At 38.4% G+C, this 144179-nt stretch overlaps 7 protein-coding genes and 1 long non-coding RNA gene across 11 annotated transcripts; 3 read left to right on the top strand and 5 right to left on the bottom strand.

Annotated features, from left to right (window-relative positions):
* The first annotated feature begins 127 nt into the window (after nt 1-127).
* Nucleotides 128-12474, top strand: lmf2a (lipase maturation factor 2a). Of its 2 annotated transcripts, none has more exons than XM_066684889.1 (14): nt 128-358; nt 1805-2058; nt 2227-2255; nt 2948-3138; nt 3808-3986; nt 4695-4833; nt 5415-5549; nt 6823-6928; nt 7324-7420; nt 7551-7733; nt 8040-8208; nt 8308-8419; nt 8510-8618; nt 11122-12474. In XM_066684889.1, the coding sequence occupies exons 1-14, from the start codon at nt 265-267 to the stop codon at nt 11563-11565; spliced, it is 2241 nt and encodes a 746-aa protein (XP_066540986.1). In that variant the 5' UTR covers nt 128-264; the 3' UTR covers nt 11566-12474. The 2 variants fall into 2 exon arrangements, with proteins under 2 accessions (XP_066540986.1, XP_066540987.1); XM_066684890.1 differs by lacking the exon at nt 128-358 and adding an exon at nt 554-715.
* Nucleotides 12475-12548: 74 nt separating this feature from the next.
* miox (myo-inositol oxygenase) lies at nt 12549-18637 on the bottom strand. The gene is made up of 10 exons (XM_066684930.1): nt 18528-18637; nt 18247-18321; nt 18027-18107; nt 17187-17349; nt 16915-16982; nt 15501-15610; nt 14586-14653; nt 14347-14396; nt 13954-14066; nt 12549-13498 (listed from the first exon to the last, which is right to left on the bottom strand). The coding sequence occupies exons 1-10, from the start codon at nt 18543-18545 to the stop codon at nt 13390-13392; spliced, it is 855 nt and encodes a 284-aa protein (XP_066541027.1). The 5' UTR covers nt 18546-18637; the 3' UTR covers nt 12549-13389.
* LOC136709588 (uncharacterized) lies at nt 17267-22514 on the top strand. Its single transcript, XR_010804509.1, has 3 exons — nt 17267-17360; nt 18294-18337; nt 21169-22514. It is a non-coding gene; the product is annotated as an uncharacterized lncRNA (long non-coding RNA).
* Nucleotides 22515-36995: 14481 nt separating this feature from the next.
* On the bottom strand, nt 36996-45691 carry LOC136709825 (MOB kinase activator 2). Of its 2 annotated transcripts, XM_066685350.1 has the most exons (6): nt 45573-45679; nt 45243-45371; nt 40389-40540; nt 39619-39715; nt 38788-38912; nt 36996-38596 (listed from the first exon to the last, which is right to left on the bottom strand). In XM_066685350.1, the coding sequence occupies exons 2-6, from the start codon at nt 45329-45331 to the stop codon at nt 38364-38366; spliced, it is 696 nt and encodes a 231-aa protein (XP_066541447.1). In that variant the 5' UTR covers nt 45332-45371; nt 45573-45679; the 3' UTR covers nt 36996-38363. The 2 variants fall into 2 exon arrangements, with proteins under 2 accessions (XP_066541447.1, XP_066541446.1); XM_066685349.1 differs by having other exon boundaries at nt 45243-45691.
* A 1121-nt stretch (nt 45692-46812) lies between these two features.
* ppp6r2b (protein phosphatase 6, regulatory subunit 2b) lies at nt 46813-58468 on the bottom strand. 2 transcript variants are annotated; one of them, XM_066684694.1, is made up of 23 exons: nt 58370-58468; nt 56907-57055; nt 56481-56724; nt 56066-56252; nt 55042-55179; nt 54892-54957; nt 54686-54798; nt 54452-54580; nt 54251-54374; nt 54002-54154; nt 53675-53890; nt 52798-52862; nt 52575-52690; nt 52043-52128; nt 51828-51925; nt 51622-51673; nt 51322-51449; nt 51069-51220; nt 50709-50874; nt 50542-50615; nt 50248-50434; nt 50051-50149; nt 46813-49950 (listed from the first exon to the last, which is right to left on the bottom strand). In XM_066684694.1, exons 3-22 carry the CDS (start codon nt 56705-56707, stop codon nt 50053-50055), a joined length of 2574 nt encoding a protein of 857 aa, XP_066540791.1. In that variant the 5' UTR covers nt 56708-56724; nt 56907-57055; nt 58370-58468; the 3' UTR covers nt 46813-49950; nt 50051-50052. The 2 variants fall into 2 exon arrangements, with proteins under 2 accessions (XP_066540791.1, XP_066540794.1); XM_066684697.1 differs by having other exon boundaries at nt 54467-54580.
* A 2926-nt stretch (nt 58469-61394) lies between these two features.
* On the top strand, nt 61395-66207 carry dnaja2b (DnaJ heat shock protein family (Hsp40) member A2b). Its single transcript, XM_066684764.1, has 9 exons — nt 61395-61552; nt 63067-63126; nt 63213-63442; nt 63561-63641; nt 63902-64035; nt 64159-64355; nt 64509-64653; nt 64870-64997; nt 65383-66207. The coding sequence occupies exons 1-9, from the start codon at nt 61475-61477 to the stop codon at nt 65569-65571; spliced, it is 1242 nt and encodes a 413-aa protein (XP_066540861.1). The 5' UTR covers nt 61395-61474; the 3' UTR covers nt 65572-66207.
* LOC136709492 (inner centromere protein) lies at nt 66207-69074 on the bottom strand. The gene is made up of 6 exons (XM_066684765.1): nt 68896-69074; nt 68144-68398; nt 67468-67761; nt 67190-67294; nt 67013-67104; nt 66207-66448 (listed from the first exon to the last, which is right to left on the bottom strand). Exons 1-6 carry the CDS (start codon nt 69055-69057, stop codon nt 66376-66378), a joined length of 981 nt encoding a protein of 326 aa, XP_066540862.1. The 5' UTR covers nt 69058-69074; the 3' UTR covers nt 66207-66375.
* A 9884-nt stretch (nt 69075-78958) lies between these two features.
* kcp (kielin cysteine rich BMP regulator) lies at nt 78959-127200 on the bottom strand. Its single transcript, XM_066685476.1, has 49 exons — nt 126892-127200; nt 124085-124629; nt 121536-121608; nt 120623-120834; nt 120179-120344; nt 112415-112491; nt 111954-112050; nt 111642-111724; nt 105145-105321; nt 104351-104444; nt 104143-104225; nt 101970-102063; nt 101762-101841; nt 101389-101474; nt 101179-101269; nt 100866-100965; nt 100644-100729; nt 100216-100309; nt 99968-100111; nt 99158-99264; nt 97194-97287; nt 96922-97092; nt 96360-96442; nt 96158-96251; nt 95815-95997; nt 95215-95385; nt 94728-94904; nt 94436-94518; nt 94268-94358; nt 94008-94090; nt 93589-93762; nt 93075-93254; nt 92035-92299; nt 91130-91212; nt 89896-89992; nt 89602-89775; nt 87306-87388; nt 87014-87134; nt 86440-86522; nt 86252-86351; nt 86039-86127; nt 84665-84767; nt 84334-84476; nt 84075-84247; nt 83122-83233; nt 82825-82926; nt 82495-82659; nt 81016-81316; nt 78959-79777 (listed from the first exon to the last, which is right to left on the bottom strand). The coding sequence occupies exons 1-49, from the start codon at nt 127001-127003 to the stop codon at nt 79560-79562; spliced, it is 6597 nt and encodes a 2198-aa protein (XP_066541573.1). The 5' UTR covers nt 127004-127200; the 3' UTR covers nt 78959-79559.
* Nucleotides 127201-144179: the final 16979 nt, after the last annotated feature.

Raw genomic sequence — 144179 nt, 5'->3', positions numbered from 1 at the left:
AGATACGTATTACATAAAACTAAACTTATAAGGAGAAAGTGTTGCGCTGTTTTGAATGTGGCCCGTAGGTTATTGTGCCTCTGTGTAGAGACGCGCATGCGCAAAATTGTCCAGTGGTCACGTCCGTTAAATAAATAAATTAAACAAATGGGTGGACGACGTGTCTGCTGAAGAGTTTACACACTACTGTGCGGCTCCTCAGCTAAATACGTCCAGCAAAACACACTGATTGAGAGAACAGGACTAGTGACATATGCAGGAAAAATGGGAGAAACGGGATTAGCGAGACACATGTTTCTGTGGTGTCTGTCTGCTATCTATATGTTTGCCTTTGCGTCTCTTTACGTGCAGATTCCAGGTGAGACATTAAATGAACCGTTAACGTTATTCCTAAACTCAGAACCTAGAGGTAAACCAGCACTGCTCGCTTATCATTTAATGTCATTGTTGTCTTGGGGGGCGAGGAGTATGTTTCTCTCGCTTTCTGGCTACTTTGAGGAAGCTAGCCATAACTTTGTTCCAGAAGTGTGGCATTTCCCGCGCCTGTTTCTTCTGTTTGTCTCGTTAAATAAATAGCAAAGAAGCTCGCATTATCAAATTCAGTGAGAAGAACAGAACTAAATGCTCTTGTTTACTAAACCGAGGATGAGATTCCATTGTCCAGTGCTCAGATGGAAGGGCGTGTGCACACTGGCCCAAATGAGTCTCCAGCATGGTTTGGATTGTGTTTTTTTATTTTTTTAAACACTCCACTTAAAGGTGCACTAGGGGACTGTATCTTATAATATATCTAATACAAATTAACTTATTTTATTATAGGTAGAATGTGTAAAACGTATTTTATAATGGCATCGACACAAGTGCTATCTGTGCCTGAGAAAATCTTTTTAAAAAGCTGCACTCCAGGACTGAGTGGTTTTTTGTTGATGTGATTTGCCTTTTTAACCACAAGAGGGTGCCTTGAGTGATGCCGTAGTTTATTGGTCAGGAATTTAGAAGCGCGACCTCTGGCGACGAGGTAGATGAACTACAGTAATCCTGTGAGGCCCTCTGGAGATGAAGCCCAGTGCACATTTTAAAAGCAGAGATTTGGAAGTTCACTTAAAACCCTATTAACCTGCTCCTTTCACCCTCTGTTCTGCTTTACATTCTGTTTAGTTTGAGATTTTCTGTTTTTCCCCCCCTTTTCCCCAGAGACCATTCTCTATGTAATTTTGAGTTGAAGCATATTGGGTTCATGCTTCAAATCAAATTCCATTTTGTACTCAAAGAAAAAGCTGTCCTCTGTGGTACTGCTGACTTTGTTCCTCTTTTAAAGTGATGCTGATGTTCACAAAACAACTCCATAAATATACCTCAGCTGCTTTTTGCTGATGTGTGTCTGGGATAAAAAAACAAAAAGGCAAAAAATGGAAAATGCCTAGCCTAAATTTGTAAGTAAAGAGTACTTGGCTCAAAAAGCAAGAAAAATATATATATCATAGGTCAATGATTGAGGTTTGAATGTGTTTAATAGGGGCCCTGAAAAATATCTGCAGTTTTCTCACAAAAGCTGAAAGCAATTACACTGGGAAAAAATGTCAGCTTTAAAGAAGAAGCATGGACAAACTCAGTGCTGAAAAAATATATTTGGTTGTTGAGGTTTTTAAAATTTAATAAGTGAAAGTGTGACCTGAATTTAGAACATGATTCCAGACTTTTGTGTGTTTAAAAGTAGTAGGCTGCATGGTTTGTGGGGTTTTTGTTTTCAGTTGAAGGCAAGGATTGCTGAGATTTCTTTTGACCCATTCTCTTGTCTCTCAAGGTCTTTATGGCAATGAGGGTCTACTTCCTGCTCGGTGGATGCTCAGGGTCTCTGGTAAAAGTGTGTGGGAGCAGCTGAGAGAGATGCCATCTCTTCTGTGGTTTGGTCCCAGACTGGGTCTGGACACTCAGCAGTGCATGGAGCTGCTCAGTCTGACTGGAGCTTTGCTGAGTTTAGCAGCAATGGCTGTTCCTTACCTCAGAGACTGTAGAGTTTACCTGGTGTTGTGGGTGCTCTACATGTCACTCTATCAGGTACGGTTACAACCTGTTTACGTCGTAACTTAAACGTCATTACGTGTGGTACCTCCACTCCTACAGCCACTTGCATTTTCATTAATCATTTTAATGAATTGTGATCACTGTTAATTGCACAGTCATGGTTGCCTGAAGAGTCCCTTTAACATGTATTTGTGTCTACAGATTGGGCAAGTGTTCTTGTACTTCCAGTGGTGAGTACATGTTCATACAGTAACATGTTAATATTTCATTCTTTGTTTGTTGAGGGATGCAGCCAACTGGGGTTTTTTTTCCAGACCAGATTAAAGGCTGACTTCCATAAGATACTTTTGTTATTGTAATTGAAATGTACATTTTTCTGGAAAAACAACCCTAATCTTCTAGTAAGCTGCATGCCCTCCTGGTGTGTGTTTGAATGTAATCCTCCCCCAAACCCCCATCCCCAAAAACGTCCATGTTACTATAAATTTTAGCCTCCCTATACATGTATCTCTGGAGACATCTCTGCAGGGCAGAGTCATCTGTTGCTGCATAATTCGGAGTTGGTCATCCTGTTGCCTGAATATGTTTGGTTGGTGGACTATTCTCAGTCCAGCAGTGACACAGAGGGCTTTAAAAAGTCACCACACTGCTGTGTCTGCTTTACTCATACCAGCACAACACACACCAACACTCCACCACCACGGCAGTGTCAGTGCAGTGCTGACTACAGTCTGTAATTGTAGAGTTAGAAAGTGCTCGTGTACGGTGAATGTAGCTGATAAAATGGACAATGAGTGGAGATAAGGTAGTGACACACACCATGATGTCAAATGCTTTCATTACATCATACAGTCTGTAAGGTCCAACATGCTGCATACAAAAAAAAAGTTTTACAGTCTTTTGGTCTTGGTCTCTCTCACAGGGACAATCTATTGTTGGAGGTGGGCTTTCTGAGCATTCTTGTTGCCCCTATGAACATGCCCTGGGGGTGGAGGAGAAGTTTCCATGACAGCGTGACCTTCTGGCTGGTGCGCTGGCTACTTTTTCGGCTGATGTTTGCTTCAGGTGTGGTCAAGTTGACCAGCCGCTGCCCCACCTGGTGGGGTCTCACAGGTGAGAAAGTAAATAAACATGAATTTATTATTGCAATTATTATTTATTTTATGGCTTTTACAAGAGTGTTTGTAAGGGCTCTGTGTACAATCATGAAAATACATTTTATTACAAAGGAAATATTAAAACCAAAATACACTAAACGTAACACATAATCCAGTTTTATAAAGGAGCCAAATTCAACATGTAGAATATGAAGTAGGGCGGCACGGTGGCGCAGCAGGTAGTGTCTTAGTCACACAGCTACAGGGACCTGGAGGTTGTGGGTTCGATTCCCGCTCCCGGTGACTGTCTGTGAGGAGTTGGTGTGTTCTCCCCGTGTCCGCGTGGGTTTGCTCCGGGTGCTCCGGTTTCCTCCCACAGTCCAAAAACACACGTTGGTGTGTCCGTAGGTGTGAGTGAATGTGTGTGTGTGTGTGTGTTGCCCTGTGAAGGACTGGTGCCCCCTCCAGGGTGTATTCCTGCCTTGCGCCCAATGATTCCAGGTAGGTTCTGGACCCACCGCGACCCTGAACTGGATAAGCGCTTACAGATAATGAATGAATATGAAGTACTTTTAATGAGTTTAATTTTTTTTCACCCAACCTTACAGTTTAAGGCCCCACAGAGTTTTGGGCCTTCTGTTCTGTATATGTCTGAGGTTTATTGTTGTGCTTTCTGCATTCACAGCACTGACCTATCACTATGAGACTCAATGCATCCCCACACCTCTGGCCTGGTTTGCTCACCAGTTGCCAGTCTGGTTCCAGAAGCTTAGTGTGGTGGGCACCTTTGTCATAGAGATTGCTGTTCCTTTCCTCTTCTTCAGCCCCATCCGCAGACACAGGCTCACTGCTTTCTATTTGCAGGTGGGTTTTATTTTCATAATCTGTATTATCAATATATGACATGTTTGTGTCTAATTTCTGTTCTGTGTCTTTAAAAGTTGGTTAAAATGCTCATGTGCATTTGAGAGAGCCACAGGAAGGTGGGGGAGCTCATTGACTGCTGATGTCACAGTCAGAAAATAGGCAGAGACAAACACAAGCCCAGTAGCCAGTAGTGGGTTAAAAGACAGAAGAAGAAAGCTGTAAACAGTATCTTCTAAATATGTGTTTTGACCCTAAGTGAACTGAAAAATCTGTGACTGTTGGCACCAGCTGTGCTTCTAAACAGTGTAGAACTTATGGCTTAATTTTTCTGTTCCTTCAGCACCAGTTGCTGAAATTTGTTCTCTCAGAAACGGGTTTTTATCGTCAACACATGTTGGTGTGCACTGTCGGGCTGTGTTTGGCTAAATTCACTCGACTTTGTGCTCAGATATAAGGCTCAGCGCAGCCTGACAGAGCACCCACTTCGCACGGTAATAGTGTATACTGCGATAATATTTTGAAACGGTATGGAAAATGTGGATACCACCCATCCCTAGTATTCAAAGTGTATTTATTTCCTACATTTTGTTGCAGATAGAGGAGAAAACAGGCCTTTTGTTACAGCTTTCTTATTGTGTTTTTGTTTATAAGTGATTGGTTTGAATTAATATTTATTTTTTTATGTCTGTCTGTGTTATTGGATAGGTGTTACTGCAGGTATTGATTATCCTGTCGGGGAATTATAACTTCTTCAATATTCTGACAATCACATTATGCCTTTCAATATTGGATGACCAGCATGTGAACTTCTGGCTCTGCAGACGCACTCCTCGGAAAGAACAAAGTATGAGCTGTTTCTGCTTTTTTGTCTTTTCTCTTTTGTTCCTCTGGTCATTAGAGTATTTTACAATACTGAGACCATATACAGCAGGGGGTGGCCAAGGCCACCATAAATTAATCTTCGAACACCCCCCAACCCCCCCCCCCCCCCACCACAGCCGGCAACTTTACTGCAGAAACATTTCTGTAAGGACAATTTAACAGCACACCTCCAACAAGTTATTCTCTGAAGAAACACAAGGTGGCGCTGTACTTAATGCCTGTATCAGTAAATGAGTGAGCGATTAAGAAACACTACTAGATCCACGGCAACTTCACATAGGAAAAAGAAAAGGTATGCTTTTCTGTGCCACCCCTGTATGAGTAATAGTCTCAGTCTGGCCACCCCTATGAAAATTGTCTGGCTTCACCACTAAAATGCAGCAAGAAAACTGTGAATAAATCCTTGGAAAATATGTCTTAGAAAAGATGTGTGGTTTGCTGGGTGACTGCTGGCCCCATGAATCATGCTCAAGAAATTCAATATTTTGAAGTCATATGGAAGATAAAACTGAAGAATTATTGACTTTCATAAATGTTTTGCAGCCTCTCTGCAGACAGTCATGTCATGGGTGTGTTTCCTGGCGGAGTTCGCAGTGTATGGACTCATTTTCTACTGGACTGTCCTCTACTTTGACCTGAAAGTGGAATGGGATAAGAAAAGTGTCTCCTCTAAAACAGGTGGTGTGTGTGTGTGTGTGTGTGTGTGTGTGTGTGTGTGTGTGTGTGTGTGTGTGTGTGTGTGTGTGTGTGTGTGTGTGTGTGTGTGTGTGTGTGTGTGTGTGTGTGTGTGTGTGTGTGTGTGTGTGTGTGTGTGTGTGTGTGTGTGTGTGTGTGTGTGTGTGTGTGTGTGTGTGTGTGTGTGTGTGTGTGTGTGTGTGTGTGTGTGTGTGTGTGTGTGTGTGTGTGTCGTTTCTATATACTCCATGTTGTTTACATAGTCCAGTCATAACATTATATAACCACCTCCCTGTTTCAACATTCAATGTACATTCTCTCAGCTTCACTGACCTTCCAGGAGCACTGTCCACTATGTTTACAGACTGTAGTCATTCTGTTGCTCTGAATGTTTTGCAATCCCTCTTTAACCCTGTTTTTCATTGGGACCCCACAGGACCACTACAGAGCAGTTATGATTTAGGTGGTGGATTATTCTGCTCTGTGGGTGTCCTGACCATTGAAGAACAGAATAAAGGGGGGATAACAAACTATTCAGAGCAACACAAGGACAATAATGTTGTAGAATTGTAGAATAACAGTGTAAAGGTCATTGGAGGTAAGAGAATGGACTGTGAGCAGTGAGTGTAAAAACAAGGACTTGGTCGTAAAATTATGATTGGACTGTGTGTGCTGCTTTTGTGTATTTTTATATATTTTGGAGCAACATGCTTTTTTTCCAGACTATGTGTTTCAGAGAAAGTGTGTTTATCTTCCAAGACGTGGCCAATCCACATACTGCAATGATTACTCACCAACAGAATCACGTAGTTAAAGAGAGGTGCTAAACCTGTTCAGATAGACTAAAAACATACAGAGAGGTGTTAGCTGAGGAGGTGATGAAACGCAGTGCTAAACATGCCCCTGTCCCAAATTTTTAAAAATATTTTGCTGACCTCAAATTCAAAATGGACAAATTTTTTCAAAGAGCAATAAAATTGCAACACTTGCAAAGTTGTCTTTGTATTATTTTTTCAGTTTAATGTAAGGTTAAATGATTTGCAAGTCATTGCATTCTGTTTTTATTTACATTTTGCCCAAAATCACAACTTTTTTATAGAAATGGGGCTTGTAAGTTATTTGCAGAGGTTATGCATTTTCTGTTTCCAATTTCCCATAGTTGCTTGCAAAATCTTATACATTACAGGATGTTATTGTTTAATTGGAAAACTAATACTGGGTTTAAAGTGCAATTTTTGAATCTATGAATCTATGAACTTGTGCATTTCCTTCCTAGCATTTTCACATTATGACTTCAACTCGTTCCTGAAGTTGGTCACAGTGCCCAGTATTTGGATTGGGGTTCTCTCTCTGACCTGGGAAATTGTCACTGCCATGTTCAGGTAATGTGTCTTACCTGGCTGAAATTTAGCTACAGGTTGTTCTATGTCAAGTCCTGCAGATGGCACTGTAATGCAAAGTCTCATAAAAAAAATAACTGTGGTTATGCTCTATTGTCAGCAGACCTATAGCCTGTTTAATTAATTATTGGTATACACATTTGATTTTAAAGCATCATGAATGTAATTTCATGTTTGAATTTATTTATAATCCAATACATTGGTGTTAGAAATTCTGACTTGAAAATAAAAAAATAAAATAGACTAACATGGTCACACGACTGTGCTAGAGGCATTACAGTATCTCAAGACCAAATAAAACGAATGTTCATATTATGAATGAGGCTCCAGGAGTATTAGGAAGTGCATGCAGTGTATATGTTGTTTGTGTGTTTCAGAAGCGCATGTGTAAAGGGAGTTTTCTGGCGTTTGTGGAGTACAGTGCAGTGGGCAGTCTTTGCTGCAGCTACAGCATCCATGTTTGCAATCAGTTTGGTCAGTAGATATAGGAGCATGCTATGAACACCATATGCATAGTTGTTTTATACATACACGATTTTAATTTACCTTAAATTAGTTATTTCCCTGTTTATTTTCATGCTGTATTTTTGATGCATGCTTGCAGGTTCCCTACACCTTCATAGAATACGAGGCTAACAGTAATATCTGGCCCGGTGTGCGGAAAGCATACGAGCTGTCTGACCGTTACCAGCTGGTCAACTCATATGGACTTTTCCGTAGGATGACAGGAGTTGGGGGCCGGCCGGAGGTGGTCATCGAGGGAAGTATGGATGGCAGTACTTGGACGGTCAGTAATGGAGTCCAGCTCTTCCCAAAGAAACATTTTTTTTAATTGCTGTACTAGACATCAAGATTTTGCCATATGTCTATTGTAGTAAAGAGCATGAAACACTGCCTTAGTTACATTTTCGGTGGATAACTCTTTATATTAATTAATGTATTAAATATTTCAAATCTTAATTATACAATATGACACACTTTTACTACATTAACAATATTTAGGAGCAAAAGTAGCACAGATTTATCTGAACACAATCTGAAAAAATATTTCCTACAAAGATTCTCCTTAACCATCTCCCACTTTAATCTGTAGGAAATAGAGTTCATGTATAAACCAGGGAATATGAGCGCAGCTCCCCCAGTGAACACCCCTCACCAGCCAAGATTGGACTGGCAGATGTGGTTTGCAGCGCTGGGTCCTCACACTCAGAGCCCCTGGTTCAGCAGCCTTGTCCATAGACTCCTCCAGGGCAAGAGAGATGGTGAGAGGCATAGTAAAGGAAAACTCTAGGTTGTGCAGAAACTTCTTATAGGAATTGTATATGAATGACTAGTTGTTTGTGTGTGTACGTGTGATACAGTGATAAGACTAATTCAAACAGATGAGTCGAAATATCCATTCAGTCAGCAACCTCCAGCATATATCCGTGCTCACCTCTACAAATACTGGTTCACAGAGCCCAAGGAGGATGGGTGAGTGAATATAATATGCCCATTCTCTGTATATTTGCCATTATTTTACATTGTTTCACACACCATTATTAAGTATTTTTGTTTATTTAGGTCATTTCCGCAGAGGTGGTGGAGGAGGATATATGTAGAGGAGTTTTACCCAGTTGTCCACCTGGGTAATGCTTTTCTGGACCATATGCTTGCTCAGCATGGTTTGAAGGTAAGCATCATGAAGTGTGAAAAGAACAAAGGCAGAATTAAAGAAAAGTTCCTTAAACTTTAATCTTCGGTGCTCTACTGTTCATGTTGTAACAAAAAATTAGATATCTAAAATTCTGGATATATATCTGATAAAAACATTTATAAAATGTAAAAAATAGTGACGAGGTCTACACAGAGGAAGTAGAAGTCTGTGCAGTAATTCCAATGTTCTTTAAAGTCCCTTTCTAGTCATACACTGTATGGACAAAGCTATTGGGATGCCTACACATCACACCTACAGGAGCTTTTTATGTTCCACTATAAATCCATGTGAATTAATATGGAGGTCTTCCCCCTACAGCTACTAGAGCTTCCACTCTTCTGGGAAGTTTTTGTACAAGATTTTTTAAGTGGGTTTATGTGTATTTTGTTCATTCATTCAAAAAAGCCTTTGTGAGGTCAGACAATAATATTGGATGAGATGGTATGGCTAAATCTCTGTTCAGGTTCATCCCAGATGTCTTCGATAGAGTTTGTGTCAAAGCTCTATGCGGGACAAACATATATTTCCACATCTAACTCCCCCAACGATGCCTTTATGGACCTTGCTTTGTGCACTGGGGCACAGTCATGCTAGAAAGGGATTTTCTCAATGTTTCCTCAAAGTTAGAAGCAATTGTCTTGGTATTCTGAAGCATTTAGATTTCATCCCTTTCTTCTCTTCTCTTCACTTAATCTAAGGGGCCTAAGCAAACCCCTTAAAAACAACCCTGTAACATTATCCTTCTCTACGAAATTTTACTTTTGGCACAATGCACTCCTGGTCTCCGGATATTCAGCAAACCCAGACTTCTTCATCAGACCGTCAATTGGAGAGACATGATATATATCTCTTCAGCACGTTTCTTATTTCTACTGGTATAGATATGGGAGGGAAATCCTGCCAAAATTAAAATTTAAATGAAAACAAAATGAAAATGCAAATAACATTTTGTCATTCCTTTTTCCAAACGTAAGCAAATATGACAATATTTAAAAATGAAATAACTTAATTTGAAATTCCATTTTTCACTCAAGCATGGGTCAGCACTGACAAAATAAAAATTAAAAAAGCATTTAGCTTTTCATTTTCAACTGCAGTATGCAACAAATGTGACAAAATGAAAAATGGAAAAATAAAAGTCAAAGTGATGGTTTCAGATTCTGAATGGTTAGCAATCCTACACGGGGTTTCTCATCCAGCAAGAAAACTCTACTTCCTGTTGTCCCTTCTCTTGAGAGAATCATGGAAGGCATCTAATGCAAGAGAGAGAGAGCGCCGAGTATTACACTAGGGACATTCCGAAACACTTAACACGACTCACTGGGCGAAGCAGACCCCCGCGGCTCGGTAAGGCAGACTGACTGACTGCTGTGACCAGGGTCTGCTATCACAGAGGCTCCGTAGAGGTCACGCAAGAAGCAGGTAGGTTAGCCCTGTCCACTGTGCCCACTGCTAATCAGCATATATTTGCATGTTGTTCAGTCTGAAAGTTAAAATGAAAAAGGCAAAGTGGGGAAAAAAAACGGCAGTAGATGGTGCTTTTCATTTTCAGTTTCAATTTATCTGTAAAAACGCTTACAGAGCTTACAAATCTTAAAGTCACTTTGACATTTATTTTTTCATTTTCTTTTTGTCTCATTTGTTGCCTACTGCAGTAAAAAATAAAAAGTTATATGCATATTTAATTTTAATTTAAATTTTGACTCTTATCTGCTTCATAAAGAAAAAAAACTAAAAAAACTAAGCCAAAGTGGTGTTTGAATTTTATTTTCCTCATTAGCGTTTTCATTTTAAATTTGACCATGAAATACCAGCATAGTTTCGAAAATGAAATGACAAAAAGCTTTTTTTAATTTAATTTTAAAAATAGAATTGCAAATGAAGTTATTTTATTTCATTTTAAATTTTGTCATGATATTTTCTTTTTATTGTTTTTATTTAAATTTTTTATTTTGGCAGGATTTATTTCCCATAGTGTAGAAATTGTGGCATTCTATTACAGTAAAACGCTCCAGTTCAGTGAGCCCTTTTAACATGACACATTTTTAAAATGTTTTTAAAACAGACTGCATGGCTAGTTGCTTGATTATATACACCTGTGGTAATTTGACTCAGGTCACCCCTGAATTCATAATTGATAAAGTGTTTGTTCGCAAAGTGTAGATTAAACCCCTAAACCTCACCTTTGTTCATCATGTATACATATTTGTATTTTGGAGGGAAAATAATCACGATTCTTAACAATGGTTTAGGTTTAAGTCTACACTTGGCCTTCATTCTGTATGCTCCTGCGCTGGAAGTACCTGGGATTGGTTTCTTTGGTTTATGATTCATGAAACACTGGCCAATTTGAGACTTTCTCTGGAACAATGCACTTGCAAAGTTGCTCAGTCATGAGACTTCACATTTGAAATTTCACATTTGATATATTTTCAAACCTATAAAAGTCCGTATGGGTTTTTCTGCGTGTCTATTTCAGGATAAGGCTCCGGTGCGGCGACCCTCCAAGGCATGGCTGCCACGTTGGTTGAAGTGGGTTGGGGACAATGTGCGGGACATGCCTGCTCCTCTCTTAATTTGGACACTCTTCAGCTCTGCAGCCACAGTGTGTCTGATCAACTCTCTCCGTTCACTCATCTGCTCTCCACCACACTCACACAGACATGCTGCCAAACACACTTCACAGCAGACAGAGAAGAAGGGAAAAGTAGAGAAAGAAATAAAGGAGGAACAGAAGAAGAAGGAAGATAAAGATAAGGAAGAAGAAGAAGAGAAGGAGGATGAGAATGGGAAAGAAAGCGATGACGAGGAAGAAGAGAATGGGGATGAAAGTGAGGAGGAGAGTATGAGAGAAGAGAGTAAAGAGAATGATGAAGGAGAGAACATTTTAGAAGAGAAAAAGCACCTGAAGAAAAGGAAATGAATTTCAGGACATTTTCATTCAGAAGTCAGACTCCTACCTACTTTGCTGGATGAGGAGCTGAGGTTCAATCATGATGGCTGTACTTTCACTTTCTTCATTAACATCAGCACTTAATGTTTTTCTTTTAGATGTAATTTTCTCTTCTCTTGCAGGATTTCACAATTACGCAGTATAATTTAAGCTAAAAACAAAGACTGTCCTAAGAAAAGTCACTTAACTTTACTTGACATTTTTTTGTAACCTATTAATCTAACTGCACAATTTTACTCCTTGAAGCCCCCCAGTTCCAACTCTTAGACCAGTTATTCAGGTTAAAATCTTAACACAGGTAAGCAAGCTTTCTACACTGTTTACACAGCCTGTTCAGCTGTTGGATGTGTTTGACCTGAAAGTTCACCTATTTCCGAATGCTAAATCAAAATGTCTTCATAAAGTGTCTTCAGTATCAAAGAATTTAAGATATATTTATAAAGATTCCAAATTACTGTGTACTTTTTTTACACTCATTTACAGAACAGGGATTGTCACTACTATCACTACACTACACAATCTCTTTCCAAAGATTTATGATTTTAAACTTGTCACACACTGCCTTAGAATTTTCTATTTGGAATCCACATCACAGGATTTTAACTTTGCTTTTCTAGTGTTACTAGTAATTTGCAGTATAACTCTTGAATTACTTGGCTAAAGTTTCTTTTATCCAGTCTTACTTCAGACCAGACTGTTAATAGGGCCAGTAATTTCTGCCTTACTTCCTTCCTTTCAAACATTCAGTAAACCAGCAAATGGCTTTGACATGGAATCTTCTGAATGGAATACACCTGGCTACCAGTTCACAGGCTTGTTCTGTTTGCCCATATAAACGTGCTAAGATGATACACAGTATACAATTTAAATAAAAAAAATTAAATAAAGCAGGTTTTGACATCTTCATATTTAATATAAACATACGAGTCATTCAACCCTAGAAGCAGCTATTGTAGGATTAGTTACTCTGGCTTTTGCTGATCCAGTCAGGCAAGTTTATTTATTATAAGGGAAATCTGTCATAGCCAGTTTGCGGTTATATTATTTGATATATATATGTGTTTGTCTGTTATGATGTTCATCTCTTTAGCAGGAGGCTGATGTGGCTCTCCAGACAGTCTATTTTTAACAAAACATTTGCAATTCTTTCCAGTTTTACTGTGCTTGCGGAGGACAATTATGAAACAAAACACATTTTGTATAATTTATTTATAAAACGTAAAATGCGCTTTGATCCAAAAATAATTTTTACCGTTCAGATATTTTAGCAGCTTAATATGAACTGTTGTCTTATATTTAATAGTCATCTGCTGTAGATAACTCTTGAAAGTACACTGTTTTTCCTGTGCTGGAAGCATGATTTTTGCTTTTGAGTTTCAGGAAAATTAAAGAGTTTGAAAATGAATAGGTAAAATTAAGAAATGAGAGATGCTAAGGAGAGAAAGAGAAAGATGGGGAGGCAAACAATCAAAAAATGGAAGAAGTGTAATGTAGACATTCAAGTCTGTAGATTCCAGTGTTTTTGTCTTTTGTGTTTTTCAGATGATGGGCAGCAAAGCAGCAGATACAATAGAGGTAGAATGATAAAGAGTTTGAGGGAGGTATGATTGAGACTAAAAGTGCATACAGTGAAGGGTGATTATGAGCTTCTAAAGCGTTACTCTTAATACTATAGGATATCAATTAGATTATCACACCATTACTGTTTACATACGTTTTGTCAACACATTTGTCTTTCAACTACATAATTTCATGTACACACAAATATTGCAGGTCAGACAGCGAGGTGTGTGTTCACCAGGACAGAACACCAGGGCAGTACTTGTCAATGAGGGACTGATAATATGGCTTCAGCTGCTCCACATCAGGCAGATCAGGACTTTTTGTGTACAAGTCAAACTTGCTGTAGAGAAAAATGTACAAATTCATATCAGCCCTTAAGTAAAAACGCCAATAATTGAATACAGTTTTGTCATTTGGTGTTTACAACAGTTATAAGGTCAGTGTAGAAATTAAGTAATAGTACTTTATACTCCACCAAATAACAATGGGGAACTTCATGTCTAAATTCACCCACACCTTTATCAAACCTTACTAAGTTGCAAAAGGATGAACTATAATAACCTAAAACCAAGTCCCACATTTTTAAGAGTGCTTTTTTAAAGAGTTTTATAAAAGGTATCATTTGATGTCCCAATCCATATGTTAAACTCAACTGCAAAAACAGCAAATTCTAAAGTCACTGCTTTAGTTATGCCTATTCAGCCTACAGCAATTTGGCTCTGCCCATTACAGTCTAATAAAAATATATATGGACATATAGTGTAAATTGTATATGGGTGTGACCAAGGGGCATACTTGAACTCTTTGACCCAGGGCAACATCTTCAAATCTTTATCATTGCAGAGGTGCATGTAGTTTCCATGTGTGTGCCAGGGGTAGAATGAGTGGAAGCGGATCATATACAGACCCTAAGAGAGAGGGAGAGAGAAAGAGCATGGTATAAACCAGGGATATACACCAAGGGCCGGTGTGGCTATTGGTTTTTGTTCCAACCAACCAGGGGGTCACATGATTAGTTGTTTTACTGAGACCTACTAATTAATTAAAGGAGTGAAATCGTGTGTGCTCTGGCCTGAATGGACTACAATCCTGCAGCCACACCGGCCCTTTGAGGATACGACTGCCCACCCCTATATAAACATAGGTAAAGTTACTTTACAGAGCAAACATTCCTGAGTAAATACTGACCTCTTCTGGGATGGGACACTTGTTAAACTTCATCACTTGGTACATATACTCTGCAATAGAGGAACAGGTCATTTTTTGGTTGTTTGTCATTGTGTATTTCAGCAATAGAATACGTTTTTTGTTTCTGTGTATACAGGTGAAAGGTGAAAGCCAGGAGTCAGTAAGGTCATTTAGGTTCAGTGTGAGTATAAATACACTTGGACACAGTTTTCTTGTGAGCATGCGCTTTCGGTACTCACCATCATGTCCCCAAGACATGAAAACCTTTTCAAGACCGCAGTGTCTTTCATAAATCCCACACTCTGTGCTGCAGAGAAAGAATTGTGTTGAGAAGTTAGATATTTTGCACTTTTACAGTCTTGGTTTATAAAACTCTGTTTTATTGATTTGAATATATTGAAAAGATTATGCTACAGTTCAGTGGCTGTTGAAGTCATTTATGGAAACAAAGCCAATACAAATAATATTAATTCTAAATCAAATTTTGAAGACAGTGGAATAGATGAATCCTACAGTAGACACGGCAGATTGTCTGTCAGTGGATATTGGTTTTGGACTGGTTTCAACAAATGTTACGAATGTTCCTTTTCCTACCATTTAAGTGATTTTTTTTATTTTTATTTTCTTTTTTCTTTCTCTGTTCATGCTACTAGTATGTCCGATTCTGAATAAGTATCTTGAAATAATGCCTTGTAGCACTATTAGGTATCACTGCAAGGCATTATTTGTGTGATTTGTATCAATATACTGCCTTATTATTCCAAAAGATTAATTTATTGTTTATTTCTACATAGCAATTTAAAACCTCAAGAAAATTAGTTCTTATCTTTAGAATATTAATATTTTAACATACTGCTTCCATGAACGGCTTTTTGCCCTCTACCTGATATCAACTGGTTAATTGGTTTCCACAGAAAATGCTAAGCCACATACAGAAAGGAAAGAGAATGAATCCGATCCAGCGTTGCTGATTTAGTAGAGTGTTTGAGTAGCTTGAGCATGGTAACATACTTTGTATTGATTTATTTTTAATTAATATTTATAGACTCAGTATCAGCCCTTACTCCCAAGTTAATAATGATACTGGAAAAGAAAGTGGTTTCATGTTACTCTATAATACTGTATATGGCTGTGTGAGAGGAGGGTTGACAAACTTCAGGCTGCTGTTCTTGTCATCTGGATTTTCTGAAAACGTAGAGTCTCTGAAAACGATTGAGTTCTGGAACAGGCAGCCTACAGGAAAGGTGTCTCCAGCCACTGCCCACTTAAACACATCCAAACAAGGCATGAAATCATCTACGAGTTCTAGGATCAGCTTAATTATGCTCTGATATATAGAGCAGAGGTGAGGAAATGATTTCCCTGCTATAACACACCTGCTCAACATTACGGATAAATGTTGTATGATGTGTTTAGTTGAGCAGGGAAGTGAGCCCCAGCTTACAGTGTTACCCTACACTACAGGGTAGGCCATTTATATGAATACACCTTAATAAAATGGAAACGGTTGGTGATATTAACTTCCTGTTTGTGGTACATTAGTATATGGGAGGGGGAATTATAGAATGTGTTCAAAGTGCTGCCCATTGTGTTGGTTTATCAATGCAACCCTCTTCTCCCACTCTTCACACACTGATAGCAACACCGCAGGAGAAATGCTAGCACAGGTTTCCAGTACCCGTGGTTTCAGGTGCTGCACATCTCGTATCTTCACAGCATAGACAATTGCCTTCAGATGACCCCACCAATAAAAGTCTAAGGGGGTAAGATCGGGAGACCTTGGGGGCCATTCAGCTGGCCCATGATGACCAATCCACTTTCCAGGAAACTGTTCATCTAGGAATGCTCGGACCTGACACCCATAATGTGGTGGTGCACCATCTTGTTGGAAAAACTCAGGGAACCTGCCAGCTTCAGTGTATAAAGATGAAAACACATCATCATGTAGCAATTTCACATATCCAATGGCCTTGAGGTTTCCATTGATGAAGAATGGCCCCACTATCTTTGTACCCCATATACCACACCATACCAAGATGTGCAGCACCTGAAACTGCGGATACTGGAAGCCTGTACTAGCATTTCTCCTGCGGTGCTGCTATCAGTATGTGAAGAGTGGAAGAGGGTTGCACTGACAATCCAACACAAGTGGGAAGCACTTTGAACACATTTTGAACACCACTTGAACACAAGTGGTCAGAAACTTGGAAATAACTCATGAAAGAATAAAGTTACACCATTGTTTTTCTTGTGAAATTCCCAATAAATGTGATGTGTCACATGACCCTCTTCCCATTGAAAAAACAAAAGTTGAATCCAAAATGGCAGACTTTAAAACGGCCGCCATGGTCACCACCCATCTTGAAAAGTTCTCCCCCCTCCCATACACAAATGTGCCACAAACTGGAAGTTAATATCACCAACCATTTCCATTTTATTAAGGTGTATCCATATAAATGGCCCACACTCTATAACAGCTAAAACTAAACTTCACAATTAACTGCTGAGTTTATCAGAGTTCCCCACCCCTGATGTAGAACATTAATATTTAATTAATCTCTCAGTTACCTGTGGCTCTCCCCATAGGGCCATGATTTTGCCAATGTCATGGATCAGACCAACCAACTGGAACCAGTCTGGTGAAAAAGAGTGGTGAAAGAAATAAGCTTGATGACTATAAAATTCATACTGAAAATTTATTAATTAAAATCTATTAATGTTAAGGCTTTAGCCTTCCCCAAACATTCAGGATATTATTGATTTGAACTTTTGTAAATAACGTGGTAGCAACTGAAACCCATGCAGGGCACAGTGGGGTTATTGACATAATGTTCCCTCACCCTTATCTGGATGTTCCCTGCGGATGCCCTCAGCAGTCTGGAAGGCGTGGTAAGAGTTTGGGAAGTCAACGTCAGGGTCAGATTCATCGATCAGCTGGTCCAGACAGCCAATGCACTCCATCACCGTCATTCGAGAGTGAGTGCAGCCAACCCATTCTGCGTGCTGGATCACAGGTAACATGTCAAGGACAATTATATAATATGTATTTATTTATTTTTAAATAAAGAAGTCCTCCTGGTTCTTAAGATATGTTTAGTAGTGTCCAACTATCAGGAATTTTGCAGTTAACAGAGAATGGAACTGTCTAAGCTTCAATGTATCATTTGTTGTGTAATAATATGATACTGAGAGTATTAGACAAGTTTCCACAACACAGTGGTTTTTAAGCATTGTAAACTCAATAGCAAGAGGTCAGTTAGAAAGGAGAGGAGTTAGGTAATGGTTCTGTGGTCAGATAAACAAGAGGACTGGCCTCTTATATTGATAACCTCAAGTTTCACACTTACACTGAGATGCAGATTTCTGAAACTTATTTCACATGTCTTCATGATTTGTTAAACGTTCTGAGTAGTCACATGTTACTTACTGATCAACACTGACACTGGACTCATACAGTAAAGCTTTTTAATATATAGTAATGCTAATGATTATTTGTTATATAATTAAATGTAGCACTGTATAATTATATTTTAATATACAATACACAGCACACTTACAATGTAGAGTTCAATGTTGGCAGACATTTCGGAAATGTATTTCTGTTCATTAACTGACTTTCTGTTTGGTTGTATGTGTGAATACCTGTGCTTGTGTTTCTGAAGGAATGTTTGCGTACTGACCTTCTTTTTCACAAAGTCCAGGGTCTGATGTGTGTGCATCAGTTTGTATGTGTTAAACACACGGTCATAAAAAATGCCACTCTGTCTCATACATACACACAAAAAAAAAGCAGAAAAGACATGTTTATTATGATGTCATTTATATGTCTTAAGATTTATACTGTTTTAAGTTTTTACAGTTTTACTTTTGGAGAATGGAGCGTATTAGACTATATTCTACCTCAAAATTCCTGAATTCACTTTTATCTTTGACGTCTGCCTGCTCAGGACGATATGCTAGCGAGGGGTCTGGACCCTGAAACAGGACAGAAGTAAGAGGCTTTTTAATAATATGAGAAGTATTGATGATGGTATAGATTTTTTTTCTGTTATTTCACTAAGTTCTAAAAATATAATACCACTTGTTGTTCACTGGAAATAATTCTTGATCAAAATAAATATAGACATATATAATTATATATGATAAAAATAAAAAACTACAGCATATAAACAGCTACTCACCAGGTTAATCACTCTCATGTTGACGCTGGGCTCTCTGATGTTTTTACAGTGTAATGAGAGGAGATGCTCTGTTTGTGTCTCTCTCTGACTGCTCTATTTATGAACACACACAAACACACTCCACCCAGGAACACTCCAAGATTTGGGACAAATGTAGTGATACTTTAACTTCCACTCAATTACAGAGGAAACACTCTTACTGGAAAGTGGGTGTACGTGCATTTTTGTGTGTGTTTGTTCTGTTGGCTTCCGCTATGGCTTTACCTTCAGTGTTGGAGTGACTAAAGAGGTTTGGGAGATGTTTTTAAAAGCAGCTCATTCAATGATTGAGGAACACCTTACTAGGCTTTGTGTGAGTGTGTGTGCACGTGTGTTTGTCTTGGTTAAAGCTGCTTTGGGTTTTTACTGTTGAGCTGAGGTGTCTTTTTGTCCTTCATTCAGCTTAACCAGATTGAGTCCATTAGAACATAGATGTTGAAATAACATGCTGCATTCGGTTACAAATACAGTTTATATATTGTCAGTATCCAAAGAAAAAAAATTGGTATCTCTATTTTTGTGGATATCTAGTCTGAATACTGCAGCTTTCACATTGTGTAAACATTTCATGGTGAATAGGAATGCTCCTAAATTTCTTCAGTGCAGTTTCAAGTCATGAGATTCATTGAGAGGTGCTCAAGATTTAAGCAAGAATGAATGAAAATCACTTCCTGTGCAAATTATGCTTCTATATTTTTCAGAGTTATTTATTTATTTTTAACTTTATCTGTTGACAAGACTTAGACTTTGACATTTATCTGCAAAAAAGTGAACTAGGGTTAAGGTTAGGGTGGGGTACACTGCACATCAGTGTAAATATCAGATGTAATCCAGACAAATATAAATAACATTAATGGGATTAAAATATTTTCTACAAGGAACTGCATGTAGTGTTTCTTTGTTTCCTTTTTTCAAAATAGTCCTGCTTCAGTGGAGTGTTTGAACCTGTTTCATGTTCATAGCTTTAGAGACATTTAACACTTTAGACATCTAGCTCCTATCACCAACACTGTAAGCATTTCTGAATCTGCAAGTTTCTCTAAAACAGATAATTTCACATCAAACCTCTCTGGCTGATGTTTGTTTACATTTTATACAGTGATTTAGGAATTAAACACACAGACTTTCTTGCTATGTTTAGTTCTTGAAGGAATGACTAGTTACCTTATGTTTAGTTGTTTGCACTTTTGACTGAACCCTGTTTGAGCTGGTGGGGGAGGGGAAGGAGTGTGTGTGTGTGTGTGTTTTCCTTTTATGAGGGTATAACACCCCTGCTTGTTATTGGCTGTTGGTTTGGGGGTGAGACACCAAAGTAATTGTGTCACTATATCAGAGGTGCTGAGTAAACAGTGTGGGGTCAAAACTCAAAATGCACTCACCATATAGAAACCCACCATTAACCACTCCCTCTAAAGCAACAGGGTCAAACTCAGACCTAGGTGACTGCAGCTCTGCAGACTTTTCCTTTGTCCTCTCCTAACATTGTCAGTTCAACTCATAAAGACATTAACTAAGATTCTGTGAGTTGAAATCACTAAGAATATCACTAAGAATATTTCCCAGTGACATATTTAATAGCCAAATGTTATTGAACCCTTGCCCTTCCAACTTATATATATACTGCTCCAGACGATGCTTGGCATTGAGCATGATGAGCTAAGGCTCATGTGAAGGTATTAGACATGTTTTAATTGTCATAGTCATTGCTTGGATTTCTTCTTTTTAATTACTTTCTCTAGGAAAAAAGAAAAAATGAGCAACTTTGTTATAAATTTGTATCAATCTAGGAGATTAGAGCTTTTTGGTCTTCTATTTATGTGTGAAACTGTCAGGGAATTGTTAAAAACAATTTAAACGCCTAAAAACATTTGTTTAAGAAGCACACATGGTTATATTTTGTTTTTCATGTGTTGTTATTTAGTGTAGAGTCTGTATGTAGACTCCAGAGGGCAGTCAAAACACATTCAAGATTCCCGGTGGTTTTTGAACAGATTTTATTTAAGCCATAAACCATATTGTACTAATACATAATTAATGCATAATATATAGCCTGTTTATCTCTCATAAGTGCTATTTCATTTTGCATTAACTATTAGTCATATCTGTTACAGGTATAAATTATAATGCACACATTTATGGCATCATAGTTTTGCACTGTGAGTAAGGTTGGTAATTGTGGCTTAGACCAAAGGGCAGGTGACTTAAGGAGATTTATGGTGATTTCTATGCATTTGTGGTACTTTTAAATTGTTTGATACAGCTGAAATTTGGATTCATAACACAATATGCTTTAGCGTATATGCTTCAATGATATTAATAAAACCGACCAATCTGAAAGCAATCATATTGCCACAGAAATATTCCAATAAATAGTGTAAAAAATCCTTAGACAGTCTTTATCTGTAGCTAATTGGAGCAAACTCTTAAACATTTTAATATCCTTTGATTCATGGAATAAAATTGTGTGAACAGGTATCTATAGAGTAATAGTTTTGACCCTATTGTGTATGTAAAGTCATGACATACAGGTGCATCAATAAATTAGAATATTACCAAAAAGTTAATTTATTTCAGTAATTTAATACGGATTTTCATTTTCCAGCAGGACCTGGCACCTGTCCACACTGCCAAAAGCACCAAAACCTGGTTTAATAACCACAATAACACTGGGGGAAGAGGAGAGACACCAGACCCAACAATGCAGACGAGCTGAAGGCTGCTATCAATTAATGATAATGAATGAATGAATGATTGAGAGGAAATCACAAATTTAACTATTAGAGGTCCACATATGGAACAGTGTTCAAAAAACAGCATGTGAAATGGCACCTGTGAGCAGCATGAAAAAGATTTCTTTGTTTGGTATTTTATGTAGGCTTGTATATGTACATATATTGTTATGGGGGGAGGTTATTCTTGAGTGGGGTTATTCTAGAGTGGGATTTCTCTGTAAGGAATGACTTGCTCAGTGTTTCATAACACACTGTTTTTGAAGGTTTGATGGTGCTTTTGAGACGTTTAGTACATTTGAGTATCACAAAAATGCCCCAGCAGTGTGAAAGAACAGAGGATGAAGGCTATATTGGTTATTGGTAATAAATTATATTTTTTCATGTAATTATGATAAGGATTTGGTCACACTAATATTTGTACACATACACTTCTCGTGTGGAAAAGGAAGAGACTGGGCTGACTTTTATAATGAGGTTTATAATGCCATATATATGAAGTGTTTGTGTTACGCCCTGAAATTGTTTGAGTGTCACTACATATTGTCACCAAGTAAGTAAACAAGAAAACCTTCCTAGTGTGGCAGTAAAGTAAGTGTGTCAAGGGATTTTATTGAATACGACTATGAATAAACATGGTAGAGAAAAACATAACTACATATATTAGAGAGACACTTGAGATGTTGCTAAAATATTTACATTGCAACACGTTTCCATAAATTAAATAACGTTTTCCATTCAAGTCATAAAGCAGTTAATGAAAACATTTTTCCTTTAAAGTGCTTTCACATCTGAAAAATAAATTTGACCTCCTTGATTAGTGTGCACATGAGGACAGCACGCAATCCTTCATGGCTTCACTGCACAAGACTCCCTATTTGTATGTGAGTGTGTATGAAGGTTTTTTTTCTGTTGTATTAAGTAATCTTGTAAATTTAGGTTATAAGATGATTTCTCATTTGTGTGTTTGTATTCAGTTTGACTTTGGCAGGCTCAGTCAAGGGTGATTAAAGAGAAGTGGGAGAGTGTTTTTCTAAACAACCAGTACAGGATTACTGTGGGGATAATGCAAAGTGGCCACTAGAGAAAGACATTTGGTTATTAAAGGGAAGGAGAACAAACTATTTGAACAAACTGTAGGGCCACACCATGAGTATTTGAGGCTTAATGCCAAGGGCACCCTGTGGTTGCATGTGATTTGTTTTTCAGGTGCTGGGTGAAAAATGCCAGATACAGTCTTATCCATAACTGTGAGGACTTCTCGGATTGACTGGAGAAGACTCTTGTCTTCCACTCTGACCAATGAGCTGGTAGAGACGATGGCTGAGGTTCTGGACTTGGCAGGTGCCTAATACACAGCCCACGCGCATTAGCTGACCGTGCCCATGACCTCGGACACCTGGAAAGATATGGCGTCGGGCCCGTCTGTGTGTGGCAGAACCGCTGGTGCTGTGCAGGAGCTCTGTGAAGGAATGCCTCTGTGGGGGCTCTTTGTGCATGAGACTTCTCCAGACCGTGCGCCGTTCACGGATCGCTTCATTGCCAGCAACAGAGGGCTTGGAAACAGTTTCCAAGGCCATATCCCCTCCCATAACCTCCACCTCCCAGGGCTTTCTGGGAAAATTTAGTCTGGGACAGAAAGGAAAGCGGGGGATTGAAAGTGAGGGTGAGTGGGAGAGAAAGCGAAACAAGAAAAGATGGATGGAATAGTTAGCAGAGAGCACAGGCATGTGCTGATCACATTTTAAACCAATAAATCCAACCAATATAGCATTATTGTAACTCTTACTTTGGTTGTGATTTGGTTGTCATTCAACCAACTGATCTTCCTTTCAGTAAAGGAACACAATTTTAAGGTCATATTTTTAACTTAGAATTAAAGTTTCAAAAACACTAACACTATGCTGCTTCACTGACACATTTATGGAGAATAGAGCTTGTCTTTGTTTGCTTCTCTGGTCTCAGCACTTCAGAAACTGCACTAACAGAACCCACCCCACCCAATTGATACACTACTGTGCTGTAAAGATGAATTACACTAGGGGGAGCAACAGGAGAAAAAAAAATCTTATGTAGTAGTGTTTGCATGCTATATAGTAGATATGCTTAGGTTTCCATTGGGACTGGGGTGTCATTTCAGACATCTTCCCACTTCATTTTGACCAAATGTATGTCATGAAAACATTCCTAGAAACATTAATCAGGCTGTGCTCATGGTAAACACACTGCGATTAGTTAAAGAGCTCATTTGGTTATAGAAAGCCATTTCTGACATTTCAAAAATAACATATTGACACAAAAACACAATGGGCAAATGAGACCGAACTGTTGTAACAAACACACACACCAGATACAGACATATTCAGTTTCACAGGGAGGATTTCTTCAGCCCTTTTTTGAGTTTTCTGTGGCATGCATTAATATAACTTGGACTTTCTCTCAGACTAAGAGAGAGAGAGAAGTTATGTCTGGTTTGTCCTCCCTCAGACAAAAGCTAGGTTTTATTCATGGAGAAATGTGAGTGTTTCTGGGCAAGACAATGAGGTGAAAAGTCTTTCCTGAAGTTCCTCTTGCGTCAGTCTCTTTTCTTTTCATTGAATAAAAACCCTCCTCTGTCTCTAAATACCTGGCTGTATTATTTCTTACTATTGTAGACAGAGGCGCTATAGAATGTTGTGTGAGTAAGATCCACAGAGGGTTAAGTTAGATAGGATACTCCTGTCCTAAATTCTTCTTATATGTTAAAACCCAGATTTTTCTATAATGTGATGCTGCTTTCTATTAATTTATCTGTGTGGTGTTTTGTGAAGCTTAGAGAGCTGCTGACGCATCAGAAACAGCATGAAAGGGCTGCAACACAAACACTCTCTCTCCTCTGAGCAGTGCCAGGCTTTATATCTGAAAGAGAGACTAGGGGTTATGTGATACTTAGCGTTAGGACCAGACTTGCGCCAGCTTTGTTCCACAGACCCGCCTTTACAGGGATTAACACATGAGTTTCACTTTAGTTCCATAAATCCATTTGACCCCAATTTACTTACCAGGTTATTAGTGTAAGAGTGCAAGTGATTTTACTAAAGGTTTAGGTGTCATGTTAAAGGAACATAATGATCTCGGGGCATGTTTTTCTTAGTGATTACATACAGTGTGTGGCTCTTATGGCTCTGTAAAGATAATAGACTCACAGCCAGGATTTGTGGTGCTGAGGAGGTGTACCAGCTATTCATTTCTTCATAGAGTCCCATCTTTTTTTTTATTAGCACACGGAATAATACTGTATTAACTCTATGTGGTAATCCTGTATCGGTTTATTGCAGACTAAAAATTATGAATACCAAAGCCGTTAGGACCATATGTTACCTTACTCACATATATACACAACTTACACTTTAACTATTACATATTTCATTGTGCTTACTTTTTAATTCAGAGTAATTACTTAATAATAGATCTTATGAAGAATAATTCAGTTATAAGCCTGATTTTTAAGAGGTTTTATGCCAAAATGTAGTAGCTTTGTGTAGGAGTTTTCTGGGCTACTATATAATCTGAACTTCATGTTTATGCACTTTTCAATTGGTTGAACCTAATCCATTTATCCCCGAGCTTGTTTTTCAGTAACAAATTTGACTAATATGTGGGATCATACACTCATACTTTGCAAGTGTAATGGGTTAAAAGGAGCTTAGCCATGAACCCTAAGGTTAATATTGTTTTTGATGCGACATGTAGCATATAGAATCTTTGTTACTGAATGGCATGATATGGCACAATATAAACAGGAACAAAACAGTAGCATATGACTGTGCTCTGAAGTGTATGAGGGACTGGAGGATATAGGGCAATACTTAGGTCTTACTAATCCCTAACAGAATGTGTCGAAACTGGATCTTACTAGAGCTTTTCGCATTATAACAGGCCAAAATAACAGACCTTTAGGATTAAAGTAAATGTAAGTGTTTACTGCAGAGATTCTGTCATGTCTTAAGCAATAGTGATGAAAATACTTGATAAATCATTCAATGATCTTCAGTTCAGGGCTCTGGAACGGTTATCCCATACTGTACAAGTTCATTATTGGAAAATCATCCTTTAGTTTCTTTTGAAAATGTCCCCCTTCCTTGTGCTATTTAATGATTTCATTTCTAACTTCTTTGGAAAATTAATACATTATATTTGATGTCTGCTTTTGGCAGGAAATGAAATGAAGAGTGCACACTGACTGGTCGGCAAGAGAGCGACACCTGACTGACTGAAATATTGAGCTGAGTATAACACTAACTCTCTATTACTACCATAGGGCATGGATCTGTCTGTGTTTGTGGGAGAGAGTATGAAACTGATGCTGGATCCCTGATTTAACTCCAAGCCTCTCAGTCCCCTTGTAGACCACCAAGAAGTAAAAAAAAAAAACACTACTAATGCATCTGTCAGTTTGCAATGCCTGCAGCAAACAGCTCAGTGAGAACATAAGGAAAGTTGGACAGCTCTGTTGCTGCATGATATAACACTTAGGAGTGGACTGCAGTTATTTCTTTCACAATATTAACTACCACTGAATAATTGTGTATCTAGCAATGTACTGGTATTTGATACCATATATTCAGACAAGCTGATGTGGTAAACTGAACAGGCAAATTATGACGCATGACTTCTTTACACTCTTTGTGAAATGGCTAGTACATATTTGCAGTTACGACACTTGTGGGAAATTAAAATGTACAGATAAAGATTAAGCTGTAGTATGTTTTGAAATTTTAAGTTGTTCTTATACCTGCATGTTTGATTAGATGGTCACACAATCCTACATATTCGGGCTCTAAGAGCGGATGTTCACTGTATTTCACGCATTTCAAGCTTATTCCCATACAAAAGGTATGAAAAATACAATCTGATTATTTAAAATTGAAAATAATGGACTTGTACATCATGTCGCTGACCCAGCTGCATGTGTAGGTGTGTGTGTCTGTGTATACATGACTGTGATTAGCAGGTTCTTATCATGTTCATTCGGTATTACTGTAACCCTGCGACACGTGATTAGATAAGAACCGTCTCACCTTAATAATCAAAGTCTGCTATGATGAAACTGGCCATTAGGAATAGCCTCAACCGAGCACAATAGAGTTACACAATTCACCCCAAACCAGCTTACACCCTGATAAGCCGTACCTCCAGCTAAAGTCTTTTGGTTTCATGCTCACATTGACAGAATGTAGAGGAACGTGCAGCGTTTCTCACAGACACAAGCCTTCTCTGTTTATGAACACGAGAGGAAGGAGAGTGTTAAAGTGTGTGCTGGCCGGAGATGGACGAGTTCAAGCATTGTTATGTTCCTTTGGCCTTTGTGAGCGAGCGGAGATGGGGAGAGAATGAAGGGGAGGGTGCATTAAAAACAAGGTGAAAAGGGTCTGAAACTGGTTCCCACATTTACAACCCAGTAGGATTCCTCAATCTCATACAAGATGCAAAGATGCTAAGATTGAAATGACCACGTTAAAACCTCATCCTCCTATTAAGAAAAAAAGATGTGTCAATCACAGACCTGTTTGAGGCAGAGGCTAAGCATGGACAAACTGGAAAAACTTTAAGAAATCCACCTTACATAAGGTGTGTGTTTGTGCTTGAAAGATTTAATTTCCTGTTGAACATTAATGTCCTAAATCACTTCAATGTTTGTACGAACAACCTCAGCTTGCTTGCATGACCTTTTCCCAAATTTATATCTCCAGCTGAGATTGATACTGTCTTGTCCCTTAACCTTAAACAGCACCAAACCTTTCCCCATGGCCTTGTCCTTTGTCCTGCTGGCTGTGGGAGGTTGTTAGATACTCTTTTATTATCCTTCAAATTGTAACACATTATCTGTCTGTCTGTGATGAGTTAGGTGAGTAAGGTTTTCTGATGGTAATGCTCAGAACTAATAAAGAATGGCATGATGTACTCCATACACTATTCAGTACACTGTAAACTGTAATAAAAAATGTAAACGTATTAGTAGCTCAGTTACCAGTGTTTATATACAGTTAAAATACAGTATTAACTTACTTCATTATTTTTTTTGTTTCATAACACTGTAACACACAAAAATCACAGGAAGTTTCAGCAGAGACCCAGTTAAACCCAGCCACACATGTACTGTAGCTATAGCTCCATCCACAACAACAATCTTATTATTCACCAACAATCAATCTATTGCTCCACCCAGAACTTACAGTTTCACTGACTCCACCTCTTGTAAATACACACACACACACACACACACACACACCCACACCACACACACACATAGAGAGACATGGTCATCTACTACATGTTTACTAACTAACTTTCCTATTTTTTGTATTTGCTAAATCATCATTTCATTTCACAGGAACTTTCTGTAAAATGTTAAGGATAGTCAGATTTATAACCTACTATAATTTAAGATTACAGTGTGTTGCTGTAAAAAAAGCAGTGCAGGAACTGTTTAGGATGTAGACCAATGTTACATTTACCCAGTTCCATGGACTCAAGTCAGTTTTTCATTTGTATTTTCTTGACTGTTCAGGACTGTTCATTTTCACCTCTGCTCAGAGTTGTGTAAAATAAGTGAAAATACTTCAGCAAAATCAAAACTTAAGTGAATTTATTTTCTAACACTAACACTTGAGTACAATATTAACGGCATTATAAACTGCTTATAGTAAAGAGTTAAGAAGTAAACATGTTATGATTTGAAAACAACAATTTTTTTTTTGTAATTTAATGTAAATAGTTACTACTCACCTCTGCCCACCTTGCACTTTTTAACCATCCTTCATAGGTTTAATTTCAGTTTTTTGTTGGTGAAGCAGCCGTATCGATTCTGTACTGCTGTGTGACCGTGTTTAGGTTTGAACTACCTAATCTGCTACTCAGCCCAGCAGCTTTAGACAAGGTATTCACCTGGCAAGCCTTTTATGTTTGCCTACACCCAAGCACACACACATTTGTCTTATTTGAAATCATTTCCTTCTGAGGAGATTTCATTAACTTAGTTTGTTACCAATGTGGATCTTTAAAAAAGTTAGTAATTGTGTGTTAAGGACTTTTGTGTCTTATAACAGTAACAGTTATAAACTACACATATTATAAAAATATCATTTTCCCACAGATGTTTTAAAGCAAAATACAAATGTAGGGACCTAATCAAATCTCAACATTAATCTCATGAAACTTAAGAGCTTATTTACTTTTTATCATTCTGGGCATTTCTGGTTCCCAAAAATGCTAAAGTGCAGGCATGCACACACACACACACACACACACACACACACACACACACACAAAGACAGACAATCATCTGTATTTAAGGTTATTCCCTCATTTCCATGTGCATGCGCTGTGTCTCTCTCAATACTACACTGCCAAAACTGCCAGTATGTAGGTTGCGCCCATGAAAACTTTGCCAAATGCCAAACAGTTTATTCTGCTGTTGACTCATTTGGACTTTGATGGACTGGATTAATGAATTTTGAAGAAGCAAGACATATTGGCAATTTAACAATTTATTCATTTAACAAACAGGAGCCTCAGTAGCGTGTGTAAGAACCATACACAGCCACAACAGCCTCCACCTCCTCCTCACGCTGGTCACCAGCCTGGTCACACACTGCTGTGGGATGGCATCCCATTCTTCAACCAGCATTTGCCACAAGTCAGCCAACGTGGTTGTGTTGGTCACTGTGGCACAAACAGCACACCCAAGCTGATCCCACAAGTGTTCAATGGGGTTGAGGTCAGGACGCTGACAGGACGTTTCATCCTCTCCACTCCCACATTCTGGAGGTAGTCTCTGATAAACAGTGCTCTGAGGGTGAGGATAGAGTTCGGTCTCAGACTGTGGAGATATGGGATGGCCACTGGTTGCAGAATTTCATCTCAATATCTCTCTGCATTAAGACTGCCTCTAATGATGACAAGCCTCATTTTTCCAGTGAGGGAGATGCCGCCCCACACCATCACACAAAATAAGCTGTTTGGCATTAGCAGAGAGGGTTTGGCAAATTTTTCATGGGCGCAACCCACGTGCTCAGCTCAACTGCTCATCCCACAAATGCATGTTCCTTACAAATGTCGCACCATTTAAAGAGAAATTATCAGGCTTTCCAACGATGTAGGATTTATTGCCACGAGGCATTGTTACAACAAAGAAATAATCCACCAAGCACAAATTTCCTTACTTTTTGTGCTATGTTTACAACTCCAATTCCCCACAAATTGGGATGCTGTGCAAAATGTACATAAATATAAATAAAATAGAATGCAATGATTTGCAATTCATATAGACCCACATTTTATTCAACAAAGGTCATAGAAGGTCATATATCAGGTGAAAGTGAAACATTTAGAACCTGATGGCACAACACATCTCATAAAGGTCGGATGGGGAAAAAAAAGGCTGGAAAAGTAAGCGGTTGTAATAATAAAAACAGCTGGAGGAGCAATTTGTAACTAAGTCACATGACTGGGTATAAAAAGAGCATGCTACAGAGGTACTCTCTCAGAAGCAAAGATGCGCAGAGGTTCACCAATCTGCAAGGAACTATCTAAAACTTGTGGACCAATTTTAGAAAAGGGGAAAGACTTTGAATATCCCACCATCAAGAGTAGAGTACATAATATCATCAAAAGATTCAGAGAATCTGGAGAAATCCCTGTACGCAAGGGACAAGGTCAACAAATCCAGTAAATATAACCAGAACTGTTAAGCAACTAGAATCCTACATCAGACAGGAATGGGACAATATTCCTCTCCCAAAACTCCAGCAATTGGTCTCCTTGCCTTCCAGATGTGTACAAAATGTTGTTAAAGTACTTTCACAGATGAGCAAGTCACCCATGCCATGTGCACTAATGAAAAATAATATTTCTGACCAATTTTCCACTCAGTCTCAGTCTATTTTATTGCTTATTTGTGAGTTTTAACTTGTGGATACTTTGACAAACTTTGGTTTTCTGAAATGTTTCTAAGTCCATGAAGTGATTTTGTCTACAGAATCGTGTCTGATTTGAATTCAATGCCACCTTAAGGCACATAGATCAGCTCCAGCCAATACTGTGTTAGGCCTTGTCTCTTGCATATAGAGATTTCTCTGAAACAATATTTTGTTGTGTAGATGAAGAAATCATCTATTTGCCCACAAAGTTTTTCACAGAATAATGAACCCATCTCCAACATTATTTTAAAAAATAGCATTTTTCCCCCCATTCATTCATTAATTTATAGTCTGAATCCACTTATCCAGTTCAGGGTCACAGTACGTCCAGAGTCCACATGGAATCACTGGGCACATGGCAGGAATATCTGGATGGGTCTCCAGTGTAAGACAAATGTTTTGCACATCATTGCATTCGGTTTATATTTATATTTTGCACATTGTCCCAACTTTTCTGGAACTGGATTTTGTATTTGTCATAACTGCTTATTAAATACATGTCTATGTTCAAATGAACAAATAAGAAACTAACATTAAGCCATTTGTAAGCGTGTTTTGTGTGTGATATTTCTTTCTCACACTGTGCCACCCGCAATTTCTATATTTCATTCATTCTCTCTCTCTCTCTCTCTCACCTGTTGGGCAGAGGTACGGCTCCTCGTGGGGTCAGCAGGATGAGCACAGCGCAGCATGCACACAGCAGTGATGGTGCTTTCATATTTCTGCTCCAGATCCTACACACAGAGTAAAGATTCTCCTTTTAGAGAGTGAACTTGAGATATTTCGTGTTTCATTACACAAAGGCCAGTGTAAAGTACTTGGCTGGCTCAGGGACCAGTGCACGAGGCTTTAATTGGCTTCTTATTCAGATTTTCCATTCCACATCAAATGGTGCAGCAGTTGCATTCTGACCTCGATAAAGTAGAAAAATGACTTGAGAAAATGTAGGATCATTTGATCTGTGCCTCCATATTCAAGTTATTAAAATGTATTCTTTAATTTAAATTATACCTCCAGTGAAACTTGTTAATACATCCAGCATCAGCAGTCAGCAGAGGGACCGAAAATAATTTGTATGCTGTACTTTATTATCCTGAGGTTTAAAATAAAATACTAAAGCTCATTAAAAGAAAAATCATTATTGGCCAGCAAGTAAACTGGTCACCAGCAAAACAAAATAATATATACTTTAAGAAAATTAAAAGATATGTAACCAAATATGAACTAACCCAATATAAATTACTATAATGGAAAGAGCAAAATGTAAACTATTTTACTCACTACTACGCTACGATTTGAAAAGTAAAAAGCAGTTATAATGTCATATGAATTGGTGTAACTACCAACCGTTCGTAAGTTACGTCCGTTTTGACTTTTTTTTGCAGTGAGTAGAGACCCACTCACAACGCGGTACAGATTCTGTCATTAGCAACACGCAATGAAATAAAACACAGGCGGTAACCGCTGCCCTGTTTAAGGCGGAACGGAGAATTCAGGTAAATCCTAGTGAGGGTAAATCACAGTAAACGCAGGGCGGGTGTATCCTGAAGTGAGTGTTTAGGGCTCGTCCTCCTGGTTCTGCTGCTTGACCGTGTCCACTCACCTGCGGCTCAGGCGCGCTCTGGTCACTCCTTCTCTCCTCGGACAGGTCAGTGAGTCGCGAGTGTGCGCGTTCACGAGCCGTTAAATACTGAGAGGGCGGGGCGCCCCTGAAAAGACCTAAAAGTAGCACCAAAAGAAAGATTGATGGAGAAAAGAGGAGCTGGATGAAAATGTTCGTTCCCCTCTCACCCCGAGGCAGGTTCAGAAGTCTAAACTGACACTCGAGTAAAAGTATTGATAGTTGGGTAAATAATGACTAATGAATTTCAAATGTAGCAACTCAAATTTCCTAAGTAGGTCTAGACACTGAGTAACCTTTAGAACTGCAGTGGGATGTCTGCAGTCTTGGACTAAATTTGGTTTTCTATAATCATGGGCCCTGTAATTTTGTTGCTGGGCTATAAAAAGTTGCTTAGGGAATCCAAACCACCACTGGATACGCAAGCGTGTGCATTTTAAATTTGTTAAATTTCAGTTTTAGTGACTCATGTTTTCTCATGGTTGCAAAACAGCTGATGACAGTGCCACACAGCTCCAGGATCCTGGGGTCGTGGGTTCAATCCTCACCTCGGGACACTGAAGTTTGGTGTGTTCTCAGGTAGAGTGTGTGTGGTTCATTTGAGCTTGGCACTAGAAGTGGTGTCTGACTTGGGCCAGTGGTTTGAGGTGAACAATGCAGTAATTCGATTTCTTCTGTGCAGTGCTCTCTCTGTTCTGCCTGTGGGTTTCCTCTGTGTGTGCCAGTGTACTCCTACAGTCCAAAATCACAAGTTTTTATGTTCACTGGCATTGAGTGTGTGACTGACTGGGTGAGAATATGATGCCCTGTGATTTACTGGTGAACAGTGCAGGGTGTGTCCATTGAATCTGATTCGGTTCTGACCCCACCATGACCCTGCTCTTAGCCCTGATGATAACACCTACACTTCTTTCACACCTCTCAATTTTGAGGTTTAGAATTTTATGTTTTAAGAGCAATAGAATCCCAAAAGGGGAAATCTAGAACCAAAACAGGTTCTTCTCTGTGATGTGGTTGTGCTAATATACGGATAAAATACATTTTCACATTAGTACAATGTGTGGGGGGGTGGTGAGGTCATGCCCGTCTCTGCCGTTGTATGCTTAGCTGAACCTATGTGTGCTTTTAGGTCCTTTACACCTTTATTTGTTACATAAAACATGGGAATTTCTTTTTTAATTTATCCGAGAGCATTTACGTTTCGGCATAGCTGCTCGAGATGAGGGTGGGTACAGGAGCTTTGCCTGACGTAAACAAGGACTACTGACGTGCAGACTGACCAATTAAATGTTTACAGAGAAGGTTATCGACCAATAACGGTAGCTCTACAGTCAGATCGTCCAATCAGAAGATTTTAGGCTACTTCACTACGCCCCCTTCTCACTCAAGCGAACCAATCGGAGTAGGGGAGGGCGGGACTAGTTTGTGAACGAAACGCTTCTCGAAGTTCTATGTAAGCTCTAGAAAAATAAAATCCCGGACGTTTGTGAAATTCCGCCCGGATATTTTTTTAAGTCTAAAAAAGAGGACATGTCCGGGTAAAAAGAGGACGTCTGTTCACCCTAACATATCTACATTGGCTACATCCTTAGACTGTATATGTGAAGGAGAAATCGCGTGTATTCTTCCCTTCCTCCCTCCTGTACTGCTCAAACACACTTCTGCTCCTATAAAACCAAAACACAAACATTTTTATTAGAGCTTTAGGAACAGATGTAACCTCCTTGTGTGTGTTATGATGGGACGTCTCAATGCCTGAATATTGATATCTGATGAACCTGCTGTGTATATAAGTGAAAATGTAAATGTGTTTGAACCTTATGCAATTAAAGATTATATTGACTAGACCTTGATCTTTTTTGTGAGTGTTTTATCAGTTTGCCTGACCAAGAGCTTAATAAGGTTACAGGGCATCATAGAGCAGAATGTGTCTGTGTCTCATTTTATATAAGGCTATGACTGAAATGTCAACCAAAGCATTCCGGCCAAACATGAACAGCTTGTGATATTGTGACATGACTTGTTCCCATGAATATACCACAAGGATCCTGTGTAAACAGTTATATTCAGAGTGACTAGTTTCAGCACCAGTTCCTTTAAATAGCAATGAGCCACACACAACTCACCCCTAAGCAAGCATCAGTCTAACAAAGCACACAGGGTTTTTTTTTACTTCTTTGCTTGGCCCTCTCATTTCTTCAGTCTCATATTGTGTGTTTTACATGGTCTAAGCTTGTCCAACCCCGCAATTGGATGTAGGTAAATATATATATATATATTTTTTTCTTCAGCAGATAGGTGTCGCACTCACACAGCTCCAGGGACGTGGAGGTTGTGGGTTCGAGTCCCGCTCCGGGTGACTGTCTGTGAGGAGTTGGTGTGTTCTCCCCGTGTCCGCATGGGTTTACTCCGGGTGCTCCGGTTTCCTCCCATGGTCCAAATACACACGTTGGTAGGTGGATTGGCAACTCAAAAGTGTTCGTATGTATGAGTGTGTGTTGCCCTGTGAAGGACTGGCACCCCCTCCAGGGTGTATTCCTGCCTTGCACCCAATGATTCCAGGTAGGCTCTGGACCCACCACAACCCTGAATTGGATAAGGGTTGCTGATAATGAATGGTTTGTCATTTTTCACATTTTGTGGGTTGGTAGGGTCCAGGTACCCAACTTAATTTGCAAATGCATTGAAAAAGTGATTTAGTCATAATATGTCCCCTTTAAGGGTAGAGGATATTACTGTGGCAAAGTTAAGCTATGGGGACAAAGAAGAAAAAGACTGCTCAGCTAGCTGGTGTTTGTTAGAAAGAGTGCTCCATCCCGGTACAGTTCCAGAGTTTATTCCAAGGCTCCCTGAAACCTCTGTGGCAGCTCATGGTGTTTCAAACCTTAGAGAGTTAACAGCGATTTTACACATACTGTCCACTACAGTGACACATTTTACACTGAGACAAATCATCAGACTCCACTTCCTCCATGTTATAGGTGAGGGATTGTACTTTCAGGCCCTGCTGGACAAATCTGCAGGGTCATGTCAGCTGGTATCTACAAGTTCACTGCTCGTGTGTGTGTGTGTGTTTTAGTGTATATCTCAAGTTGGACAGCAATTGGATATACCAGTCTTCATGCACCACTTAGTTAAGACAGAGCCAACTGCTTTTGTTCTCTCTCTCTCTCTCTCTGTGTGTGTGTGTGTGTGTATGATGTCCCTCCCCTACTACCATACACTCACCAGAAATTAATTAAATGTTCATCATACACTCATCAGTTTTAATGGAAAGTGATTAAAATGTCATTCTAATAAGAATTTGCTTTTGGAAATACCTGGTGTGAGAGTAATTTTAGTTTGGCACAGCAAGTGGTGTCTGACCTGGGCCAGTGGTTAGAATGTAAGAGTGTAGTATGCAGTAAGCTTATATCAGTGCTTAGATTTCTTTGGCTGTGCTGTAAAGCATTCAGTGATTATTTTGTGCCAGAAAGCCTGGTACCAGGAGAGAAATTGCTAAAATAAAAATATTTAATGCAAAATTAGGTTGTGATGATACTGTGGATGGCTCATGTTATATGACGTGGTGAAATTTATAATCGTGTGTGAAGTGTTTCATTTATTTAAACTTTTGATAAGCTTGAGTGGCAGGCTGGCCACCTGAGGTCTTTTGTATAGGGTAGAGTCAGAGTCAGACACAGGACCCTCTGATCTCTCAAAGGGCCTTTCACTGGACCACTGCACCTTCCACACAGCAGCTGAGAAATATACATGTCACCTTATCCATAATCTCTCTCTCTCTCTCTCTCTCTCTCTCTCTCTCTCTCTCTCTCTCTCTCTCTCTCTCTCTCTCTCTCACTCTCTCCCCCCCCTCTCATTTAGTAAGTCTCGATTAGTTACTTTTGTGTGCACGCCCCTTAACCTTATCTAAGCAAATTAAACTAGACCCATTGTGGGTTTTGAGAGATTTTTTTTTCTGTCCTCATTGGAGCAAAGCAGGTGCTGCCCCCTGCTGACAATCTGAGGTCAACATGTCACCAGCATGTCAGAGCAGGTATGGAGCTAAATAACTGATATAAGCATGTAAGTCTGAATTTTAAATATTTTACTTATTTTAATCTTTCTTCTTCTTCTTCTTCTTCTTCTTCTTCACTGCTGACCTCTGATTGTGTCTTCCTGTACCTGGCAACAAGACATTAGCAGCAGATACTGCTTATGCCATGTTTCTGATCCATTTATTTCAAAGGTAGGTACTTCATAGTTCAAAACGTTTTTTCTGGCACATGTACTGGAAATCATGTACCTCAAATCATGTACCTCAAATCATTTCCGAATCATTTTTGAAGTGTGTAATGGGGTTAGGGTGTAATGTAGCCATGAAGGCCAGCTGCTTCCATTGGTCTGTGGTTGAGCTCTGATGGTTACATGCCTATTGTATGTGCTTTCAGCATTGGACTTTGAACTGCATGGGCACACTGACCCATTTTTGGCATATTCAGCATGAACGTTTTCAGCTGTTTGTGCTACAGTAACTTTTCTGGGGATTGGACCAGAAGGGCTAGCCTTCAATTACCATGCTTATCAGTGAGTCTTTGGTGACCGTGACCTTGTTGTCAGTTCATTGGTTTTCCTTATTTGAAAAACTGTTTGGAGACTCAAAATATCTTGTGGCCTCAATATATTACTTTGTGTCCTCAAAATACTATATAATGGCCTCAATATATTACTTTGTGGCCTCAAAATACTATATAATGGCCACGACTTGCTAAATCATGTCACCTTAGGGGCTCCGTAATAAATGGGTAAATAGTAAATATTTTTTATAATACCTATATTTTCAGTTCAACATCAGGAAAGTGTGTTAGATTGTGAGGAAAAACAGGCTCCTGCTGTGGTAAGGAGGTACGAACAATGCTTTTAATTTATAAATTATAAAAATTTCCCAATGGAAAAGTACATATCTGTACCCTTTCTGGACATATCTGGGAAAAGTAAAAGAATTATTCATAGTTACAATTAAGTTCTCTGAGTAAATGTATGGAAAAAATACCACAGTTGTGAGGTACATATTTTGTGTTTGATGTGTTTAGTGGTGTGCATGTATGAACAAAAGACCAAATAAAGAGTAAAAGTTTTTTATTTCATATTGTTGAGCATTCATTAACAAACATGGCCATACATGCTATAAATAATTTCCACACAAGATAAAGGGGTAAAGTGAAGCGCGTGTGTCTGAAAGGATCTTATTCCTCTTCAAACCAGTCAGACAAGATACTCAATGCAAATAGATTTATAGTCCAAAGCAGATGTTTTGTGTGTGTGTGTGTGTCTGTGTGTCGTTAACATGGTGGCCTTCTCAATATTTACAATAGGCCTTTGGGTAAAGAAAGGAATCTGATCTGTATACCTACATACACACACCCAGGACCACTGTCCTATTGCTCCATTTGTCCATACCTTAGTATTCATACCCTAGTCTTTCTTCAGAACTCTCTGAGTGGTCTCCCACAGGGTCCATCATGCTGCTTATAATGACAGTTCAGCAAAATTGTGCATTTTTTGCCTTATCCCAAAGTTAAATGTCTCTAATCTGAAGCACAAGGCTAAAGTAGCTCAGTAATGGAAGCATATTACCAGTAATTACCACTGCGAAACCACAATGTCTAAACCGTCACTCACTCAACTCAAAATCTTTGGAGTTTAATATCATCAGACAGATTTGCTTATGTAGTGTCTGATATACATATATACGCAAAATATGTTGTATAGATAAAAAGAATATTAGCAGCCATTCTGAAGCTTGAACTTTGTCTTGTGAAATTCATCAAAGTATCACCTTAACTGGCTAGTGTCCACACAGAGGTCAGCCACTGCATCTACAGCATGGTCCAGCCTCACCAGAACTCACCTTATAGTGAAACACTGAAGTACATTTCAGTCAAGGGACACAGAGACCATATTTTGTGTGTGTGTGTGTGGTGCCAAATCAGAGACCACACTTCATAATTTCCCGCCAAAGCAGCAATTATATACAAGTTATTCATTTTTAAAAAAGATTAGAAAATATACAATTTAATAAGAAAACTGCTTCAATAACTAAATCTGATTTGAAATATGTAAATTAGTGCTTATTATGTTCACACATTGCCTTTATTTTATCTTCGAATATTAAGGTATCAGTTTTTCCTGAAATTTCCTGCCATTTTTTTATACTGCTCTAAAATTTAGTCTCAAGAATTTAAATGTATTTTCTGCTTCTTGTGATCCAAGTAATCCCAAACAATAGACAATACTGTGTTCTGGGCTCTAGGATTGTCCGTCCATTTTTACATATCTCTTTCAACAATTTTTTCCGATAGTGGAAATTTATATAATTTTAAGTGCTTTCTTTAAAGTTTCTCTTCGATTATGAAACTGCATTAGCTAAGTTTTATAAATGGCTGTTTTGACTGGAAATGAAATAAATGTAGGGTGATCTTTGACTTTTGCACAGCATATGTGTGTGTTACAGCAGAAGAGCTGTGATCAGGTCGTCAAGTGGTGCAGTCTCCGAAGGCTCCAGCAGTCTGAATGTGTGAGTGAAGGTGATGAAGTGTGTGAAGAGTGTGTTGAGTTGTGGGTGTATCTCCATGGCAATTGCGTCTCTGTAGTGAGCTCTGTACAAGTGTGCGAGGGTCCGGAAGAGCAGCAGAAACACCTTCTGAACCAGGAACATGAATCCTGGTGGGAACTGTGCACCTATGAACACAAACACACAAATAATGACTTAAAACGTAAGCTTGCAGTAATTATATAAATTACGTTAAATAAAATTATGATGAAATACATTTTAAGTGATTTCACACCATTAAAATGCAAATACTGCTGTATTCTGTGTGTGTGTGTGTGTGTGTGTGTGTGTGTGTGTGGTGTTGTTGTTGTTGTTTTACCTGCCCTGGTGGGAAACACATTCTCGTCTGTGAGGAGTTCCTGAATGTATGACAAGGCATAGTCAGTGTAGAGAGGAGCTGAACACTTAAGTCTCCTGCCCTGCTCATCTGTCCACTCATACACCCTGCAAAAAAACACAGTCTAAATAAATCTGCACAATATATTAACCTTAGAACTGCCTTCATATCTAATTTCAGCTCCTTATGTGAAGGACAGACTCCTGTTCCTGTTCTTATGATGTAACAAACAAATAAAATCCTGAAAAATTTAGATACTTGGTTTTCAGTGTACAATGATGATATATTCACACACACACACACGTTGATCAGCTGTAACATTAGGACTTCGTTTCTATATTCACTGTCCATTACCTCAGCTCCACTGGACATACAGATATACTTCATTGTTTTATAGTTACAAACTATTGTCCATCTGTTTCATTGCATATTTTATTCGCCACTTTCACCTGTTGTTCAATGATCAGCAGCCCCACAGGGCCATCACAGAGCAGGCACAAATTGGCTGTTTGATCATTATAACCACTGTAGTGACACACACACACACACACACACACACACACACACACACACACACACACACACACACACACACACACGTGTGTGTGTCCAAACACAATGCAAAAGGATAAAACTAGAAAATCCAGCAGAGACAGACTGTCCCCATCGCCCTATCATTAACTTTTATTGCATTTGGAGAGATGTCCTTTTTCTTACAGTAGTTAAATGTGTATAATATACAAGGGATATATAAGGGCCCCCACTGATGTATCAAACAGTTTGAATGTGTCTGTGATTGTTGAGATTCCTCACTTGTTTCCTGGGCCACTGGCTGTTGGGCAGGTTGTTAAGGTGCAGAATTCAGAGAGAGCGCTGGAGATAAGTGTGATATTCTGGAAGAAAGAAATGGCTGAAAAAAAGCAGGAGAGAAATTTTAATTCTCATGTAAATTAATTCTTATTCATTTATTTACTTAGTTATTTTGAAAATTGTGTGAATTCATTTCTGATAATGTGAACTACATAGTAAGAACAGAATTATCTGAAACCAAAATATAGATATTGACCAAGTACAGCACTGAATTGAAGTATTAAGACCATTCACAGGTGACATGAATAAAATGGATCAACTTCTAACAACGACCCATGTTAAGGACTGTGGTGTACTCTATTAGATGTTAAGCAAGTATGGTTCTTGTAGTGACTGTAGTAAACTGTATAAATAGATTCTACTCTTCTAGGAGGCCTTTATATTAGACATTGGGACATTTGTTTGAGGATTTGATGCCTCTCCAACAAGATTTATAAATTCAGTTTCTGATGTTTGAGAGTTTAGGATTTATTTTGAGTCACAAAAGCCACTCTAGCTTACCAATACCAAATGTATTGGGTGGAGCTCCTTCCCTCTAGAGAACTAAGTGCCAATGTTCCCCAGCCCAAAGCTGGGGGTTATACGTCTATCTACTCAGTGCTTGACACACAGTAGGGTGAGCTTAAGCTTATGTGCTGATGCTGGTCTTTGCATTTTATGTTTCTAGACATTACCGAACTTGTACATGTAACACTGAGTGTGTGTGAGCTCACTGTTAAATGCTATCCACTCCTGCTGCTCAAGGCTGTGTGGTAGAGCAGAGAGTGTGAATAGGTCAATGTCAGCAATGCGGTCTCTCAGGAAGTGTTCTTGCAGGTATGGCTTCTCCTCCAGTGATGGAGCATTCTGTATATTATTGTTCTTCCTGTTTAACACATGCATGCACACACACACACACAAATGTAATCTCTCATTCTGATGCAGATGCTTTGGAAAGTGTGGATTCACGCCTTCTCTCTGATACAAATTAACACAGAAACTGGTACAAACTGGCAGTCATCTCAACTGGACAAGACATTGGCACACTGTTAGATACCAGTGTGTATCTGTGTTAGTCTGAAAAATATGTATGTAGCATGTAAAGATCGCATGGAACTGGTGGCACTGAGCATGCATTAACGGTGCCAGTGGGGTTAGGTACAGCCTTAGTCATCATTATGGATTTACGGTTGCTGATGCTTAAGGGTAAGGTAGGACTGTAAAGCTGGCTTGAAGGGGGGTGGGTCTGGGACTACAGACTTCACCGTTGAACCTTCTGGAGGTGTCGTGGGCTTAATTCAACGAAACACAGGAGGGGAGGTTCCTACCTGATGACCCCTGTAAAGAGATAATGATGCAGTGGGTGGTTTGGGTACTCATGGGCTGGGCTCAATGAGTAACCGTAGTTGTTAAGGATACGTTGTTGCTGATCGAATCATAAACGGTTACAGTAACCTTAGGGTGTATCTGTAGGATTGAAGCAATAGAAACTGTAGCTGCTGGTAGGATGAGAATTGGATGTGAGGCTTCTAATGGATTGGCATAGGATATTTTACATCTTATTTTGTGTATAATTATAATAATAAGAGTGAAGCTCTGAATGTCAGTGGATATTAACGTGCGATCAGAGCCAGCTGGACACCTTAATAATTTTTAATTTATTTATTATATTTTAATTTACATTATTTTATTATTTATATTAGTAAAAGGCCTGTGGCCTACATTTTTCTGCTAGTTTTTATTCCTTTTATTATGCTTCCTGCCTTTCCATACAAACATTCTTTCATTATCTGTAACCGCTTTTCTGGGTCCAGAGACTACCCGGAATCATGGGGCGCAAGGCATGAACACACCCTGGAGGGAGCGCCAATCCTTCACAGGGCTATTAATTGCCATAATTTATTTTAATCACACATGTTTTTCTTGTATGTTTTTAATACTCAAAATGAAATATGCTGACATTTGACGGTTCCTTTAAGACCATTTCCACAGTAAAAAACTAACTAAAAAAATAAAAAAACATTACAATTCTGTCAAATGCCCTGTAGCACCTACAGCAACATGCTCTGTGTTACCCAAGAAGAGGTCTCGGAGGACGAGTCTGATGGGTAGTTGTACTTGAACACTGGAATGCTTTACCTACTTTACTTTTTTTTTCATCTAAAATGTGCCTCACCTTACTCTGAGCTCACAAACATTACTTAAACATTCTCATAACTGGACGTAATCATACATTCATTGTCTGTAGCCTCTTATCCAAAAAGTGGGATAATTGGACAATACAACAGTTTGAAAATTGTACATCAAAAGTTATAAAATACACTTTTTAATATAAATATTTACATCAATGATTGTAATACATTATTATGGATAACAAATGCTATATATTTCTTTGCAGAATCTTATTGGCATTGAACTCTAGAAATAAATGAAACTCACAGAAATAGAAAAGCTGTCTAATCCAATGTAATGCTATTGTTGTATCTGTATTTATATATTACAGACATTTATTATATGAATGTTACAGCATTATGTAGACATCAGTAAGAATCAGAGACCATATAAACACCAAGGCTGTTATACTGACCTACACTTTAATAATACTACACAGGCGCATTCAGCATCAAGAGTCTCTAACCTCTCCTGTGTTCAGTAAGGAGTTGTTAGCCACTACTCTATACCACCCACACCATGTATACACACATAAGGTAGACTCGTTTAAGCTGTGTACACAGGGAGTTGCTCCTGGATGCAGTGTGTAAATGTCTAGTCCTGAAGTTTATCCTGGAAAGAGAGCAGCTCTCCAAAGCAAACAAGGCTTATTTCCCTGCATGCAAAGCAGCAGCGTCACACATGCATGTTTTACGCGCAGAGTCCTGATAAAACAGGTGCTGACCTCCATGTCAAACGTTGAAATGGCCGATCATTCACGAGAAACATCTTTGTGCGTAAGTGTTAGACTGTATGGCCTTGTTCTGACTGAAAAAACAAACACGTCATGATGTTGATCTATTTTGCGTTTGTGAAAGAGAGGGAGTACAGAGACATGGGTATTCATCCAGAATACTTTTACCTTGATCTCTTACTTGAAAAAACAATTATAATACTTCACACACCTCTTTGCCTTTTGTATGAGTATGACTTAACTGAGCTGTATACTTCGGTAATGCTTTTGAGGGCATTTTGGTTTCAGTTTTACAGTCAATTAAGAGCATTTCTGTTGATCCAGTCATTGTGAAATATTCACACAAAGAAGACAGTTATAATGTAAAATTCTGAGGTATATTTTGCATAATGTTTGGGATGGTGCACACATTTCTAGTGCTTTAGAGATTATTATAACCCAATGAATGGGACTTTTATGTGCTGCCCAGTATGGGGTGAGGTTTAGAATGGTTTCATTCCTGGAACAGCTCCTCGTGGTTATAACAGCAGAATCAGATACCTAGTAATAACAAAATAATAAGCCTTATAAATAAATAAATCATACATTACTAAATTTAGTATTTAGTCAAAGTGTGTGTGAGAGAGAGAGACACACACAAACATTAACCAAAGTATATTGTAATTGTCTTAGTTTTACAACAGGGCAGATGAGAGAAAACTTGATCACATTTCCTATGAACTATGCCTTAAGTCCACTAAAGAATCTTGGTCTGTTTCTAAAAGCTTTTTAGCGTATCATTAGAACATGTGACTTTTGTGAAAGCAAGCCCTGTGCGCAATGTGTTTAACTTAATGAAGTATTACGTTTTACATACATTTATTTTTTAAAGTAACACCATTAAATAGTGATAAGCTTACAGACAATATTAACTGTATTGAGTCTATACAACGTCACTAAGTTTAAGTATAAATAACCAAAAAGCATCATCTATAAATACCAGCCCAATAAAACAGGTTCCACTAGTCCTATGCCATACCAAGACTTTCACTGACACTGCATCTTGAATGGATCTATACAATGTTCATAGAACTGGAATGCAAGCATTCACCTATCAATGTGTGTATGGAGACTATCAAAGGATTCCAGACCTGTTCCAACAATATTGGTTATCACCTCATTTGAATGTATCCCAGTTCTTAACAACACAAAAAAAACTCACAGATTTCTTGATTAAACATGTATTTTTCTTGGGGAAAATCTATTTTCTATGCAATTTTTCAACGAACCATTGGTGCATTGCTCCCACTATTAAACCCAGGGAGCAGAACAAGGAAAAACAATGTTTGGATTGTGGGACTAAACATGAGGAAACGAGTTTGGGTTAAAACTGGGTGCATGACCCTCCACTTATCATCGGGTGTAGATTTTAGCTGGTGATTTTAGAGAGATTTGTTTGAGAAGAATGGCAGTAACTGACACAGCACCATGCTGAAGCAGTTTAGAGGAAATGGGTTGCTCTGATGTGGAGTGGCTGAATGCAGCACCAGCTGTTGTTTCAATTTATCTATTCAATCATATGCTAAACATTTAACTATTAGGCCAGGGCAGCCGGGCAGATATAAACAACGTTGCATTCAGATGCCTCTGGAGTTAGAGTTGTAATTAAACTTAATTCATTTTTTATTATTCATTTCTTGATTTCTCTAACTCTCTTTTGTTGACTCTGTGTAACCATATGAAAGTCATCAGCTGTAGACAACTTTAGACAATATCTGACTAGTCCTTTATTTTTAATCTGTCTTAACAAAATACAGTCCTAACTTTTCTCAATTTATATTTTTCATCTGATTTGCCGCATTATTGTCAAACTCCCCAGTTTAGTCACTGCCCCTTTCATCCCACAGAATGAATGCACAATGACAGTGTCCCCCGCAGTTGAGGGATTTTGTCCTGTCAAACTCCTGAGCACAGGGCTGAGGCAAACCCATGATTCAGACTATTTAAAAAAGCATGAAAATTACAGAAAGCAATTTTTATAGTTTCTTTTAAGTGTCCCATATCTAACCATGAGGTTAACTATTTTAGCACAGGTCACACTGCTCCAAGGCCATTCACCTTTTCATTCTTTTTTGGATCTAGAATATAAAGTAAGCTTGTGGCCCCAGATTAGTGCAACTGTTAAATTGTCTAATAATCATGAGTTTCAATTTCAGTAAAACCTCAATCCTCTATTAGGCTTCTCCTAAAGCTATCCAGTTGACTTGACAGCAATAGACGTAATATGTAAATATACAAATACATGTTTACACATAAACACATTCTTCACGGACAGTTGCTGGTTTTCTCCTGAAGGACATACAGTTTAAAACTGAAGTTTCTCTCAGAAATCTAGTTTAGCCGATTCTGGTTTCTTCACACGGGTGTATATTTGTATAAAAATACATTTTATGTATTTAAGTATTAATTTTCCTATCAAGTAAGTTCCTTACAAACTCTCATTCAACCTACGCTTAATTTCACTTTGTCTCTCACTCATTCTCTCTCTCTAAAGGTATGTTGGCCCTTATCTTTTCAATAGCCATCTGTCTGCCATGTGCATTCTTTCTGCCACATTTTGCTGCCTGTCTACTGCTGTTGCTTGCGTCTGTGTGTATGTGAGAGGTAGACAGAGAAAGGGAAAGAGACAGGGTCTCATACTCACAGTTTAAGTATGCTGAGGTCGTTGTAGTGTGCAGCAAGAGTGGTTGAGGCCTCGTCCCCGGAGCCATTGTAACTCTGACATCCCCCCATAGCCACAGAACCTCATCCATGAGAGGGCCGCTCTCTCTCTCTTTAAGACAAACTCATTCAAGCTCAAGCCCAAACTACAAAATCAGCATCTCACATATTTAACAACAAACATGCCCTAATGTTTTGAGAGAACCACACACAAGCCAATACCTCACTCACACACACTATGTTAGTCCACATCAAGTCCAGCTGCAGTGTCCAGCCTGAACAAAACGTAGTGTAAAAGCTCTGTGTCTCTCACATATACTTGTGTAGTGTCCAATGTCGCTTTTTCTGCGTGCTTTTCCTCTCCACCTCAAGCTGTGTCCTCTCTAACAAAGCAGACAGACAGGTTCCACCAGCCCTGAGAAAATATTTACACACACACACACACACTCACTCACTCACAGGGAAGCCCACCCCCAGTTAAACACATGCCTCTTCCTATTCAGACGCCCCTCCCTGCTGGAGTGAGGGTTCTCGTCCTCTAGGAGCACTGTTGTCTTCCATGTCCATCCCCTCCTCTGCCTCCTCTTTACACATAACCTATGTAAATTACTGTTTTTTAAACTTTTTGTGGTTTAGTGTTTAAGGTGTTTATTTGACTTTAAATGCTGTGCACTTTACTATTATATTTTCTATGCTTTATTCTGAAAAAGATTGTGTATTGTACCTTGACTTATATGCAAACCTGAACAACTGAACTAAATACTTTGAACCATATCTTACATAGTCTTAGTTTTGGTTTGTGATTCTCCTCATAAAGATGAAATTCCACTTGCACTACAGTAACAGACATGAATGTACTCTCACAGCGAGTAAAACCGGATCATAGCACAACACTGCCAAGAGATTAGTAAAAAGGTAAACTATAACCCTTTAATTATTTGATGAATTAAAGATTAAAATGAATTATAGTAAGAAAGATGTTTGGCTTCAGTCAGTAAAAAATGGCATACTCCTACACAGGGAGTATCATAGCAGGTCGTCGCTGGTCTTATTGAGCACAATACATATGATTATATCAACACACTGAACATGTTTGTTTTTACATATTAAGGTTGACATTTGTATAAATTGTCTTCTGAGTGTCACCATGCACCAGTGGAAGTGAGGTTAATTATTAATTAACAATATTATGTTTCATCTAACACTTTCTACAGGTGATCGAATATAGCATCTATGGACATTGCTAGAAAAGTATTTTATCTACAAATCAACAAATCTTCTCCTGGTTGAAAACATGTCTATTCAACCTGATTTAATCTTTGTTCACTTGTAGAATGCAAAACCTTTAAGGTCTTAGGATGATTTAATTGTGTCCTATTTTATCATGATCCAAATTAAACAGCTTCAAAAATCTCAGTGATGGACGTCAAGTCACACTGACACAGCTTCAAGTTCCCTGAATTATAATGACTACAAGCTAAGCACCTGTATACTTTGTAATATAACATCTGTAGGTTCTTATGTTTTTAGAAAATGAAGGCTGCCATCAGGACACAACTGTATTGTTTATTTGTTTGAGATTAGAATTTGAAGCCTAGAGTAAAGGCAGAGTACAGTATTGCATTTATACAAAACACAAACCACCAGCATTAGTTTACAATACAAAAGGCATCTGACTATATGATGAAGTCCAGACTGACACAAACACACAGATGCTGAAGGCAGTAGATATCATACAATACTGAACCATGATGATGACATATGTTTTAGTCATTTGTATACATGTTTGTCCAACTTTAAATTAGGTGTTTGTAAAGAAAGTGAATTTAGATTTTTACTAACCTGCAAAAGCACAGTAAGGGTAACTAAAATATACCAAATACCATGACAGTTACAAACAAGTTGATTACACTGGCACTGAATCCACCTAAATTAAAGCTGAACCTGAACAGATCTAAGGTTAAATATTATTAGTTTCACAGAGCATGTCTCAGTGCACCTGCACTTTTAAAGTGGAACAGCTATGAGAAATATTATTAAACTGTGTTCAGTTAAGGTATCACTAAATTACACTATGTGTTTTTGATTCACAAGTTCTGATTTATTAGTTTGACAGTTATGTTAATACTATGTGGTGTGTGCATCTATTCAATAAGAAATTATTTTATCTTTTTTAAAGTTATATGGGGTTAAATTTAGTTTGACCGCCCAATGTTACCACACTTTCAAAACAATTCATACAGGAATGTGAACCAGAAGGAATATGCTACCATGTGTGTGCTTCTACATGAAGAAGAACATAATTACAGACTGAGTGATTACTAGTGTGTGAACTTGGAAGACAGGATAAAGATAGTAAAGACTAGCGTCACAGACACTGATCCAAAGGCAGTGTTGAATTACTGTAGATGCGTACAGTACATGTAAAGAATCTTTCTCTAATGCTGTGAAAGGACAAAAAAAATGTTTAAGAACAATGCAACCCTGCTTTCCAAAAAGGAATATAAAATGAAAACAAATAAGAGGTCAAATAACTTAACCAAGAGATACATTTGTTTAAATTTGAGAATAGTTGGAGACTTTGGCAAAGTATATTAAATAGACAGAAAGAAAAATTATAAATTAATAAAAAAAAAAAGTTAGAGTTACATTCTAACACAAATGACCATACCTCTCACACATAGGTGCACGCAAACACATCCACATATGCATATTAATTACAAAATAAAGAGTTTGCAAACTCTCATCCATGTACACAGTAGCATAACACAGTGTAAAATTACTCTCATCATCATCATCACTTTCATCGTACAACTTTTGGTATCAAAAATCAAGTTTTCAAACGTGCAAAAAATCAAAACAGATTGAGCTTCTGGTACAGTGAATTTGTACACACACAAAATCAAGTATCAAGTAACTGAATGAAAAATTCAGCTTGTCTGAGTGTAAATGCAAAGAATACCACAGAATAACTAAAGCACTCAATTTGTTATTGCCTCTATTTCAAACACACCCACATATCATATTTTGCTAGTAACTCCTCATAAAAATGTACTGTATGTTAAATTACTTACACAACATTGAAAAGCAACAATCATACAGTAATTACTAACATGACATGGATAAAGCATGCCCAAACAAGGGTCTGAACATGGCTCAGTGGCAGCAAAATAATTTTCAAAATTACATATTTGAATGTTTCTACACATTTACTAACTGGATATGCTGAAAATTTTAGGTTCAATTATTTAAATTTCAGTATATATCAATATGTAAACTTAAATAACAATTGCAATATATTGACATTTCTCTGTGATACAAACAGGTAAATTTTAAACCTTATTTCGCCTTTTAATAAATATTTATCTGCATCACTATCGCCACTTCCAGATATATACATAAAAAAATATTCACTAGATTATATCTCCTAGAATTTGCTTTAACTGGGTCATGTAAACTAAAAAAAAAATCAATAATTTTTTACAACACACTGTAGCTGTTTTATCCTTTTAAATTTCCAAATTTCAACAGATTGTGAATTTTAAATTATAATCCTTATGTAAATTAATAATAATAATAAATTATTAAAGTTGCCATGTCCCAAACTGAACAAATACCACCAATATACCACTGTGTGTTGATACCTGTGGTGTATATTGTGTGAATCATAGTATGAAAAGACTAAATCTGTGGGTGCAAATGACTGAGAATGAGCTGCAAAAAATTATTCTAAGCAAGCTGATCTCAGGGAATCAAATAAAGACTATTTCAACAAATTTAACACTGAGCGCATGGATCTGGCCATGTACAAATCCTGAAAGGACCTGACATAAATATACAAACACACACTACTGTCACACAAATGTATACACAATGAAATCATGAACTGTAAAACAAAACAAAACAAACAACAGCAGAAAAACTGAGTATGTAATCTGTACTTCCTAATGCTAGCTACAGAATGCAACATTATTGCATGTAGACACACAAGTTTCAACGGAGTATACCTCGTAGTCTACCTAAAAAGATTTGTATCACTCATTCTCTCTAACACAGAAAATATGGTGAAAGGATCTGGCCCAAAGTAGTTCTTAGTATCCATCATCAGTAGTGAAAAGCCAGATGCCACTACTATAGTTCTTGTGGTCATAGGTGAGCTATAACTATTAACCAGAAAAGTAGCTAATAGGATGTAACAGCAGAGATGCAAGAAATTCATTAAGAACAACTGGACTTGAGCTGAACAGCTGCAATAAAACACATCCTTTTGCCTCATTCCCACTAGTGTTTTGAATTGGATACCACATGGCTTTGAGGAAAAAGAAGGAGGATAAGCATAGCAGCCAACCATTTATGACTGTGAATTGAGTATATCACAGCTGTGGGCCATTAGCAACATTGCTATATTGCTAACAACGTAGCAATATTGACAGCAAATTTAGAAATCTGAAATTTACATTTGCTGGCAAGGCCACATTAATTCTAGCAGCTGCTGGGCAATGGGTCAGATTTCAAAATGGCTTTTCAATAAGCTGAAGTGAAAGAAACAGTATGCTCTAAGCAATTGTGAAAATGAGGCATTAAATATTTCATTGGTGGAACAGTGGCTTTCACAAAAGAACACAAACAATAGGGTTGGTCTGAAATACTGAGTATCTGTAACACTGAATCAATACAATTAGGATTTTTGCCTAAAGAGTGGTAAAGAGAGAAGAAAGAGAGATTTGCATTAGAATAAATGCATATGTATATGCACGCATAATGAAGTTAAACTTCTGCATGATTTATCACCTTCAGTCTGCTTTCTGCTCCTTCTCGAGAGGTTTATCTGTGATGGACATCACCACAGTGTCTGCTGCCATGCCACTTGATGATTTGGCATCAGCTTCGCTAAACTCAGAAAGACATAAAATAGCTGATCAGGAATAACTCCATGATTTAATACATGTTTTATGTTACATGATTTAGTACATATTTTTTGTGTATACCTGATGAAGGGCACTTGCTCCTTTGTGGCCTCTATAGTCTCGTTGCCAGTAGTGACCCTTTCCGTCACAGTCTCACTCCTCTCCTCCTCTTCCTCACTATCAGAACCACTAGAACTGCTATCCGATGCCACCAGGGGAGCCTTCCTTGCCCCACACACACTCCACACACATGCAGCCGAGCCCTTCACTGAAACACGTGGAATACCATTAATGCTTTTAAAATAAGGAATAATTTCATTTTGGGTGACTTCTGACAGTAATCATGAAAAAAAAATACAAAAAGAGAGCACTCACTGTCTTTGTCTTGGTTTTGTGCTCCTTGATTTTCAGAGTCTACTGGAGAGCTGCTTCTGGGCCCAGAATCTGAGCTACAGAATGATAAATATAACATATGACTTTTATTTTTTATTTTTTTTTTAAAGAATATTCTTCACAGAGGTTTTCTCCACACAGTTACTCACCAGCAGAAAGGCTGAAAGTCACCAAATGTTGCCCAGCCTTTATCTTCACTGTCACTCAGTTGAGTTGTTGAGCTGCCCCACACTCCTGACCCTGTGTCTATGGCAACGCTTGCAAAATCAGCCTTAAAATTAAAGTCATCTTCAAAACTTGCTACCCAGCCTGGACCTACAAAGAGGGAGAAGGAGAAAAGTGAAAGACATCTGAAGGATAAAAGCATACACAAAACTCTTCATATTATGTAATGTGTTCATTATGCAGGTAGAGGGACATTTTTTACTGTTGTAAATTTAAAAGCAATAACAATACACTTAAATAAATAAATATTTGTTTAGACAAAAACATGTGTGTATGGGACTGACTCTGTGGAGAACATGCTTGCTTGTCCATCTCCTGACTCTGGTTGCAATCTAGAGTCTGCATAGGCTTAGGAAATCGCTCCAGGTCAGGTGATTCCAAATGCTTTCGAAGTCCAACATCTCTCTCATTCTTTATGCTTGAAGTCACCCCAAACCTGCCCATGAGAGAATTACAGAATGTTCAGCATTAGCAACTGACATTGTCAACTCATGCACATGAGTGTAAGCAATTTTGAACAAGAGAAAGGTGATTAACCTTGTTCTGGACTTCACTTGTGTTGCATAGTTGATTTCTTTGTCCTCCCAAATATCTTCCTCGTCATCAGCATCATCAAACTGACGGATTTTCTCTTTAGAGCAGGCCTCAAAGCTTCTAGGTGGGGGCTGATACAGGACAGAACAACATGAGCTTCAATCAAACAGTGTAAAAACGGTACCAGAAAATTCACAGAGAAATAGAATATAACAGGAATCAGAAAGAGAATGAAAAAGAAGGTGCAGACATAGAGAGAAGATTAAGAATGTGAGCTAAAAGATAAAAAAAAAAAAAACTCACGCCCTCATCCACCAGACTACAGTTGATGCCAGCTATTCGATTAAATGTTGCACTATAAGACAAACAGACACAGAAATTTAACCAGAAACAATTCCATACATGACAGACAAGCATGGCTACATGGATATAAATAGTAGTTTTAGATATATGTATATGTCTAAATAATGACAAAAAGAATCTAGAGTATAAATTGTTGCTTAAATTACTTGATACTGTCGTCATGCTCTCCAAATTCATCATCATTGAATCCAAACTGATCAACAAAGTTTGCTGTCATTTGCTGGATCTGGTAGTCTGAAAAAACCTTAAAATACAAAGACAAGAAAGTAAACTTTAGGAGTCATGAGAATTCCCCAGGTTTATTCTAGTATTCGAACTGGAGGTATGTGGTACAACAGCCTTGACTGTGTGCATATCTCACCAGATCCACTGCATTCTTCTTGTTGGTCTCTGCGAGAGTTTCATCCACAAAATTTTGCCAGCGTGCTTTATAGTCCTCTGGTAATTCTACCACAGACAGCAAACAAATATTGTAGCGTTATCTAAAATAAATGTTGTCATATTACAATAACTTACTATTAAAACAATGCTGAGCTTAAGACAAACCTGTATACGTTGCTTCAAGAATTTTAAAATAGCACAGAGAATACCATATAAGCTTTTATCCCAGCCATGGCCTAATGGTTAGAAAGAACCAGGTTTGGTATCAGATGGTTCCTGGTTCGATCCCTGTGACTGGCTGGAACATCCATGAAGTGCCCCTGAGCAAGGCACCTAACCCCAAAAACTCTGTGTGTGTTCACAGCCCCTAATTACTAGTGTGTGTTTGTGAGTGACTGTTCAATGCCAGAATACATGCAGCAGTCAAATTTCATTGTACGGTTGTACAATGATCATAAAGCTGCATATAATATAAAAAAACAACCCAAGGCAAACATTTTTTAGGTCATTACCACTTATGAGCTGTGTGATCAAAGCTTGTGTTGGCTCTTTTTCCGCACACTGCACAACAACATTGGCTATTCTGGTAAGATGACCCATGTACCCTCTCCTCATACCACCATCAGACCTGTAAAACAAACATATTAGTTTATACACACAGATACTAGCACAATATCACTACCACTACAGTTTTCACATTTTTACAAATCCTTTTTATAATTATTTATTACTTACTGTGATTTGTCATTCTCCACCCAGGCGTTTAGTATCCTCTGTACTAGTCTGCACTTCTGAAAGAGCTGCACATATACACACAACAACAACAACCACTATGAACATATGCATGAACAATCATGTTTTAAAAAAATATTCTTATTAATTATGGAAGCAAATATTTGCACTTTCCTTTGATAGATTACCAACCATTAATTTTTAACTGGTAAACTTAAAATGATGTCCCATCCCAATATTAATAATAAAACAAAGATTTTCAGATGTGAAATCAGACTGGCTAAACCACCTTCAAAGATATAGCAGAATATTTCATATACACACACATATTCATTCATTCAGTGTCTGTAACCCCTTATCCAGTTCGGGGTTGTGATGGGTCCGGAGCCTACCCGGAATCACTGGGCGCAAGGCAGGAACAAACCCTGGAGGGGGCACCAGTCCTTCACAGGGCGACAAACACGCTCACATTCACTCACACATATGGACACTTTCATCGCCAATCCAATACAAACATTTCTTTTGATCGTGGGAGGAAACCAGAGCACCCGGAACAGAACACACTAAACTCCTCATATGCAGTCACACAGAGCGGGACTCGAACCCCCAATGCCAGATCCATGTGTGTGACAGCGACACTACCTGTTGCGCCACCATGCTTTATACTCACATTAATTAACTTAATTCTGTAAAACTTTTCTATGTATGAATTGTGTAAATGATTGGTAAGACCATGCATGGGCATACATATGATGTAAATGGCCTAAACCTATATTAAACCAAAGTTGGCTTCATTTAAATTATTAGCACAGTTAGTGCTCAGACACAATCATTCACACATTGTTACTATAAACACAAGGTGAGGAAATAATGGGCGTACATGCTTCACTAGGTCTTGATGTGACAACATGTGGGACTTGTCTGAGTTTTGCATGTCCTCTTTGCAAAGGTGTGCAATGTCTGTGTTTTCTGGCTGCACTGGCTCTGGACTGTCCTGTGTTGTCCCATCTGGTGCTGCCTGATGAAGAATGGCAGATACACAGTGCTCTACTTGAACATGGAGAAAATTGTTCCATGTAAATTTAAAAAAAAGATCCTAGAGATACAGAGGGAGACAAATAAACGGAATTAAATATGTGAGATTAATGAATCATTAAAAAAATGATGAGTGTAGGTGTGGGTATTATTATGTGAGCAGACGACTCACCAGTATCAAGTTGATCATATCCAATTCACATAGCTCATAGTGGATTCTGGGTGCTACAGTGTTAAGCAGTGCTGCCACAATTCTGCAGGCATGCAGACGAGCATTTCCAAAGGGCTCCTTTAAAATCCCCAGAGTTGTTAGCATACTGCACCTCTGTTGATGTGAAGCAAGAGAGTTGAATCTAAATACCCATAAAAACCCAAATACACAACACTGAAAACAGAAGTATGAGGAATTCAAGAGTGGTACCTTAGGTGGGTTGAGCAGGAGGTGGCGGTAATGCTTTAGATAAGGCTGAATGCCCAGAAGGATGCTGTTGTTTACAGTGTAAGACTTTTCCAACGCCTGAGATGCTGGGTCAATAAGCTCCACTCTATTTTAAAAAAATAAATAAATACAGCTAAACTGACAATCACTATATACTTATATAGATGTAAGTAAATTGTGTACATTTGTGTTACCAACCCTGTTCTTCGTGTCTCTAATAACGTAAGTAAAATTTGTGTCCCATTAACAATGCAGATTTCACTCTTTTCTTCCTCAAACATTTTCTTTAAAAGGAATTCCACACTCTGTTGTCTAAAAAAAACACATACACAAGGAAGAATTTCACAAGGTTACAATCTTGAAATTATACCTGTTTCTTAAATATGACACCAGTAAAACACATAAAACCACACTCACAGTTCCAGTGTATTGAGCAGAGGGTCCAGCTCTGAATGATCCTGCAGCAGACTGGCCTGATCGCGGCTCATGCGAATGATATCACACAGTGTCTGAGCTGCATTTGACTGCCTCTGTAAACAAAAATGGCAATCAAGCTTAAGTGCCCTATAAGGTATGTGTGTGGGTAGGTAAATTTATAAAAAATATCTGATAGATATATTAACCTCATTGTCAATAAGGGGGTGAATCAACTCTGTCAGTCTCTGAATGAGCCTCTCCTCATCAAGCCACTGAAGGTATAATGTAACACATAATTAGTACATAAATCATTACATTGTGACATTGCTTAAACAAATATAGCATTACCCACTCACAGTTAGGACATCCTGTCTAAGGGAGGCTGGCTCCACACAGCTGATAAGCCGCAGCAACAGATCCATCATGGCTGAAGTGTCCATGTGCTTCAGCACTAAATTTATAAAGCCATCCTTTTTCCTCAAGAAACTAATTGTCTGTTAAGACAAAGACACATAAAGAAGGGAGTAATGATGAAGCAACAAGAGGTATTACATTTCCATTGAAAACTCTGGAATCACATCTTATTTTAATAATACTCACATTTAGGTACTGGTAGACTTTTTTCACATACTCTCATTTACAATCCAAATCAATTTCTGAAAGCCTAGGCTACAGCCTAATGGGGCTTAAATTCTCACATGTTATATAACTGAAAGCTGTTCCAATGTGAAGGATGGTTGTATAATGCCAAGATGTGCAGCGTATTTTCTGAGAGATCTGATTTTGAAATTAAGATCTCCGGATTGAAGCTGGTCTTGAAGAATATTTTAATGGTTTAAAGTTGGTCCAGTGCTCTCTTTGAAACAGCTCTGCTGTTTCCATATGAAAAATAATGTTTCACGAAGGAGCATATTTTTTAGCTTCACACTACAGCCACAAGTGGGGGGAGCTTTGCCCACAACACCACCATACAGCTTTGTTAAAGCATCCCAATGTAAAAAAGTCAGAAGGCTCTTTGGAGGACTGTTCTACTGAGCACCCCTCTGAGGCTGTAGTAGCCTATGCTTTAAGAAACAATCTTCATGTCTTTTATTTTTGTTCCTAATATCCTACATCATAATTGACAGCTTCCTTGAGTCCTCATAATTGTTTAAAGTGAAGATTAGTTAAACTTTATCTAAGACTATACTGATCTTACACTCTCTAAATAGTTATTGCAAACATTTCAACAGTGATAAAATATTCTAATGTAGCGTAGGTAAAATTGAGGAAAATGAAAAAAACTCAGTTATAAAATTCAGTTATAAAAGTACCTAACATATCAAAAGATATACATGTATTTAAGAAAGGGAAATGCACATTTCAAGTGTATTCGTGCACCTGTTCTGTTTTGCGGCTGATCAGGGTGCCAAATGTCTTGCTGAAGAATGAGGCAAGCAAGGGATTTAGAGGAGGGTCCTGCTCTAGGAAGCTATAAAGTGTGTTCAAGAGAGCATCATCTTCACCCACTTTATCATTAATGACAGACACATCAGATGTCAACAACTCACACGCTGTGTTGGCATATCTGAGCATCAGCAAGACAGAGAAAAACATGGAGAGAAAGATGTACAAAAGATTAATTGGTGTTTGTTATTCCAACAGAGGGTTAATACATCTGTTATGCCTCATATAGTTTCTCCTTTTGATTAAATAGAGTTTGTAGTTCTGTACCTGCATTTTAATTTCACCTGAGGTTTAAGAAATACTTTGGATAAGATGTCTATAGTACAGCGAGAATGACATCTCTTCTTACTTGTAACGCAGTTTCTCCTCCTGCTCCGTAGGGGGCTCATGTGTGATGAGGCTGATGAGCTCCAGCAAGTTGCTATCCTGTGTGAGGAAGAGTAAGAGACGCTGGTTCTGAGCCTTACACTCCTGTAGCACATCATCTTCATCAAGCAGCTCCTTCAGAGTCACATCCTCCTTCTCCAGGAGCTTCTCCAATTGAGATGCTGTGTGCAGGTCAAACTTCCAGAACATGACTACTGCCGTGAGGACTGGATAGAGAAAAGCGGGGAGAGCAGTTTCATGGCTACAAAATTGATTATTAAATATAGTGTCAGATTGTTTATGCTGTATTAAAGTGATTGAAATTAAACTGTTAAAAGCTATTATTTGACTGGCAGACCTAAAATCTTTGGACCAGCTTTTTAAAAGGATATTTAATTTACACAATTACCTTCAAGTCAGAGAGTCTGGTTCTTCAGTTAAGGTCCAAAGTCCAACACAAACATTGATCTCCTAAACAGTACAGTCAGATAAACTGACTTTCCAGTGCACGGTTTTTGGTTGTTGTTTTATTTTTTTAAGTCACATTACAATACACAGCTGTAAAAAGAGAGAGAGAGAGAGAAAAAAATGAGAGATTAGGTCTAATCAACTCTGAGAGGTCTATTAATTATATATTTTAAGCCTGGTGAATAGTTGTTTCAGATGGAATTGGAAAAAATAAATAGGGAAAACAAAAGCATTTCTAAATAAATCATACAGTACATTGATCATTCAGGGCTTATATTGATTAATTAATAAAAATGTAAATTCATTTGCCATTCATGCAGTCGTAGGTGGTTTAAGTAAGAAAATTACAAATCTACTCAACAACAAAACAATCTTCAAGACTAGAGGGGATTCTGATAAGAAAGAAAGGCCGAATCCAACAACACTTTATACTTCAGGAAAGGCAAAAAGAATGGTCATTTATTCAAACTTGATTTGTGTTAGCACTAGATTTACTGGTCCAAAACCAGGCAGCTGTATTGGGTGGACATCAACAGAAAATGCTAGATCAGATATTGGCAAATCTAGTCTGAAATAGAACACCCTCACTTTGTCAGAGGTCCTGTTTTTTAGCAGTGCATGTATAGATAGATAGATAGATAGATAGATAGATAGATAGATATGGGACACTATATTCATAACAATGTCTTTGACTAGCAACATCATTTGTATTAAAGGAAATTAATTTCATGAAGCATGACTACAGCATGGAGATCAGATGATTATCATTGTCATCTGTACTGAGTTACTCCAGTCTTTACACTACACTCCTAGACAAAACATGCTCTAATATTTTCCTTCACAATCCCACTGAGAAACAGCGGTGTGCCGCAGCACCTGACTACTGACCGAGTCTCAGGTCGAAGAACAGCGGCCTCTCTTTCGCTCTCTCTACAATGTCACACAATGTCTACAATAAGGCAAATCACAGCAGTTCCCGGTACTTCAGGTCGAGTAATCAGTTAACAACAGTAAACGTTTACCATTCAGCTCTAACTCTAATAGCTACCACCGAATGCATCAGCGAATACGTTATCCTAGCTAAAACCATTACTGAGAATCTGAAAAACAAAGCTGAGAATCCGTCCTTGTTTTCAACACAGACGACCACCTCGGCTTGCTCATTATGTTCTCCACACACACACACTTTGTGACTGATATTTACTTCTGGTACTCGCGAAATTCGCGCGTCTTCTGGAGATAAATAACAAACGTCAACTTTAGCTTCTAAACCAAGCTTGTTCTAAAACGTGAAACAGGTTACACGAAAAATAATCTTGGGTTAACTGTTCAATGTAGCTATATACCTATAAACGAGTAGAGAAACAGGTTCATAACTCAGCATATGTGCGACTGTGGACTTACCTCAGCACTCACAGTTAATCTCCCTATAGTTAGCTACTAGGGCTGGGAGTTGATCCTAAAAAGAATCGAGATTTCGGTCCCAAGCATTCGGTGAATGAGTCGACTCCAAATCAATGGACTTCTCAGCTTCAGATACATTCGGACACATTAATAGTCCAGCGGAGACAACATTGAATACAAAGTAATAATACCGGGATCAGGTATAATTGAGTAAGGACGACAATAATCAATATAATATAAGGTTATCAATATATAAACCAATCAATATAAGGTTTTGGGCCACAACTTACTATGGGGACAGGATACCTCCATAATTTATCTACATTATATTAATCTCGTGCCATTTTAACAATCCTGTTTGACATAGCTTACAAATTTGAGTCAATTCATGATGACCCTGAAAAATGTGTAGATCTTCAACTATTTTAAACTAAACTGTTGTGGAATCGACTCTTTGATTTAGAGTCGACTCCAATGTTCGTGGAGTCGAACAGAGCTATTAGCTGCAGCTCCAGGGACACGGTGTTCAAGCCTGCTGTTAAGGGCCAGGCAGACAGCGCCCTGCTGAACAACTAGCGTTACATCCCCGCCGTATTCACCTGGAAAACACCTGCAGATCAGCTCCGAGTCCTCTCATAGTGCAGCTCGCAACAGTCAAATAGTTTGTCTTCGTTTAGAATTAAAATGGCGGCCCGCGCAAACCCGTGCGCCACTTTGATTGATTGGACATTTATTGATTACATGTATTATTACTTAACATAAAAATTGAAACGTTTAATTATTTGACTTCTTTGAATTAAACAAATTTGAATTAAGTTAAAATGTTATATATTGGTTCATAATGAAATATGTTCACAGTGACAATAAAAAAATCTTCCATATTGAAAGGGAATAAAAATGCTCAAAAATTGGATTTTTAAAGAAATGCCTCTCAGTAGTATTCTCAAAGTCTTATTAAATCTTAAATATATGTATTTATTCTTTCATTATATTATCAAGCCTTTATCAGTGAGTGGCAGGTACTGCCAAATCTCTCAGGAAGGACTAAGGTGTTCAGTGGGTGAATTGGAGCTAGCCAGATACCTGGCATATTCATTCATTCATTCATTGTAAACGCTTATCCAGTTCAGGGTCGCAGTGGGTCCGGAGCCTACACAGAATCACTGAGCAGAAGGTGGGGACACACACAGAAGGGGGTGCTAGTCTTTCGCAGGGCAACACACGCTCACACTTTTTTAGTCACCAATCCACATACCAACATGTGTTTTTGGACTGTGGGAGTAAATAGGGGACCCAGAGGAAACCCATGCCAACACAGTGGAAACACTGAATAAATCAAAGTAATTAATTATTTTTACCTAAAGCCAACAGTACAAATTATATTGATGTGTCAAAATATTATGACTATACACCGTGCAAACTCAAAGGCAGTGCTGCATACACTATACTGTAAAATTAGGATCATATTCTAAATTTTTGTCTATAAACTTAAAATCATTCAAATTTACAATGTACTGCTTATCTATTAAAATAATATTTTATTATGGCATCTATTAAATACATATTAAAGGCAATAAAAATGGACAATTCTATTCATTTGTCAGGCCCTGTCACAAGGGTGTAAGGCCCTGTCAGGGTTTTGACAGGGTGTAACATGACAGGGCATGACGGTCAGATATTTTAACTGCTTTTATTCAGCTAGTTAACATGTTAGCAAAGAATATCAAAAACCTTTTTACACATGTTTTGGACTTAAAGCAATTTTATTATTTTCTGAGATATATTTGTGTGACAGGGCCTGACCCATTAGCTCATCCCTATAAAAACAAACAAACAAATAAATAAAAAATTTAAAAAAAGGCTTAAAATCATACAATTCAATGAGAAAACTCAACTTATACATTCCCACTGGTCAAATAATATCACCACCTTTAAGTAATAACCAGGCACACTCCACATATTTTACTTAGTGTTTTATGTAAATGTGACAGGAACTGACAAACCCTGGGGACACTTTTAAAATATTAGTTATTTATATAATCTATTCATAACTTCGTGTTTTGATCAATGTATGTGAATGATAACAACTTATGGTGTTGTTTTTCCATACCAAACTATTAAAGTTGTAGCTTAAATTTGGCTGGGAACAGGTGTTCAAAGTTGTTTCAAATAATAATAATTAAATTTGATTACCTTACGAATTACATACTCCTTTATAGAACAATTTATGGAATTCAATCATTTTGAAAGATGTAGTCATTGGATTATACAAGTTTCATTAAATGTGATATTATCCAGGACAGTAATGTACGTTTCTGGTAAATTGTCCCATTATATAAATATACTGTAAACATTTGTTTTAGAGCAGCTTATTTATTTTAATAACATTTAATTCCACCGCCACCACTGAGATGTTTTTACTCTGTATTTACACATATCATTTATTTGTTAATATATTAATAATTGACTCCCGCAGAAAGTTGAGAAATTCGGTGAAATTCCCCTCCAAATGTTTCAGCTGCTGCACTGAGAGGCGGCTCAAGGACACGCTTCTGTGCTGAGCTGCGGTGGAGTGACGCATTGCGTATGACGTCTCCAACCGGCTTTTCTCTCTCTCTCTCTCTCTCTCTCTCTCAATCACAAATGGCTCCCTACTCCTTTTGTATTTCTCTAGGTACACAATTAGTGTCTTCTACATTCTTATACATTTATAGAATGTTCAATATTATATGGTCAGTGTGTTTCACACAAAACAATTCTAAAACATTGTCAGTCTCATGACTAAGACAATTAAAATCATATACTAAAGTAATATAATACGACAAACAACAACAAACAACAACAAATATGACACTGTAACAATAGGAACAAAATTAATACTGATACAGTAATACACATTATGTTCCATATTCAGTCATAAGCTGTGCTAGCTGCTTGAATGTATGTATTATATGGGTGTAGAAGACAATGTTTCTCAATACAATGTAGGGAGTAAGGAGCAATTTGAGATCGAGCCTTTCCTTCACCCCCCCCCCCTCTCTCTCTCTAACACACACACAGAAAATCGTTCTTCTGCCCCAGCACTCCTTCCTCAGCTCCGGTGCCATGGCGAACGTCGCGGATACAAAACTATACGACATCCTCGGCGTGTCTCCTTCGGCCACGGAGAACGAGCTAAAGAAGGTACGGCACATCTCCTGCCCGATTAATCCGATTCGGTAACGCTACCAGGTTTTGCTTGAGGTGTTGGTGTCGGTAGCTATGGAGCTAACATAACGATCACCCGGCTTCGCTAGCGTATTTACCTGAAACGCTAACTAGCCGCTCGGTTGCTAAGGCCTTTTACATTTGGAAGATATTTCCCTGTGTTTAAAAACTCGCTGTGGTAAATCTACGCGCCCCTTTTTGTTTTGCTGAACGTATTTTTTTGTAAAAGATATCGCTTAAAATCCTCCACAGGCTCTCAGTCCTGACAAAAGATGCTGTGAGAACGGCTAACCCTGAGAGCATCTCTCAGAAAGAGGACACACTTTCTTAAAGCTGCTTTCTGCTAACAATTAGCCCATAGCAGCTAATGGCAACGCTAGCTTTGGTCATGAATTAGTACAAAAATCATTTTTACCGGTGAAACACAGTAACATGACTCATTGCTATATTTGTTTGTATTCTATTTATTTAAGCCCCCGTGTGGCGGACACCAACGTTACTAACATTGGTGTGGTTCTTTGTACAAAAATAACAACATGGATTTGTCCATGACCGGGTCTTAACCAGCATTTTTCTAACCTCTCTTTATTCTTTGGTATTCAACATTTTCCCCTGTGTTGCCAGGGAGGCGGATGTATGTAAATAGCACATCTTCTCATTGGCTGCCATCGCATGGGCCTCATTTTTAAATTCCGTCTCGACTGAAACACCCTTTATAACTTCAGCATGGACGGGCAAATCTTATGCGTTGTTGGCTAATAAGGTAGACACATAAATATGTAGGTTTTTGAGTCATCGCAGAAACAGAGAATTCAAAACAGACAATGTTTACATCCCGATTCCCATAAGAGTGTGAAGTAGGCCTAATTGTCATGTTTGGAATCTTTTAAATGTAAAATGTGGAAACGCATTTTTCCTTATTGGTCCTTTACTATTCCAACTCTTATATATAAATAGTGTGTTTATTTGTTATGTACTAGGTCAGATAATATAATTCTTGTTACAAGTCTTAATCTTTGTTTGTAAGAGATGGTTTATTAGAATGTATGACTGGTGGCATAACTAGTTAAAGTGAATGTTTATTTTTAGCTGCTCTGGTTTATTCATCTGTAAAACCTCAGAAACCTTGCTCTGTTAATTAATCCTCTGGAAATATATAAAAATTTTGATCCTACACTTCATTACTTAATACTGAATTAAATATGTCTTGATGTCATTGCTAAGTACTTGTACTTAGTGATTTACTGTTGTTGTCATAAGTCTGCCATATCTGTGCTGACATTCTGATATGAAACAAATTAATATTTTATGAAAAAATATATCACCGTGTATTAACTTGCAAAAAGCTGGTTTAAACCAATGTGACCTACCTGTGTTCCTAAGCTTTGGTTTAAAAAAAAAACGTAACAATGAGTAATGCATTAGCTAGATCACTAGGTTTGCTGCTAAAATGAGTAATTAATGTTATGATGCATTCAATTTTATTACAGGCTTATCGCAAGTTGGCAAAAGAATACCACCCTGATAAGAATCCCAATGCAGGAGACAAGGTAAGATATTATCCTGACATGTGGGACTAATTTAAGTGACATATATAACAATGCATTGTAGTTAAAAGATTTTGTGTTTGTTTAAGTTTAAGGAAATCAGTTTTGCATATGAAGTGCTAACTAATCCAGAGAAGAAGGATTTGTACGATCGCTATGGAGAGCAAGGCTTGCGTGAGGGTGGAGGTGGAGGAGCAGGAATGGAGGACATCTTCTCACACATCTTCGGTGGAGGTCTGTTTGGCTTCATGGGCGGTCAAAGCAGCAGAAGCCGAAATGGGGGCCGGCGGAGGGGAGAAGATATGGTGCATCCACTGAAGTGAGTTACTGCATGCTGTACTACAGAGTTTGTTTAGTTGACTGGAGTGTAGAAGCGTCAGGAGACAAATGAAAAAGTAAAGCAGGAATTAAATTTCTAATTAAATTATTTCTAACAGGGTGTCTTTAGAAGATCTTTACAATGGCAAAACTACCAAACTACAGCTCAGCAAGAATGTCCTGTGTAGTTCCTGCAATGGGTGAGTGATGTCATCTGTTTTTTCTGTCATAGCAGCAAACCCACTTTGTCTTCAGCTAATTAACAAGATAAAGCATGATCCCTGAGTTGGACTGGATGTGTTGGAGCGGGTGAATACTAAACTTAATAAAGAATCACTGCTTGATGGATGATGAGCTCCGTCTACCACAATAAGCCTGGTTGATTACTTGTATGTCTGTTTTATAGAAATCTTGTTTTCCCACTATGTCTGTGTCACAGTGTCTGAATCTTTTCTTTCAGTCAGGGTGGTAAGACTGGGGCAGTGCAGAAGTGTGCCACATGCAGAGGGAGGGGCATGCGGATCATGATTAGACAGCTGGCTCCTGGCATGGTCCAACAAATGCAGACAGTGTGTAGTGACTGCAATGGAGAGGGTGAGTGCCATATTTAAAAATAATCATTTATTAATGTTTCAGATATGCCTCGTGTTTTGATAAAGGACATGATGCAATAATTACATTTCGAATTAAAGTTGGGGTTATACAATTTGTGTACAGGAGAGGTGATCAGTGAGAGGGACCGCTGCAAACAGTGCGAGGGCCGCAAGGTGTGTAAGGAGATGAAGGTTTTGGAAGTTCATGTGGATAAGGGAATGAAACATGGACAGAAGATCACATTCAGTGGAGAAGCAGACCAGTCACCCAACACCGAGCCTGGTGACATTATACTGGTGCTGCAGGAAAAAGAACATGAGGTTAATTCTCCCAAAGATAATTAACTTTATTTATTTAATTATCGGTGTGAGATATCTGGTTTCCATAGCTGAACTGTCATCTAAAACTTATAATAATACATAGAACAGCCTCTTTAACTCATTCTATTTTTTCCCTCCCTGTGTTGTCTGTAGGAGTTCCGCCGTGATGGTAATGACCTGCATATATGCCAGACGATTGGCCTAGTGGAGGCACTCTGCGGGTTCCAGCTCACTCTCACACACCTAGATGGCAGACACCTCCTGATTAAATACCCTGCCGGCAAGGTCATAGAGCCAGGTGTGTAGTTGTGTACTGTGTGTGAACGGTACATGCTAGTTTTATTAAATCACTGCTTGTTTAAAACATGATAGGGCCTTAACTACTAAATAACACAAAACAGAATATTGCTCAAAGACTGTACTTTAAACATTTGTTTCCAATTGTATGAGGTACTGTGCATCAAATTCTTTTTTTTTTTTTTTTTTTTTAATGAAAATGAATGTGCTGTTTTAGGTTCTATCAGAGTTGTTCGTGGTGAAGGAATGCCCCAATACAGAAACCCGTTTGAAAAAGGTGATCTTTATATCAAGTTTGATGTGCGGTTTCCTGATAATGGCTGGATCAGCACGGAGAAACTAACGGTAACTATTCAATTGTTCTTTTGCAATAAACTTTTGATATCTCATAATAGTCAATGCTAGGGGTGAGTGGTTTAATAAGATTATAAAACCACAATATTTTATTCCTAAATACAAGTATCAGGATACAGAATTGCATTTTTCTGTGGTCTGAGTCTGAACAAACCAAAAGCATACACTGCTATCACACTGAATGATGCTTTCTACATTTCATATTCCATGCCAGAGTACATCTAGTTAAACAGGACTAAATGTTACACAAATGATCACAAATTAAACAGTAGACATGATAATTATTAAATGAAATGACTAGATACAGTAACATTTATTAAATATTAATATTGTATATGTTCGTTTGTGTAAAATTGTATATTTGCATATGGTCTAGGAGTTGGAAGATTTGTTGCCATCCCGTGAAGAGGTTCCTGTAATCTCAGCTGACTCTGAAGAAGTTGACCTTCAGGAGTTTGATATGAGTCAGGGGTCATCTGGTGGTCACAGACGCGAGGCCTATAATGACAGCTCAGATGAGGAAGGTGGTCCACATGGACCAGGGGTGCAGTGCGCCCACCAGTAATGTTCCACAAATCTTTACAGTGTTTCTCCTGGGAAAACTTTGGATTCCATTTCAGTTGGACAAGCTCTTAAACCCCCAAATCATTGATCGCACTGTATGGTGAACACAACCCATTCACATCCGCTAAAACTGGACGATAAAGTAGAACATAAAACTTGCAGCAGCATCAGTTCACTAATTTTAAATTGATTACAAAAAAAAGTACTAGAGGAAAAGAGGCGAGGGTCTTTTTATTTCATTTTGAGTTGCATTGTCATTGTAGACTTACATACTGTATACATTCTCACTTGAATATTTAAACTTGAACTTGGGGGAGAACTGACTTTGTGTATAGGATTTAAGTTATGATTGCCATACACGCACAGACATGTGTACACACATACGCACACACACACATTTGTGATGAAGAGACTGCATTGTGTCTGAATGAGTATGACGTTACAGCTGTGGAAGTGTCTTGAAGTTCAATAAAACATTCAACTGTGTCTAAACATGCCTGTCTATTATTCTTCTGCACTGCATCATTTCCTGTCCAAATTGTGATATTTCTATGTGCTACTTTATATTAACAATTTGGCTGCAGGTCTGAAACAATCCATTTTGTCTGATGATTCATAATAATGCATCTATTTAATATACAGGGTTGTGTACTGCAAAAGCCAATGGCAAGAATCACTGCAGCCACTATTGCAAACGACAGCGAATGTTAGTGCATAAAGGGTGAATTTTGCTCATAAACATAAAATGCTACAATGACTATAAATGTTTATAAGAATGACCTTGTATGTGTCTTGTCTGCATGTGTTAGAGACCATCTTCTGTATTAGTCATGTGTTGAGCTGTGGGGGCAAGCAGTTCCTTAAATCCAGCAGTATTCCTGCAGGCATAAACATAAATTAAATAGACTGATAAAGATCCCACCTACAGGTACTACAGGTCCCAATGTGCATTTGCCAGCTAACAAGTATGATGTCATAAATACAATAAAATTGAACAAGAATAATTTATTTAAAAATATATTGAATAAAACAGTGTGTTGCATGGTAACTTCATATAGGTTTGTTTATATGTAAACTCTTGAAATAAAAATCACAATGCATTCTTACATTGTATTTATTCTAATGATATTTATTTTTAAATATACAGTCTGTGATGCTCATACAAATAGATGTAGTCTATCTCTATTTTTGACATTTTTAAAATTTAACTGCAAATAAGATTTCTCCAAAATTTGCTCCATCACTCCAGAGCTTTTTCCCTGGATACTATACAAACTGCATACGTACAAATGAATAACTGCCCACAATGGGGGCATCTTAAAAAGCATGACTTCACAAATGAATAGGGATGTCTACAAACATTTTACCATGTGAGTGTTTCTCAGAATACTCTTGTACACTCATGTATGTGAATGTCTGATGGATGAAGTGCTGTGGATTACCGTTCTCTCCTTGACTGCAGGATATAAGAACGCTCTCGCCGCAGCTGCTGCAGCTTCTCTCTGACCAAGATCTTCTGGTGCTCTTCGTCCTCCTAGTGTTAGTGTTGTACAATGTTGTATTTGAGTGCTGAATTATGACTCAGTTGTGTTTTTATATGCATGTGTGAGTGTGTGTACCTGCTGTAGGGAGGTGGTTAAATGTCTGAATGCATCCTCTTGTGTCAGGCCCAGCAAATCCTCATCTGATTTCCTGTTCTGGACGATGGCCAGTCTCTCTTGAACCTATGTCCAGCCAAGAGGGAGGAAAGAACATGTTTTTTTTTAATACTTCTATGCCCCTAATATTTTAATTTTTCAAAACCTTATGTTCAGTCATTTTTAACAAGCAGGAGCAAACTTACTGTAAAAATTAAGTTTAAGCTGTTTAACAGTAAGAGTACAATATATTTTCTCACTCTGAGTAGTTGTCTGTCTCTGTCTCTCTGCCACCGCCTCTCTGCTCTTCTCTGGATGTGGACAAGGCTGCGCATGGTGGCCTCACGCTGCAGCTGCTGCTCTTCACACACATCCACACACACTTCTTCACACGCATCCTCGCTCTCACGTTCCTGCGTTTCACTAAAAGCCTCTGTTTCTGCTTTTTCAGGTGTGTGTGTTTGAGGAGTGCAGTGTGTGTTCTCCGGGTTCCATTCTGAAGCTGAGTAGTGTGTGTTGTGTCCATCTACTCCACTGCCCTCACACTCAGCATCCTAATTAAAGGAAAAGAAGATAAAAAATCAGTGTTATACACAGTTTCTAATGCAGTTAAAACACAACAGTTCAGCTGGTCATATCAGTTTCTACACAGAGCACAAAAATATTCTGTTCAGTTAATAATTCTGAACTTGTTCTAGGTTTCTCTTATTCACTCATTCATTCAATCATTCATCTGTACCATCTGTAACCACTCATCCAGTCCAGGGTCACTGTGGGTCCGGAGCCTACATGGAATCACTGGACACAATTATTTATGTAAATACATCTGCAGCCTAACTGGTTGTTCATTTTAACATACTGACGATATGGATTTTTGAACAATTGTTGGTGATGGACTGTGTAAGTGAATGGAGTAAAAGAAAGAGAGGTTCTAACCGTGCTGGAAGCAGGGTCCTGTGGAGTCTGGAAGAATGCATGTTCCTTTGTAGTCAGTGAGTGTCCAGGATGTTCACTGTGCTTTTGTTCCTGGGACTGTAATTGAGCAAAGTCTCTGTCCTCAGGGTTTATGTGGCTCTGCTCTTCATTATGGCTTATTAAACATTCTGCATGGACCTGTTGTGTGCTGATTTGAGTTGGGGAATTTCTAGATATCTCCGATGCATCTTTTTCTGCTAGAGATGCGCTCATTTCCTGTAATTAAGAAAGTACTTGGTCTAATTACAGCAGATAACAATGTATAGGTTCATATCTAATTACAATATACAATATATTTTAGTATGGGCAGGCAATATAGCAATATATTACTGTTATCATAATTATCTTAACTCATATATTGTGGATACTGCGCATAATTATATCACTCTGAAGAACTGTGTATATATAATAAAAACAGACATATACCAATTATTTCAAGACTGTAAACAACATCATCCAGTGTACAGTAAACTACACAATAAACTAACTTTGGTTTGGTTGGAAAACCTTCTGGAATTCTCAACATGAAAAGTCTATCATCAGTATGATGTTGTGCTAAAATGCTTTTCCCTTTTTAAACATTTTACAAAATACCTTAATGTTTATTGATAATTAAAATGTTAAAGTGCGGAAATGTCAAGTGATGCTATTATTTATTACCATATTTGTGCATGTGTGTGTGTGTGTGTGTGTGTGGTTGTTTGTGTACATACCTGGTCTTTGGTCATAGAATCAGTTGGTATGCTCCAGGCCAAAGTAATCAGTGAGCCCTGTTTCTCCAGAAACATATCAGCCTCCCTTGTTTCTGCTCCTTCACTCACCTCCTCCTTATCCACTTCAGTGCTCTCCTCTGCTTCTTTTCTCTCCTCCACCATTCTTAACTTATTCTGTTCTCCTGCTTCTTCCCTCTCCTCATCTATCCTTAACCCTCTCCTCTCTTCTGCCCCCTCCCTCCTCTCCTCTATTCTTATCTCTGTCCACTCTCTTGCGTTCTCTCTAGTTTCATTTTCATTTGCCTCTGTCCTCCTGTCTGCTCCATCTCTCCTTTCCTTTTCTCTTCCCTCTTCCTCTGTGCTCTCTTCATCTTTCTGTTGTTTGGGACCCAGGATCTCTAAATATGGAGCATCCTCAGGGACAAGGACCACGCCACATCCTACAAACACAATAACATACAGAAAAAAATCTAATGCAATAACCTCTGAATAAATTCATTCCCGTAAACTTATTCATAAATAAACTTAGTCATAAATAAAAAAGACGCTGTGAAAATAATGAATTATGTTGTGGTCAGTAGAATAGATATAAATTAAATTTTTTCATAAATTCAGCAAAGAAAGAGTACCTGTACATAAATGTGTATAAAGTGTAGAATATATACATTTATTGTCACATACAAAATCAACAATGATATGATTATTTAAGCAGAGGCACCTTTTTGTTTGTTTTGTTTATTTATTTATTTATTTATTGCCAAGTTTTGCCAAGAAATGTATATGTCATAATGCGGAAACTACTATGAAATTAACATGCTGAGTTTTAGAGATGAATTAATAGGTTTGTGCAATGTTGGGTGTTTACCACTACAGAGTGCTGGTGCCTCACTCTCTGATGGAGATGGATCCCGTTGTCTCTGCTCAGTCCTCTCACCATCCTACCAGGAAACACACACACACACACACAGATTATTAATTCATTCATTCATTATCTGTAAGCGCTTATCAGGTTCACAGTCGCGGTGGGTCCAGAGACTACCTGGAATCATTGGGTGCAAGGCGGGAATACACCCTGGACGGGGCGCCAGTCCTTCACAGGGCAACACACACACTCACACATTCACTCACACCTACGGACACTTTTGAGTCGCCAATCCACCTACCGACGTGTGGTTTTGGACTGTGGGAGGAAACTGGGGCACCCGGAAGAAACCCACACAGACACGGGGAGAGCACACCTAACTCCTCAGAGACAGTCACCCGGAGCGGGAATCGAACCCACACCCTCCAGGCCCCTGGAGCTGTGTGACTGTGACACCTACCTGCTGCACCACCATGCCGCCCACACACAGATTACATAGATAAAATTGAAATGTATTTGACCATTGGAAAAGGTTTTTCCTTCTACTGTAAAATTACTGTTTTGGGACATATATGTTTTTAAATGGACATAAATTATATGAATTGTTGTGTATAAATAAAATGGCCCATATTTTTAAAACATTACAGAGAAGGTCTGCTGGTCTAGGATTAGATTCCATACTTTTGTAATATGACTCTACTAACAGGGACAGCTTTAATGTTAAAATTCTCTAATCTTATTTCTTGCTATAATATTACATCCTATTAATCAGTACCTAAATGGAAATCATTGCAAACTGGCTATTGTGTTATAGAACACTGTAAATAAGGCTTTGAAGCTGCTGGCAAAGTCTGGTCATTTAAAAATGAAAAAGTAATATTTGATTTTGAGTGTAAATGGCTCTACTCTTTGGATGTGTCTCACCGTTAAAGCGACGGTATTTGTCTGCATGACTCTGGAGGCTGGTGTCTGGAGCAGTTCATACAGGTTGTGCAGTTTTGGGGAATGAAGCTCATTCACGTATTTATGCAGCATGGGTTTAACACCACTGGATTCCGTGAATGGAAGAGAGTACAGTAAGGTCCAGGCCTCTTCATCATGAGCCAATGTAAGCTGAGTTAGGAGCTGAATGGCGCAGTCAGACCAGGAGACTTCATGTAGAGATGCTTTCATCTTTCTCAGATTCATCACACAACTCTGTCTCAGAGAAGCAGCATCTGAAACACAACACTTTCTGTATAACAAAATATATGTGTATTAAACATCAGGGTCCTATCCACTACTGTAATTAATTCTCTGCATAATGAAGAATTCCTTGTCAATCCATTTAATTAAGCAGAAATCCCTTAACATAACAATCTCACACTTCCTCTCAGAGCAGCAGTTCTGATGATGTGTGTGTGGGTTGTATTGCTGACTCACTGGACGCATTGTGTGGCAGCGTGTGACTCGATTCCTGCAGCTCGTTTAGAGAGAGTGTGTGCAGAATTTCCAGCAAACTCCTTCTCTCCTGCTCCTGACACAGCACCAAACACTGCAGCACAGCTTGCTGGGTAATGAAAAGCATGAGAATCAATAACACTATGAATATAAGTGTTTAGTTGTTACTTGCCTATGTGTATGTGTTTATCACGCAGATTGTCTACAAACCTGTTGTGTACATCCTGCTACTCTCCAGTCCTGTGTGAATCTCTTGGTGGGATCTGGCTTTTCCTGAAGCCAAAACTTAAGTAGTTCTTGATTCATTGACCCTCTGACATATGGCCTAGAGAAGAGAAGACAAAAATGGGGATACCGTTGAGGCAATTTGTATGCACTTTGCGGCATAATGGAATAACAAACACTTAATATATATTAAACTCATTATTTTTCATATCAGTCATTTATAACTAGGATAAAGTGGAAAATGGGGATTTGGTGATGTGAGATTAATAGAGCTAGGTGCTAAAAACAAAACAAACAAACAAACAACTAACCAACCAAACAAACAAAACCTGCTGTAATAATCCGAAATTCTGTTTGCACTCCTATTGGATTTTTAGGAAGCACTGGTGCTCATAAGCTTTTGAATCTTTTTGTGTTATTTAGCTTAAATACTGACATTTAAACCACATAAAACATGTTTAACATATTGTATTCATTCATTCAGATTTTTGACAGAAAATATCTTACAGAAATACATTGGTCAAGCTACTCCAAAATTTCAGTCAGTGCCAGTGATTTCAGCGTTCCAGACGTCCTTGAGTGAGTTATAAATAGAATAAGCCCTTTCATTGTAATTCAAAATAAAGTTAGTTGATTCTGTTGTCAATTTGGTTCAGAGGATACACAAGGATTTCTTATACCTTATGTAAGTATGTGTTCATAAATTTGTGTTTAACTCACTCACCACTTGTCCCAGAATTGCCTGGAAGCCAACAATGCTGTATGAGAGTGAGTTTCTCTCTCTGCCCTCCTGACTGCAACACACACACTCAGATATATGTCCCTCAGGACCACTCTATCTGCTCTGCAGTTGTAGAAAACACCACAAAGACACATAAAGAAATGAATACATCCTATAAATTACAGGTGTCCAAAATGTATTAATTCCTGACTTTCAATATTACATAAATTCAAAATCATTCCATGGTACATACTGTATAAGTAAGAGTAGAAAATGTACAAGAAATTTGTAGTTCAAGGTTTTGTATAAATTAACACATCAACCAAAAATGTAAATTTAATTCATTCATTGTCTGTAACCGCTTATCCAGTTCAGGGTTGCAGTGGGTCTGGAGCCTACCCGGAATCACTGGACGCAAGGAGGAAACACACCCTGGAGGGGGCGTGGGACACTCTTCTACCTATCAACATGTGTTTTTTGGAATACGTGAGGAAACTGGAGCACCCAGAGGAAACCCACAAGGACACAGGGAAAACACACCAAACACCCCTCACACTGTCACACAGAGCAGGACTCGAACCCATAACCCCAGGACCCTGGAGCTGTGTGACAGCAACACTACCTGTTGCGCCATCTGTGCTGCCTTGAATTTTAATTTAATCTCATGAATTACATTAAAATTACTAATAGTAAGCTTTTTAGTAAATTTAATCATTTCACATATTTAAAAGAATTACATATGAAAATAACTGGTGAGTGACCTGTTGATGAGCACTGTGAGAGAATCTCTTTCCTGCTGGTAGTGAGACTCCAACTCTGAAAGGAAGACTGCAGCTGACCAGGCTTGTTCCTTTGGTTTAGAGGACCATGCCTCATCCCTTGGTTTAAAACCCTCACCACAGGCCCGTAAGAAAACTGGACCACCGCTCCTGTAAGTTAAAATTACTGTTAAGTGCAAGCACATGTTCTATCTTTATCTTCATTCATTAAGTAGTAATGTAAGGACTTGATATGCAGATTACGTCATGATCCTGGATTAACTCAACTCACAAAGGGTGAGAGAGGATCTGAAATTCCCTCTTTCGCTAACCTCACACAGATTCCATAGTCACCAGTTTGGGAAGATATAAACAGGGAGCTGGAGATCCCCTCTGGCCTCGGACCTTAGTTTATGGCCCTCGTAAACTAAAACCCCCACAAACTCTGCTATCATTCCACATTCTTCAAAACACCAGCTCTTGAAAAATGGTCCAGGATAATTCCATAATTCATCTAAAGGAGTTGCCCCATCATCCTTAATGTCAGGCCCAATCTCTGGGGAGATCAGCAGATGGCCCTGTTAAGGGAATCAGGAACTATCTACTCGGAAGGCACCTCAACAACACAGTGGACACGTCAGCCTAGACCTCCCGGTGACATCCAGCCTGCAACAAAACCACGGGCGCCACTGTTTGTGTCTCACCACGAGTCCTGGTCTGGATCATCTTTTTCAACTAAAGCAGATACAGCGGTGTCTTTCGGCTGAGTGAGACCGTTTACTTCAAATAGTAAGCCTCCAACCTATTTTCAGATTTGATGCCTATCTGTCCCTTTGATAAGAAGTTACACTTCGGTTATTAATTAACCTAGTTTAGAATAAGATTATATTTAGTCAAACATACCCTATAGCGCTTTCATATTATTGTTATTAAGACTCATAAGAGGGGTTTCACGTGTTAACCTAGTCTATGAGGTTTTGATAATTGTACTATGGTGATGAGTGATCAATGTTGATTTAAATAAATTATTTTTGAGAAACCACTACTGTGTAACTCTGCCTTGCTGATGCACAAGAGACTGCTGAACATTTTAATTATAGGTTATCATTAATGGCCAGTCTGATTATTGGCTTCATATTTCTGGTTGTTGGCCCAAAATTACCCTAGCAGTGATACAGCTGTGTGTACAAACCTTAGTAAACTAATACACTGCAGTCAAAAGTATACTGAAAATGATCCTCCAACCAAATAATATCAATTCATGACAAATGAGGTGTACGAATACATGGCACAATTTTAACCACATGAAACAGAATGAGAGTTTAAGCATAATTTGTTTCTACTACAGATATCGAAAAATTTGCTCAAAAACTTAAATGCTGTCGTATGCTGTACTTTACCTGTAACAGCGGAGTGCACCAGGCAGTTCACATAAACGAATCAAGTCCATTTGTTTGAAAGCTTGCTCGGCTGCGTCTCCCAGATTCCAAACACAGTCCACCTGTTCCTGTGATGTCAGTGACTCCCACCACACAACACCTGAAGTTACATCAAACAGAAACACACATAAGCAGGACTTGCACTACACTGCAATTGCATGATGTTTGTTATAGCACTGTATATAGACTAGTTATTGTCAAAATCTCTAAAATGCTATGATTGGGTTAAAAGAAAATACATAATATAAAAACATAAAAAAGAAAAGTGAAATTAATAGAAAAATACACCCCTTTATGACTCATTAACTCACACTTACATGTCTTTCTGTTTTCGCCCTGGTTTACTAAGTCTATATGTATCTTACTTGGGTTTTAAGCCTTGTCTTGATGTTACCTTATTTCTCGGTTGATGACTTTCTGCATTGTTTCTGGACGATATATGTATATGTACTGACCAGCCTGCTATGACCATGAGTGTCTGCTAGCCCCCAATAAATATAATCTGCACTTGGATTCTGCCACCCTGCCTCAAATGTTATGCAACATGTTGCAGAATAAGGATGCACTGAATAGTTATATGGGGGAATTCTCACTATCTGTCCTTCCTGAGGTTTGATGGTGCGAGTGAGTGTAGTGAGAACTCCATTCAGCCCACTATTATGATTAGACTCACTTTGAGATACCTGGAGTTGTGTTCGTAGTGTCTCTGCTCTGGAATAAGCAACTAATCTGAAGGCTATTGAGAGTAAGGCCACACACTTTGGCCCGGGCACCAGTTCATCACAAGGCATCACACAACAGAGCACTCAGAGAGAAACACACACAGGCATGGGCTAAACACAACAAACACTTCAGTGTTTGTGACACTACCTGCTGCACTACTGTGCCTCCCTCATCGAAATCAAATGTGTTATATTTAGTCTGAGAATACAGCCCTCACCAAATTCATCCTGCAGCATTTCCCTATAAAGTTGCTCCCTGATGATGTCATATTTATATTGCAGTAGAAGAAGAATATCTGAAATAGTGGGATTAATCCAGCCAAGAAATGGAGCAGCAATTTGACCATGAGACAGAGATGGCAGGACACTCCATACACCATCAAGATTAAGCCTGGGAAGAGACAGTCAGACAGTTCAGCAAGAATCCTCTCTGTACAATGACAAGCATTTACACAAATGACTGAGGGTATGGGTATGTGTGCTTGTGAGTATGGTATACTTCATGGAAAGTTTCCTGACTTTTTCCAAAAGACTCCTCATACTCCAATGTTTTAGGTCTTGCATCTAAAAGAGTACAATATTATAGATTAAAATATTCAGCTAATGCTGAATGACAATACAATACTCATGTTTTTGATGTGCACATATCCGTGTCTAAGCTGACTGTCTACATATAAATTTACCAAACAGGGACTCTTAGTAGGACCCCAATTACATCTGTCCATCTGCTACTCTTTGAAATGTGCAAGCACTTAATACATGCACACACACAGCAATTCTGCACAGAACTGGACTGTGGATAATGTATAGTTCAAAATATACAGTCAACATACAGGTGCTGGTCATAAAATTAGAATATCATGAAAATGTTTATTTATTTTAGTAATGCCATTCAAAAAGTGAAACTTGTATATTATATATTATAGTGTCGCAGTCACACAGCTCCACGGACCTGGAGGTTGTGGGTTTGATTCCCACTCCGGGTGACTGTCTGTAAGGAGTTTGGTGTGTTCTCCCCGTGTCTGCGTAGGTTTCCTCCGGGTGCTCTGGTTTCCTCCCATAGTCCAAAAACACACATTGGTGGGTGGATTGGCGATTCAAAAGTGTCCATAGGTGTGAGTGTGAGTGGATATGTGAGTGTGTGTGTGTGTTGCCCTGCGAAGGACTGGCGCCCCCTCCAGGGTGTATTCCCGCCTTGTGCCCAATGATTCCAGGTAGGCTCTGGACCCACCGTGAACTGGATAGGCGGTTACAGATAATGAATGAATGAATGAATGCACTACAAATGTGAACAGTGTGTTAGACCCATTGGTTCATTGATGGAAATGAACCAATTACCCACAGGCCTTGTGATAAACATAAGCCAGCCCCATAAGTAAGTGCTCAAGTTAAGAACTGTCATTTAAGACTCATTGATTTAGTTTCTGTAACCGCTTCATCCTGTTGAGGGTGAGGGTGGGCCCGGTGCCCTCCTGGAATCATTGGAGACAAAGCAGGAACACACCTTTAACGGGGTGCTAGTCCATCACAGGGCAGACACTCACACACTCACACATATGGATACATTTGAATAGCCAATCTAACTACTACCATGTGTTTCTGGACTGTGGAAAGAAACCAGAGCAACCAAAGAAAACTCCTCACAGTGAGTGACCTGAAGTGGGGAAGTGAACCCACAGCCTTAGGATCCTGCAGCTGTGTGTCAGTGACACTACCTGTTGCCCCAGTGTGCCGTCCCTTCATTAATAATTGAGATCAATGAAGCTCGACCAGCTCAGGGTACTCAAAAGGCAAACACCGGTCTGGGTCCGGACATAAATTAATTTTATTGCGAACCAACTACAAAACCCTTTTTACAGCTTTATATTTTGTTTCCTGCCATCCAGACAGAGATGAATAGAATTCCTTTGAAAACAATGACATCATTGAGATTTGGACTGGCAACATTTGCTGATAAAAAAAAAACATTTTGCTAATATGAATCTAAACAGTTCAGTTGTTGTTCTCCTCCCAAACCTCCACATACGTTTCTGAGTTTAAAATAGACAAATGGATTCTCCTTGACTTACTCTGTATTGTTTACAGCCAGAGGAATGGAGTTGAGGCTGTGACTTCTTTTCACCTGAAGAGCAGATTCTACCTGACTTCAACATCTGCAGTTCCCAGTACAGCTATGGAAAACAGCACACAATCAGAGCTAGAATTACAGAATTAGGTGAAATATCTGAGAGTCAGTAGAGATGAAGGGTGATTTCAAAATCACTTTTAGTCATTCAGTAGTTCAGGAAAGAGAAATCCACAAATTAAAAGGCTTCATCCAAGTTGAATTTGCTGAATCAATAATTGAATGATTATAAATGGGGCAATATAAGAAACGTACCCTGTCCCTGCTTTCTCTCTCTCTCTCCATTAGAAGCAAAACGTGCAGCAGCATTCTGCCTGAACACGGCAGTCCTGCATTCTGAGCACAGATCTTAGCACAAAACACAGAGCCACAAGGTACAAATGTAGACTTATTATTCAAGGATATTATATAATATGTCATTTAAACACATTAGTAAAGGGGTAACATCACTGATTCCCTTAATTGTCAACAATGGACACTTGATAATAATAATTATTTAACTATTATATACTTAAACTTAATTAATTAAACCTGTCAGTATTTTAAGCCAATTATTTCAGAAACATGAAAAGTTTTCACCAGTGGTGGAACTCTCAGTGACAATATAAATATAATGTCAACAATATGAGAGAATATTTTGAGAAAAAATATGAGAGAAAATTGTTGTAATAACATTCTGATTTCTTAAAAAAATTGCAATATTTAAATGCATTTTATGTATTTAAGAAATACTCTGATACATGTTTGTCAGGGTAAATTTCTTCCCTCTCTGACCTGTGAGATGGCTCTCTGTGTGTCGTCCAGGTTGGCAGAGGTGTGGAAGACTTTCTGGTAGAGCAGACACACTTTCTCCACATTGACCTCCTCTTCCAAATTAACACCCATAAACTCGCACACCAAATGTACACAGTCCCCCATTTGTAAACACGACAAATGTCAAAGACACATATACTGCAGTGACTGCTGGCTATGCTGAGTGCAATACTACTACTTTCTAAAGCATATATTAGAAACACTAAAGCAGACAATGTCTCACCTGTTCGACAAGAGGACTCATCGTGATGAATGATGGATGATACCAACAAAGCTGCACCTGTTGCCGAGGCAACCCACTAGGCTCAGGTTACAAATGAAGGTGTAGAACTTTCACTGCTTCCAGAGCACACCTTTATCAGTCGAGTATTCTACCTGTCTTTTATTCATTGTGAAATTAGTAACTTATGTAGTTTGAGGAACATGTGTGTCTTAGAGAAAAAGACATTAATAACTCTGAAACCTGAATAAATAAAAGGACAGTAAAATTATGACCAAAAAAATGCTGTTTGTAACATTGCTGGACAATGCAACTTAGCTATTAGTATGAATAGATTATAATTAAAATGCACACAACAAACATACAGGTTCTGAATGTTTTTGTTTGGGAGAGAATCCAGGGAGCACATCAGTGCTATAATTTTAGCTTCTAATGTTGCATTACCAAACAGTCCTAATTTTTCCTCACGTTACAATTTTCCAGGCTTTATTAATCCGGTAGAATTTAACAGGCTGTTTACTTTATGACCACTTTGAATTAGAAAGCTCTTTAAATCTCTCATTGATTTAAAAAAGCAGTGCTGGCTGAAATGTGTATGTATGCATATGTCTTGGTATTTGTGACATAATAAATACAATGAATTCAAAACAAGGGATTAGATTATCAGGAGAGAGGATGTGTTTTGAAACTTTAAAGATTTGTAAACAATGAATAAAATTGTATTTATTTTTTCCCACGAGACCTTTAATGATGCTTATTTCTCTGAGACACATGTTAAACATTTGCAAAAATTACAATACAAATGCTACTCAAGCAGGTATATTATTTAATTTGAGCAAAATCAAGAGCGAGTACAGTGATACAAATACAGTGAATGTTTGTAGTTATTACCAGTGCAATACAAATGCCCATAGATTTACTGTGTCCCGTATAAAAATTAAACAAGTTGTTTCTTTTCATTATTAAAAGTATAAAAAGTACAAAAAGCTCTTGCTTATATTTATCATCAACATCCATAAAAATCATACACTCAAACACTCATACAATTACATTCCAGAAAGCTGAAAATTTTGATGCATTTGGTTGACTCTTACAAATCAACAGCTGAATACTTTGATATAAAACAGTGAGTGACCAGTCATATGACTAAGATTGTAATCTGTAGTAGCACCATTTTTGAAGTAAACCACATCATTTTTTACTTAAAACCACATAGTGCAGGTGGAAGACAGAAAAATGTGAACACGTGTGTCCTGGTGAGATCCAGTTTATTTCTAGTCCTTATTTTCTATGGGTTTCAGGTAAAAACCTAATACTATTTATGTAAAAATTTAAGTCCTCAAGGGTTGCCATAGATGATTTTGGGGCATTTATCTGGGACAATGCAGTGAGCTTCATGCTCTACCAGCCCTGCTGGACACTGGCAGCCTGGGACACATGGCTTAAAGCAGTGTGCTTCGATCACACCCAGTGGCACATCCTTATTGAAGCAGGTTTTAGGACAAGGTGGTCCACATTCATCAAATACATACCCACGGTCTACTGGACAGCCCACAGCTACAGGGGAAAAAATACAGGCGAGAAAATAAGAAAATGTCAAGAATAAGTCTGAACTCAACTGAATAATCAGTCAAACAGATAACCTAGGTTTAAATAGTTTTTAAATACAAACTAAAGTTTACAGCTTTACTGTAAGGAATACAACATAAAACATATTTTCTGTACCACATGACATTGAGCAACTGCAGATTTTTCGGATGAAAAAAGTGTAACTGCCAAATAAAACTGAATTAAAATAAAATATTTCCAATAATGTTGAAAAATTACCTATTTTATTAAATAAAATATAATAAATTCATAATTCAACCAACAGACCTCCAAACCTTGTAAAAATGTAATGTCTGCGAAACCTGTTAAGCCAAATTTTTCAACAGCATACCAAATTTAATAAAAAAAAACACATTTACGAGCTCTGAAAAACAAATAAAGGAAACAAAAAGAGAGCTCAAGAGAGAAAGATAGAAAAGGCAAGAGCTAGAAAAGGTCAATGGTGAAGAGGACGCTCTGATCAACTCCGAGACTCAAGCTGAACCATTTATCCATACTGAGAGTAAAGTCCTTAACATTAAACGCAACTTATTTGTTTGCCTGTTTTTCTTTATTGCCCAGTAAAACACTTTCTCTAAGGCTAATTAAAGCATGTTAAATGCTTTATTTTTGGCCAGAATAAGTCCAGGCATGTCTGATGACTAGTCCACAGATCAGACACTCGGCATTAAGTCACACGGCACCTATCAGCTACCTGCTGAATCTGGTCTACCCTCCTGGCCGGAACAGCGGCGCCGTCTGAACATCTGGAGTCGGAAACTCCAAACTGTTCCTCCTACCTGGAAGGTAACTTAACAACACTGAAACCGCCTAGACCTCCCAGCGAGGTCCGGACTGCAACAACACTGCGGATGCGACTGTTTGTGTCTCACCGCGAGTCCCGGTCTGGATCATCTTTCTAAATCAACTCAAGTAGATACATTGGTGTCGTTCAGCTGAGTGGCACTGTTTATTTCAAATAGTTAGCCTCCAACCTAGATTTGATGCCTATCTGTCCCTTTGATAAGAATATTCGCTTTAGTTAGTAATTAACCTACCTTCGAATAAGATTATATTTAGTGAAAAAATCAGTATAAACATAGCAAGATTGTTCTGAAAACATACAAGTTAATTCAATGCAAGATTAAATGTTCATGTTTGTGTGTGTGTTTGTGTCCTTGAATGTGAGTGTGTATAAAAGAACTCACCACAGAGTGCAGGTGATCTCCATCGGAGGACGACTCCAGCCTCACGACACTCAGACGCATATGCCTCCAGAGCGTCACACAGACACTCATCGGTGCTGGATCCGCAGGCACAGAGATCATACACACAGGAGGCATAGAACATCTCAGGAGGAATCACCTTATGACACTGCTCAAACACCGGAGACTTCAGCACAGCACAGCGGCTATTAGCTGTCTTACGAGCAAAGTAGCCAGCCTCCTTACATGGGTCTATGTCCCTCACATCAGAACACTGACCACTGGAATGGTTCCCACTGCCCACCTGCATAGGTCAGATTATCACATAGGAGTGTCACACAAAACAGCCGTAATTCAAGCATGGTTATCCCCCAAAGCCTTATTTACCACAATTACACTATTTACAACTAAATAGTTTGCTTTTCATACTGTACTTACTATAACATGATTGGTCTGCTAAAGTGATTTAAGTAATTTTGTTTTAAAATATAGAACATCAAATTATGCTAAGCTTAATTTATTTAAAAACAAAAAGTCACATATTTGTTTTTTTGTTTTAAGGCTTCAAATGTAATTGTGATTACGTGCCTGATGAATATATTCCATATAAGGAAAATATAGACAGTGGAGTGAATGGCATGTTTTGATACCTTAAAACGGTTCACACGATTTACATTAAAACAAGAGCAAAGAGAAAGTAGGCAAGCCTAGTTTAGCCGGTTCACCATTAGCCATATAGCCATTGATACAGAAGTTTTTCTGGCATTTCAAAAACAATAACGCCCAAAATACATACCCTTGTCATTGGAAGCTCTGGAGAAGCTTTGGTGCTTCATATCAATGTCTTTGTTTACATGTGGTTTTTATTATGTGATTGTGTTGCACAGAAAATATGGAGGGCAGGACTAATAAATGCAGGAATGAAAAAAAAGAGCACAAATTTAGTTTATAATATATAACACGGCATGGTGTTCAGCAGGTAGCGTCACAGTCACACAGCTCCAGGGACCTGGAGGTTGTGGGTTCAAGTCCCGCTCCAGGTGACTGTCTGTGAGGACTTTGAAGTGTTCTCCCTGTGTCCTAGTGGGTTTCCTCCGGGTGCTCCGGTTTCCTGCCACGGTCTAAAAAACCACACATTGGTAGGTGGATTGGTGACTCAAAAGTGCATATAGGTGTGAATGTGTGGTTGTGTATCACCCTGTGAAGGCCTGGTGCCCCCTCCTGGGTGTGTTCCTGCCTTGTGCCCAGTGATTCGGGGTAGGCTAACAGCTGTTGAACTAACAGCCATAGTTCAACATTAGGAGTCATTCAGTCAGTCAGCGAAAAAGCCTCTTCTAGACCAGCCCAGTAGGTGGTCCGGCAAAAAGTATGGAAAATTTCAAGCCATTTAGACAGGCAAAAATGAAAGTACATATATAACATGCTGTAATATATTTAATTCATAGAATTTTTTTGAAATCCTACTATGCATTAAACTTTTACCTTCCAGTCATTTCCAAAGGCTGCCTCTGATCTGCTGATTTGTCCATTACGAAGCCTCATGTCATCCTGAGGGAAGTTGTTGAAGTTGCCACACAGGCCACACATGTGTTTCTTATAGGTTCCTGGAACACTCACTTCTAAATGAGAGCGTCCATTCCACAAGGCCTGGAAACAAATCCAGTTACACAGTATCCTCACATCAGAGATTAGTGACAGCTTTCACTTCTTACAGTCTAAATGAAAATCTCTCTCTCTCTCTCTCTCTCTCTCTCTCTCTCAGCTGAGGTACAATATTAAATAAAAATTCAGACAGAAACCCTGAGTATGTACCTTCATGCCAATGTTAGTGTTGAGGAGGATAGTGTTGGTTTTTCGCTCTAGGTACACATACGGCTCTTTTAGAAATGGCAGAGAGACTGTTTGGTAATCAACCTGTGAAAAGGACAGAGAAAAAAAATAAGTACTTCTTTTGAAATCTAATATGCAACTTATAGCTTGTTTTTTTTGTAACTTTTAACAATTAAACAGTAAATTATGAAAAATATCAGAAAGTAACAACAAATGGCAAATTACTGGCTTCACTGAGGAAAAGTATGTAGTCAGTAATTTAAAATAAAATGTATTCACCTTCACAACCCAGTCCTGCAGCAGCTGCACTACAACATCTCCAACAAACACAGTGACCTCTTTAGTCCAAGACACTCCTTTACGACCTCGGTCATCATTAGTCACATGGATGCTTCAAATACACAAATACAAACTTATACACCAGGTTTAATACAACAACACAATGTTAATAGAACATTTTATATTGACAAAACAAAATTATTTTCAGGAGAAGAAAAATTATTTTATCTTTCAGTGTCAATAAATGCAATCAATTTTTGCAACCACTGTTTTGGCTGATTTCTGTCAGCTGACATTTTAAAGTGATGTAAAAAAAAAAACAACCAAACAAAAAAAAAACAAAACCAGAATGATAAGTAGAGAAACTGTGTCTTCCACAATTTACTACCTTTTGTTACTCTCTTCCATTCAATTCGCCTTCCTAACTCAAGACTTATAGTGTAACAAGTCCTAAAATCTGGAATACATTAGAGGTCCTGCTCACCTCTAAGCCTGTGCGGTACACAATCCTGTACTTCTTATCCTTCTTTCAAAAGCTGTTGAAAACTCATCTCTTTCAACTTTCCTTCACAATTATGTAATTACTGCAGCATTGTGGTTCTTTATCTGACATTTATTTTTATTTGGTTATTATTGTGTAAATCTATTATCATGGTGATTATTATTATTTTACGGTATGTACAGAAACCTCGGATATCTTGAATATATTATTAATAATAATAATTATAATGAGACATAAATCGTTGACCTTACAATGATTCCATTCTAATCTTTAGATATAACTGAATAAATAATAATGATAAAGAATGATAAATTAGTGTAACTACTAAAATAATGTTTTACTTCGTAGAATTTATACATTTGAAAAAAATAAAAATAAATAAAAATCATGCCAAGTCTTAGTTGAATATAGACTGATTATTATTTAGTCTACAGCACATTGTGGCACAGACCTGAAGTCTCCTCCCTCACAGTCCTGAGCCAGGACATATGTGCATGACCCCTGAAAGTTCACCATCTTCCCATCAAATGTGCGGTAGTGAGGGTCTCCAAACACAATGCAGGTGGCAGGACGGGGAATGCAGTGAGGACAGCACATGCCAGGAATCAGAGACGGAGTTTCATCCTGTATACACAAACGTACAATGATAAATACATAAAATATCTAAAAATTCAAACACACAGAGCAGCGTGTGTATATACATAACTCACGGATGCACAGGAGACTGCAGGACATCTCTCAGTCTGGCAGTGAACATCTCCAGTAACACATGTACAGGATGTACACTCATCAACCTCCCAGTGCTCATTAGAGTCATACTTCTGACCTTCATATATACACTGCACATTGGGGTCTGCAACACACCAATACACATGTGCATGCGCACACACACAACGAAACTGAGATTAACAAGAACCCTCGTCATGACACATGGCAAACACCTAAAATACACACACACACACACAAACACATACATGCACACACACATACATGCACACACACATACACACACACACACACACCAAAGCACAATAGTATTACCTTGGCACTCATAACAGCATTTTCCTGGGCTTTTCACTTTCACCAGTCCGTCTTGGCAAACAAGTGGACCGCATTCCTCTAAGTTACACTCTACATATCCCAACTAAACATAAACACATACAGATATTGCAGACAATATTCATTAAATATGGAGGCCTAGCTCTATGTGTTAGTTCTACAAATCACTTTGCAGAAGCTGGAACACAAATTGGTGTAATACATCAATCAAAAAGATTATTCCCACCTTGTTGTTTCTACACTCTCTGTTCATTCGGATCCACTGACCATAAAGGAGCACTCTGCAGTTCTACAATTACAGACTGTAGTCCATCCGTTTCTCTGCTTCCTTTGTTTGATCCCCTTTCTGAAACTGAACCTAAACTGGACCACCAAACTCCCCTGCTGTATTACAGTAACTCTTCTGTAATGTAATGCTATATGCACAGTACAGATGTTTCAATCCTGCTATATTCATATAACTCTGTAATATTCTGCATACAGCAGTATTCTATAGATATTCTCACTGGCATATGTATATATTCACACATCTCCTTAGCTCCTCTCCATGGCTTATTATTATTATTATTATTATTATTATTATTATTATTATTATTATTATAATTTGTTTATTAACTGTATATTTTCTTGCCTTAGTTTAATACTTGTTTATAGTCTGTGTGCTTGTTCAGTCTGTTTGTATGTTACATGTCATACATGTGTGCTCTCACAAAAACAAATTCTTTGTATGTGTACCATAGTGATTCTGATATTGATTCTGATTTCATCCAGTTTTTCAATGGCCAAACCCAAACTGGAGTGGTGGTGGTGTGTTATTGGGTGTTTGGATTGTATGAGTGGATCAGAAACATAGCAGTGCTGCTGGAGTTTTAAATACTGTATCCAGGCAGTTAGAGACACCTGCCTTGTAGATATAAAGTCAGAGACAGTAGCTCATCTGTTGCTGCACATTTTGTGTTGGTCGTCTTCTAGTCCTTCATCAGTGGACACAGGACACTGTTGGCAGGATAGTTTTGGTTGGTGGACTATTCTCAATCCAGCAGTGACACAGAGGAGCTTTAAAAAATAACCAGCAGCACTGCTGTGTCTGATCCGCTCACAGCACACACTAACACACCATCAAGTGTCATGCCACCAATTAACAGTGTAAAACACTAATAAACTATGCAGAGCAACAGAATGACTGTAATTGCAGAACTGCAAGTGCCCCTGTATGGTCAGTGGTGCTGAGAGAATGGACAGTGAGTATAGAAAGAAGGGGGTGGTCAAAATATAATGGTTGATATTTTTATATATTTGTTTCTAAGAATGTTTGTATGATTAGTGTCTCAGTGAATGGATTTCACTGTTACTCACATTGCAGGAACAGGTGATGCACTCATCTTCACTGTCTGTCCATCTTTCACCATTAGACACACGTCCCCTGTCCCCTTCCACAACACACCCTGGGAAAAAATAAAAATAAATAAAGGATACATATTCTACATGTAAAACTAGATGAGAGCAAAACATACAGAAAGAAAATACACACAGAGTCAGAAATACACACACACACACACACAAACCTACCATCGCAAACAGGGCAGCAGGAGTCAGGGGGTGTATACTGTTCTTCTGGAGGACAGCTGAGGGGGTGGCAGGACTGATGGATACATGTCCATGTAAGATCCTACACACACAAAGAAACACAATTGTCATTCCAATAATTTGCCAAACCAATATATGAAGATTAAAATGTATGTCTGTGAACAGTTTACTTTGCACTGGCAAGTGAAACATGGGTCATCTGTGGCTAGGACTTCATTTCCTATTAGTGTTGCTGTGCAGTTACTGAGAGGCTCTGAAGAACAAAAAGGTTTCAAAACAAAAGTAATTGTCACAAAGGGCATCTGTGGTTCACTAGTACATTTATTTAGGGCTACACATTAAATAGCTTAACCCTTAGAAGTCTAAAGTTATTGAGATAACATTAAGAATTTATATACTGCATGATTTACATTACACAAATATTTATGTTATTATTAATTCACTTGATCACTGACTTTTTATATTTGTCAAAAATAAAATAATGGAAAAATGTAAGTTAAACAAACAACTATAAGTGTTAAAATGGGCTAAACTGAGTAATCAATATTATAAAAAGTCACTTTGTACCAGAAACCTCCACAGTTTTAATTGTTATGGTAAACCTATTTCAACTGATATTTTAAAAAGAAAATAAATATCTGAAAAAAAAATGCATGTGGTCCTCTTGTCTATGCTTCTCTCTCTTTATTTCTCTGTATGTCCCCTGTATCCTCCAAAGCCCATTCTGATCAGACTGATACTGACGTGCACAAACTGGACAGCATGAGTCTGGCCCACTGAACAGGATGTTGTGTTTGGGGCAGTCCACGAGGCTGGGACACTGCTTCCTGTAACAGCGCAAGTGCTGCTGTCCATCACTCATCACCTGCAAAACACACAAACACAGCTTTTATAATTGCAAGACATATCCAGATGTTACCAACTGTTTGATAATTAAAACCTTAAAAAGTATATACAGTACAAACACAAAACAATCATAAACTGTAAATGTAGTAATTAATCAAACTGGAGAAAGAGGCATTTGTGTCAGCTGTACCTCACATGTGCAGATCTGACAGGGGTCGTCAGATGGGTGGAAATTTTCTCCTGGACCATACACACGGCCTTCATAAATGCAGTCTGGATAAAAAAAGTTACCCAACTTTTAAAGTGAGAAATATTTTTACCCCAGTATAGAACATCTGACATCATTTGAAAACCTAAAACATTTCAAAATAGAGGTGCCGTATAACCATAAGATAATATATGTATAAAGCAATACTTGAACATTTCTAAACATTTAAAGGCAATAATCACAAGGGGATAGGTTTTATAAAGTGAGTGACACTGTATTGACATGCGGGGATTTAACTAAACCCCGTTTAGTTTAAGTACGATATTTCAGTAATGAAAATAATGTTTGGGCAAAGCTAAAAAGGCAATGTATATTTCCACTGGAGTACATTTTAAATGCTCTGCATTTGAGCTCAAAACAAGGAGGTTTAAGTGGATTTATATGATTATAGGTGTATTAATGTGTTGCTACATGTGTTTCGTGCGTCTACTCAAGCACAAGATGTGGGAATATTTAAATGCATGCAAATGGGTAAATACATATCTTTAATGTCCGATTAAAATCATCTCAATTTTTGTCGATTTTTAGTTTATGACATTATTTGAACACAGCAACTGTCCTTCACCTCTATGAAAATTTCATGATGAAGGCACCAGTAGAAATGCTCCACAATTACTTGGAGTAAAATCTTTTTACACTGGCTTTAATTAAAAGTTTCCTCCTTCTCCTGTAAATTTACTACTTTGGGAGACATATATTTTTAATTGGACAGCGACAGTATGAAAAGTATCACTTAGGTTTATCAACATGGAATTCATGGGACTAATATGTGTGACTTAAGTGTCTTAACTAGGACTGTGGCTTACATTCCATTTCTTTAAGCTTCATAAAAGTATTATCAATGGAAACGTGTGTAACTACTATTCTCTCACAGTAACACTATTGCCCCTTTCACACATGAATTCCTGAGTATCTGTCTGGAGATGTCCCGGAACGGTCGTTCAGACATGCAGCTCACAGCGGGATACTTTTTGGAGCGAGATTAGTCTCAAAATACACGATAAATGCATAAATGTTAATCCACAAGTCACAAATATGTTTCACTATTCGCAAATAAATACATCCCAATCCAGGGGGGTAGCACCAAATTCTGGGCTCACATTTCACATTTGGGCTCAAATTTCTTGGGAAATAAGTTTGTTAGTAGTTGTGTTCCTTCATTCTTTTTTTCCCTTATTTTTCCTGCCTCTCTTTTCTTTTCTGAAAACCAGAATCAGCTTTCTTGGGCATCATCTTTCATTGCACAGATACAACGCACACTGCTGCTTCACCAGAATGAATGGCAAGTTAAATGCGCCTAATTAAAACACCCGGTGAAGGCGGACTAAGCCACTTGGTGCAAGGGGTGAGGGGGGCTGTCCTCAGACACTGTATGTAGGCTAGGAAACACAATCCAATCAATTAACCAATTTATTCACCCAAAACCTTACATTTACTATTTATTGTGATCTTTAAACGATATTAACATTTAAAGGAAAATAAAATTCCAGGCTCCTCAAGGGCCCTCTCCAAACTTAGGGCCCTGGTAACTCAGTCCCACTTTTCACCCCACTACGACGTCCGTCCCAATCTATGTCTCACGGTCTGCAAATTGTACAAATACAGTCCAATACGCAACACAATATAAAAAATCAGTCCAATATGCAACACAGCTTTTAGTGTCTACATTCGGGATTATTTTAAACAATTTAATTTGACAACCCCTAGTCTGCAGCGAAATTAGGGAAGTTCCACTGGACTTTAACGTCGGTTAAATTAAGGGCTCAAACTGCAAACCACGAGACACAGACTGGGATGTATTTATTTGTGATTAGTGAAACATATTTGTGACTTATGTTTAATTTGTGGGTTAATATTTACGCTTTTGTAAAGTATTCTGAGACTAAGCTCTCTCCATACAGCAGGAAATGAAACACGTGAAACGTGTGGAGCACAGCGCTTGTACAGCACGTGCAGGAGAATTTCTGGAACATTTTCTGTGCCATTCTCACATGCGCTGACTCAGACTTTACCCGGAACATTTACTAGGGCTCGAGGAGGATAAACTCTGGACCATTTCTGGTTTACCGTGCATGTGTGAAAAGGGCATATGTAAATTACATTCTATAACATTTTAGGTCACATTTCAATTACTCACATGAGCTGTCTTTGAATACATGTATGTCCCTGTAGATGCATATGAAAAGTGTCAGATTCAGAAAATGACTTAAACTCTAACCTGCACACAGTGGACAGCATTCCCCTGGAACACTAATCTTATTAACACAGTGGGAGAGACACTGAATCTCTGAGCAGGTAGTCACTCCATCCACACACATGCAGGACATACAGGGACCACTGGAAGCAAACCAAGTACTGCCCTCCGCATGTTCCACACCATCGTACACACAGCCTGACACAGACAAACAGAGAGTTCTTAGTTGCTGGACCAGATCTGAGGAATGTGTTTGAATGTTTGTCTTTGATTCTTCATAATTCCAAAGCTGGTTTGTTTTCTAACTGTAGTTTATACCTCGACATCGTGGGCAGCAGGAGTTTGGATTGGTGACCTGGTGCATACAGTTCAGCAATGCACACTGAAGACCACCAGCACAGCTCACTTCACCAGCCTGAGAAAAAAAAAACACTAAACAGTCTGTTCTGTTGTTAGATTACAGAGAAAATAATTATGCATTGATTTATATCTTCAAATTTCACATTTATTCATTAACTCGTCTTCTGTGGAAGGTATAATGTATCAAGCTAGAAAGACATTCTATAGGTCACCAGTCTCATAGACTGTATCACACACTCAAACCTGTGGACAACTTCATTTTTTGGCTTGTGGTAGGAAACTAGAGCACCCACAGGAATAGAGTCTTTAGTAAAACTTGACAACATTATGAACCATAAGAAAAGTTCTTTATGAAATACATTTTTTTAAGGGAAAATGTTTTGCTCCTATTTTTTAAAGAACATTTCAAAAATAGTGCTATATTAAAAGTTCTGTTTTTCCATCCATCCATCCATTATCTGTAACCGCTTATCCAGTTCAGGGTCATGGTGGGTCCAGAGCCTACCTGGAATCATTGGGTGCAAGGCAGGAATACACCCTGGAGGGGGCGCCAGTCCTTCACAGGGCAACACACACACTCACACATTCACTCACACCTACGGTCACTTTTGAGTCACAAATCCACCTACCAACGTGTGTTTTTTGACTGTGGGAGGAAACCGGAGCACCCGGAGGAAACCCACGCAGACACAGGGAGAACACACCAACTCCTCACAGACAGTCACCCGGAGCGGGACTCGAACCTACAACCTCCAGGTCCCTGGAGCTGTGTGACTGCGACACCTACCTGCTGCTCCACCGTGCCGCCCCAAGTTCTGATTTTATTTTATTTTTATTAGTCAATTTTTTTTAAGTACACGGAAACATTAAAGTAAAGAATATTCTCCATATAAATCACAAAATCAGTCTTTACATATTTTACACTTTACTTTAAAAAATGACAACATATTTAACATTCGTTATACATTTGTAATTTTAAAATATACATTTAAATAATGCGGTGAAATCAGGAAAATATAGATTACTGGAACACTGTAACAATGACTTTAGAACACTTTAGTAACTGTTTTGACATTCCAGAATCAATTCCATTTCCAGACGTGCACATCACAATTAGTGCAATTATGTGGTTGTGTGTGTGCATGTGTGTGTGTGTTGGTTGCACTACTTTGCATATGTTGGTGTGTCTCACCATGCATGTGCACTGAGAACAGGGGTCCCTGGGGTGATTCCATGTTTGCCCCTCTTTGTACTCTTGACCATTCTGTTTACATGCTGTGGGTCAAAGACTATATCAGGATTTTGTTCAAAACAAAGTATAGCTTTAACAGGAAATTAACATTATCAGTGAATCTATGGTGTAGTGCGCATCTACATGTCATAATAAAACCATGCTCAACAGACTAATTCTCCACAAGATTTTGTTCAAATAATGGTGCTTTTCCACTGCATGGGTCCGGCTCTACACGACTCGACCCAACTCGACTCGGCTCAGCACGCTTGAAGCTTGTCACTTTTTCACTGGCAGAGCTGTCCCGCGAAATGGAGCTGGGGACATTGAAAAACCTTGTCTCTCAGGTATCGCTGTCTTTGAAAACCACAACAACGGCAGCGGTAAAGTTAGGCTCTGTTTACTTATCGTGTATTCGTCTATTGTTTTTGTTTTTTGGACTACACACGACTCCAAGCCCCAGTTCATACGTCACCATTTATTACCTGCTCTGCACCGTTGGAACCACGAGCGAGCTGGGACTGAAAACCTAGCCAGTTACGGGGACCAGGTACCAGGTTTGGCCAGCTGAAAGGCAAAAGAGCCGTGCCGAGTTCTGTAGAGTCGTGTAGAGTCTTCAGTTAAGCTGCCTCTCAGACAAAATATTTAGGGTACAAATGTCTTGTTTTAAACAGTGAAATCAGTAAATTGCTAAATCTGAAAACTGTTTGGAATCCATGACAGCACTACAGTCTGACAAATGAATCATTTTTGAGGTGTAAAAGTTCTTTAAAAATTCTCAAATGAATTGCAAAATTCGGCTAGATTATCAATATATCTGGTAATAATAACCCTAATCATAACACACCCACACACACACACCTTACCTGTGCACTGGGGGCAGCATTGTCCAGGAGGGGTAACTGGGTTAGGGCAGGAGATTGCAGGACAAATGACTGAAGTACATGACACAGTACCACTCACACACACACACCGCTGACATGGATCTGACCGTGATGTGAAAGTTTGTGTGTGTGTATACTGAACTCCTTCATACAAACACGCATCACACACTGGACAACAGTCTGTAGAACGTGCCGGGTGAGAACACTGCTGAGAACAGGGCTTTCTCTGACATGAGACAATTTCATCCTGTCAATACACGCGCACACACACACACACGCACACACACACACACACACAAATGTAAAACATATACAGAGAAAATATCAGAGGCCACCATTCCCTTATTAACATGTAGTCAAGTTATCTATTAAGTACATTTTTTCAAGAAAATAATAATAATAATAATAATAATAACTCAGCTGACAAGCCTAGACATTAAATCAAAGAAATAATTTCTTGAGACTTTGATACTTTGAGACTTCCCAAAAATAACTAATCTAGAGAAAAGTTGAGCACTAAATAAAAAAAAAAGATACTAAAATTTGTTGTTGAGGTAACTGTAATCCATGTATTCATTCATTCATTCATTCATTATCTGTAAGCGCTTATCCAGTTCAGGGACGAGGTGGGTCCAGAGCCTACCTGGAATCATTGGGCGCAAGGCAGGAATACAACCTGGAGGGGGCGCCAGTCCTTCACAGGGCAATTTCCATGTAATGTTAATATGTCTTTTTTTTTTGCTGTTACATAATGCTCCCAGTTTCCTCCCACATTCGAAATACACATGCGGTTAGGTATATATATATATATATATATATATACACACAATAACATAACATATATATATATATATGTTATATATATATATAACAAGACTATGACCACAAGAACAAGAATGCAATAAATACAGCAAAGCAATAAATATGAACTTCTGAAGTAATTCAAGTTGTGGTTATGTACATTAGGAAGAAGTTGAAAAGTCATCAGTCTCTAAATCTAGCTGAGAATCAGCCACACTCACCAAGCAGGTGCAAGAGAGACAGTGGTCAGTGGCAGGAGTGAAAGTTGAACCACTCTCATACTCCTGTCCAAAGTATTCACACACTCCTGAACAAACTGGGCAACACTCCCCTGCAGGCTTCACTGGATTTCTGCAGGTCAGTAGACCACAAGGCACTGGGACACATGACACACCACCGTTCTAAACACACAGAAAAAACAATTAATAACACAAACACTTCTGTTTAAAGACACACCGATATTTCTCCAAAAAAATGCTGGGCAAAACATTCTGTTTTTAATCTGCCTGTGTTCAGTTAAATATTAAACAAAATTGCACAGTGCAACTTTAAGACTGACATCACAAATACATCTGCAACACATTGTTGAAATTATGGCGTAGTTTTCTTTCCCATGTGCAGCTGTGCAAAAAGGGAAGAACTCTAAGAACATGCTCTTAAAATTAAGTCTAATTAAGCAGCAAAAAGCAAAGAAAGCAGAATGTCATAGTAGCATTTTGTATAAATGGTGTGTACCAAGCAGGTGCAACGCTGACAGTGATCTTGAGGATTAGAAAATCGTTCTTCATTCCCATACACTCGGCCATGGAAAATACAGCCATCACACACTCCACACCCACAAAGATCCACTGCAGGATGCGGACACGTCACCTTCACACAGGACTTAGGGATACACCTAACCTCCCCTTTCTGATGCACACACATACACACGCACAATCACAAAAATATGTGGTAAATCAGATCTTAGCCTTTAAATGGATAAGGCAGCACACACATTTCTTGTATACTAACAGGTAATTTGTTCATAATTTTATGGCAGCTACAACTGCCAAGGGGCTCATGACTCTGGATATAAGTGGTTGGTGGAACCCACAAGCATGCAAGGGTTCATATAAATGTTATGATAATGTGGGTGTGTGGGTGATTTTTCTTACAGTACATCTGCACACTTCACAGGGTGCATTAGGTTTTGGGAAGGTGTCCCCGTCAACGTGAACTCTACCCTGGAAAAGACAATCTTAAAAACAAAAGCTGAAAGTCAGCTACACCGAATGTATGCACAGCTGTGTCTTTTGAAATGTAACTCCAATAACACATAACACTTATTCACTAAAGCTTTCAGAAAAACATGCAATATGACCAGCTGAGTTTCTGTATTTGTATTTGTAATGTAATGTTTATATTTGTTCCACACCTTTGCAGAAAGGGCAGCCACAGGGCCCACTGGCCGGATGTGGACATGCAGCAGCAGCACACACTCTTGGTGCACATAGCACTGAACCTTCCTGTTCAACACACACTGCTGTCAACATTTCAGTCAAATTAATATGCGTACAAAAAAACAAACAAACACAAAGCTCACCTTGCATTTGCACTCAGAGCAGTAGTCGGTACTGTCTGGTATCAACTGTCCATTAAGAAACATCGCACCATTGTAGAAACAACCTTGAAGTAAAATGGACAGATTTCTAATTACCGAATGATTCTAAAACTCCCTGTTTACCCTGAGACATCAATGACCCTGAGCAGATGTATACAGTATGTACATAAGACAGTAAAAGGTTTTTTGCGCCTCATATCCTGTCAAAGATCTACCTATCTCTAAAAGTTGTCTAAACAGCAGAAAGTGATAATCCTATAGTGCACTGTCTCACCATCACACACTGGGCAGCAATGTCCAGGGAGAGTAGCAGGGTGAGAGCAGTCAGGTTTATAGCAGGGCTTCTTACTGCAGGTCACTTGACCATTCATGCACACGCAGTGTTTACATTTGTCAGCAGGGTCAGGAAACTCCTGACCATTCCCATACTCCACACCTGCATACCTACAACCTGGATGAGAAAGTTCAGAGATGAGAATTTTCATAGTAACAGCCAAAAACATAGTAATATTGCCAAAAGTATTCACTCTCCTGCCTTCATACGCATATGAACTTGAGTGACATTCCATTCTTAATCCCTAGGGTTTAATATGATGTCGGTCCACAGACTAACAGATTCATGTGTGTTCATGTGTCAGAGTTCATGTGTGAAAAGGGGCATAACAGAGTTAGTAAAACAATGTCAAACAAACAATAACAGAATATAAAAGGCTCAGCTCTCGGACTACCCTAAGCTCTCTGACTATAACAAGGAAACATACCTTCACAGCTCACACAACACCGTCCCTGGACAGGAAACTGACAAGTGACAAGTGGACATGGCCTCTTGTCACACGTCACGGAGCCCTCACGACACACACACATTCCACAGGGGTCTGATTTATCCTCAAACACTGCCCCATTAGCATGCTCCACGCCATTATACATACAGCCTACAGGACAACAGGCAGAAAGAGTACAGTCATATTGCTAAAACCATTCTATTTTAGCATTTGAAAGGTTTTAGAATATTAAAATATTAAGTAATAATAATTTAAAAAACATTTTTTCTTATTGCTCACTATATGGCTCACCCATAATAACATGAAAGGCTAGCAATTAAGCAATCTTTAAAAGACAGCAAAAGCCTTGTTCAGCAGGCCCCATAGTGGACATTCTACTGGCAGAATGGAAAAAGTTTCATTATATACATAATAATCAAGTAACAATCTGGCACCCATAACTCAGATTAATTGTTAGAAATCAAGCTGAGATGTGCAAAGCGCTAAACCAACATGGAACATTAAATGATAAGAATAATCAAGGAATGTTGCACTTAAGGGACATTAAACAATTAGGAAAACCTTAACAAACTCTCATACCATCACATGTGCGACAGCACTCCTGAAAGATAGGGTGGAAACAGTGGGCGTGGGGGCAGGGCTTCCGGTGGCAGCTTACTGTTCCATTGATGCAAGTGCAAGATTGGCAGCTGTCAGTGGGGTGATAGAAGTGCTGTGTGTGTCTGTAAGTGTGTCCGTCGTACACACAGTCTGCAGGGGGCACTGTAACACAAATATAAGGAATGTTTATGGTTCTTGATGAGATCTTCCTAAGTCATTTGAGTGCAGTATACTTTGTTGAGGTATAAAAGTAATTTGACACCTTTTTCATAGACAATGAAAAAAGAGAAAAGTAAACAAATAGATTAAGAAGATGGTTGACCTGGACACTGGGGACAGCAGTGCTGTGAAGTTATGTGTGGATCACTGCACTGTAGAGGAGGACATCTTTTCATCAAACACTGCACGTTACCATTCTATAGAGATTAAAAATGAAACACACAAGCAGTAGTATTAATTCTCTCCTCAGCAGAAACCGGTTTTAGCAGAGAATTTAAGAGAAGTCTATTGTGTTTATTACTCACAGTGCAGTGGCACTCCCTACACTCATCGTTTGGGTGAGGAAAGCTTATTCCATTTGGATAATCTTTACCTGCATACCTACAACCTAGAGAAAACAGGCAGTCTTAATTTGTATATTGTTTCTGTCAGAACAAAACCTGATAAATCTATATTTCTGTTGTTTTACCATAATTTGTAAACACGCTTTACACTGTAGGAAAGTTTCATAATCAATGGGCCAATACAGGAGTACAAAATTATTTTGAAAATATTTTACATTAAGTTCTACAGAAAACAAAGATGGTTTCTTCTATCACAATAGATACAAATTTCAAGATTTCGTCATCCCATCAGTGACAAAATGATCAGCCATTACATTATGAGTACATTCTGGTTTCTACCCTCACTGACCACTCCAGAAAAGAAAGGCTGGAATAAATAAAGAATGGTTTGGTCTTGGCTGTTAAAGACGGTATCTAAGTTTGAGTAGGATATTATTTATTAACTTAAGATTAATTGTGAGACAAATTTTCTTAACCACTTTAAAAATTATCTTAGCTAATCAAACATGCAGAAATTTGGTACCATTGCAGTTATTCTGGCAGCATGTTCCTGGACGAGGATAATGGCATCTGGGTCTGGGACACTGCTGCTGGCAATCCACATTTCCTCCTGTACACACACACTGCTCACACTGGTTTTCAGGGTTGGGAAACGTCTCACCATCAATGAAGACATGGTTATCAAATGCACAGGCTGGAGGGTTGGGGAATAAATACAGAGAAGATGGCCAAAATAATGAATACAGTACAGAATTAGAGTGTATAAGCAGATTTCTTAATGGGGTTTGTGTTTACCTGGACACTGGGGACAGCACTGTCCAGGCAGGGTATACGGGTTGGAGCAAGAGATGGATGGACAATGAACCGCAGCACACTGCACAGAGCCGTCCTAAAAAAAATATGTATATTCCAATAGATACACTACAAAAAGTTTATATATATATATATATATATATATATATATATATATATATATACACACATAGAAGTGCTGGTCATTAAATTAGAATATCATGAAAAAGTTGATTTATTTCAGTAATTTCATTCAAAAAGTGAAACTTGTATATTATTTTCATTCATTACACACAGACTGATATATTTTAAGTGTTTATTTCTTTTAATTTGATTATTATAACTGACAACTAATGAAAACCCCAAATTCAGTATCTTAGAAAATTAGAATATTGTGAAAAGGTTCAATATTGAAGACACCTGGTGCCACACTGTAATCAGCTCATTAACTCAAAACACCTTAAAAGACGTTAATAAATGGTCTCTCAGTCTAGTTCTGTAGGTTACACAATCATGGGGAAGACAGCTGACTTGACAGATGTCCAAAAGACAACCATTGACACTTTACACAAGCAGGGCAAGACACAAAAGGTCATTGCTAAAGACACTGGCTGTTCACAGAGCTCTGTGTCCAAGCACATTAACAGAGAGGCGAAGGGAAGGAAAAGATGAGGTAGAAAAAAGTGTATAAGCAGTAGGGATAACCGCACCCTGGAGAGGATTGTGAAACAAAAAACAAATTCAAAAATGTTGGGGAAATTCACAAAGGCTGGACTGCAGCTGGAGTCAGTGCCTCAAGAACCATCACACACAGATGTATGCAAGATATAAATTTTGCATTTCCTATGGAAATCAAGGTCCCAGAATCTGGGGGAAGAGAGGAGAGGGACAGAATCCACGTTGCTTGAGGTCCAGTGTAAAGTTTCCACAGTCAGTGATGCTTTGGGGTGCCATGTCATCGGCTAGTGTCGGTCCACTGTGTTTTCTGAGGTCCAAGGTCAACGTAGCCATCTAACAGGAAGTTTTAGAGCACTTCATGCTTCCAGCTGCTGACCAACTTTATGAAGATGCAGATTTCGTTTTCCAACAGGACTTGGCACCTGCACACAGTGCCAAAGCTACCAGTACCTGGTTTAAGGACCATGGTCTCCCTGTTCTTAATCGGCCAGCAGACTCTCCTGACCTTAACCGCATAGAAAATCTATGGGGTATTGTCAAGAGGAAAATGCAATAGGCCAGACTAAACAATGCAGAAGAGCTGAAGGCCACTATCAGATCAACCTGGGCTATCATAACACCTGAGCAGTGCCACAGACTGATCAACTCCATGCCACGCCGCATTGCTGCAGTAATTCAGGCAAAAGGAGCCCCAACTAAGTACTGAGTGCTGTACATGCTCATACTTGTTTATAATTTTCAGTTGGCCAGCATTTTTAAAATAATTTTTTGTATTGGTCTTCAGTAATATTCTAATTTTCTGAGATACTGAATTTGGGGTTTTCATTAGTTGTCAGTTATAATCATCAAATTATAAGAAATAAATACTTGAAATATATCAGTCTGTGTGTAATAATTGAATATAATATACAAGTTTCACTTTTTGAATGGAATTACTCAAATAAGTCAACCTTTTCATGAAATTCTAATTTTATGACCAGCACCTAAAATGCTGCAGTAAAATGAAAATCATGTATCTCCATTTTTGTGGATTTTGGTTTACTACATCTTTTGAACACAGCACACTGTGTGAAGAGCTCATGACAAATGACCCAACAGAAATGCTCCAAAATTACTTGGAATAAAATTTTTACACTGACTTTCATCGAAAGTTTAAAGGCTTTTTCCTTCTCCTACAAAGATGCTATTTTGGAGAAACATGTTCTTAATTGGACAGCAACAATAAGAATAATGATTATGCAGAAAAGCCAAGAGAATGCACTAATTTGTAATTATATTTTTCAATGTACCTGACAGGTGCAGCTCTGACAAGGATTATCTGGGTCAGAGAATATTTGGCCATTTTCATAAATGCGGTGATTGAAGAGACAATTATAACAAGAGGGACAACACTCTCCTGAAACAAAGAGAGATGAATAATCAAATATATTGGAATATAATCATTACATTGCAAAGGATAACAAATAATTCAGCTTCCTAAGCTCCATGTTTTATGTAGGATATGCAGTAACATAGGAGGTTCTCTAATGAAATTTTTGCCGGAAAACATGTACTGGTTATGGAAATCACCACAAAATGTGTGGCCGGAAAGATCCACTCAATACACAGCGATATCTATTAGCAGGTCTATTGTTGTGCATTTTCAACACAGCTCTAGTTGGAATTTAGACCCACTTTCCTTCCTTCTAACCTCACTCTGACCCCTTCACACGAACTTTTTGCATGTTATTTAGTGGAAAGTAAAAAGGGAGGTGTTAGTGTGAAAGACGGCTGGAACTAAAAGTATAATGCCTGGGTAATTATGAGGAGAGCTCTTGTGAACAGAAACTGATACATTACTGAGAAATACAGCAATGTCTAGAGAAAACCACCATGCTTCTGTTATGATATTGGTTGTGAAAAAAAGGTCACAGTTTTGTATTTTGAACACCATTCTTAAAAGAATAAAAAAAAACAAAAAAAAAACACCCTGTTAAATGTGGTGAAGCATGTAGCCCACAAGTGTATTTTTGTTCATGATTCATATATGAAGGAGTGGTTAATGACTGTATGACATTATAATGACATGAGGCCTGAACATAAGAAAAAGTTTCTCTCACCAGGTTCTGTGTTGGGGTGGTGACATCCCGACAGTCCACATATTTTAGATCGACAAACCACTTCACCTTGTGTACAAAAGCAGCTTTCACAGCGAGATTCCCACACAGACCCATCCTCATACTCTACACCTTCTACCACACATGCTACAGAGCGAAACACACAAGAGGGAGATTATATATATGCTAGAGATTACATACTAATACTGGATGTAGAGTTAAGTGTGTTAATGTTGATTTGAGTCTCTTACTTTTGCAGTAAGGGCAGCAGTTGTTGGGGTCTGTGATGGGGTTTTTGCAATGCACAGGCGTGCATTCTGGCTGATAGCATTCAACATTACCTCGCTTCACCACACACACATGAGCACACATACGCACACAAACACACACATAACAACTGTAAATTTTAATGTTAGCATTTGCTACAGGACTCTGTTAGACTCTACTAGAATAAAACAGCTGTTGAGTACTCATAATGTAATACTTTCATGTTATTTACATTGTTTTACACAATGTAGGCTAGTTTGTTGTGTATTTTTTTGCAGTAGCATTCTGTTATAATGGAACATTTCCACTGATTGGACAAATGGACATTTTCATCTTCAAAAAAAAAAAATTGTGATGACATTTCCTGTTTGGTTTTCACGTTTTTTGTATATAATATATGTGCATGTCTAACCTGACAGGTACATTTCAGACAGGGTGCAGCTCCTGGTGGATTAAACACTTTCCCATCAGCATACACTATTCTCTCATATTCACACACTGCAAACACACGAGCACAGATATCTTATAGCATTTTCAGTATCCTCTAGCATCTCATGGGTTTTACTGTCTCTGCTGTACAATGAAAAATGTTCTGAGAGAAAATGTTAAGAATTTGAGTGTTTATGTTACTCACAGTCGCACGTGGGGCAGCATTCACCTCTGCGTTTTGCGGGGTGTGAGCAGTGCAGAGGAGGGCATAATGAATCTAAGTTTTCACATGACACTTCACCAGCCTGGTGATACATACACAGATATTCAAACATATTTACTGAGATAAGCTATTCTAATTTCAAATTTGGTGATATTTCAGGTATTCAGGGCATAGAGCAATGTCTGTTTAGTTGTCTGTTGAGCTTTTTCTTGTTGATATTTATAAAGAATATTTATGGTTGTAACAGCACTGCCAGTTACATCAGATTAGATTATATTTTAAAAGACATACTTACTAAACACTGGCATCTCTTACACATGTTCAGTCTGGAAGTAAAAGTTTGCCCATCCTCATACACCTCCGATTCAAAGTTACACTGTTCACACCTACATGCAGACAACACACACACACACACACACACACACACACACACACACACACACACACATTATTAAGTGTTTGAAAGGGCTTGCAGATTCAATGAGCCAAAATATGCATCAAATACCTTGGGCAACAGTGTCCAGCTCTTCTGATGGGATGAGAACAAGGTGTGGGAGGACAAGGAAGAGGGTTACACTGAATGTTTCCATTCTGAGAAACACATGAACAAACACACACACACACACACAGACATATACTCCTGTCAGGTAAGGATACCAGCAGCTTCTTGAGATCTACTTGAACCCACCCTTTTTCAAGGATTTACTTCTTTTGGTACTAGCAGATCACAACACATTCCTAAAAAGATATATTATGTTCATTTCTAAACACATCCTCAGCATTTTTTCTGCAAATCTTAGCACACAGAAAAAAATGGTGTTATTGTGCATTAAAATTTCAGAAGACATCCTATCTTTTGCATACAATTGTAAACTTACCACACACACACAGTGCTCACACGGTTCTTCACTCGGAACTCTCTCACCGTTTATGTAATTCCTGCCGTTAAAACCACAGCCTGTGAAAATCACACAACACTATAGAAGGCAAGAGCAGAAGCAACATGTAAATGTACTGAAATTTATCTATTGACCCAGTCATTTGAGAGATTTTGTGTTTGCTGGATAGAACTCTTAGATGACTGACCATCACACACAGGACAACAGCTTCCATGGAGAGGAGTGGGAGGGTCCTTACATGGAGTGTTACACTCCTCTCTGTTACATTCAACATGGCCTTCCTATAAGAGATAGATAGATAGATAGATAGATAGATAGATAGATGGATTATAATTAAGTAAATATTTATTTATATAGAACTTTTATAGAGAAAGCCACAAAGTGCTTCATAATACAACATAATTGCCGGACCACCTACCAGGCTGGCCTAGAAAAGACATTTGGGCTTACTGACTGACTGACTCCTAATGTTGAAATGCGCATGCGCGAATAGGAACTGTTAATTTAGCCGTATGTCACAGAGGGAACTTAAGGTGGTGCCACTCCACCACTCCACCCTCTGTTGTTAGTTCAGCCATATTTCATATTTCATTTGTGAACTATATTTGGAACCGTTCTTCGGTGACCAGAGGTCCTCTTTTCCCTGGACAAGTACTCTTTTTGGAACCTAAAAAATGGGTGTTCAAGTGTTGAAGGGGTCAGAGAGTTGAGAGCTGAATTGGGACACACTCGCGCAGCTTCAGCGCTATAGGTCCACCATTCACCGCGGTGCAGCTTAGTGTCTTACTGCAGCCTCGAACAGAAATGTGTTAAACATTGTTGAGGTAATATTTTCTACTATATATTTAACAAAGAGAAAGTCATTTTTTCTGTCCCTATAACGACACAAATACACGGACACATCTCACCGCTACTGACTTTCTGACGAGTAAATTATCTGCACAGCTTTTTGTTTAACTTTACAGGAAAACTGACAAAATCTCTGGATGATTAAAGTCAGAACACCAGAGCGAGATGTTACTCAAAATTAACTAAAAAGACTGTGAATTAGTTACAGCACAGTTTTATCAGTCGGACTCTCATAGAATATAAGTCAGTAATAAATTTCTAGGTCCTGTTCCTTTATCAAGTATAGATTACTATACGTGCTAGAAATGTAAAAAAACTTCAATGTTATATTGTTGCTTTCTGGTAAACCAGTTGCTTTAATGTCATCTCAACACGGTGCCTCAGTTTTGTAGCCTTGTATGAACAGAAAATAACAGGCTTTCCATGATCATACACACACTGTCAGCAACTAACAAGACGACTATTTTTATAGTTTGTTATTATTTTAAACAAAGACATTGATATGAAGCACCAACACTTCTGCAGACCTACAAGGGTATGTATTTTGGGTGTTACTGTTTTTGAAATGTCTGAAAAACCTCTGTGACATTGGCTGTATGGCTAATGGTGGTCCGGCTACATTAGGCTTGCTTAGTTTCTCTTTGCTTTTGTTAAATACAAAATAAGTATAAAATAATTAATCATTCATAATTATTTATTATTAAAATAAATAAAATAATGAAACTAAAAAGCCAAAAACACTAAAAGTAAGTCTTTAAACACATACACTGAGACTGAATGCCTAATGTCAATGGGGAGATTATTCCAGTTTAGGGACATACGCTGCAAATGCCCTATCCCCTTTGTCTTGACTTTAGTTCTGGGTATTGCTAATAGCCCCTGGTTAGTGGATCTTAAGGGTCTTGCCCTCTCAAGTGTGCACAGGAGCTCAGAGATGTATGCTGGGCCCTCATTATGTAGAGCCTGGTAAGATAGATAAATAGATGGATAGGTAAGTGGTCATCTTTATGTCAGCATTAACAGATAGGAGAAGCATTTGGGCCTAATTGTTACCAAAATTGGCACTTAGGGCTAGTGTTGTGTAGGCAGGACATGGGCCAAATGAGCCAGGCTTGACTTGGGTTACAGTTCATGTTTGTAGGGGCTGGATGATATGGTCCACAACACACCTGACATATAAGATGAAGTTGACACCCTATGTTAATGTCAGTATTCCAGGCCTAACATGGGCCATAGGAGAACAGCAGATGTGGGCCACATGTGGATTAAATTTTCATTGATAACAGTTTTATTTATTTTATTTTTTTACACCATATCAAAAGTGCCTGAAACAAGGACCAAATAAAAAGGTGTATGATGATAGAGAAAAAAATGTGACAGTAATTTCCATTGAACATTAAGTACATTTCTTCCTTGTTTTTTTACATTTTCCTTTCTAGAGACATACAATTTTGCCTCAACAGAAACGTTTTGAAATTTAAGTGCAAAAGACAGATCTGCTGTAAACTCACTAAGCATGTACAGGTGCTACAGTGGTCATCTGGGTTGTGCCAGTTTGAGTTGTGTTGGTAGGTATGCCCCTGATGGACACAACCTAAATGCAAAAAAGCCCTTGTATTAACAGAAGCACGCAGAACAACACCAAAAATCACATCTGTAAAACCACTTTTTTAAAATCACAACAAACACACACACAGATCTTCCCTAGCACATACTTACTTCGACACCTGGGACAACATTCTCCTTCAACAACTTCAATTGAAGTGCAGTCAATAACGCCACAAACCGCTGTAGCGCACGCTACATTCCCCTCCTAAACACATACGGATGAAAGCAATTTCAAACACTCAGTGACAGGGAGGAGCAGGAATAGCTTTATTCACATTTAGTTTGGCAGTGAAAGGTTCAGCACTAAAAGTTACACCACTTTATTCAGTAGTGGTCAAACAGTTCATTGCATCTTTCTTTTCCACTGTATGACAACTCATTACAGACACTACCTCCTCTGCATGGCTGACCTGCATTTTCCCGTACAGACACACACACCACCTATGAAAACCATAGTATACATAATACACTGCCAAACATAGTCCTCAAAAAGAGAGCTTCTCAAATCAACAACAATACAATTAATAGAAATCCTAATAGAAACACACCTCCTGGTTACATGGTTATTTGAGCAATGCCATAGAACATTCCATAAATGTCCCACAAAGAACCATGTTTGTTTTAGAGATGGTTTAAAAATCATTAAAGATCTTAAAATTATTATCATGTAAACATATTAACAAAAATGGCTCTTTATGGAACCAAAAGTGTAATAAATTAATGGGCAAATCACCAAATCCTCCTAATGCATCATCAGTGGGTTATAGGCATGAGATTTGTTTTATCTTAATATTAGCTGGATCAAGTGGGTGTAAATAAGCTCCCATATTTCAGAATCACAACTAAAAATATTTTAACAGAACACACCAATATTGTAACTACAAGTCAATAGATTGTGGTCTTACTTTGCAGGTACAATGTTTGCAAGGGTCTTGTCTGTCAATAAACGAGACTCCATCCAAATAAATCTCCCCTTGAAATTCACAACGAGTGCAGTCCATGCAGCACCCAAAGGAATGCCTCACCCCATTGTGACATGACACAGAGCACCTCTGCATGTCCACACATGACACATGGCCTTGCTGTAGAGAAAAGTAAAAACAGAACTTCAAATAAGACAATGGTTATTCAGTCATAAATACATAAATTACATGCATGTAGGGCCATCACTAGTGATGAATGTTTAGGGGGACTAAGCTTTAACCGGGGGTCTGGGGTAATTGCCTCAGAGCAGCACATTTCTATGATGAGGTACAGATTAAGCGAAGCCACAAGGAGCTGCTGCCTTTACAAAATTGAATATCCATCTACAGGTAGAAAACCAAAACTAAGTTGAGGACAACTATTAACATAGTATGTACAGGTATCTGTAAAATATACAGTCAAAACATCAGTAAAGAACATAAACATCAATTCAGTCTGCCTTATATTGGAGTGTTTAATGCATGAAAATTTCAACTGGCTTTCTCAGCAGGCTTACTTTACTTTCATAAATAATCAGGTTTCCTCTGCTAGCATAATGCTATTTCTACTAGCGCAGCAGTGGTTTTTCAATTTGGTTTGGGCCGGGGGGACCAGTACGTACTTGTAAATCCTTTTCAACTGCACTCAATCAGATAAAGCATTTTTGTTGCCAGGCTTTTATTAAGTCACCTGCCATCAGGAGTAATAATAATAATAAATGGAATTTTTAAAACGCTTTTCAGTAACCCAAAGACGCTGTTACAATCAGATGAACACATAAAGACAATCACATCCATAACACTACATAACATACAATGATACAAAACAGGAACAAGGGTAATAACAAACAAGGGCTAATCAGAAACAGAGGGATTAAATGCAGCCGCAAACAGGTGTGTTTTAAGTTTGGATTTAAATAGCGATAGAGATGTTGACTGTTGAATTTCTGGAGGAAGGGAGTTCCAGAGGCGGGGGGCATGTCTGGAGAAGGCTCGATCTCCAAGACTACGCAGCTTAGAAGGGGGAATGGTGAGTAAACCAGCTGAGGAAGATCTGAGAATGCGATTAGGTGTGTATGGTTGAAGAAGGTCCAATAAGTAAGAGGGAGCTTGGTTATTGAGAGCTTTGTAGGTGAGAAGGAAGATTTTGAACTGAATACGATATTTAACAGGAAGCCAGTGGAGGTTGTGGAGAACTGGGGTGATGTGGTGGTGGGACCGGGTGTGGGTGAGGAGACGGGCAGCAGAGTTCTGGACCATTTGGAGTTTATGTAGTAGTGAGGAGCTAATGCCAGAAAGAAGAGAGTTACAATAGTCAAGACGGCTGGAGATGAATGCATGGATGAGGCGTGCAGAGGCAGACTGGGAAAGAGAAGGACGGATTTTAGCAATGTTGCGAAGGTGGAAGAATGAGGTTTTTATGAAGGAACTAATATGGGAATGAAACGTGAGCGTAGAGTCAAGGGTGACACCAAGATTTTGGACCACAGTGGAGGGGGACAGGGTGACATCATCCATTGAGAGTGTGAGGGAGCCAGTTTTATTGAGGGTAGATTTGGAGCCAATGAGGATTAGGTCAGTTTTATTACTATTAAGCATCAGTGAATTTTGTGTCATCCAGTGCCTGATTTTTGAGAGACATAGTTCCAATTTGGAGAGTGGTGGGTTGTTAAAAGAATTGGTCCGGAGGTAAATCTGTGTGTCATCAGCGTAACAGTAAAAATCAAGATTGAAATGACGGATAATATGGCCGAGGGGAAATACATAGACAATAAACAGTAATGGGCCAAGGACAGAGCCTTGTGGGACCCCTTGTGAGATGGATGAAATGGTTGAACTATGTCCAGAAAGTGTGACAAATTGTTTTCGATCTGTTAGGTAAGATCTAAACCAGTCAAGGGCAGAACCAGTGACACCCAGCTCAAGCAGTCTTGAGAGGAGGATGGCATGATTTACTGTGTCAAAGGCAGAACTTGAGTCAAGGAGGACCAGAATACTTAGAGCTCCCGTATCTGCAGCCACCAGCAGATCATTGATAACTTTGACCAAGGCAGTTTCGGTACTATGGTGAGGGCGAAAACCAGACTGAAATGAGTCGAGGAGGTTATTGGATTCTAGATATGTTGTCAGCTGGGTGGTTACGACACGCTCAAGGATTTTAGAAAAAAATGGAAGATTTGAAATCGGACGGAAATTATTTAGATTTGCCGGGTCAAGACCAGGTTTTTTAAGGATAGGTGTAACTGCAGCTAATTTGTAAACTGAGGGGACATAGCCAGAAAACAGTGCATGGTTAATAATAGAGGTTAGATGAGGGACCAAAGCAGTCATGCAGGCTTTCGTTAGTGAGGTAGGGAGGGGATCAAGAGAGCAGGTGGTACTTTTAGAACGGGTAATGATATCACTGATAAGAGAAGGAGTAACCGGGCTGAAATCAGAAAAACAGGGCGTGGATATAGAACAGACTGAGGGCTGTGGAGACAGTGAGGAAGGAAAGGTGGATTTAGATGAGATAATAATAAGAGAGTTATTAATATTGGAAATTTTATCTTCAAAGAAGTGTAAGGAGTTACATAGTTCAGAGGAGGGTGTCATGTTGCTGCCAGGGGCTTTGAAAAGTTTAGAGATTGTTGTAAAGAGATTACGGGGGTTAGCATTAGGCCTATTAATAAGACCTGAGAGATACCTAGACTTGGTGGTGTGTAAGGAATCTCTGTATTTGCGCATGTGTTGCAGATAAGCATCAGCATGCACCGTTAATTTGGTTTTTTTGTACAGCCTTTCAAGCTGACGTCCGGCTTGTTTCATAGCGCGCAGCTCAGTGGTGAACCAGACCAATTTGGTTTTCGCAGGAGCAGAAGCATTGAGGGACGCGGAAAGAGCAGAGTTAAGCATTGTGGCATGTACCTCAGGAGAGGATGGAGCAGTGAGAACAGGAAAGCTCATATTGATGGACTGAGCGAAGGAACAGGGATCAACAGATTTAATATTACGGAAAGAGATAAGTCTTTTAACAGATTGGTGAGCTACATTCATAGGGACAGAGAATAGAAGGAGCTTATGGTAAGAGAGTGGAAACAGGAGAGGATGAAGGTTGTGAACCAGGACAGAAGAAGAACAGACTAGGTCAAGTGTTTGACCTTTGTCGTGAGTAGGAAAATCTACATGTTGAGTGAAGGAAAAGCAGTCAAGGAGAGCTAAAAAATCAGTCACAAACTTGTTGTCAGGAGTGTTAACATGTATATTGAAGTCACCAAGTAGCAACAGTCGAGAAGAAGAAGAGATAGCTCAGATAGTTCAGAGAAAAAGGATGAATTAGATTTGGGGGGGGGGCGATAGATGAGGAGTGCAGTAATAGAGCCAGGTGTTTTGACTGCAAGATACTCAAAAGATGATGGTGATGAGAAAACAAGTTCAGTAATTCTGAGATTGTTTTTAAAGATCACTGCCAGACCGCCCCCACGGCCTGAGGAACGTGGTTTTTGCACATAATTAAAGTTGGGTGGGGTTGCTTGGTTGAGAGAATAGTAATCACCTGGTTGTTGCCATGTTTCTGTTAGGAAAAGGAGATGAATTGAATTGTCCAAATATGAATTGTCCAATATTAATTCTTGCAACAGATAAGATTTATTAGTGAGTGAGCGGACATTAAGGAGGGCAAACGAGGAACTAGGGGGAACAGGGGTATGAGAAGGTGAGCGAGACAGTGTCCAGAAAGAGCAAATGTTACTACCATTGGTATAGTGTACAGATTTATTGCGATTTAGCCTTGAGCCACGGTGAAGATAGCGTCGCCGGTTGAGTATACCAGCTCTGCAGGCAGCAACAGTAGAATGTTTGGAAAGACAGTGAGAATACCTATATTTACGTAGTTCATCAGCCGTATAACTAACAAGGAGTGTCAGTGCCTGTCAGTAGCCTTTTTGAAAAATGGCAAAGCATAATCTATTGATGTATTTTGTAAATACTGTATTACCAAGTACAATCAGATATGAAGTGAAAGAGGGTCTAAAAGACAGACATTACATTACATATGTCCCGTCAAAATATCTTAGAATGAATTGTTTATTCAGGACTCATATTTGTCTTACACTCTAATAATAGTTTGTAAATGTTATTGTTAATCTATGAAATTATCGAATGTAATTTTTATGTATAAAATATAACTTTAATTCAAAAATGAATCTGTGCTATGATGAGGGAGAATGTAATGTAGTTTCTCCAGGATATGGTGCTAACATTAGTTCTATCTGAAAGCAGAGCTGTAGATCCCAGCAAAGGTGGAAAGAGTACTAAATAATAAAATATTTTACTCAAGTAAAAGTAAAATTACTGGTATAAAAATGTACTCAAGCAAAAAGTAGTGAAATTTACTCAGAGTAAAAGGTTCTTATTATTTTAACTGTGTGTGTGTGTGTGTATGTGTGTGTGTGTGTGTGAATGTGTGTGTGTGTGTGAATATGTGTGTGTGTGTGTGTGTTGGGGGGGGTCCTCTACTGTGTAGCACAAAACGGACAAGAGGATATATATTTCAAACCAGGTGGTTTTAATTAATGGAATAATTTTACAAATTATATAAACTACTCATGGAGAGGCCTAAAGATATTAACACGAGTTGAAGATATGTCCAGTCCATTCATTCATTCATTTTCTGTAACCATTTTTCTAATTCAGGGTTGCGTTTGGTCGGGAGCCTACCCAGCATTACTGGGTGCAAGGTGGGAACACACCCTGAAGGGGGCACCAGTCCTTGACAGGGTGACACACACTCACACATTCACTCACACACTCAAACCTATGGACACTATTGAGTCTCCAATCCACCTACCAACATGTGTCTTTGGACCATGGGAGGAAACCGGAGCACCCGGAGGAAACCCGCGCGGACACAGGAAGAACACTATTCAACATTATATTCCTTTTAAAGGGATATTTCAGTTGTTTTGAAGTGGGTTTGTATGAGGACTTAAGCCTAGTCAGTGTATTGCCCATAATAGACAGCGTTCAGCTTTCTTCCAGTTCACAGTTGTCTTCAAGTTGTCTTGACTGTGAACTTGAAGACTGCTGAGCACTGTCTATGGGCAATACATCTACTTATCATATGTAATTCATACATACCCACTTCAAAACAACATAAATATATATTTATATTTCAGTGACGTATGTTAACACACACATAGAAAATATAAGTATGGGTGATAAATAAAATGAATTGGTTCAGATCAAGTCGTAACACAAAGTCCAATAGAAGTGACTAATACCAAGCAACAAATACACGCTGATATAGTTTTTGCTAATTTGAGCCTCTTAAGCTTTAGGGCTGCTAAGCACCCAGTGAGTGTAGCATCCCTGCAGACTCCACACCTAGGAGGTTATAGGGCATCTAAGGTCACCCTACTATGGGCAATAAAGCCACGTCATTTTCACTTTTTTCTCTCACCTGAACCTGACTGATTTTTCTAGAAAAACAATTGAATATCCATGGCTGACTGGCAGACCACACACACACAGGTTAAGAGTTGGGTGCATCAACCAGCAAAGTACAACATTAGCCTCCTAGAAAAAAATACCAAACCCCTACCTAACATAAATAACACAAAGAGTGATGTGTGATTCAGTTCAGTAAACATGAGGAGTGCTATTAATGACAATGTAAAGGTACTCACTGAGTAATAAAGTACAGACATTTTTACCAGAACTAATGTGACCTACTGAACTCACCTGCAAACCCCTTGACTGTGTGCACATTTAAAAAAACTTTTTCCTCTTAGTTTTAGGAGTTCTAGCTTAAGAGGCTAGAAATGTCCATGATTTAACGTACCTGTACACGTTTTACATTCACAGGTTTGGTGTATGGATAGATTTGTAGATATTTTTTAAATGTCTTATAGAAAGTACAAATGGATATATTTTTTTCAGAATTTTGCATTTTTTGGTAAATTATGCCCAATGAATAACATAACTAGGTAAAATGTCTTAAAAACTAATTTTGTCATATTGTGTATGTATTGTATTTTAAGGCTTTAAGGAAAGTCAGTGCACTGCTTAGAAAAGGCTTTCCCTTTCACATAATAACGTCATGTGAGGGGCTCTTTGACACATATATGACAATGTATTTCAGTATTACTGTTTCATTTGTCCATCATTTTCTACATAATCTACACTGCGTGCATGATAAATAACAGGACTATGATCTATGTGTCTCTACATTAAATAACCAACACTGTGGTTATTTAACACAAAAAAGGATTCACACTTGGATAATAAGATAATCATAAATCAAACAGTTTTTATGTAGTGCCCATACAGAAAAATACCATAAATGTATCAAAATGCATCAGAATTCCAGTAAAGACAGGCTCACAAGGATCAAACTACCTACAAATGATTAATTTAAAAAAGGGACCGACCACACATACTAAGGAAGGGTAAAGACTTACGGAACATGAGCAGTTGAGGCATCGGTTTGTTTTGGACACAAAAAAATCTCCGTCAGCATAGAACTCACTTTCATACTCGCAACCTGCATCACAGCGTGAGAACACACAAACTGACATCAGTAACCTGACCTCAACATCCTCACAATGCCCAACACCAACATGATGAACACACACAAAAAAAATATTCAGTGTTGTACATAAACTTCACTAATTTACGTCATGGTATTTATCATGGCAAAATTTACCATGACAACATTAAACTATTGGCATATTACCCACCTCTACATTTACAAGTGTTTTGTTGGAGTGTACCTGGTTGACAGACAGGGCAGCATGCTCCTTGTGGAACGAATGTTTTGGAACAGGACAGAGGAGGGCATCGAATCTCCGTACACTCCACCTTGCCATTCTAAAAACATTTTACATAGTATATGGCAACCTTATAATAATTAATTCATCTTAAAACATATTGGAGTTACAGAATAACTACATTTTGGGAGTAGGAACACTTAGCTTTCAGGTGTCACATGCATGTCAATCATTTCATTGCAAAAAAATTCTGATGCACTAAATAAAGGACAGCAAAACAATCATTGATTGTGACAAATAAGATCTTATAAAGATAATAGTTTACACATTTACAAGGCAGCAGTGTATAATCCTTTTAGCTGGTGTTTGTTAATTACACTGAAAGAAAACTTACATTTATAAAGCAATTTCCACAGCAAATATATGCTTCATAATATGCTTGATGAAAGATCTGAAATTCATACCTGACACACACATTGGGAGCATTGGTGTGGGCTGAAGATTTCATTATTTCTATAAATTCTGCCTTGATAACTGCACTCTGTAGAAGTTAGAGAGAGAGAGAGAGAGAGAGACCCAAAGCTCAGTACCTCACGTCAGAAATAAGATAAAACACAAGTTTATGGGAGCTATTGGAATGTGACGTTAGTAAGGACCTTACATATGTCAGGATTATCTAATATGTAATATGTGGATGAAGAAACATAATCAGACACATGTACACTACTGGAGTAAGAGCAGAGTTATTTTTTATTGCACTCACCTTCCATAAAGCCTATTAGCATTAAAGATATGTTAGTCCAATAATAAGTAACAGAGTAATACACTTGTGGCCTAAACTTCAATATAAAGCAAGCCATTGTCTTTTTGAGAAATGCCAAGGAAGCATTGTATTTCAAGATACTGAAGGACTTACATTGTTTAGTATGCTATGTCTCCTTCTGAGTTGTAAAGCAACTGTGTCTTTACAGATAATTTTTTAAATGTCTTATAGAAATGTACGAAGGGGTATATTGTTATTCTAAGAGTTTTGCATGTTTCGGTAATTTGCTTGTTTCAGTAAATGCTGCCTGAAACAAGCAAAAATATTCGCCCAATGAATAATATAACTAGGTAAAATGGCCTAAAACTAATTTTGTCATATTGTGTATGTATTGTATTTTAAGGCTTTAAGGAAAGTCAGTGCACTGCTTAGAAAAGGCTTTCCCTTTCACATAATCACTTCATGTGAGGGGCCCTTTGACACATATATGATAAGGTATTTCAGTATTACTGTTTCATTTGTCCATCAATTTCTACAGAATCTACACCATGTGCATGATAAATAACAGGACTATGATCTATGTGTCTCTAGATTAAATAACCAACACTTAGTAATTGCTAGAATTTGGCTGTAAACTCCACAATACCACATTCTTCAGGTCAGATCAGGCAACCTGTCAATCAAAAACCAAGCATTATAGAACAAATCAATTAGTCCTTTATTTACAACCTTTGGTTTTGAGGGTATTATACCTCAAAAGAATAAGAAAAAAAGTGTAAGAAACAACAGAAGAATAGAGAAGTAAAATAATGTGAGAAAAAGACACAGCTGCTCGTCTGAAACGTTTCATCTTTAAAGGAAGACCACTAGTATCTGTGTGTCATAACAAAATGAGGTCAGTCAATGACACACACACACACACATGTATACCCACGCACAGATAGACATGCAGACGCCCCCACCACCACGCACACACAGACACACACACACACACACAAGCAGACCACTAATAGAAGAAAAATGCCTTTGGAAAGACATGCACAAACAATTAGAGGAGGAAGAAAAAACAAGTCAGTAGGACAGAAGGGTCAGATTCCAGTTTAAAATAAACCCACTCATTTCTTCTCACTCACATACAATATGAAAGACATTCTCACAAATTTTAAAAAGCTGCTTCATTACAAATAACACCACACTAGGAAAATTGGAAGATATTACAAGAAGTGAGGGCGCATGTCTTGTTGCTAAACAGTAAATGTGAGACATGTAAAGAAGTGGGAGGCAACCAACAAATCAGACTTCCTGTCTGTATAATCTTAGGTATGTAAAATATATTTTCAAACATAAATTATGGTGGAAAAACACACTCACTCAAACACAACAGCAGATAATTAATTTGACAGTAACTGCATTTGAGCTGTATAATAAAAAAACCCAAAAAGTCACAAATAAAAACAAGAAAACAAAGACACAAACAACCAAACCATCCATGTACTTTGTTAGATGGTAGTGGGTCAGCAAAAAATCTATGTTTTTCATAAGTTTCCTCCCACCCGAGTTATAGTCTGGTTCCCAGATGTGAATATACATGGCTAACATTGCTCACAAATTTTAGAACTCAATAATTACATCCACAAAACTTCTCTTATGGGGACACATTTCAGACCTTTTCCACATGTTAATACAGTTGCCTGGGGTCTTAGTGATGTGTGTGACATTCTTTGTAAACAATACAACAAGGATCAAACAACTTAGCACTCCCCTGCCCCAGACAGCACAGGAGAAAGAAACGAGCAGAATGTCTGTTTTTATAGCCATTTTTGCTTGGTTGTCTTTCTTCTTTCTTCTGGTTTTGACCAATTTATTCAGTACAGTTATTTCTCTGTGCTCAAAAGCAGTACAAAATCACCATGGCTCACATTATCCTACAGGTAATAGATAACAAAAAAAAAACATGTTCTCAGTTGTATAATTCTGAATTTAGATGTTGGCAGGCATTGCAAATACCCAAATTACTGTGCAAATGCACAGAAAAAGATTTTTAACTAATTCAAAACTGTTTCATGATTGTGCCATCCTGCAAATATGGTTGAGGAAGCAATGTGACTTACTGTGAAATGCAAAATTTCACTCTGTAGTTGGGGGCAGCCAATCGGAACAACTGCCAGCACAATTCAATTACTTTACACATTTATGTATGCCATGTAGGCCTACAGATGCTAGACTACACTGTGACAGTTGATTCTTTCAGCTGAAATCATTTGTTTATACAAATCTGTGTTGTGCAAACAGGCCTTCAGCTAAGACCCAGTTTACACCTTGTCATTTCAAGTAGTACTTGGTTTTCATCCTGAAAGGGTTTTAATCTCATTAATTAACACTTGGTATTCAAAAGCGTTTATGATTATTCACCTCTAAAAAATGCATTGCTATGTGGAATATAATTTGAAAGTCAGGATTTTTTTGTCACCTTCATAAGTATTGGGTGGGGATTATTAAAAAATGAATGCATTTATTTGTATTACTTATATAATGGGCATGACAAATTAAGTTAGGACAATCAATTATAAAGTAATTAAGTGTAACAATCCTCATTCTCATATTTAACTCACAAAGAAAAACATGTCTTCACTCTCCAACAGAGTTTACGGTAAAATATATGTATTTACAGAGGCTCTACTTTGTTAAGCAAATAAGAGCAAAAACATTCTAGATATCAATTTAGCAAGATCTATGTCTGAGTGACACCACCTATAGCACCACTAGGCCACCCTCTGAATATAATCATTGGAAATTCAGCATTTCATTATTTTTGCTCCTTAGATCTGAGTCTTTGTTCTCAGAAGCTCTCTGCCTAGCCCTGTATGGGTCAGCTGGCCTACCACCTTTAAATATGGTATGCAAGATTTGTTACTGTAATAATGTCACCACTCCTGGCATGCTACAGGCTCGCCTGTGTCTGCATGTGTCCACTCAGTAAAACAGGAGCCACACATGTTGACATGACATTGGGCACCCAGCTGCCCTGGGCAATGAGCATCTTGGCACAAATTGGGGCAATCCATTGGAGCCACTCCAGCAGGACATCCAGAAAACCACGATAACACAAAACAAAACCTGCAGAAATTAAAATGAAAGTAGTAAGTAAGATGCTGGTAGTTGAATTAAGAAAACAGGTGCTTCTCATTTGCCCATCAATTCCTGCTGTTTATGCTGCTACACAAATACACTCTTACCTCAGGTCAGGTGTTACTGGCAGCCAGAGTCCTGTCGCCCTAACTGAAGAATGCTGGGGGTTGTAGTCCCTGTCAAATGGCCTTTTCTTATCCCACTGCTGCCCAAGTTGTAAAATCACATGTCTGTCCTTTAAGCCTAGTCCAATCCACTGTTGATTGGCCCAGTGAAGTGGCAGGGAGCTGATTGGAGGGCAGATGCGCTTTATGTTGGACAGAGATTGCACCTCAGCCACACTCATTTGCAGCCGTGCATGAAAGTAAAAATGAAGATAGTGTGGTCCATGGAAAAAGAAATTACACCTATCCTTATCATAGCCATCATCTCTAAAACCAAATGAATCAAATCCTGCTCTATCCAGGCCATAAGGGCTAAAGCCGTATTTACTGTAGCCATCTGGAAATAGCTGGCTTACAAGATCTTTATTGGTAGAAGATATAAATGTCCCATCCCATTTCATTCCAAATGCTGTCATGTTAGCTCGGTTAAAGCCGTACCGATTGTGGCCGTAAATGTCATAACCATACCTGTCAAAGTGATCCCGATTAAAGCCATCCCTACTGAACCCATAGCGGTCCCATCCCATCTGGTCAAAGCCACTGCGGTCATATCCCTGTGCATCAAAACCTAGTTTATTAAATGTGCATTCAGAACCTTTCTCAAACTCTTTACCACCCTTTGTAGAGCTCAATATGCATGGTGGATTTAAGTCATTCTCTTCTCCTGTTTGCATTCTCCACTGTTTTTTGGTAGTGTTGCAGGGTGCTCCAAGGGTTATTGGTACATAAACAGTGCAGAGTTGCTGCTGTGACCTCATCACATCTTCTGGAGATACACCAAATGGTTCCATCTTAAAGTAGAGCTGCTCTGAAGGGAAAGAGGAAGCTGAATCAAGGTGTCTCTCTTGCCACTCATCCCACAGGCGGTCCAGGAAAGCACAGTGGGACAGAAAAACTGGGTCATAGACACAAAGTGGAGAGGCCATGTGCCCACCTACCCAGCGTTGAAATAAGGCGCCAAAAAGTTGCAGCTGTTGGGAGAAGGACAGAAAATCTGGTTCGGCCAGAAGAATCTGGATGGTCACGGCATCGGGCAGAGAGACTGAATTGTTAAATCTGCGCAAAAGGCATGGTGTCCAGGGTTCATCTACTTGCTGAAAAGGGTGGATTGTCACACATTCACTTCCAGGTTCCCCATTCCCTCCGAATATATTTGCCTGCCAAGCAGAGGAAGTATCTTGTGCTCCTGCATCCACAGTCCACTCCAGATATGGTATGGACACTTTGCAGGATGAAACAGTCCTAAGTTCGCGCTCCACCATCCACAAGAAATAACGGTGCCAAGGCAGGAAGTAGACATGGTCATTGGCCTGTGGTAGAAACTCTGCCTTCAGTTTGACAAAGCCCTCCCATAAGTCTAATCACACAACAAAGACATAACACACAGACTTAGTGCATGCAGCCTCATAAGAAACAAGATCAGTTTTGTTTGAAACAAAATATATCTGCTCAGATGGACTACTGTTAGGTTAGTCTTGGATATTCAATTCATATCAGAAGATGTTCTAGCTGTTAATAAGTCACGACTCCTAAACTAAGGAAACCTGGCATCTGCTTGTTCTCACTACTAATGCCACCTCTGTCAACTGTTCCAAACACTTGGAGTACCCCTGTGTATATTTTAACACTGCATGTTCTTCAAATAAAGATTTGCGCATTCATGTTAAACAAAAATTTACAGGAAAGTGTAGTTCACACGGATACTCAGAAAACACTGTGTGCCCAAATCTCTGAAGCTATGGATCAAGAAAATACTGACTGACAATTCAAGTTTGGGCACAGAACGAGACTCAACAAATAACAAAGAGAGAAGTTCAGGGACTGGCAAACAGAACATGTGTAACTTTGCAAACAACGTTAAGACTTTTATCCTTGGAGAGAACAAAACTCTTTTCTTAAGTCTTCTACATTCTGGGTTGGAATGTCCAGTTTATAAAAAAGTATATTGCTAGACACTAACACAAATGTTTATACACCACACAGTCACACGTTCCTGAATAAGATCAAGCAAAAATTATAAGACTGCTTTTCACTGACTAGTGTCCTAGAGCAAGGGAAATATAAAAAAATATATATAACAGGGGTACTCCAAGCCCATAATTTAAAAACACTGAGCAATTAATGCATAAAAAGAGAAACAGGATGAAACAGAAATGAAAAAATGTAATAGGTACCATGCCATGTACCTGATTTATGGTAGAGGTTTTGGATGGCTCTATGGTAATCCTCTCTCTCAGACAGGCTCATGTCTCTCACCTCCTTGCGCTGGGTGAGCTGCTGACAGGTGCACTCCACTACACCTCTGTAAGTGCACACACAGGCCTCACAGGCGTGCTGGAAGGCCTCTCCCGGTGTGTAGAGTCGCTCATTAAACCAGCAGCCATAAACTGGGGCAAAGACTGAATCCCCACAGTGCCGACCCAGTGAGAAACTCACAATCTCCAGCCGGTCTGCAGTACCAGTCTGAGCCCTGTGCTGGCACTGCGACATAGGAACATACTCACAAAAATATGGCATAAACACTGCCCCCTGTTGGCCCAACTCTTCAGCAGCAAAGTCTCCCCTCCCGCTTTCATCAGTCAACCCACTCCAGTTTGTACCGCCATCCGAAAAGTTACCATGGTAAGCCAACAAACGCTTTTTAAGGATCCTCCCATTCTGTGGATCATGCTCCGCCCACCACATGTGCTCACCTCTAGGCTGGTTGCCTATGTCAGTCATATTAGATCCATGGAAATGTGTGGTATGGTTGTGTACAGCCCTCTCATCACTAGGAGAAAGGTTTGACAGTTTATATTGGCGATAGCAGCAAGCACCCAGGATGCACACCTGCTGACAGGCACGGCGGCTTCGAAAGTTATTGCCATTTTCTCCACAGCCACTAAAGAGGAAATGTTTACAAGAGGCAGAGCTGGAATCATAGAACCATCGGCGCACAGATTTGACCTTTCCAGGACACACCCCCTCATGTTTGGGCATGAGACAGGCCTACAAATAAGAACACATGGAACTGTTTCGTACATTAAAACACAGGCCACACCACTATGCACCCTAATTATCAGAGACCTCCAAAATCTAAACAGTTATGATGAAAACAGTCAAGTACCATATAGCAATCCTTGAGTGATGCAGCCTGATTGATTCATTCTACTGTCTGTAGATACTAGCTGGGGTGGATCAAAATTGGACTGTGTCAGCATTACTTTAAATTTGATCTTAATTTCTATTTTTCATTAACGCTGATGTATTGGCATATTTACAGGCCAATGTATGTATGAATGGAATTCGGATATAGGGATCAGTGCACAATTTATATATCAGTGGACCTGTCAAAGTTATCTTTCTTAAATCTCCTATGTAGGTCTTCTATGCTACACACTACTCTAAGCTATGGTACCTGAGAGCTTATTGTCTCACACAATCTCCCCGCTGTGCCACGGAGACAGGAACAGCTGAACCAGGGGTCAGAGGTCATGGCCTGGCAAACACCCCCATTCTGACAAGGGGCAGAGTCACATGGATCTGAAAGAGGATCATTAAAAGAGCTCAAGCCCTTAAATGATTTTAGCATAGAGCCCTACCACAGTATTCTGGTAGGACTTCAGTGCTTGAGTCAACAATAAACAGTAGAAAGAGAATGCCAATTAAATCAGAATAAAATGTAAAAAAAAAAAAGTTTCCTTAATTTCATGACAAGCAATTACTCATAAAATAACTAAATACATTTTAAAAAAGGTTTTTATCCCACACACAAATGTGCTCACACACACAATCCCCTGACCCATCCACAAACCACAGTCACACAAACACCCACCCACACAGTCAGTCTCTTCTCTGAATGATTTTAACAGTGTCACAGAACATTACCAGCAATTACTAAGATGAAACTGACAAGCTAACACTAATTATAAACATAGCCACTAAAGTATGCAAAGAAAAAAAAGTGTAAGAAAGGGACTGAGAGACTGTGGCGTGAAAACCCAGGCCAGGGGAACTTTGTGAACTTTTTGCAAGTATTAACTCCTTCTACTGTTAGATTATGGATATTCCAGGTGTTAGTGTACATTTTTGTTGCTTTGCTTTTTATCAGAAGATTTTGATAAGAAGATGTGACAGATGATGAGTAAGCTGATGACTTTATCATTTGCCTAATGGACAGAAGTGCCACTCACCATTTGAGGGGCTACACTGGACTTTCCCTGAGGCACAATAACATACAGCGCCGTTGTCACTCATCCAGCGAGACCCATCTTCCACACTGCGACCTTCCCATGTGCATTTCTTCCTCACGCACTCACATGACTCCAAGTAATTCACCCGAGTCTGGAGGTCCTGATTCTACATACATACAAAAGATATACACACTCAGAGTACATTAGTACGTTTTTAATAAAAAAAAAAAAAAATATATATATATATATATATATATATATATATATATATGCTCTAAATTATCCACGCAAAGGCCGTACAAAGCCCTCACCCCAACAACAAAACATTGCTGAACATCTGTATATCAGTATATGTTTCCGTACCTCGCAGCAATGGCATTACATAAACACACACACACACGCAGCGCAGGCTTTCCCACTAGCAGCCATAGACTGCATACCCACCTGGGTTTTGAGCATTGTCAGCATGGTGTCAACATTGTGCAATGACTCCTCTAGGAGAGCCAGGCGCTTGGACAGGTCACTTGGGGTCACTCTCGTCTGGGGAGCTGCACACTCTGGTTGGTCATGCACCACACCCAGCTCCGAATCGGAAGAATTCTGAACAACAGGGGACATCACAGTTCCCTCAGTGGGAGATTGGAGGGGCAGGGGATCTAAAACACACAAACAGTGACAAAAAAACCTGAACCAAACTGTTACTATCATTCCATTATTCAGTCATCATTCTTTAGAAGAAACCAACCCTGGCAACCTTCCCAGTGAAATAGCTCAGTAATAGACTTAATAAGTAATCAGTCATTAACATTTGTGTTTCAGTTTCAGAATATTATTAATAACTAATAGAGCATGTGACATTTCCAGTTAATTTTCTACTCTTGAAAATCCCACCTGTAGGTGGGATGTCTTGTGAAAACTAATAAAACTGTAGTAAGTGAGTTATTATCTTATCCATTCTTTTGTTTAAAAAGTTTTGATGTTATTAATATACTAAACATGAAGTCTTCCACAATATTTTACGTACACTGACATTTACACTGATTTTAAGAGTGATGATCCTTGTAAGATCCTGTTCAGCAAAAACATGTTCCTAAGGCACAAAAAACTTGCTCCAAAAACACTTTTATACCACTTTTTTTCTTTTCTTTCTATTTTCCCACACAGTGTGAAACTGCTGAACATTTGAGACTCCAAGAGGGACAGAACACACACAAGTATCTTGTTTACCTTGTTACCTTGTAATAATAAGAATATACTACTCATATATTTTCTGAGGTCATTTAACATCATTATTCACAGGAATATACATATATATATATATATATATATATTTTTTTTTTTTTTTTTTTTTTTTTACCTGTTTCATTGTCACAGAACCATGGACGACGCTCATAAGCTCTCGTGGAGAGTTCTGCAGTCTGCCAGTAGCCCTGAAATCATTAAAATCTACTGTAAATTTAAAAGAACAACATAAACTGAATTTTATTCAAAAGTCAACCAGCTTTACAAAGGCACAGAAAAATCCTACTTTAATTCATATGTACAAACCTCATTTCCAAATATCTTGACAGTACTTGATAGTGATTTTGGATTGTGATTTTTACCAATGTTTTACATCTTTTAATTACATTGTTTAATAATTTGGGAACCCAGGAATGTAACAATTTTGCAAGCAGAATTTTTGTGCATTCTGGGTTGACACAAGTCTTTAGCTGCTCAACAGTCCATGGTTGCCACTACCTGATTCACATGTTCATGATGTGCCATGCACAGACCTGGACTTAAGGCTTGACAGTCAAGCACATGGATTCTGTGTCTTTAAAGCCGTGTTGTTGTAGCTTGTACAGAATCAGGCATGACATTGTTTTGCTGAAATAACCACTGACTTCCAAAAATAAGCTGTTGTGTTGATGGCAACAAATCCAGAGAACTCATTAGCTTTTCCACATAGAACTGATATGTGGTTTTCCCATTGTGTAATAGAATTTCAGATTTAATTTCTTGATTCAGTTGTAGACTGTGTTTTTTGACAATAGATTCCTAAAGTGCTCCAAAGCCCATTTGGCTATATTTACCAAGCATGACCATTTTACAAAATGTCCAAACTCTTCTTGAAATGTAATGTGTCAGTTAAGGTAAGGATATTTTATTTCAAGTGCTTTAAAAATATATATGGTCAGAGGCCTAATGGTTAGAGAAGAGGGCTTAGGACTGAAAGGTTGCCTGTTCGATTCCCAACAACCGGCAGAAACAATTGGGGGTGGTGGGTGTGAAGGGACAGCTGTCCTCCTCCCTCAATCTATGGCTGAGGTGCCCTTGAGCAAGGCACCAAACCCACAACTGCTCCTCAGGTGCCAGGGATGCCTACCTGCCGCACTGGGTGTGTGTTCACAGCTATTAGTGTGTGTGTGTTCAACAGACGGGTTAAAATGTGGGAGACACATTTCATTGTATGTTGAACAATGACATAATAATTGCAATATATAAAGTTTTAATAACAATGATTAGATTTTTATACACATTTTCAATATTTCATTATATATTATTTACAGCGTCTGTCACTGACTGATGGTCATTACAGGGTGCTGCCATCAGTTCATTGCACTCAATTTTAAATATTAATATTGACAAAGCCTATATAAACAAAAAAAAAGGCTTTTGTTTGTGGGTGATGTCATGTTGTTTTCAGTTCTGCAGTTTTTCTGTGGCTATTTTTTTTCATATCAATATCGAATTATATTGCATTGACCAAAATTAAGAAATATATTGTGATATAAATTTTATCCATAACGTCCAGCTCTAATTCAGTGACAACTCAGAGGTGACATGAACAACTCTCAAGGGGTGGGATATATCAGGCAACAAATGAACAGTCAGTCAAAAAAAAAAAGCTATGTTTACTTGACAAAAGAAATCACTCTTCTCTAACACAACAAAACATTTTATCAGAGAATTACGGCATAGACCACAGGCTCAACATCAGATTAAGATCAATTGAGATTTGTTTGCTTATGTGTTGTTTTGAAATGTTTTCTATCTTGTTTCAGGCAAAGATTAGTTATGTTACACAAACACTTAAATAATCTAAGGTGGCAGAACAATCTGTTGAGGGGAAAATACACATGCACTATTTCACCATATGCATTTGTATACACGTGTATTGTGACTTAATAAAGTCTTTGCTGGATTATTAACCATACTACCATGAATTTTATAAAAAAAAAACTAATGAAACTAATATGTAACCAATACAGATTTGAGACTGATGAAAGAGGTCTGAATCCAAATAGGTGTCCTTAAAGACAGAGCACATTTGCAAGTTTGCAGCTGCTGTAAAACATTTTGAAATGGCAAATAAATGAAAAGATTCTATGACACTGAATGGTGGAAAGGATTCTAGTACAGTGTGAAGGGGAGAGCTGGAATGAGAATTTCAGAACACTCAAAAACTATACAACTAAGAGAGAAAAACTAGAACCGTCTGAATGAGAAATGTTTAACAGTGTAAAGAGTGTGAACAAATAATATGACTCTAGAACAGTTACTTATACAGGAGAACATTCTAGAAAATGTAATGTAGGAATAAATATATACCCCCAATGTTGTTTGTGATGCCATAGCTATTGGAAAGTATTTCCCTGGCAAAAGGAAAGGAGAGTCAGGAGGTGCTAGGTTGTAAGCAGTGTAGATGTTTAAGAGAAAAGTAGTGCACAGTAACCCATGATGTCTATGTAAAGTCTACCTTGTCCCCAAGTTGTTAGTCTGGGCATAAACCCCAAGCAGTCTGATATAACCCAAGAGTCTACAGCTCAACCCCAAGCAGTCTGAGTCTCATTACTTTGCAAGGGAAAGGCCTTCCAAAAACTATGGCTACTAACTGTTTAGTAGTGAAGAGGTTATACTCACACTAAACTTGCTAGTCTTGTCTCCTGCAGTGCTGGAGAAGGTGATCTGCAAGTCCAGAGGAAAATCCAGGTTGAGGTTTTGACTCAGGTCCAGCACCACAGCTTCTTTGCATTCTACAAAGAGCAGCAGTCTCCTGGGTTCCAGACTCAGGCCCATCCTCACCCAATTACCACTGAAAAATGGATTTCCCCCTGGTAGGGTGAGCATTTTAGAATCTGTGCCCTGAGAGTGGTATTCCAGCCGGAGCCAATTGTCTCGAGTGCTGGAGTTGAGACGAAGCAGTGGCCCAGCACCCAGCTGCAGGGCAGCCTCAGAGGTTAGGGAGATGATTGTGGCCTCAGAGTTTCTAACCTGCTGCCCCACTAGATGCAGCCCAAGAGAACCCTGAGAGGAGCTGAGTAGGTAACGGGAGAAATCCTGTGGCAGAGTCAGATGAGGCGAACGGGAGCGCAAACGCCACGCCCATGTCCCAGGGTCACGACCTTTGGCTTTTGTGACCCCTCGAACAGAGCGGGTGATGTTTGAAGCTTCAAGGAGGTCAATGACTAATGGGAGGAAGATAACAAGGCACAAAACATCAGGACAACACCTGGAAAGTGTACTAAACAAAACCCTTTGTTCCAAAGATGGTCTCAAATGGATTAATTGAGGGTTTATGACATCACAAACCTAAAACTGGTCAACTTGCAGGATGGGGCTTTTAAGTGGCTGGTGAGCAGACACAGAGGCAGGGACTACTAGCATTGTCACAGACCAGCACATACTGAGCAAAGACCTAGATGTAGGGTTAAAACATTTTGAAATGTAAATAACTTATTCATCTGGAATTTTGATGACCTGAAATTCATTTTTAGGGCTTTAATTGATGACCAAGAATTGGGGAATTTTAAAGTTTTCATAAATATTTCCTATTTACTTTCACTGGCAGAGTTGCTTTGTCTTAATGTAAACCTCAGGACAGAAATCTGATATTTTCATCAGCATCTACCAATGCCATGCACTCACACACACACACACACAATCTCTCTAGGGGAATGGTATTTAATGAGAAGAGCAGAAGGTTGTTTTCTGGAGTCCATAGTGACAGCTCCTCTCAAGTTTCAACAACTTTGTTTCTCTACACTGACTCAGGATGTGCAACATGGGTGAAGACAGTGTGTGTGTGTGTGTGTGTGTGTGTGTGGTGTGTGTGTGTGCGCGCATGTGTGTGTGTAGCCAGCAGTGTCCTTTACTTCCACAACAAAACATGAAGTGGGGGAGTGAAATCAAATTATCCACAACTTTTCTTTCCCACGTTTTTTGGTCTGGACAAGCTGTAACTTTCCAAATCCACATCTCTACAGGACCTCTTCTCCATTACATTCGTCCAGCTTAAGCTGGGTATTTTCACACATTCAGTAGTAAGTTTATGGGTGTGTATTCCTGTTCCAGAACAGCTGTTCATGGTTCTCACACTCAGATGATTTTTAAACTCTTAAAATCAAATGACTGCCTCATGTGCTGTTTAGAAATACTGTTAAGTACTAGTGTTTTTATGCATTTTATGCAAGTGTCTGTGGCAGTGTATAAGCGAGTAATAGACAGGATGGGAGGACGAGACCCACAGAGCAGAGCTGATGAATCAGTAGGTAGTCGTTAATGGCGTCCTACTCTCATTAGAATGGAGGCCTAATGAGTTTCTGACCCATCTGCACACAAATGATTCATTATGTACAAATACTGTCACAACATGCAGAGGAATGTCTGTATGAAGACAACAGCTGAAGTAAAATAATCACACAGAGAACAGTGGACGCTACAGATGAAAGAGAGAAATGGAAAGAAACCGAGAGAGTGGGGAGGGGGGGTGGGAATGGAAAAATGCAGGCAGATACAAGGATGGATTGGGACAAAAGGAGAGGTTGAGAAAAACGAGAAAAGACAGCTTCAAAATTGGAATAAGGCCACAGAAAAGGAGACAGGACAGGAAGAGGTAGAGGTAGACAGAGATACAGATAAGAAACTGAATTTGAGACCAGATGAAAGGTGAGAGATAAAGATCAGAGGGAGCAAGAGAGGTCGTACAGGACAAAAAAAAAAGAAGAGAGAGTGATGGTAAGAGAGGTGATTATACATTGCAGTGCAAACCCTACTTTAAAAACAACATCAAAAGTCCTGAAGGATGTTACACAAAACAGGATTTATGTAGTTAGCTGCATAACAATATCCCTGAGCTACTCTACTAAATTGTCCCTCTGTGCTTTTCCTATTTGGGACTTAAGTCTTTTGGCTAAACAATACCAAATCCTTCTTTTTGGAAAACCCCCTGCAGAAAACAGTGAAATTCCTTTGCAACGCTGACTGTCATTACACTGTGTGTCCATAAATAATATTCTTACAACAACATTTTCCCAAGTATTCTAAAAATCCCCAAAATGCCAGGGTATTTGTTAAATATATTTAAAACCTCATTCAAAAGTAATTCTCTTTATTTTATTAAATTCCCCCACTTTCAGTAATCGGTCCCAGAATAATGATCACATTAGACTTAGTGGAGAGAACGTCTTATTATTCTTAGGGTGAGAATTAATCAACTGAAAAGCTAAGTCTAAATCATCTTTTTCCAACCTTGACATCTTAGGGACCCTACAGAAGCTTAAAGGGACCCACTGAGAGAGATCTTAGTACATGAAAGTTCCAGTGCGTTTACCCAGACCTTATCATGCAGCGAGAACTTTCCCATGCACTATTTGTAAGTCATGCTGAGTTTCTCCTGTGCGGCAGAGTGGACTTTAGAAGGGAATCTCCCCCAAAAGCAGTGGGCTCACCGTTTTCATTGTTGCCTTGAAGCTGAGCGTCCACCTCGGTTTGCAACAACGAGCAAATCGCTAATAAACTCAGCTGAGCAAAGAGAAAAGCTCGAGTAACCGGGAACTCCATCCTGAAGCCCTGCTGACAGTACACTGAACAACAAATTGTTTTTCCTTTTTTTTCCTTAAAAGCTAAAAAAGTGAATCCTGCAGACGGCAGCAGTGGGTGTCTAAGCTTTCTCACTGCAGCAGCAGCCTCGGTGAAGGCTCGTCTTTTCCTGTGGACTTCGGCATGTCAGACATGGTGGTATTCTCTTCTAACTGGAATTTACGCGCCGAGGAAACAAGAACCATCTGGCCACAGGAGTCGTGATTTATCGAACCCGTATTCCGTCAAGCCCCGCCTTCTCCGCAGAGATTGGTTAGTAACGTGCTATCCCGCGTTAGGATTGGCTGGTCCTTAATATTGACGGACATTGGGCACTCAGTCCACTCTTTACTATTAGCCAATCAACAAAATGGCACTACCTGAACCTGAAAAGGGGGCGAGGCTTGTCGGAATACAGGTGGAAATAAAATAAGGCCTCCCTGCCATGGGACCAATTCTTTCATTTTCAACAACGGTTCTCTCTGTCTACTTATTAACAATGTAATGAAACTTGGGCGCACTAGGACCTGGGGGAGATGCTACTGTTACTGTATGTCCATTTGACGCCGTTGGCTATGGGTCTGCACTGTTTTCTTGACAGAATACGCACAGGTAGTTTTGCCAACCGTCCTGTAAAATTACGGAATCGTCCCGTGTTTGGACGCTAAAAAAAGTGTTCAATTTTGAACTGATATTTTTGAAGTCAAATTTTGAAGGCGATGATTTGAGACAAAAACACGTATCTCTCTCTCACCTGGAGCAAGTGGCAGATTCTCCACGGCTCAACACGCTTTTCATTGGTCGCCACATTTTATTTAGCCAATCAGCAGCCAGAGTTATCTGTCCATCATTCAATGCTGCAGCCAATGGAGTCACAGTCCCTCCTAAAGGGGGTTGTTTTGCAGCAGTGCTCAGATCGGTAGAAACATATCTCTATACGGCTCTGCTACAGCTCTACTTTCAGATAGAACTAATGTTAGCACCGTGTCCTGAAGAAGCTACAGTTCATTCTCCCTCAACATATCACAGAGGAATTTTTGAATCAAAGCAATTCTTTATACGTTATAATCACATTAGATAATTTCATATAGATTAACAATAACATTAACAAGCTATTATTAGAGTCTAAGAGAAATATGAGTCCTAACTAAACAATTAATTCTATAACATTTAGACTGAACATAAGATAGTGTAATGGACGAGATTTTAGACTCTTGGACCAATAAGATTCTTTCACTTCAGATCATATTGTAATTAATGAACAATTTAAAATAATAGTATTTAATATATAATAATATTATTTTAAATTGGTAATACAGTATTTGCAAAATAAATGGATAGATTATGCTTTGCCATTTTTCAAAAAGGCTACTGACAGGCACTGACACTCCTGATGGCAGTTGGCTTAATAAATGTATGACAACAAATATGTTTTATCTGTTTTACTACAATCGAAAAAGGATTTACAAGTACATACTGATCCCTGGGCCTTTGTGTTCCTTATTTTGATTTCAGAATGTTGACAAGGTGTATGCAGGAGGAAGGTGTGGTGAGCTTCCTGACAGTGAGCATGATTTTAAGATAAAAATAAAGAAAAATCATTAACTGAATGCCTGTTACAATCGTCATTCATTCATTCTTTATCTGTAACCGCTTATCTAGTTCAGGGTCGCAGTCTGTTACAATCTTTAATTAACCAAATTGAAAAGCCACTGATGCACTAGTTGAAATAACATTATGCAGCAGAGGAAACCAGATTATTGATGAATATTCATGCATTAAACATTGTAGTATAGGACAGACTGAACTGATGTCTTCTGATGTTCTTTCCTGATGTTATTTATGACTGTATATTTTACAGATACTTATATATAATGAATTAATAATTGTTCACCACTCCGTTTTGTTTTTCTCCCTGCTGAGCTTTGTATCTTCAAGTATTGGAAATAAAGCGCTGATAAAGAACTGATTTAAAAACACTCAAATAAAAACAAAAATATTATATTTAAAACAAATTATGCAACACAAATGCACGAAGCACCTTGGGCCAGATTGCATTTTATTGGTTTATGAATTGGAAAAAACTAAACACAACCTCTGCAGCAAACCATTTAATAATATTGTTTTTCTCTGAACATTAATGCAAAGTTTGTTTTCTAATGACAGTTCCAGAATGTAATAAATTCTCTAATGTTTCAAATATTTTTTTTGTTTTGTGTATTTATATGTGCATTTATAAATATTAAGCTAAAAGTTCAAGGTGTATATGTATATGCAAACAAAATATATAAAAATATAAAAAACAGAACATTTCACAGTATTTGTCACCAGGCAAAGAATTCTTGCAAAGAATTTTTTGTTTTGTGTATTCTCATTTTTCAAATATGCTAACAGAATGTATTGCAATCAGAACACAGACTCATGGTTTGAAAGCAGTGCAGCTTGCTTTATCTCCTAGTTGGTTGCTAATCAGACACACACATCAGTTATAAGATAAGAAAAGCACTCATGGATCTGTCTCTGCATGAATTTGTGTCTGACTGTTTGTCCCAAGATGACCGAAAATCTGAATGTAAAAAAATGCTGCCATCATGGGCTTATATTTGTGAATAAAGTGTGTTTTCTAACCTACTTATACACAAAGCCCTCTAGTGACCCATGGAGTAAAATAAAAATATTTAGCGAGCAGATAATTTTTTTCTCCTTTTTTCCCTTTTATCCTAAACAGACCCAGGCACAGCTTAAATATTCTTATAAACAATGGGAAAAGATCTGTAAAGATATGTCTTACAGGCAACAAATGTTATACTCTCTGACCTGATGAGGCTCGAGATTTATAAGATTGGGATTTCCTTGCTTGCTTTGCTTTTGCTCAGACCAGCTTTGACCACAGGGCAGCACCTGCATGCCCTGCATATTTACGATCACTGACTGACTGATGGGACTGGGATTTACTTTGCCTTACCTGGAACTGTTTATTTGTCACTGGCTTCACATTATACATTCTTAATACAGCTTGTGACATTGTCATATCACGATAATATAAACCACTGTACACACATTGTTACTCCAAGTTTCTCCTGTGTGTAGTGTGTAGTGATGTTGATGTAGAGCATATAGTCCAATTGTAACAGGTGGAAGCGAGCATGTATTTACAGTGAGCTAGTTTCAGCCATAGTCAATCGGAGTGCAATGTTGGATTTACAGTTAAAAAGTTTGTTCATGTGTAACCCCAATGATTGTGTGTTGATTCCGTATAATTTCATCTCCTCTTTGTCAGTGGTTTTGGTAGAGTGTCAAACAGAGGAGGGTGGGTCCCACGTTTTAAGCATTGGTACCGCTCCAGTGAGAAGATTCTTCCTCATTTTCTGCAGGAGTTCTTCATGGCACTGTTGCCTTGGCTGCACTCAATTGGGGCTATGACCTGGAATTCTGTAAAGCTGCTTTGTGAAAAAAGCCAGCTGTTAAAAGCACGAGTAAAATGTAATTTAATTAAAACAAATAGAACTGAAATACATGTAGTGAAAAGAGGACTTAGTTATGACTACAAACATATTTATCCCAGTAAAGAAAAAATGCCCATTCCATACAAAATGGCATTGAATGAATAAATGAATTAATGAATAAATAAATAATATTTTTAAATATAATTTTTGCTCGCTATGTAGGCTTAGGTAAATGCCTACTTTTAAATGACCACAGTTGTTTATTATTCATGGATATACATTTTGTGTAAGTAGTGATAAACAGGATTTAATAAAGATGTTAGGGGGGCAGGTTGCCATGTACCATTCATCTCACTCTTACTCTCTCTCTCTCTCTCTCTCTCTCTCTCTCTCACACACACACACACACACACACACACACACACACACACCACATACACACACACACGGACACACACACACACACACACACACACACACACACACACACACACACTTCTTCTGCACTGCTGCTGGTTAAAATAATGGAAGTGAATGCTGTCAAAGGTCACACAGGACCTGGAACCTGTACACTGATCTGATCTATTAGACAGGAGAATGCTATTCCAGAACCTTAATCTCCTGTCTGTTTTAATTACAGAGTGTGATGAATGCCTGGTCAGACTTAATCACTCTGTCTGTGTGTTTATGTGTTTCTTTGTGTGTGTGTGTGTGTGTGTGTGTGTGTGTTTGTTTCTCTCCCTGAATATGCACTGAATGTAGGAGTACATCAGGCTTCTGATCATTTTCGTATTTCGTAATCGTTCAGCAATTCTTATTGTGTTACGCTCGAGTTACTGTTATATATGCACTATGAACTGCAGTATGAATTACTGTATGCCTTTATAGTTGTTTGTTTCTTGCTGTAGCTGTTTGATTGGCCTGATTGGGAAGCTGTGTGATTTGACTAGCCAGGATAAAGGTGGTAAATCATGTAATTGGTTCGGCCTTAGAGTTATCTGATTTGATTGGTTAGATCTTTGGCTCAGACATTAGATTTCTCCTCTTGGCACAGAGCCCCACAAGCTTTAACACTAAGTCATAATCCCCTGAATGTTCTTTGACTCCCCAGGAATACGTACACACACATACTTACACTCAACTTCACAAACAAACTACAAATTAGGTTCCTGTTTAAACCTCCTGAACACTATGGGAGCAGTGACTGGTTTGGAAAAGAATGATCATGGCAACAAACTGAATGGACAGTAACTGCTATGTAAAGGAGATTTAGGTGAGTCACATTATCTCATTTTAAAGATTTTGTCTTATAGCTACTGGGTCCAGTATTCGGCTCTCTAGCCTTCTGCATTCTCTTTTAATACTTCATAAATTTCCATTATTCAACACCTAGAGTAGTGAGCAGGAATACTCCAATGGCTATTTTATCTTCATATCAATATTATAATATTTTCAAAATTAGAAATTAAATTCTGGGCTAACATTTGTGTTTTGCTAAATTGTGTTTAATATTTAGCCTTTGTTGGTTTTATTCATTTTAAAAAAATTTGCCGTACTTCTGCTGTTGTTGTTTATTCAAACACTTCTGTTTGTCTATATATTAAAGTGCTGCTGGACAGTAATTGAGAGAGACAGGAGAAAATACATTATGAGTAATATGGCTGGTGTGATTTGCATGTTTGTATAACTTTTGAGATTATTTTTTTTTCAAACACATGACTGAATTTTTCACTCATAATCCTCTTTTGCTGCTTAAAACGGGTCACGAGTGCCTCTGGTATACACCCTGGGACAAATCTAAGAACCTAGAGCTGAAGCAAAGTGTTGTTTTCTGATTTGATTGAGAGAGTAATTTAGAGGGAGACTAAGTAGAAGATCAGGTGCATGTAAGCAGGTGCTTGAATGTATGACAGCTGTGTGTGTTTGCATGCATGTGAGAAAGTTTACCTGTCTGAAAGGGGAGAACAAGATCTCAGAAGGATTAGCAGGTCTTAATTGAAAGCAGAGTATCAGTCAGGGGTCATGTGACTTAAGGCCACTCACCATGTAAGCAATTCAACGTGATAAGGTATGTGCAACATCATTAGTGAGAGTAAAATAAAATTAGGTGTATAATTATCCATATCATATGGGAAAACTTAAAATCCCACTGCAATATTTCAGTTTTTTCACATTGATTATTGTACTGACATATGTTGCCATGACATTTTTATGTGTTGCAATGATAGTACCAATTGTACTAACAGAGAAGCTTTGAAATCTTTGCAATAGCCTTTTAAAATATGACTGCTATTTTATATAAAATGTTGTTCCTGAAAACTTTAGGAAGCATCTTCACCTTCAACATAAAACCATTTTTATTCTTACATCATTCATATCTAGAACATCATATGCTTAACCTTAAAGGAATCTTCTTTTTTCTCCTATCTCTGACAGGCTGCAATAGACATGAAGAATAATAGATCGCTCACCATCAGATGTTTCCAGGGAACTCTTCTGCTGTATTATATCCTGTCACCTGTTAGTCATTTCATTGTATCAGGTACACATACATGTATACAGAAATATGCACAGACATAAACACATAACACAGCTGCACCACTTTCCAAGATGCATAATTTGGTAAAAAGCACAGAGATCATAAAATATATTTCACCACTAGTCTCCTGTTTTTCTGGTTTACTGTAAAGTATGCACTTGTTTATACTTATGTGCCACACATTTTAATATGCTAATACAACAAATTGATGCACAAAACCATTTAAATCAATCTGTATGGAATTTCAAGTTTTGTCAAAATCTGAATATTATTTACTACATTTACTATACTTAAATTTACTGAACTGTAAATGATCAAGTTATCAAAACAGCCTTTTAACAAAAGCTATGTGCATCTTATAATAAGTGAAGATCTATGTTAGTAAACCTATGTTAATAAAAGACATTCTAATAAAACAGGGCCAAGCCATTTTAATGTGTGTGCTTGTGTATGTGTGTGTGTTTCTGTGTGTGTGTGTGTGTGGCAGCCAGTGAGTGTGAGGGTGGGCAGGATGTGTTTGCCACTGTCAGAGAGAACAGCCCCATGGGAGAATTTATTGCCAATCTCACAATAACTGGAAACCCATCAGCCAATCATATCACCTTAAGCCTTACAGGGGCTGATGCTGATTGGCTTTTTCTGGAAGAAAAGACCATTAGGCTAAATTCCTCTATTACACAAGTTCTGGATCGAGAGGTAACAGAGCTTTATTATTATTGCGGACATCTTTAATGTATAAAAACTAACATGTTCCTGCATGTAATGTTGACTGCTGTTTTTAGGTGCATGGTTCTATTCTAATGGCCATGGTGAACTGTTATGAGGATGGAGCTATCCAGGTAAGCTATAGTTAGCCCTCTGTAATACTGTATAACAAAATACAGTATATTTTTTCGTATCTGATACAATACCAATAAGTAGCACAAAAACCACTGAACACCAGAAGACAAACAAGGAAGCACAGCTAAACAGACAGTACAGAATGACACAGAGAATCATCCTTACCCAAACTACTGTGTACTCTTTATATAAAAGGGTATCCCTCCAATTAAAAAAAAAGAAATTCATATTTTTGTCAGTAGAGTTAAAGCTACAACTAATCATAAAACAATGTCTCAGGCATATGCCCAAGTATTCTTAATTATATCATGTGATAATTTTTAGTGATAAAACTTTTAATGACATTAAACACTTCAGGTGACTTGTTTCGCCACCACTGTGAACAATTCTGAAAAAGATTTTCTGAAAAGGTACAGTTCACCTTTTTTATAATTATGCAGAAGGGTTGAAGCATCAGCATGTAAATTAATGCCTATAATATAAAATACTGTTTTTCTATAGAGTGAGCACAAAATTACAGTGGAGGTTCTTAACATGAATGACAACAAACCAGAGTTTCTACAAAGATCCATCCAGCCTTTAGAAATCAATGAGGTAACCACCTACAGTCAGTCATCTCTAAAAGAAAGCAGCCAAAGTCATTCAGTGTTTTAGCCTCCTTCTTCTAAATTTTGAATCTGTGTTTACTGAATGGTGATTGTTTCCTCCTTGTGTGTGTTAAGCTGACTGCAGTGAACTCTACAGCATTTACAGTTCTGGCAGCAGATGCAGATGGAGACATACTCATATATGGCATTGACGAGACATCGGTATGGGTAGAATATGACCATTCTTTTTCATTAATACTAATACTAAATACTAATGTAAATTCCTACAGTGTAAAATTTGCAGTTAATGTTAATAGTATACAAATTTTGAGGTGCTTCACTGCATCCAAAAATGAATAAATAAATAAATAAATAGAAAATAGAATTAGGTTTCACTTACAGCAGGATCTGTGAATTATTTTCACGTTATATCTGTCCAATGAAAAACATGTATCTCCATTTTTGTTTAATTGTTCTATACCACATCATTTGAACACAGCAGCTGTCCTTCACTTTGTGTAAAAAAAATCATGATGAATTAACCAACAGAAATGCTTAAAATTACTTGGAACTAAATATTTTTACATCTACTTCCATTGAAAGATAAGAAGCAAATCTCCTCTAATTTGCTACTTTTGAGATAAATGTATTTCCTTGGATGATATATTCTTTGTACATTTTCATTTTCAGCAGTAAATATCAGTGCCTAATTTGGCAGGTTTGGACATTCTTAAAATTCATAAAGGTTGTATTAAGGGTCATAAAGGGTGACTGTCTGTGAGGAGTTTGGTGTTGTCTCCCCATGTCCGCGTGGGTTTCCTCCAGGTGCTCCTGTTTCCTCCCACAGTCCAAAAACACACTTTGGTAGGTGGATTGGTGACTCAAAAGTGTCCATGTGTGAAAGTGTCCGTGTGTGTGTGTGTGTGTGTGTGTGTTGCCTTGTGTAGGACTGACGCCCCCTCCAGGGTGTGTTCCCGCCTTGCGCCCAGTGGTTCCGGGTAGACACCAGACCTGCCGAAACCCTGAATTGGATAAGCGATTACAGACAATGAATGAATAAATATATTTATTGAGTTCAACACTATGCCATTGTAATAGGATAAACATTTGGGAAAGAAGATAGACATCTCATGTGAGGACACTGATGTTGTCAGTATATATTCATTTTAGCAAAGAAAAAAATTGCAGGACACCTAACTTATATTTAGTGTAGAACACTGCTTAGCTCCCCTCAGTTTTAACCTTGTTTGTTACTTTGAATCATTCATGAACTTCATAACAGCAGTAACATTATTTCTATTTGTGTGTGTTTTCTGTAGCCTGACGCAGGTTATTTCAGAGTGGACCTGCCCAACAGTGGTCGAGTGATTCTGAACAGATCTCTGGACTACGAGACTAAAACTCAGCTCCAGCTGCTTCTATATGTTGTGGTAATTCCTCTCTTTCACAAGGGTTTGGACACCCATAGCCAATTTTTTTTCAATATGTTGCATTTAAGTAACTAGAAGTATGTTTTCTCTGTAGGGTGTGTAATTATTTTTCATTAGAAAATACACTATGTTGCCAGAATACTTGCTCATATGCCTCCGGCTGCATATTAAATTGAGTGACATCCCATTCTAAATTCATAGGGTTTAATATGATATCCACACCAAACTTGCTCATCCATGTCTTTACAAACCTTGCTTTGTGCACTGGTGCACAGTCATGTTGAAACTTGTCCCCAAACTGTTCCCACAAAGCAGGTTGCATGAAATTGTCCAAAATCTCTTGGTACACTGATGCATTAAGATTTCTTTTCACTGGAACTGAAGGGCTGAACACAACTCCTGAAAAACAACCCCGCACCATAATTCACCCGCCACCAAACTTCACACTAGGCATAATGCAGTCAGACAAGTTCAGTTCTCCTGGCACCCTTCAATTCCAGACTAGCCCATCAAATTGCCAGGTGGAGAACCATGATTCAACATTCCAGAGAATTAGTCTCCACTGCTCTAGAGTCCAGCAGTGGCGTGCTTTTCACCAACGCATCTGAAGCTTTGCTACGCACTTTGGATGTAGCTGCTCAGCGATGGAAACTCATTCCATGAAGCTCTCTATGCACTGTTTTTGAGCTAATCTGAAGGCCACATGAAGTTTGGAGGTCTGTAGTGACTGACTCTTCAGAACGTCAGCTGACCCCACACTGATAAATTACATGGCCTACCACATGTGGCTGATTTGCTGCCATTCCCAATCACTTCCACTTTTTTATAATACCACTAACAGTTGACTGTGGAATATTTAGTACTGAGGAAATCACTGAGCTCCTGAGAGCAACCCATTCTTTCATAAATGTTTGTAGAAGTAGGCTGCATGCCTAGGAAGTGATTGGAACACCTGAATTCAATTATTTGGATTGGTGATTGAATACATCTGGCAATATATTGTGTATATCACTTGAAAAGGGCCACCCAAAGCTTTGTATAGAACTGTGTGTATACACTTACACATAACAAGTAATAATACAATTATGACAATTATCAATAACAACAGCAAAAAATAATTATATTCAGTTCATTCAAAATAATCCCCTAACCATTTCCCCCAGATGGGTACACTTTCTACAGCACTGGAATATGGAACATAATCTGTAATTCATTCATTCATTTATTTTAAGAACTTTCCTGTTCAGGGTTGCTGTGGTTCCAAGGCCTATCTTGTATTATTGGGTACAAGGCAGAAACACACATGCTTTCCCAGTCACACACACTCATACCAATGAATGCATAAACAATTCACCTACAAACCGGATTCCAAAAAAGTTGGGACACTAAACAAATTATGAATAAAAACAGAATGCAATGATGTGGAGATGGCAAATGTCAATATTTTATTCATAAAAGAACATAGATGACAGATCAAAAGTTTAATCTGAGTAAATGTAACATTTTAAAGGAAAAATATGTTGATTCAAAATTTCAGTGTCAACAAATCCCAAAACAGTTGGGACAAGTAGCAATAAGTGGCTGGAAAAAGGAAATTGAGCATATAACGAACAGCTGGAAGACCAATTAACACTAATTAGGTCAATTGACAACATGATTGGGTATAAAAAGAGCTTCTCAGAGTGTCAGTGTCTCTCTGAAGCCAAGATGGTAAGGGGATCACCAATTCCACCACTGTTGTGCAGAAAGATAGTGCAGCAATACCAGAATGGTGTTACCCAGCGTAAAATAGCAAAGACTTTTAAGTTATCATCAACCGTGCATAACATCATCAAAAGATTCAGAGAATCTGGAACAATTGCTGTGCGTAAGGGTCAAGGCCGTAAAACTCTACTGGATGCTCGTGCTCTCCGGGCCCTTAAACATCACTGCACCTCAAACAGGAACGCCACTGTCAAGGAAATAACAGAATGGGCTCAGGAATACTTTCAGAAAGCATTGTCAGTGAACACAATCCACCGTGCCATCTGCCGTTGCCATCTGAAACTCTACAGTGCAAAGAGGAAGCCATTTCGAAGCAAGCTCAGCCTTTTGCACTGGGCCAGGGGTCTTTTAAAATGGAGTGTCTGGAAAGGCACCATTAATGCAAAGAACTATGTTCAGGTTCTAGAACAACATATGCTCCCGTCTAGATGTCATCTCTTTCAGGGAAGACCTTGAATTTTTCAACAAGATAATGCCAGACCACATTCTGCAGCAATCACAACACCATGGCTACGTAGGAGAAGGATCCGGGTACTGAAATGGCCAGCCTGCAGTCCAGATCTTTCACCTATAGAGAACATTTGGCGCATCATAAAGAGGAAGGTGCGACAAAGAAGGCCCAAGATGATTGAACAGTTAGAGGCCTGTATTAGACATTAAAGGGGTAGTATTCCTATTTCTAAACTTGAGAAACTGGTCTCCTCTGTCCCCAGACGTCTGTTGAGTGTTGTAAGAAGAAGGTGGGATGCCACACAGTGGTAAAAAATGGCCTTGTCCCAACTTTTTTGAGATTTGTTGATGCCATGAAATTTTGAAACAACATATTTTTCCCTTAAAATGATACATTCTCTCAGTTTAAACTTTAGATCTGTGATTTGTGTTCTATTCTGAATATAATATTAGATGTTGGCACCTCCACATCATTGCATTCAGTTTTTATTCACAATTTGTTTAGTGTCCCAACTTTTTTGGAATCCGGTTTGTACAAATATATGTTCCTCCCTATGGGAGGAAACTTAAGCACCTGGAGGAAACCTATACAGCCACAGAGAGAACTCCTGACAGACAGTCACCAGAAGCAGGAACTGTGCCCAAAATCTCAGGTCCCTGCAACTATTTGACACTACTTGTAGTGCCACTGTGCCACCCAATGATCTGTAATTCATATAAAAAATCAATAATATGACATAGAATAGCAAATGTAATCACAGTTACTGCATATCACAGTGCATTGTGGGTAATCCATTCCTGCTATTTTCGTTAGTTTTTTGTATTTTCCAAAGCACTATAGGACTGTAAGAATACACAATATTCTCAATAAAAACCAGACTCCATAATAGTACATTAGACAGTCAGCAGTGGACCATTTTGGACACAGCCATGGTGTAATTTAGACTAATACTTAGTTTGACTTTGTGAAATCTGTTGTAGGAAATGAACACAAAGGAGCGTTTTAACTCAACAGCCACATTAACCATCAATGTGACCGATGGAGATGATCAGTACCCACAGTTCCAGCCATGCACTCTCCTCTCGCTCAGTCAAAGCAGCCGCATCTGTGCCAACCCTCTGTACACTGTCAACATTACCGAACATGATGAGGTAAAGTATTCAAGGAAATCATCCTTACCCAATAGTATGTTAATTTGCACTTTACATATAAATTCCGCTTTTGGAAAATTCTGGATATTTTGTAACGTGATACAAACAAGAATCTGGTATTTAAGCTTCACTTAAATGACAAAAGTACTTATTAAAGTTTAATCATTTGGGAAATGAGGATGTTAACTGTGGAATTTATACCCATGCATGCTTGATACAAGACTTAATTTGCTCTGCGTCACTCTGAAACAAGGAAATAGGTATGGAATTAATTAAGTGTGTAGATGAAATGGACGTTTTGAAATGAGGAGTCACAGACTAAATGAATAAACAAGTAAAGGGAGCTAAAAGTGATTAAGGGAATGTAACGCTGCTTAAACATAAACTGAAGAAGTAAACAGACAAAACAAATGTAAACAGTAGAAGGACTAAGCACAAAGCAAACAGGATCATAGTGTAAACAAACAAAAAGAGACCAAAGGAAAACAAAACAACTAAAGTAATGACAGGAAAGAATACAAACTGAGGAGCCAATGATCTGAACTCATAATAAACAAAGATTATTTTTTTCGGTCACACACTCTGATTGGTTGAGAAGCGTTCTAACCATGCTGTAGCTGTGTGTTTTCACAATCACTGTATCACTCCGCTAGAATGTTGCTAACAACACTATTCATTTGACATTTTTCACCACTAAATAAACTTCAATTCATACCAATAAATTTAATTCAGTTTACTTCAAGAGTATACACTGATACTAATACCAATAAATATCATGTACAAATTGTACTTGCTTTCACTGTTATAAACATGTAAGTTTAATAATAATTTATTCATTCATACATTGTTGTTAACCACTTCAGAGTTAATCCAGTTCAGGGTCATGGTGCATGTTTCTTATAATAAATGGTGACTGAAGGCAGTAATTGGCACTAAACAAAATGTAATTCAACAAAAATGCAAAATAATACATTAATCAGCGTAGTTTTAAGTGAGGACATATAATGAACCAAGTAGTATCCTTAATTTGAAAGAGCATGAACCAAGAAACTATGAACTAACAAACTTAACTAAATCAAATAACTTGAAAGATGAAGCCAGGTTAAGAATACAAAACAAACAATAATAACAATGGGCAGAAAAAACTGAGACCCGTGGAGAGGAAGCCCATTGGAGATACAGTTGCAGTAATGGTCCTTTCTTTAACATTCACTTGGAGCTTTTAGCTGCACATTCAGTATCTCAAATCGTTCCTTACACAGTGCACTAATATTACATGAAAAGCATAACTGTGGGTTTAAAATCGAGCACAAAATCTTAAAAGTTAAGTCAGCTGTGGTTCAGTAAGGTATATTAGAACTATAATGCACAGTTTGACTGGTTGAAACTGCTAAGTTACCTTCCTATTATAGTGCACCCCAAAGAGAACATATGAAAATTTGAGATAGTTGCAGCTCAGCTGAGCACACCAGGTTAGATAGACTATTTTGGGCAGAAAGCTTACCTGGAGGGAATAGTTTAATCAGCAGAGTACCGGTCTGGGTAGTTTACTTGGCAGGTAGTAAACTAGGTAGTTTACTGTAGTGAGGTGTTAGTGATGTAACAATTTTATACATATATATGAAGCCACTTTCGCAGTTCCACAACAGGCTATTGCTTAAATATAAAATAGAGAATCACCAGGGCAGAGGAAAAAACTAAATGAAAAATCTCCATATCAAAGAACAGGAATATAAACTAACAAAAACACAGGGATCAGAGGAGAACAGGGCAAGATATTTAAATAGGGATAGACTAAGAAACCTTAGGATCAAACTACAATAATTAAAGACAAAATATGAACATAAAAAGCAGAGCACAACTCAAGCAGGAGCAAGGAAACCATCAACAATGACCACCAAACTCTCAGACAATGGACCTAGTATATAAACCTTGATGAAAAACCTGTGGGTAGTTTTTCATCAAAGAGGATGGGTGTGTGGTTAAATGGACACAAAGACTAGACAAGCAGATGGAACAGAAATTGAAGGAATGTAATACAAGAGAAAAGCAGAGAATCAGGATGAGGCAAGGAAGAGTAGTGTCAAATCCTGATACTTAGTCATTTGTAGCAGCCTGATTTTACTCTTTATTGTTCATTATACATTTTCAGTTTTCAATTTGAGACTGAGTCTAGTCAAACATATGCCTGCTCGGTCTGAAAAATCTATGTGCTATCTATATCTATTTCCTGAAAACAAACTAAATCGAATGAAAGCCTGTGTTAAATTAATAATTTCTCATGCAACGGTGTCTGTCCTTTCCCTACACAGACTGACATTTCTATGGATTCCCTAATCTTTGCAAATATAGTAATGACAGATGGTGAAAGACCTATAGTCTTAGTAATATTTAATTGAGAAACATTATTTCTGAAAAAAAATCTAAATTTTTCATATTCACAATTAAATTTAAAGACATTGCTTTATTCTTTGCCCATTAAATAACATTTCCAGAGAATTAACCATTCACAGATTCTTGTTTTAATTGCATTTTACAAAATATTTTTTGTAAAAAAAACTTTTGTGGAAATGGGGTTTGTCTGAATAACATGGTGCCATTTATGCCACACTGATTAGTCTATCTACTAATGTATACGCCATGTAATATCCAATATATTTGCACCTCGAAACAGATTTAATGTATTTGCATATTTGACACATAAACCGATGTTCTGCTGAACTCTAAATTCATTTTTCCTTCTATATTCTTTTCAAATTTGTTTATTTATTTGCTGAGTATAACATTACCTAGCCCAACCCTAACAGAAAAATAAAACGTGCCCTCAGTTTTGCCCAAGACAAAATGTACCATGTTTTTTCCTTCAATGCTAAATTCAGCAAATAATCAGAAGTTGTCCATTCAAGGGCAGAATTTGACTAACACTCTGTTGTGTAGGATATTATCTTGGATTTCTCACCGGGCCCAATTTTAGCGGTAGATGGTGATGAGGGGTTGAGGACACCACTCATTTATACAATCTTATCAGGTATGTAATACAACTCAAAACACAAGGTCATGATGTGTATCAGTGTATATGCTGCAGAGTTTAAAAAGCATTGCTTTCTGATGTGGACTATATCCTGTGTGTGTGTATAGGAGCTGATAATGGGCGGTTTGTGATCGACAGCAATTCAGGGGAAGTGAGGCTCACTAGGAGAGTTGACAACAGACTTCTGACTCCTACTCTTAGACTGCGTATTATGGTGAGCTTGAGTCTATCTATGTGGCTGAGGGTGGTCAATATTAAGTGTCATTGCTTTTGTGAAATATTATGTCATACACTGCTCTGAACAAATTCATGTATCATTAAAAAGATGGATGTGTTTTGCGTTGACTTTATTTAAGATGAAAATGGACAAAAAGTCAAATGTAAACACTGAGAAAAAATGGTTTCAGTGACCAAAGCACCATCACACACCAAATACAAACAGTGCTCAGAAAGCAAGAGAGGAACAAGATCCCAGCAACATTAGAGAAAGAATATTCCATATTTAATACTGGAGTACATTTACAGTACAAGCCTCGTCACTGAAATATGAGGGTCAAAAATACAGAAACAAAATAATCGTTCATTAATCATAATCGTGGTAAAATGTATAATTAATCATGATATTGATTTGCGCTCATATTGCCCAGCATTACCGTTGCACTATATTTACTAATACTGTTAATTTACAGTTAATTTATAGATTTTTACCTTCTGCACATTCTTAATTTTACATTGAATTAAAGAGAAAATTTAATTGAGCATTATCTCTTTTTATTTAAGTTGAATGAGTTGGATTTGAGAATGTTAGCTTTGTCAAAGCTGCATTTATGTTCCAATTCATACATTTCATACACACAATTCCTTAAAGACACAGTAAAAAACAGCTGGAAAATAGTGTGTAAAAATAAAACTGAAAACATAAAAAAAATCTATTAGAAAAATATCAAATCTCACTGAGCATTTTGTCTATTGTGAATCTCATATTACATATCTGATATATTATTGGGATAGTTTCCCAGTTAAGCCTAGTTCTGGACTTATAAGCCTATATCCAAGACTAGCCTTAAACACTGTCTGGTAAACTACCCCAGAGTGTATTGTGACAATGATTTCAAGTGGATTGTATCTTTGAAATATTGCCCATTTTTCAGTCTGTGTGTCTGTAGGAAAATAACAGTATCACAACTTGATGGCTTTTATCACTGCAGGCTGCACAGACAGATGACCCTCTGAAGTACTCAGTTGCTACGGCATTGGTGCGGGTTCTGGCAGAGAATCGATTCCCTCCTCAGTTCAGCCGCTCAGCGTACAGAGGCTTCGTCAGTGAGAGCTCCAGTCCAGCCTCTCTGGTCAACACCTATGGAAATGAACTGCTCATTTTAGATGTCACCGATCGAGACTTCACCGATGTACGCCACATTACATCTAAACACAACAATTATAAAGTATTTGTTAAATGAAATCACAGCTGAACATTACACTTACATTGTTATGTCTGACAGGGCTTTAACCCAAAGCTGCAGTTTTCTCTGACTTCGGAGTCTAACAGCTCTCAGCTGTTTTATATTACCCAGGAGGGACTTCTCATTGCCAAAGCCAATCAGCTGCAGCCAAACCACAAACACTCTCTAGAGGTGAACATCTTAATAAACTACTAGTCTATAGCAAGACAATATATAAACATTAGGCTTAATACTCTGTTATTAATCCTTAAGGAATTGCTACAGTATTCACGTCTAACAAACTGAAGCTGTTAGAAAAAACTATTAATTTAAAACTTCATTAAATCAACATGGAAGCCACAATTGTGTAAGATGTGCTGAGTGAGGTAGTGTGGACCCATATGCAAACACATCTAAGCACATAAAAGTACTAAACAAAATTGCATAGTGTTGCAGTCAGACAGCTCCAGGGACCTG

Source organism: Hoplias malabaricus, chromosome 11, assembly GCF_029633855.1.
Source record: "Hoplias malabaricus isolate fHopMal1 chromosome 11, fHopMal1.hap1, whole genome shotgun sequence".
Lineage (NCBI taxonomy): Eukaryota > Metazoa > Chordata > Actinopteri > Characiformes > Erythrinidae > Hoplias > Hoplias malabaricus.
The sequence above is the reverse complement of the archived record's forward strand: the minus strand, read 5'-3'. Positions and strand labels throughout refer to the sequence as shown.

What these genes read in the sequence shown, in the direction of transcription:
- kcp (XM_066685476.1), bottom strand. Translation starts at nt 127,003, where the DNA reads ATGGAGTTCCCGGTTACTCGAGCTTTTCTCTTTGCTCAGCTGAGTTTA. An exon ending in GTGCTGTCCCCAGTGTCCAG is followed by an intron (nt 97,093 to 97,193) that starts GTAAACACAAAC and finishes CCAACCCTCCAG; the next exon opens with CCTGTGCATTTGATAACCAT. An exon ending in CTGCTGCCCTGTTTGCGATG is followed by an intron (nt 86,128 to 86,251) that starts GTAGGTTTGTGT and finishes ATTTTTTCCCAG; the next exon opens with GGTGTGTTGTGGAAGGGGAC.
- miox (XM_066684930.1), bottom strand. An exon ending in CCCTATGGGGAGAGCCACAG is followed by an intron (nt 15,611 to 16,914) that starts GTAACTGAGAGA and finishes GATGTGTTTAAG; the next exon opens with TGGGCAGTGGCTGGAGACAC. An exon ending in CCCTGGGTCAAAGAGTTCAA is followed by an intron (nt 13,499 to 13,953) that starts GTATGCCCCTTG and finishes TTTTCTCTACAG; the next exon opens with CAAGTTTGACTTGTACACAA.
- ppp6r2b (XM_066684694.1), bottom strand. Translation starts at nt 56,707, where the DNA reads ATGTTCTGGAAGTTTGACCTGCACACAGCATCTCAATTGGAGAAGCTC. An exon ending in ATCAAGACCTAGTGAAGCAT is followed by an intron (nt 52,863 to 53,674) that starts GTACGCCCATTA and finishes GTATATGTGCAG; the next exon opens with CTCTTTCAGAAGTGCAGACT. An exon ending in GTAGTCTGGTGGATGAGGGC is followed by an intron (nt 51,450 to 51,621) that starts GTGAGTTTTTTT and finishes GTCCTGTATCAG; the next exon opens with CCCCCACCTAGAAGCTTTGA.
- dnaja2b (XM_066684764.1), top strand. Translation starts at nt 61,475, where the DNA reads ATGGCGAACGTCGCGGATACAAAACTATACGACATCCTCGGCGTGTCT. An exon ending in GATATGGTGCATCCACTGAA is followed by an intron (nt 63,443 to 63,560) that starts GTGAGTTACTGC and finishes TATTTCTAACAG; the next exon opens with GGTGTCTTTAGAAGATCTTT. An exon ending in TGCAGGAAAAAGAACATGAG is followed by an intron (nt 64,356 to 64,508) that starts GTTAATTCTCCC and finishes TGTTGTCTGTAG; the next exon opens with GAGTTCCGCCGTGATGGTAA.
- LOC136709492 (XM_066684765.1), bottom strand. Translation starts at nt 69,057, where the DNA reads ATGGTGGAGGAGAGAAAAGAAGCAGAGGAGAGCACTGAAGTGGATAAG. An exon ending in GAGACAGACAACTACTCAGA is followed by an intron (nt 67,295 to 67,467) that starts GTGAGAAAATAT and finishes GGCTGGACATAG; the next exon opens with GTTCAAGAGAGACTGGCCAT. An exon ending in TAACCACCTCCCTACAGCAG is followed by an intron (nt 67,105 to 67,189) that starts GTACACACACTC and finishes CACTAACACTAG; the next exon opens with GAGGACGAAGAGCACCAGAA.
- LOC136709825 (XM_066685349.1), bottom strand. Translation starts at nt 45,331, where the DNA reads ATGGGGGGATGTCAGAGTTACAATGGCTCCGGGGACGAGGCCTCAACC. An exon ending in GACCTCAGCATACTTAAACT is followed by an intron (nt 40,541 to 45,242) that starts GTGAGTATGAGA and finishes TGTGTTAAACAG; the next exon opens with GAAGAACAATAATATACAGA. An exon ending in TGTGTTTCCCACCAGGGCAG is followed by an intron (nt 38,597 to 38,787) that starts GTAAAACAACAA and finishes TTGTGTTCATAG; the next exon opens with GTGCACAGTTCCCACCAGGA.
- lmf2a (XM_066684889.1), top strand. Translation starts at nt 265, where the DNA reads ATGGGAGAAACGGGATTAGCGAGACACATGTTTCTGTGGTGTCTGTCT. An exon ending in TCTTTACGTGCAGATTCCAG is followed by an intron (nt 359 to 1,804) that starts GTGAGACATTAA and finishes TTGTCTCTCAAG; the next exon opens with GTCTTTATGGCAATGAGGGT. An exon ending in CCATGTTTGCAATCAGTTTG is followed by an intron (nt 7,421 to 7,550) that starts GTCAGTAGATAT and finishes GCATGCTTGCAG; the next exon opens with GTTCCCTACACCTTCATAGA.